Consider the following 140791-nt stretch of genomic DNA (forward strand, 5'->3'; position numbering starts at 1 on the left):
GGATGGTCTGGGAACACTGTGTTCAAAGAAGAAATCCTACTGGCAAGGTCTGCTCTGTAAACTGGAGACTTCCCTGCTTGGCCTCATAATCTGGACTGATACTCTGCCAGCAGTAGGGTCTCCTGTCATTTGCGTGTCATTTTTGTCTGTTAGTTGTGTTTTGGTTACTTTGGTTGCTTAAAGCCCCATTAGAACTAGGAACAGTATGACCGATTACTTTTAATTACTACTGTTGGGGGGCGCCTGGGTGGCTCAGTCAGTTGAGTGTCCGACTTTGGCTCAGATCATTATCTCATGGTTTGTGAGTTTGAGCCCCACATCAGGCTCTGTGCTGATAGCTCAGAGCTTGGAGCCTGCTTCGGATTCTGTGTCTCTGTCTCTCTCTGCCCCCCATTCCCTGCTTGTGCTCGGTCTCTGTCTCTGTCTCTCTCTCTGTCAAAAGTAAATGCACATTAAAAAAATTTTTTTTAATTACTACTGTTGGGATCTTAAATGATGTATTCTAAAATACGTGTATTCTTTGCCAGGCATAGCCAAAATGTATATTTATGTTGCTAAGATCTGCATGCAATGTAGTAATTAAGAATGGACCTTGAGAGTCACAATGCGGAGGTTCAGATCCTGATTTCATAATTTAAACTGAATTTGGGGCAAGTTATTTAACTTTTCTGAGCTTGTTTCTTTATCTGTAAAATGGGGATAATAACAAAACCTAACTCATGGGGTTCTTATGATGATTACGTTAATGAATGCATGGCAGGGTATTATTTGGAAGTGATTCCATAGTTTGGGAAAGGGAAGAGTAGGCAAGGCCATGTCAGCAGGACAGCCTGAGATTTAGAAACCAGGAGCTTTCTCTGTCAGTGCCAGGGGGCTCTGGAAGCCAGGACAATGCCATCTTTCTTGTTATTTCCTGTCTCTTATGTTGCTGTTTGGTGAAGCTCACCAGATGACCACACCCTGACCATTGTCCATCCAGCCCTCCCATCCTACCGGATGCGTTTAGCCAATTTCCTGTTCAGATGGCGAAGAACACTCTTAAGTCAATAGCACCCCTCTTCCCCCAAACACACACTCATACACACAACAATAAGACAAAACATGCAAGATGGAGCCTGGATACTGGAAAGCAGCATGACCAACTCTCCTAGTTTGTGTGGGATTGAAGAAGTTCCTGAGACTTTCAGTTTTAAGGTCAGTACAGTCCTGGGTAGATCCAGATAAGTTCATCACCTTACCTGAAAGGTTGTTGGGGGGGGGGGGGGGTATGATGGCAACGCCCTCGAACCTGGCTGAGATGGGGCTACCTAGAACCAGCTTGCGATCTCCCACCATGCCAGGATGGTGACGGAATTCATACCTGGAATTGCTAATTTTGAGGCTGTCATGCACAGAACCAGCAACATAGTGAGCATACACTCGTTCAATCGTTTATTCAACAAACATTCATTGAGCACCTACTATGTGCTGGATTTTAAGTGCTGGAGAACAAAATAGGCAAAGTCTCGGGATGCTTGCATGGCTCAGTCGGTTAAGTGTCTAACTTCAGCTCAGGTCACGATCTCACAGTTTGTGAGTTCCAGCCCTGCATCAGGCTCTGTGCCGACAGCTCAAAGCCTAGAGCCTGCCTGGGATTGTGTCTCCCTCTTTCTCTGTCCCTCTCCAGCTCGTGCTCTCTCTCTCTCTCTGTGTGTCTCTCAAAAATAAATAAACGTTAAAAAATTTTTTTTTAAATAGGCAAAGTCTCTGCCTTCCTGTAAATTCTTTTCCAGTGTGTATGCATTGTTGTCTAGGGACAGACAATAAACAAACACCTGATGTCAATTAGCGATAAATGCTCCGAAGGAAAGGCAAAGCAGGATCAGGAAATAGCCGTTGTGTGGTGTCTAAACTGATAAATCAGGGAAAGTTTCTCTGAAGAGGTGATCTTTGAATAGACACGAAGTGAAGGAGCAAGCCATAAGAAGGCCCTGGGAGGTGAGTGTGCCTGCACAGGAAGGGAAAAAAGGCCAATAGGGCAGGGGCCAAGGGAGCCAGGGAAATAGTAGCAGGGAATGAAGTGGCACAGGTGGCCAGGGGCCAAATGGTTTGGAGCCTTGCAAACTAAGGTAAGGACTTCGGGTTTCAAATGTCAGCTGTTATTATAATGGCAGCTTTGTTCTTTTTTATTGCATGCTGAGTATGGGCCCTAGCAGCAGCTCTGCTTCATTCAGTCCAACGGAAAGAATTTGGCTCCTGAAGATACTGTTCCGGCCATTGAGAATAAAAAGCTGGGGGGCGCCTGGGTGGCTCAGTCGGTTAAGCGGCCGACTTCGGCTCAGGTCATGATCTCGCGGTCCGTGAGTTCAAGCCCCGCGTCGGGCTCTGTGCTGACAGCCCAGAGTCTGGAGCCTGTTTCAGATTCTGTGTCTCCCTCTCTCTGACCCTCCCCCATTCATGCTCTGTCTCTCTCGGTCTCAAAAATAAAATAAATGTTAAAAAAAAAAAATTAAAAAAAAAAAAAAGCTGGTTCTCCGTTTATACTCCAGTTGGGGTTTGGAGAGGGAGAAGTGGGTCACAGCTCTGAAAATGCGAGAAAACTCACCTGCCCTGCGTGGGCTTCGGGGGACGCGCCGTGAAACTCCTGGAACTAAACAGTTTGAATTTCCCAGAGAGGGGAGGGGCCACTTCCGGCGTGCCCCAGGGCATCATGGGAGGAGTCGGGTGGAGGGAAGAAAAGGCCGGAAGTGGCCCGCCGCCATTGTGCGGACCTGGCTGAGGCGAGGGCGCGGCGTTGCCGGTGAGTGCGCGTGTGGGGTTTGTGAGGGAAGAGCGCCTCGCGCGTCCTCAGGACCTATTCGCGCTGGCGATGACAGAGAATAACCGCACGAGGCCGGGTGGTGGCGCGGGTATGAAACTGGGCTTGGGGCGCGAACTTGAAGGCGGGGCCGTTAGAACCTTCTGGAAAATTCTTGAGTCCCGCACATTGCACAGGGCGCGGGGTTCGGTCGAATATACCTGTCATGCACGTCATGCCCCCTCCGGTTTGCGTTGCGCGCCGTGGGATAGACGCGGCATTGTTTTCCCGAATCCCGAGGAGGAGGACTGTGTTGCCCAAAAGGCACCACCTTTCCCGCCCACGCTCGTCACGCGGGTGTGTCAAGCTGTGAGCCCTTGTCCTTTGAACCTCTGACTCTAGTAGCTCCGTTTCCCCGGAGCGAGCCGTGAACCCCGGTTTCTGGGTGAACCCGTGAAGGTCAGGCCGCCGTGGGCCGAGAAGAGCCCTGCGTTGGGCGCTGTCCCCACGGGGACTGTTGTTTCTCCTTGGACACCGCACGGGCTCTGTTTTCCCTCGTGGGCTCCGGAAGCGGCCTCTTGGTGGCCCTCGGGGGCAGGAGGGAGGAATCAGGCTGGTAAATCCCATCCCTTAAGCAAAGGTTCTTTCCATCTGCCCACAGCCGAGTCCTCGGCTTCCCACTTAGGAAAAAAATGTGACCCATGAGGTCCGCCGTGAAGGTGGCCGGGGACACTGGTATGTGTGACATGTGCCCGGACCTCTGCCACGGCCGGGAGGCCGAGTTTACCGTTTGCTCCCTGACAGCTGCGGTGTCAGCCCCGGAATGTTAATCCGGCCCGACAGCTTGTGTGACAGGGAGCAGCTCTGAGCAGCTGTGCTAACGGTCTCCTCCGTCACATGACCCCCGTCCTCTTCACCTTGCTGTTGTCCGTTGTAGCCTCGTCTTGGCTGAGAAGTGGGTCAGAAATCTCCTTAAGGAGCAGGTGTTATTTACTCACTTATTTAAAAAATGTGAGCCTTAAAAAAAAAAAAAATTCCAAAAGTAGCGTTTGCATTCTAGAAAGACTGACAAATATAATCAAACACGGAAGGGGAATTTTATTTTATTTTTTTTAATTTTTTTTTTTTTAACATTTATTTATTTTTGAGACAGAGAGAGACAGCATGAACGGGGGAGGGGCAGAGAGAGAGGGAGACACAGAATGGAAGCAGGCTCCAGGCTCTGAGCGGTCAGCCCAGAGCCCGACGCGGGGCTCGAACTCACGTGACCCAGGCGCCCCCGGAAGGGGAATTTTAAATCACTCCTAAAATTCGGGGGGCGCCTGGGTGGCTCAGTCGGTTAAGCGTCTGACTTCGGCTCAGGTCACGATCTCACGGTCGGTGGGTTCGAGCCCCCGCGTCGGGCTCTGTGCTGACAGCTCAGAGCCTGGAGGCTGCTTCGGATTCCGTGTCTCCCTCTCTGTCTCTCTCTCTCTCTGCCCCTCCCCCACTCATGCTCTGTCTCTGTCTTTCTCTCTCTCTCAAAAATGAATTCGCATCCAAAAAAATTTAAAATTTTAGCATAGGGCTGGTTTATCTAAAATTTGGGCTAGGGGCGCCTGGGTGGCGCAGTCGGTTAAGCGTCCGACTTCAGCCAGGTCACGATCTCACGGTCCGTGAGTTCGAGCCCCGCGTCAGGCTCTGGGCTGATGGCTCGGAGCCTGGAGCCTGCTTCCGATTCTGTGTCTCCGTCTCTCTCTGCCCCTCCCCCGTTCATGCTCTGTCTCTCTCTGTCCCAAAAATAAATGAAAAACGTTGAAAAAAAAAATTAAAATTTGGGCTAAATCCTTTTGCACTTTCCCCCCGTGTTTGTAAACATCTACAATTTTTTTTTTTTTTTTTTTTTTAAGTAGGTTTCTGCCCAGTGCAGGGGCCCAATGTGGAGCTTGAACTCACCACCCTGAGGTCAAGACCTGAGCTGAGATCGTGAGTCTGAGGCTTATCCACCCAGGCATGCCGCATACACAATATTTTTAAGCACATGCACAACTGGGATATGATCCTGAAAGCATGATTCTGTGTCCTGCCTTTAAAATTTAAGAGATGATGAAAAACTTCTCATGGTGCTAACTCTTCTTCCACATCATGATTTTTTTAAAAAGCTCATTTATTTATTTTGAGAGAGGGAGAGCACCCGTGAGCAGGGGACGGGCAGAGAGAGAATCCCAAGCAGGCTCCTTGCTATCAGTGCAGAGCCAGATGCAGGGCTTGGACTCAGGAACATGAGATCATGACCTGAGCAGAAATCAAGAGTTGAACACTTATTTGACTGAGCCACCCAGGCGCCCCCACCCCCCCATCATGATTACTTAGCATTCCATCCTGTGAAGGTACCATAACTTACCCAGTTTTCTATTGACAATTTAGGTGCTCTAATTTTTTGTGCCTTGAAATATCCTAGTAAGCGTATGTACACATAAATGTTTTTATGCATATCTTTAATTATGAAATTTAGAAAATAGACTTTGTGGTCAAAGGCTATAGATGTTTTAAGGTTTGCAATAGTGGAGTCCCTGGTATTGCAGTCTCCATAGCAATGATATTTTGTAGGAAAACAAAAAGTATTCATTAATGATTGTGCTGATCATCAAATGTTGTAAATATGCAATAATTAAGGCAACAACCTGATTGCAAAATAAGATGACAGATCTTGCCAAAATTGCAGAATTTAATGAAATTGATGGAAGTAGTATTAGAAATCTGCTTGAATTTTGGAAAGTATGGATGCAGCAGCAGTGAACTAGTTAACAAGTGAAGAACTGAAAATAGTGAAGCTGATCCAGTGTTTCACGAGAACTGAGTTCAGAATCAAAGGATTAGGAAGGCCCTTAAAAATAATGAAGCCATTACACATTGTTTGCAAAAAATGAGACATTCTTTATGATTGCATTGCAAAACTTCAACCTAATGGATGCCATACATAGTGTGTAAGACTGGGAACTTTCCCTTTTCTCCCAACTCCTTTGTCGATTCCTTCTTTATTCTAAGAATTAGCAGAGAGTTGCAATTACAAGCTAAATCTTATGAAATATAATAGAAAATAAATTTATTTCAGTAATTTTTGTTTTATTTTATTTTTTAAATTTTTATTTATTTTTGAGAGAGAAAGAGAGAGGGAGGGAGTGCAAACAAGTAGGGGGAAGGTCAGAGAGGGAGACACAGAATCCGAAGCAGGCTCCAGGCTCTGAGGTGTCAGCACAAAGCTGTATGCGGGGCTCAAACTCACAAACCCTGAGCTCATGACCTGAGCTGAAGTCAGACACTTAACCAACTGAGCCACCCAGGTGCCCCGAGTTTGGTTTTATTTTTAAGGCAAAATCCCAATCAGATTCTTTCCCCAGAATTTACTATGCAGTTTTGGACTTCATTTTAATTTAGATTCACTTTGAAAGGGTTGTTTTCCCAGATGACATGTTTGTCTATATAGAAAATTGCAAGGAATTTATAAAAAACTTCCAGACTACTAAGTGAGTTCAGTAGGGTTTCATACAAAAATCAGTTGTATTTCTATATGCTATGTGCTAGTAACAAACATATGGATATCAAAATTAAAAATATAATACCATTTACAATTGCTTAAAAGCAAAAAGAAAGGAGGGCCTCCTGGGTGGCTCAGTTAGTTAAGCATCTGACTTCACTCAGGTCATGATCTCACAGTTTCATGGGTTTGAACCCTGTGTTGGGCTCTGTGCCGACCGCTCAGAGCCTGGAGTCTGCTTTGGATTTTGTGTCTCCCCCTCTCTCTCTGCCCCTCCCCTGTTCTCTCTCTCTCTCTCAAAAATAAATAAAGATTAAAAAACTTTTTTAAAAAGAAGAGAAAAATTAAGGAAAAGAAAAATTTAGGTGTGAATCTAACAAAACATGTATAGAACTCTATATGCCCAAAACTACAAAACCACTGATGAAAGAAATCATGGATCTAGATAAATGGAGAGATACACTAACTTCATGAATTGGAAGAATCAACAGAGTATGTTAATTCTCCCCAAAGTGATAAACAGATTTAATACATTTGCTATCAAAAATTCTAACTGTGGCTTTAAAGTTTGACATACAGTATTCTAATTATCTTACCAAAGCACTGTAATTGTAGTATGTCCCTCAATGAAAAATTATAAACAGCTTTATGGAGGTATAATGACATATTACATACAGCACATATTTAGAGTGTATTGACATGTGCCTATGCTCTGATGCCATCATCTGAGTCAAGACAATGAACATGTCTGTCATCCTGAAAAGTTTCCTTCTGCTCCTTTGTAATTCCCCCTGGTGACCACTGGTCAGCTTTCAATAACTACAGATTAATTTTTATTTTCTAGAATTTTATATAAATGGAATAATAGAGTTTATAATTTTTGGGGGGGTTGTCTTTACTAAGCATAATTAGTTGAAGAATCATCCACTTTTTCATATGTTAACAATTTATTTCTTTTCATTGCTGAGTAACGTTCCATTGTATGGATTTACCCCAGTTCATTTCTCCATTCACTTGTTCATGGACTTTTGGGTTTCCATTTTGGGGTTATTACAAATAAATATATTATGGATATTTCTTTTGGGTAAATAACTAGGTGTGGAATGAGTAGAACAAATGGATTATTTCTAAACTTTTGAAGAAGCTGCCAAACTATTTTTTTTTAATTTTTATTTATTTGTTTTTTAAGAGGGAGAGAGTGCAAGTAGGGGAGAGGGGCAGAGTGGGAGAGAGAGAGAGAGAGAGAGAGAGAGAATGAGAATCCTAAGGAGGGTCCACTCTCAGTGCGGAGCCCAACTCAGGGCTTGATTCTGTGACGTGGGTATCATGACGTGAGCCAAAATCAAGAGTCGATGTTCAACTGACTGAGCCACCCAGGCACCGTTGCCAAACTATTTTTTTTAAATTAAATTTAGGTTAGTTAACATGTAGCAGTCTTGGTTTTAGGAGTAGAATTTAGTGATTTATCACTTACATATAGTACCCAGTGCTCATCCTAACAAGTGCCCTCCTTAATGCCCATCCCCCATTTAGCCACCCACCCCTCATCCACCTCCCTCCATCAACCCTCAGTTTTTTTCTGTGACATTAAAGGTCTCTGTGGTTTGTTTCCCTCTCTTCTCTCCGCCTCCCCCTCCCCATATGTTCATCTGTTTTGTTTATTAAATTCCACATATGGGTGAAATCATATGGGTAGGGGAGGACAGAGAAGGGTGGGGAGACACAGGATCCGAAGAGGGTTCCTCATTGACAGCAGAGAGCCTGACACAGGGCTCGAACTCATGAACCATATACTACATCTTCTTTATCCGTTCATCAGTTGATGGACATTTGGGCTCTCTTCTTAGGGCCAAACTATTTTCTGAAGTGATTATGTCATTTAACATTATCACTAATGGATGTGAAAGGTCCAGTTCTTGGCTAACACTTGAACTTTTAGCCATTGTAATAGGTGTGTAGTGGTATCTCATTATGTTTTCATTGTTATTTACCCAATGACTCAGTGTGTTTAAATTTTTTTTCATGTGCCTTTTTGTCATCTGTATATCATCTTTGATGAAATAAATTTATTTATTTGTTAATTGACGTATAGTTGGTATATAGTATTATATTAGCTTCAGGTGTACAACATACTGTTCCAACATTTATATGTGGTACTAAATGCTCATGATGGTAAGTATAGTCACCATCTGTAACCATACAAAGTTATTACAATATTATTGACTTTATTCCCTGTGCCATACTTTACATCCTTGTGTGTTTAACTTAATAACTGCAAGTTTGTACCCCTTAATCCCCTTCAGCTGTTTCACCCATCTCCCCTCTCCTCCCTTCCCCTTTGCAGCCACCGTTTGTTTTCTGTATTTAGGAGTCTGTTTCTGTTTTGTTTGTTCATTTATTTTGTTTTTTTGGATTCCACAAATAAATGAAATCATTTGGTATTTGTCTTCCTCTGTCTCACTAATTTAACTTAGCATAATGACCTTGTAGGTCTATCCATGTTGTAGATGGCAAGATTTCATTCTTTTTTGTACCTGAGTAATGGTCCATTGTATATAATATATATATCCACACACGTATATATACATATATACATATTTGTGTGTGTGTGTATCACATCTTTTTTATTCATCTACGAGAGGACACTTAGGTTGCTTCCATGTTTTGGCTATTGTAAATAATGGTGTACTGAACATAGGGGATGCATATGTCTTATAACTTTAGTGCTTTCATTTTTTTTTTTTTTTTCGGTAAAAACCCAGAAGTGGAATTGCTGGATCATATGGTATAGTTCTATTTAAAAAATTTTGAGGAACCTCCATATTGTTTCCATGGTGGCTGCACCAATTTACATTCCCACTACCAGTGCACGAGGGTTCCCTTTTTTCCACATCCTCTCCAGCCCTTGTTTCTTGCCTGTCATTCTGACAGGTAAATATTAATAGAATGTTTATTAAATCTTTTGCCTCTTTAGAAATTGGGTGATCTGTTTTCTTTTTATTGAATTTTTAGACTTCTTTAAACTTCTGGATACAAGTCATTTATCAGAGATATAATTTGCAAATACTTTCCAGTCTGTGGCTTATCTTTTTTTCTCTTTATTTATGATTTTATTTTTATTTTGTTATTTTATTTTATTTTTTGAGAGAGAGAGAGACAGAGACAGAGTACGAGCAGGGGAGGGGCAGAGAGAGGGGGAGACACAGAACCCGAAGCAGGCACCAGGCTCCAAGCTGTCAGCACAGAGCCTGACGCGGGGCTCAAACTCACAGACCGTGAGATCATGACCTGAGCCGAAGTTGGACACTTAACCGACTGAGCCACGCAGGCACCCCTTCATTCTCTTTAAAACATGTTTTCAAAGAGCAAAAACTACATTTTGATGAAGTACACTTTTTTTTTCATGGCTTGTACTTTTGGTGTTGTAACTAAGAATTGTTTGCCTAAGCCAGGATCACAAAGCTTTACTGTTATGTTTACTTCTGGAAGTTTTTGTGATTGTAGTGTTGGGTTTCTCCTTGATCCAAAATTTTCTTGAAGAAAATTTATTTGGATTTTTTTTTTAATTTTAAACTTTTTTAGTAATTTGAGACATATTTGAGATCATAGGCTGTACAGTTTATGCTGTAAAGGTTTGAAGATGACAGGGCTGGGAGCTGGGGGCAAGTAGATGCTGCAGGAGGGACAGGAGGACATAAAATAGATCATGGTCCTGACCACCAGCTTTGCTCTGCTGCCTTCCCTCTTTCTGACGACCAGACTCCTGCTGTTTGCACCACTTTTTTCTTGTATCGTTTGTCCCTGTTTTCTCTTCTTAGTTTTTTCTTCTTCCTCGCTTTCTCTCTGACTCACTCATCCAGTTGGTCAGAAAATCCTTGTGCGTCACCTTCGTAACACATCCAGAATCCCCCACCCTAATATTTTCCCAATGCTGTTTCTCCAGTCTAAGCCATGGTCATTTGTTATCTTTTATTTTACTGTAGGCCCCTCACTAGTCTCCCAGCTTCTGCCTTTGCATTCTTCAGTCTATTTCTCAATGCAGCAGCCAGAGTTATTTCTTAAAAATGTCTGTTAATATGTCTTCTCTACTTAAATCCTCCAAAGCTTTGACATCTCACTCTGAATAAAGACACAAGTTCTCAGGCCCTCAGGCCCTACATGATCTGGCCCCTGGTTCCTCTCTTATGTCATAACTCTTTATTTTGCTCATTTTCCTCCAGCCCCTGTGACATGCTAACCTGCCCCTGCCACAGGGCCTGTGCCTTTTCTGTTTTTCCCTCTGACTGGAAATACTCTGACCTTACATACTCAGCTTGGCTTACTACCTTGGTTCCTGCAGGTCTCTTCCCAAATGCCTTTTTTTTTTTTTTTTTAAAGTTTATTTATTTTGACAGAAAGAGAGAGGAGAGAGAGAGAGCAGCATGCACAAGGGACAGAGAGAGGGAGACAGAGAATCCCAAGCAGGCTCCTCACTGTCAGCACAGAGCCCAATGCGGGGCTCGAACTCACGAACTCTGAGATCATGACCTGAGCCAAAGTCGGAGGCTTAACCAACTAAGCCACCCAGGAGCCCCTCCGGTGTCTAATTTTGTAGAGAAGCCTATTCTCTACAAAGTAGTGCCTCCCTCTATTTCTTTATTTCCCACTAGTACTTATTGTCTGACATGTTACATGCCTTCTTATTTGTTGGTTGCCTTTTTATCCTCGTAGAATGTAAGTTCCCAGAGGGCAGGAACTCTCTTTGCTCACTGTTGTACCTACACAGGAAAGAACAGTGCCTGGCACAGAGTAGATGCTCAGTAACTACTTGTGCAGTAGGTCAGTGAATGGATCCTGTCTGTAGAGGCAGCCCTGGGGAGTATTTTCCTTAGTAGTTTGTAACAATCTAGAGAGTCTTAATAAAACCAAGTCCCGCAAAAGATACTTGTGGGGGTGGGGTGCAGGTGAGTGCTGATGGAGGTATAAAAAATTGAATGCTCTGCAAAGCCATATATCATATTAAAAAAATAGCTAGGTGAGAACTGTATTTGAGAGTAAATAATTTTGCAAATGAAAAATAATGACAGTATGGTTTAATTTATAAGTTTACTAGAGTTTTTATTTACTCAACATTAAAAGAAAAATAAACATCATAGCCAAGTGGCCCAGAATAGCACATTTTGTGCATTTCTTCAGCCCCTTGGCAGGATCAGGCAGCTGTGTTCACTCCGCACTGATTTTCGTGTGGACCTCCCGGCTCTTTGCCCGCAGCTTGTTGACCTGGGACTCGGCAATGTCAGCGCGTTCCTCGGCCTCCTCCAGCTCGTGCTGGAGCTTGCGGAATTTGGAGAGGTTGACATTGGATTGTTCCTCCTGAGAAGAAAGAGAAACTTGTGAGAATGAGACTTTGTGGTTCTCATTGCACTTGTCACCAAACCAGATTATCTGCTCAACCCAGATATTTCCTTCTTATGGTCTGTTTTAAGCCACGTCTGACTTAAAATCTGGACAGAACTTGTAACTTCAATTACATTTTTCTTTTCACTCTAAAGAATGAAAGAAATACATTTGGAGTGGAAGGGACAACCTTGGTATGGCAAACCCAGGTGTATGTGAAGTCTGTTTGTGATGCATGAGTTGGGTAGAAGGGAGGAGGAGAGCCACGTACCCTGACGGTGTAGTAAGTAAATGCAAGGTCAAATTTTAACTTTGGGACAACCTCACTTAACAAATTTGGCCATTTATTTTGACTCTGGTATACAGAGAAAGGGAAAAAGTGGGTCTGGGAAGAAGCATGCATCTATTGGTTTTACTTATTACCATTTGAGCCTCTTCCTTCCTTCCTCCCCCTCCTAACTTCCTGCCCGCTTCCTACCTACTGCACTGTGTCTAGAAGAATGGGGAACAACCAGGAAAAGTGAAGCTGGAGGGTCTTCCCGCTTGCCTTTATTTGTCACGGTGCAGTGGAGAGGTGGGCCCTGATGATAGTGGTAGTGCATGAACAAGTCGGTTGGGGTACAAGATTTATGTTTGGCTCTTGAGAACACTTAGTTTTGTGCATTTCTAGAGGAAGAGGAGTATTTATCATGGAACAGAGTTGTGATGGTATATTTTTTGCAGCTATCAAGTAAGGTGGGTTATTTGGAACTTTCTTCCCCCTCCCCTAACCCTTACAAATTGCTTAATGATAAAAACCTCTTCTTTTGAAGTCTTATTCATTTTCTACCTCAGAATAAGTTTTCTTCTTCCCTCAAGGGCTTAAGGATACTCACAGCCTCCTCAGCTTGTCTCTTGTACGATTTCACCTTTGCCTGTAGTTTATCTACCAGGTCCTGCAGCCTGAGAACATTCTTGCGGTCTTCTTCGGTCTGGGAGTTTGAAAAAACAATCTGCACTCAGCACAATGAAATGAGCCTACTACAGGTGGTAAAGTAAATCACTTTGGTATGATGGCAGGTGGGCCTGGGGTAAACTTGGTCCATGTTGAGGCTTCCATACTGTTAACAGTAGCCATTCTTGTTAAGTGTCCACTCTGTGCAGGCACTGTATTAGGGAATTAGACACATGTTCTTTAATCTTTACCTCCCTACTCTGGAGAGTAGATGCTGTTACTCTGTTTTATAGGTAATGAAACTAAAGTTTAGAGTGTTAAGTTACCTACCCAAGTTAAAAAATTAAGTGAGGCCAAATTAGGGTGAATACCCAGTTTATCCGGCTTTAAAACCTGTGTTCTTTTCTCTTGTATGCCATTTTCTAAAGGCCTCCATGATTTTCCCGGCTTAGGAAAGGGTCTGTGATAAGCAGTTGTAGCATTTACCCCTTAATTTATATATCAGGTTAATGTGTATCTATTTGTGAATACCACTTTAATAGTTGCCAGTTGTCAGTTTTCCTTTGAGCAGGAAGTCTGGATATTCTAGAAAGTTATTCCCCTTACCTGGTAGGTAAGTTCCTTTACTCTTCTCTCGTGTTTCCGCAAACCTTTAACAGCCTCTGCATTACGTTTCTGCTCATTTTCAACCTCTCCTTCAAGTTCACGTACCTACAACCAAGAAAGATATGAATACAGCCAATCTTGAAGGATATTAATTAGCTCAGGACCTGCTGAAGATACTGGGTGGATGTCCTCAGGGCGACGACAAAGATGGGTATCACTATGTAGGGAGAAAGGGTAGACGGCGTGCCCTTTCCCCTTCGCATATTCAGAGAGAGTGAGAGACCCACCCTGGCCTCCAGTCTCTGGATCTGCTTCTTCCCGCCCTTCAGGGCCAGCTGCTCAGCCTCGTCCAGACGGTGCTGAAGGTCCTTCACCGTCTGCTCCAGGTTCTTCTTCATCCGCTCCAGGTGGGCGCTGGTGTCCTGCTCCTTCTTCAGCTCCTCGGCCATCATGGCCGCCTGTTAGCAGTGAAACAAAACCGGTTGAGAGCTGGGCTGGCGCATCGGGATTCAAGTTCGAGCACCACCGTGTTGCCCTCTGCTCACATCCGTGATGGCCTTCTTGGCCTTCTCTTCTGCGTTGCGGGCTTCCTGGACAATGTCTTCCATCTCTCCCTGGATCTGGGAGATGTCTGTCTCCAGCTTCTTCTTGGTGTTGATCAGGCTGGTGTTCTGTTAAAAATAGTCAATGGAAGTTTACAAGACTTGCTGTCTGCCATCATGGGATTTTACATATGTTTTCCTTGTTGGCTTGTGCAGGGGACCTGATGGCAACAGTTTACTAAACTTTAAATATTTGTTCAGTGGAAAGTATTAATCATTTGAAAGGTTGGAACACTCCCCTCCCCCACTACTGTCCCAGTAGCTTTCTAATTTATGCATAAGGACTTTTGAGATTTAAGAATTCCTATAATTATCTTTCAATTATATTTCGAACAGACATTACTAGTATTCTATCCTTAAAAGGTTGGAAATATTAGAAAATAATAGATTCTTTTTGTGAGTGCCTGGCATTGGGAGCTTTTCAGTTAGGATCTCTGTTAACTTTCATGGTTTGCTCCCTGGGGGAATACTCAATTAGTTTTATGAAAACATTTTATTAAAATTTTAACCCAGTGGTTCTTGGAGGGAATCAGTACTGCCTCAACAGGCATATGGGAACATTTGGGGGTAGATAATTTTGCTTGAGCACCACCGTGTTGCCCTCTGCTCACATCAGTGATGGCCTTCTTGGCCTGCTTGTCAATTTTGACAATTTTGCTTGTCAAAATCACTACAAGGTGCTACTGCATTTGATGTCCAGGCAAGTCAGCAATGTCTTGCAAGACACAAGGCCAGTAAACACAATAATGTTAAGTGCAGAAGTACTCCTGATGAGAAACACTACATAGAACATTTTTGGATTTGGGAGTTAGCAGATATCTTTATTCAAGTTTATTCTGCATCACGGTTTTCAAAATAGTCTAAAGAGTCAATTTTGCTTTTATAAAAACTCTCTCCCTTTTTTGGTAGAAAACCTAAAAAAAGAAGACAGGAACACACACCAAAAAGTCACCTACAGTCCCTTCATTCCAAGATAACTTGCAGTTAACATTTTAGAGCACATCCTGCATCCCTTTTTTTTTTTTAATATACATACACACATATTTACAGTAATGGAGTGTTTCCATACTTTAATTCTTATCCATCACCTAACAATACACCAGCATCTGTTTGCTCTGCAGGCCTTACCTGGGTGTGGAGGAGCTGGACGCGCTCACTGGCATCCAGGAGCTCCTGTTCTGCGATTTTCCTGCTCCTCTCCGTCTGCTCCAGGGTCACCCGCAGCTCCTCAATCTCAGCCTGCAGCAGGTTGGCCCTGCGCTCCACCATGGCCAGCTGCTCTTTCAGGTCCTCCTGGCCCCGGAGCGCGTCGTCCAGGTGCAGCTGGGTGTCCTGTTAAGTAGAACAAAACAAAAAAAATACAACAAAACAAAAACAAAAACAAAAACAAAACCTTAGGCACTCTGAAGAGGACATGAACATTCCAGGAGATGAATTGGAAGAACTTACTGGTGCCAGGAGCAGGAGATGACAGTTCTGTCATTTGAGCGTGCAAATGGTGATGTCACCGGCTTAGGTGAGAGAGAATTATCAGGAGACAGATTCTCATTCTATTTATGCCATTGACTGGTTATTTTTTCATGTGCGAGTAACTAATGTCTATCATTTACAGAGCATTTTCCATATGTTCTACCCAGTACTTGACATCTGTTATCTCGTTTGATTCTCAGAGGAACTCTATGAGATATGAGTATTTTCATTCTTATATTGTAGAAGAAGCAGCAGACGTTCTGAGAGGTTAAATAATTTGTCTAAAGTCAGGCAGCCAGTAAGTAACAAAAAGCTTCAACCTCAGGCTTATTGGTACCAAAGTCTTGCATTTTCTCTCATATCAAAGCTTATCTCTGGGCTTCTGTTTGTTCTTTTACATAATGTTCCTGTAAAAATATAATCTCTGTATATGTACATATAATATTTAATTTATATTTGGTTTTACCAGCATACTGTGAGCTACATAAATTGTTAAAAGAAAAAACTGGATTGTTTAGCACAAAGATGTTTTGCCGAATGGCAGACAGATAACTTCCCTGACTTAGCTGTTAATGTGGACCCATTTACCTTCAGGATGGCCTGGGTGTTCCTGTAGTTCCTCAGGGCCTCTGCAGCCTGGCGGTTGGCGTGGTTCAGCTGGATTTCCATTTCATTGAGATCTCCCTCCATCTTCTTCTTGACTCTCAGAGCATCGTTCCTGCTCCTGATCTCAGCATCCAAGGTGCTCTGCATCGACTCCACAACTCTGATGTGGTTTCTCTTTAGTTGATCGATCTCCTCATCCTTTTCAGTGATTTTCCTGTCGACTTCAGACTTGACTTGGTTCAACTCCAACTGAATGCGTAGGATCTTTCCCTCTTCGTGTTCAAGAGATGCCTTAACAAAACAGTGATCAATTAATAATGGAAAGTAACTTGAATATTTGGAGTATATTTCCTTGTGAGCCAAACTCTTATTAATGTCAGTTGTCTGAGTTTACAAAGTATAATACAGCAGTTCCAGGAGCCTGCTAAGTACATCATTTTTTTTGTTTATTCAGCCATAGATTATATAGGGTAGCTCTGTAATAAAGGTGCTTTGTAAAGTGTAAAGCGGTATATAAATAGTATTTATAGGAGTAATAACAAAACCTATATGATTAAACTCATGGAATAAACATAAACTCTCCATGTGTTATCTTATTCAGAGAGAGAGAGAGAGAGAGAGCATGTGGGGGAGAGGGGCTGAGGGAGAGAGAGAGGATCTTAAGCAGGCTCCATGCTCAGCATGGAGCTTGACATAGGATTCGATCACATGGCTCTGGGATCATGACCTGAGCCGAAATCCAGACTCGGATGCTCAGCTGACAGAGCCACCCAGGCGCCTCTCAGTCATAAACATTAAACATTAAAATGTTTATGTGTGCTGTATGAATTCTTGTTGTAGAAATTCTCAGTTTAAAAACATATGTTTTTCTGATTGCAAAGTACATGTTCACTGCAGAAAATGGGGCAATATATAAAACAAAGAAAAACCTCCTATTGTGCCCCCCACCCAGACATAACCATCTTATTGTGGTACATTTTTTCTAGTCTTTTTTCCTACTTCTATATGTTTCTGCATGATGACATTATAGTGTATGTTCAGATGTGTGTTGCTTTAAAAATTGTCTACCATAAATATTTCCCCATGTTAATTATGTTTAGGGTTGCATAGAATTACATCATATGGATGTTCCTTGGTTGCTTCATCTTTGTTCTTGGATTGCACATTTTTGTGTTTTTAAGATAATTTTCTTGAGATAGAGTCTCAGATATAGAATTGATGGGTCATAGTATTACATTAAAAAAAATTTTTTTTAACGTTTATTCATTTTTGAGAGACAGAGAGAGACAGAGCATGAACGGGGAAGGGGCAGAGAGAGAGGGAGACACAGAATCTGAAGCAGGCTCCAGGCTCTGAACTGTCAGCACAGAGCCTGATGCAGGGCTCGAACTCACAAACCGCAAGGTCATGACCTAAGCCAAAGTCGGATGCTCAACCAGCTGAGCCACCTAGGCGCCCCCATAGTATTACATTTTTAAGCTTTTTCTAACTATTGCCAAATTGTCCTTCATAAAGATTGTGTGCATAATAATGGATCCACTGCCTGCTTTGGGTGTATTCACCCATGTCTTTGATCCCCCCCCCCCCCCCCCGGCCCCAAACATCATAATATGTACCTCTGCTTCCTCTAAGGCAGCCTGAATATCGCATTTCTCTTGTTCCACTTGCTTCTTTATCTTCTCCAGTTCATGGATTTGCTTCCCTCCCTCAGCAATCTGCTCCGTGAGGTCAGAAATCTCCTCTGTGGGTGAATAGACCAGGGAGAGGTGGTCAGACTGGTGTGGCATGGAAGGGTCTTACCACGGCTGTCGGAAGTACAGAAGTTCAAGAGCACTCACGCTGCAAGTTCTTGTTCTCTCGCCTCAGGGTTTCCAGGTGATCCAGGGATTCCTCGTAGGCATTCTTGACCTTGAACAGCTCAGTGCCGAGAGTGCGGGACTCCTTCTGGGAGGCCTCAAGTTCAGCCTGAGTCTCCTCATACTTCTGTTTCCACTCTGCCAGGACCTGAAAAGCAGCAAATTGTCAGCCTCTGCAAGGAGACAGGGAGGCCAAGTAAAACTCTGATGAAGTTTCAGCAGGCTGAGCCACCTTGTCGAAGTTCCTCTGCTTCTTGTCCAGGGCCGCGCAGGCCGCGTTTGTTCTCTCCACGTCAAGCATGAGGTCTTCCACTTCGTTCTGGAGCCGCTGCTTCGTCTTCTCCAGGGAGGCACATTTGGCGTTCACCGCTTCTACGTGCTCCTCGGCGTCCTGCAGACGTTGGGCCAGCTTCTTCCTGAAAAGTTAGCCAAGCAATTAAGGAGAGCGGTCAAGAACAGGAGCAGGCGATCACTTCCTTGGTCCCCTTCTCAGTCCTGCTTCTGTAATGGTGCATTACGTATGGTCATCCGAACTGTGGCAGCCAGAACTGCTTTCTAGATTGTTGCTGTATGAAAAGGTCCAAAATGGTGAACAACAGAATTCAGTTCTTAGAGGCTGCTGTTAGCACTCTATTATATGGGTCTTACTGTGTAAGTGATTCAGGACTTTAAGGACTTCTGATTGAGTATGGTTGCAGAAAATGATTATCCAGGACAATTTTTTGTTGATTGATTTATATATCTCATCTCTTTCCAAAAAGGATTTCAGGCTAACTAGGTGTTTTACCGGGCAGAAATGTACTGAGCATATTCATTTGCTTTCTCAGCCTTTCCGTTTCATTTTATGTACTTTATCCCCAGAGAAAAATAGCTAGTTTCTTCTAATACATATTTGGAATTCTCACCAGAGAAAGAAATTGGTGGATAAATCAGAATAATTCATGCTGTTTAAGCAAAGGCAGGTTTAATTTTTCCTTCTGAATTGCCTACATTCTTGCTTCATTCCCCGTAGTGTTGCCAGCTCTACATACTTAAGGTACAGAAAAGCCTTTAGCCCTGAAGTCCAAGAAGATCTATTTGAAGGTCCCCTTTGGTCTGTACACAGACTAAAGCTTTATTTTATTTAGACTAACTGTGGACATTATGTACAATTTGGTGGCCTCCAGCTATGTCTTCTTATTACAATACTTAAAAAGGTGGGCTCTGGAATCAGAATATCTGGTTCTAATCCTAGCTGTACCATTTATTAATTGTGTGCTCTTGGGTTAGTTGGTTCACCTCTCGTAGCCTCAGTTTCCTTGTCTGTAAAATAGGGATAAAACATGATGTTGCCATGGATACTAAATGAGCTGACATATGTATAGTACTTGACACATAGTGTGCAGTCAGTAAATTTCACATCTGCTGTTACCCTCATGTTATCATCATCAACATCATCATAGTGTTGCTGGGAGTTGTTGAGTTGTGCAGCTAGGAAACCATGTCGTTTTCTTCCCCCAGCGTTCACAGCACATACTTGGCCTCCTCCAGCTCCTCTGTGCGCTGGATGGCGTCCGTCTCGTATTTGGTCCTCCACTGGGCCACCTCGCTGTTGGCCTTGGACAGCGCCCTCTGCAGCTCGGCCTTGCCCTCCTGCTCCTCCTCGTACTGTTCCCGCAGCAGGTCACAGTCGTGGCGGGAGGACTGCAGGGCGTGGGCCAGCGCGTTCTTGGCCTGTGGAAGTACCATTTCAGTGACTTAAAATCGTTTATTCAGTGCTACATAGTTCACATACCCAGAGGAGAACCTAACTTGACGTGTTTAGATTTGCTTAGCTGAGAAGACCTTTGGTAAAACTCACTTTTGTTTCTTCCTCCAGCTGATGTTTCAGCTCCTCAATCTGTTGTGTAGATGCTTGTTTGTTCCTTGAAAGCTGAGAAACCAAAGCCTCTTTCTCATCTAATTGTCGGGAATATTCACCTAAGAACAAGAGAAGTAGATGAATTTGTTAATGGCATAAAAATAAGCTCAAGCTTTCTTATGTATCTGTATATATTTATATACGTGTATCAAATATATACTTTATCTGATTCTAACTATGAGTATAGCACTGGTTAGAACTGGAGTTAAGCAGCAGAAATGCCACAGGAGTATAACAAACTACTCTGCTCATTCTTCCTTTGTATTCTTTCTGACCTGCTCAGCAGATTCCAACAGTTCGTTTATTCCCCTCTAAAATGGGAGAGAGTAATGCTGTTTATTCAGAACCCCTGGAATCACTTAAAAAATTTTTTTTTAATGTTTATTTATTTTGAGAGAGAGAGAGTGCTAGCAGGGGAGGGCCAGAGAGAGAGAGAGGGAGAGAAAGAATCCCAAGAAAGCTCTACACTGCCAGCATAGAGCCTGACACGGCGCTGGAACTCATGAACCAGGAGATCATGACCTGAGTCGAAATCAAGTGTCGGACGCTTAACTGACTGAGCCACCCAGGCGCCCCACCTCTGGGATCACTTTTATTTAGTACGTAGTTTCAGGGCTCAGGAAAAGTCCCCCACCTGCTTCTGTCTGCAGACGCGCTCTCTGAGCCGTCAGGTCATTGATCAGCCGCTGCTGCTCCTCTTCCTTGGTCTTAAGTTCACTCACCTGGTCTTCTAGAGTGCGGCACATCTTTTCCAGGTTCCCCTATAGGACATGTGTCAGTGAAAGGTGAGACATTGAATGCAGTAAAAAAAAAAAAAAAAAAGATTCTTCAAACAAAGGTTTTTTTAATGTTTATTATTTTGAGAGAGAGAGAGAGACAGAGCGTGGACAGGGGAAGGCCATAGATAGAGGGAGACACAGACTCCAAAGCAGGATCCAGGCTCTGAGCTGTCAGCACAGGGCCTGACATAGGTCTTGAACTCATGAACTGTGAGATCTTGACCTGAGCCAAAGTCAGATGCTTAACCGACTGAGCCACCCAGGTGCCCCTAAAACTTGATTCTTAAAATATTTTTAGAGTGAATAAATTCAAGTCAAGTGTGAGTAGGAAGTTATGGCACCAACTTTATGGGACAGGCTAGGATTCAAATATGATGAGTGTGGAAATGTCCTTGAAGTGGTCATCGTTGGAGCCTGTTCATTTATCCCACTGATACTGATGCTTGCTTAACGTGGATTTTGCAATAGTCTTAAGAGGTCATAACTAAGTACTGACAAAAATGAAGTAGAAGGGAATATATTAGAATGTTAGGAAATATTAGTGTTGTAAGCTGCCAGCAAACAATGTTTAATGACAGAACAATGAGTGTTGTTACAGGTTATTAATTACCATCATTTGTAGATGGTATTTGGTACCTTGGCCTTGGAGATGGTCTCCATGTTACTGGCCAGGTCGTCAATCTCCATCTTCAACTCGCTCTTCTCCTTCTCCAGCTTCTGCTTGACCCTCTGTAGGTTGTCTATCTGCTCCCCCAGCTCGGCCACGCTGTCCGCGTGCTTCTTCCTCAGGGTGGCCGCCGTGGCTTCGTGCTGCAGGGTGGCCTCCTCCAGGTCCCTGCGCATCTTCTGGAACTCGGCCTCCCGCTTCTTGTTCATCTCGATCTGGGCGGAAGTGGCCCCGCCGGCTTCTTCCAGCCGCTCGCTGATCTCCTCCAGTTCCCGGGAGAGGTCTGAGCGCTGCTTCTCTGCTTTGGCCCGGGAGGCCCTCTCTGCCTCGATTTCCTCCTCCAGCTCCTCGATGCGGGCCTGAGGGTAACACACCAACGTTAACATAAACTCTTCTCAATCTCAGGGGTTTTGGGGGTACAGAAACAAATGGAGGCTAGATGATTCACCTGCAGCTCTTTGATTTTCTTTTGTAGTTGAATTTCTACTGCCTGCTCATCTTCAATTTTACTTAGCAAATTACTGATTTCAAATTCTTTCCTTCAGACAAAAGAATGAGACATATTAGTACTCCTAGGAATTGAAAGATGATACCACACAGGATGTTTTTCTGGAGTTCCTACTTTTTGAGTCTCTCATCAAGTTGCTGTTTCTCATTTTCTACATCCATTGTGGATTCTTGGGCTAATTTTAGGTCTCCCTCCAGTTTCCTCTTTGCTCTTTCTAGATCCATGCGGAGTTTCTTTTCTTGCTCTAATGACCCTTCAAGCTAATGAGAAAGGAAAGTATGTTAAACATTGAAAGTGTATTTAAAAATATCCTTCACATGGATATCAGAACCACACTTACGTCATCTACTTGCTGCTCGAGCTTGGTTTTAGCTTTGCTCAGCGTGTTGACCTTGTCCTCTTCTGCCTGTAGGTCATCCAGGGTCTGCTGGTGGGCCTCCTGGAGGGCCTTCCTCTCCTTGGTCAGCTTAACGATGGTTTCGTCCAGGCCTGCCATCTCTTCCGTGAGGTTTTTCACCTTGAAAAATTAAAGAAGAAATGGTATCTGCTCTAAAGCAGGTTTACTAGGCTGGTGGAACCTCGATATGGCAGAACAGAGTGTGATTCGTACCTTGTTCTCTGTGGCATGCTTCTCCTTTTCAACCTTGGCCAGGGTCAGCTCAAGGTCATCGATGTCTTTCTTGAGCTCTGAACACTCGTCCTCCAGTTTCCTCTTCTTGGCCGTCAGCTCGGCGTTGATCTCCTCCTCATCCTCAGCTCTCTCAGTCGCCTCCTTGATCTTGGCCTCCAGCTGGATTTTGTTCTTAATGAGTTGCTCACACCTTTCCTCTGCATCAGCCAAGGCATCAGCTTCCTGTGGAGGGATTCATTAAGATATTTAGAAAACTTGTTACTGATTTTGAACTTGTTCTTTGCACAAAGTAGTAGTGTTTGTTGAATTCTGGTGACTCTTTCAGTATGAATGTAAATTAAACTTAATTGAACATTATTACATGGCTTAGAGAGATGCAGCTAATTAAAAGTGAGACTATAGATTTAGAAGCAAATTAACCTGAAAAATGATTGTATTGAAGCATTGACTACACAGTAGTGTCTAGAAGAGTGATAGGCCAATGGAAGCCTGAGCTCTTGTCTCAGTATTGCCTCCGTATGGATGAACTCAGGCAAATTGCTTTAGTTCTATTGTTCTCACTTTTCTCATAGGGAGTTGAGGGAGTGGGAATAAATGACCACTAGGAACACTTTAGCTATAATATTCAAAGATTGTGACTTAGATTGGTTAAATTTGGTTTTGATTATTCTCTGCTCACCTCAAACAGCTAGTTGCTGGACTGGATTTAGAAAGGAAAAGAAAAAGAACTTAAACAGTTTTATGCCTATGAATACCTTTCCATGCACCATTTGTCACACACTCCCAACCTTCCTGATAGTCCCTAACAGTGCTGTAATTGTCCACAATTTTCGTTAAATTTTTTTTTTCAACGTTTTTTATTTATTTTTGGGACAGAGAGAGACAGAGCATGAACGGGGGAGGGGCAGAGGGAGAGGGAGACACAGAATCGGAAACAGGCTCCAGGCTCTGAGCCGTGAGTCCAGAGCCCGACGCGGGGCTCGAACCCACAGACCGCGAGATCGTGACCTGGCTGAAGTCGGACGCTTAACCGACTGCGCCACCCAGGCGCCCCTATTGTCCACAATTTTCATTTCCATTGTACGGAACACCTATTAGTCTCAATGTGAATTTTAGAATATACAAGAACATGCAATTTTGAGGCACTATATAGCTCCACACATTTTTTTATGAGTGACTAAGGGTCTCAAAAATCAGCTCAGCCTTATTAGATTACTCTAGCCCAGGGAATTTCTTTAACTTCTCACTCAGTGCTGGTTTTGTTCATATCTTACGTTTTTTAGTTTAAACACCTAAGTGGATGATAATGGGGACTTCCCAGCGTTCCTTTGCTGTTATTTTTAATAGTGATGCACTCGATAAATATTTATTCACTGATGATAATAACTGTGAAGAGAGGTTAAGATGGAGAGGCTTTTGATCTTGTGCTTTTGGGAAAAGGTAACCTTCATGTAAGCGAAGTTATCAGAAAGAAAAGCTGAAAATAGCTTAACGATTTTAGGTTTCTTCATGACATTGGTGGGCTTTAGGTCCAAGGAAATGGGAAGTTACATTTGGTCAGAGCCCAGAACTGTCCCCCACCCTGATTACAACTCTTTCCTGAGATAATAAGCGGAAGTCTAAAGACTCGGGGTCTCTATCGAAGGAAGAATCGCAGAGGGTACTTGGCTCTACTTTACGGTTACTCAGTTCAGGTAACTGCAAACAGGTTTATTGAACTAAATCTCAGTAGGGATGGAGAGAAATAAGAGTAATGATTTTTCTTTCATTTCAATACAATATCCTACACTGCGTTCGGAAAATAGGATGATCCTTGTGAGGCTGGGATGAAGCCTGCAGGGCAAGTGGGTAAAATATTGACTGAGTTTTCGCTTTAAACTGCTTCCTTTGTGGCTGTTAAAATTGTGATGTTATTGAACACGTGCTTTAGTCTTCCCTTTTCCATTTGTAATTTGGAAGTCATTGTGCTGTGTCTTCCTCACAGGACTATTGAAAGGTAAGCGAAATGCTAAAAAAAGTAACTTGAGATTTTCTGTTTCAAGATGAGGTTATTTGTGGGGCGCCTGGGTGGCTCAGTAGGTTAAGCGTCTGACTTCAGCTCAGGTCATGATCTCATGGCTCGTGGGCTCTGTGCTGACAGCTCAGATTCTGGGGCCTGCTTCAGATTCTCTGTCTCCCTTTCTCTGTCCCTCGCCTTCTCACACTCCGTCTCTGTCTCTCTCTCTCAAAAATAAATAAAAACATTAAAAAAAAAAAAGATGAAGCTATTTGTAAATCCAAAATATCTATGCCTTCCAGAAACGCTTCCATAACGTGGTGTATCCCAAATACACAGTACTCACGGATTGAACCTGAAGCTGCAGGTCATTTTTCTCTTTCAAGAGAGTGACCATCTTTTCCTCCAGTTCCTTCCTCTTCGCCTCTGACTTGGCGAGTTCGTCTTTGGTTTTCTGAAACTCCTCCTTCATGGTGGCCATCTCCTTCTCGGTCTCCGCGCTCTTGAGAAGGGGCTTGATCTTGAAGAAGAGTTTCATCCAGGGCCAGTGCTTGACGTTCATGAAGGCGCGGACGTTGTACTGGATGCAGAAGAGGGCTTCTCTGAAATGACGTGAAAATATCAGTGTAGATTGATCCGTCAGAGGCAGCGTCACTGTTGTTATTTTGTATTTTCCACACAAATACCCCTTGTAATGATCCCGTATGTAGAGATGATTTATACGCAGGCTTTATATACACACACACACTCCTGCTGGTTCCCCGTCTAACCACTTTGCTAATGTATACTGCTCATACCAAATAATCCTGTGTTCTTTTTAAAAGCAATTTTTTAATGTTTATTTTTGAGAGCATGAGAGACAGAGTGTGAGCAGGGGAGGAGCAGAGAGATAGCGAGACACAGAATCCAAAGCAGGCTGCAGGCTCTGAGCTGTCAGCACAGAGCCTGACGTGGGGCTCGAACTCACAAACTGTGAGATCATGACTTGAGGGAAGTTGGACGCTTAACCAACTGAGCCACCCAGGCACCCCTAATTCTGTGTTTTTAAGACCTGACCACGCTAGCAAAGGAGCTGACCTTAAAGTGGGAATACTTTGCAGGTATGAGCAACACATACCAATTTAAGATAATTTGGATATACAGTCTTAGTGATTTGGGAGTGGGCGTGGCAGTTGTAAGCTGAGTGTGCCGCTTGGCTGCTGGCACACAGATGTGAGCTGTAAGATGGCATAGGGTGCTTTCTGTGTTTCCCTGCTGTGTGAACTTCTGATGTAGCCTGTCTTTCTTGAAGCCTTTCCTCTTATTTTGATTACCACTGAATTATCCACTCATCAACTTTTGTTAGCTTCTTCAGACAATGTACTGATGTTTCTCAAATTCTTTTAAATGCCTCTCATTCTTAGTTGTCTAAATTGTTAATTTCTGCAGGGGATTTAGTATGCATTGAGCACTCAAATTTGTTTTATTTAAATAAAATTTTAAATAGTAATAAAAGACACCCCTTCTGCAGACTGTAGCAATAGACAAAACAAGGTTTGACTACCTTGTAGCAATGTGTAGGCCTCTTTATTATTAAAATGTAAATTCTGTTTCTGTATAGGTGCAAATTACAAGAACCATGAGTCTGAGAAGGCAAATACCATGCAGAAGCCATAATGTAGACACATGGGAAAGGCTTGGGAACACTTACAGTGCAAATCCAAATAAGCACAGATGAGCAAAATGTGTGTGTGGTGGGGGGGGGGGGGTCATAGGGAGCACAGTAGTGCTGGGTAGAGCAAGCTGGACGAGGTTTATTGGAGAAAGAAGTGCATGTTCTGAATTGGTAAGTAGGGAAATTAGGATGAGGGGAAAAGGCTGGGGCAAACATGAAAACAGACAAGTGAATTGTCTAGCCTGGCTGGAAAAGGCTGTGTGGCTGGGGATGACGGATGTAGTGGGGAATAGAGACAGCCTTGATGGCCACGCAGGGAAACTTGGATTTGACGTGAAATGGGAGGCACAGACTGAGATACGGCCTGATGAAAATGGTGCTTATTGCCGAGTATTCTGGCAGGTCTATGTGAGGTGGATGGAAAAGGAGAAATTGGAAGGAGTCCCAAATGTGAGGGGTTAAGCAAAGGCTGATGTGTTGTAGGAGTGAGTTCTGAACTGTGTGAGAAGCACGTATCAGCCACAAAATGAAAGTTAATGAAGAAAGAACACTGAGTAATAGTCCCCAAGGGATCTTACAGTTCTGATAATCTGCACAACTTTTACCTCCTTTGCAACATCTTCTGATATTCTACCCTCATTAGGAATCCCCTGCAGACAGCTTGAGTTCTTGTTATAATCTGGGCCAACTTTTCGTCTCTCATTTCTTCCAGAAGACCCAGAAGGCCAGCTTTGAAGAACACCTGGAGGAAAAGTGAATCCCATGTCATCCCTATAGTACAGAAGATGCAGAAATGGTGAAGGGAATGGGTCAGGTATGCATAGATAACAGCTATACCTTGGTATGCCCAAATTTATATTGGGTGTGATCAATATCAATAGAGGCGAGAAGCTTCTCAGAAGCCTTCTTGCTGTCGATGAACTGTCCTTCTGGAATAGCACTTGCGTTTAAAACTTTGTATCTGTTCAGTGAAACAAAGAAAAGAATTATTAGGGAGGTGTGATTATATGTGGAAACTGAGACACCAAAAAGAAGCATTAACAAAAATCAGATAAAAAGTAAAAGTAGAAAATCCACATGTCGTTTTAAGTTCCAACAGTAAAACAATGTGATTTTTCTTTTGCCTAATGCATGCCTCCTTCCTGTTTGTAAGAAATACCACCCCTTTGAACTGTTCTCCTGCCCTGCTACCACGGGACTATATTATTTGACTTCTTAATTTTACAGTATTCACTGAGTAGGGTACATGAGACACAGGATACATGAGACACAGAGGACAACAGTTAAGGTGACAGAATGGTCTGCAGCATGCAGTGAAATACAAACAAAGAGAGACAGGCCTTTGTTTAAAATCCCCATATAAGATTCTGCTGGGGAATCCCTTCCTGCAGATGCGGATGCCTTCCAGCACTCCGTTACACCTCAGCTGGTGCAGGACAAGTTCATGCTCCATGGCCCCTACAAATAGAAGAGTACTTAGTTTTGGGTAGTCCATTTTCAAACTTGTGCCTGTTTGATTATTTCATGCTCTTATATCTTACCAGGAGTTTTGGTTTCATTGGGAATGATACACCGTACAAAATGAGGGTGTGTGCTCCTCAGATTGGTCATCAGTTTATTTAAATTTTCCTAGAAAACCAGACAGAAGGAAGTTCTTGATGAGGAAGTTTTATTTCAGAGTGCTTTTTTTGGTAATTATTTGGACTAAACCTAGACACTCTCTTAACTGTTAGGTATTAGCCTATGAGGCTTCGATTGCTCTGTATTTTAAACGTCTCAAGAGCTCTAGCCTGCCAAATAACCACCAGGTCAAAGTGCTGGGAAGAATGCAGCTCTGTAAAGGTATTCATTTATAACATCTAGGGTCTGCCTTATAAACAAGCTGCAAATCCAGTAGCCTTGATGCATAGGAATTGTTCTCAACTGGGAATCAGAAGACAAAAGACTGTGGTCTCGTTCTGCCAGCTAATGAGCTGCTTGACTTCTGTAAAATCCCTTTCGACTCTCTGGGCATTAATCTGAAGAGTTGAGATTACCTCTAAGGCCTCTTCCGTCTGTCTCAGTGCTGGTAATTTTCACAGTAGTAGTTTACAGTGGTAACCTAGGTTAGCCATTCCTTCCTCAAGTTTATTATTCCCTGGGACCTGTGACTTCTTGTTTTGTATTGTTTTGTCGTTTTTTTGAAGAGTCTAAAATCCTGAGACTATATAACCTTGTTTAGGTGGATTTCGGGTGCATAGGAAGAATGATCCACAGTCTGAAGCATCTGGAAGGACTTATTCCAGAAGTTGAATAACTGTTTATGACCGATGATGATGTTTTACTCAACTATAGGAAACGCATATGTAAATATTTCTTAGGTATACTCTGAGAAGGCAGAGTGGCTTTTTCTTTGTCTTTCATGTCTCATTTAACTATTCAGAAATAAAATAATTACTGTGAGCTTCTAATCTTGAAGATACATACAAGGATGAGTTGATGAAGCAAGAGCCTCCATGAGATAATGCAATTTGATAGAAAAAGGACAGGCTGGTTTTACGGTTTCAGTCATGGATTATATCCTCATTTTAGTTTTAAGAGGAATGAGACTTAGCCATACAGATTCTGACAAAGCAGCCATTAATCCAGACATTTCACACACGTCCCTTTGGAGGCGACAGTTTTTAAGCTACCTAACAAAATCACATTATTTGTAGTAAAATTGTTGTTATTTTAATCTCAAGATATATTTTCTAAGCTTAATCATCCATATATCACTAGGCTTGGCTTTAGATGATTTCCAGCCATTACAAAAAATTCAATCCACCTCGGAGGATGAAGATGTGTTTTGGTGGAGGGATGTCCTAAAGAGTGTATCTCTGGTTCCTTCTCAAACAGGAACTCGGGAGCATCTCAAAGGGCAACATTAGTAGAATAAAGATACGGCTTCCCTAGGGACAGCCTTGAAGTTCAGCTATGCTTCTTTAGAAATCAGCCTGATTATGTAATAAGTAAGCTTCTAAGGATGTTTTGGCATTCCTCAATACATCAGATGATCATAATGAGGGATAATGGGTAAAGCATCTGACCCTGTAAGAGTGGTTTTGCTTTGGTTCTACCATGATAAGAGAATATTAGAACATTCTATTCTGTTCTAATTTATTTCAAACCCTGTAATTATGATAATTCATAGAAACTTAATAGGATTTTGAGGAGCACCTGGGTGGCTCAGTCAGTTAAGGTCCGACTTCAGCTCAGGTCATGATTTCACAGTTGGTGAGTTCAAGCCCCACATTGAGCTCTGTGCTGACAGCTCAGAGTCTGGCGCCTGCTTTGGATTTGGATTCTGTGTCTCCCTCTCTCTCTGCCCCTCCTCCACTTGCTCTCCCTCTCTCTCTCTCCCTCTTTCTTTCTCTCTTTCTCTCAAAAAAAAAAAAAAAAAAAAAAAACCATTAAAAAAAAGAAAATAGGATTTTGGGATGGACTTTGTACTTTACCCTGAAGAGGGCTGACACAGTCTGGAAAGAGGAGCCCTTCTTCTTAGCACCTTTCTTTGTACCACTGTCTGAGGTAGAAAGAAAAACCCATCAATTAAAGTAGAATCCTAGAGGCTGGAATGTTGTATGGACATTCTGGGGGAATAGGTTTAATATAGATGGAAGGCACAGAAAGTACCTGCTTCAGCACTAGCATATGTGGAAAAGAGACTGGCCAGAGTCTTCATTGCGGACTTTTGGTACAGCCCAACCACGGTGTCATTCAGGGGGTCCTTGTTCTTGTCCAGCCAGCCGGCAATGTTGTAGTCCACGGTGCCGGCGTAGTGGATCAGCGAGAAGTGTGCCTCGGCCCTGCCCTTGACCACCTTGGGCTTTTGGAAGTTGGCGGACTTGCCCAGGTGCTGGTCATACAGCTTGTTCTTGAAGGAGGTGTCCGTGGCCTTGGGGAACATGCACTCCTCCTCCAGGATGGAGAAGATGCCCAGTGGCTGGATTCAGAAAGGTGGATATTAGTGTCAACCTGCCTTCTCTCAAAAGATACAGACATGGTGACTTTATTTGATTAAATTATTAGAACTGCCAATTAAAAAATATGTAAAATACAATAGGGTCATAGCTCACAAAGAAGTCCTTTTGTTATCACTAGAATGATGTTTCCACCATTCCTTGCCATATTCAATCCAAAGCAACATTTTCAGTTAAAAGAATAGCTGAATTCAGACTCCAAATGTCAGCAGAGCATGTCTGGGCAGTTTGTTAAAATCTTCTGTATCATCACACTTTTTGCCTATTGAGTGAATTAACCTGCTGTCATTGTTTTATTTTGCTACGAAAAGGACTTACTGACTTAGAGTGATGTTTCCTTTAGGTGCAGTAATTGAATAGTAAAAATAACCCAAACCTTATTTAAGACATTTTCTGTATTTAATCTCCTTAAAGATAGATTATGGAAAAGCATAAGTAATTGGACTTCTTGACTTGTGAACAGATTACCTTTCATACAGGCCTTAGCTGGGTTACATGTGTACTAATTTTTATCTAGAAAAAAGACTTATTTTTGCTGCTGACACCTGGGATCGTAGCAGGGATAGATTGAGGACTAATGAGGTACTTCTGGTAGCAGAGCACATCACCTCAGTTGAGTTCTCAGAGCTGCTTAAAAACCGGGTTGTGTTGCTGTTAGAACCAAACCGTTCAGGACACAACAAAACTAAACACTGATCCTTCTCATGTAAAAGTTGAAAAGAGGGAGTTCGTTCTAAAGAGGAATTCTGATATCCATCTATTTAGATCACAGTGATACTTTCTAGAATTGCTTCAGACACTTGGGAGGGTTGTCCTTGCAGTCAGCCTTTCTTAACAAGTCAAGCGAACCTTCTCGATGAGCTCAATGCAGGCAGCCAGGTCCATCCCAAAGTCGATGAACGTCCACTCGATGCCCTCCTTCTTGTACTCCTCCTGCTCCAGCACGAACATGTGGTGGTTGAAGAACTGTTGCAGCTTCTCGTTGGTGAAGTTGATGCACAGCTGCTCCAGGCTGTTGAACTAGGGCGTTGCAAACACCAAAGAGCTCAAGTGAGTTTGGGAAACCCAGGGGGAATTCGGCAGAGCAGACACGAAGCGGAGGGGCCTTCACAGGGCCGCTTACTCCAACAACTCACATCAAAGATCTCAAAGCCGGCGATGTCCAGGACCCCGATGAAGTACTGTCTGGGCTGCTTGGTGTCCAGCTGCTGGTTGATGCGGGTGACCATCCACAGGAACATCTTCTCGTAGACGGCCTTGGCCAGGGCGCCCACTGCGTTGTATACCTTCGTGGACAGAGTAACGATTGTTGCCGTTACTAAAGACGTGTTGAGAAGGCTGGGGATGTGTGTGATTCATTGAGGCCGTTCACTTACCTGCTGCACAGTCTGGCCTTTGGTGACGTACTCGTTGCCGACCTTGACCCTTGGGTAGCAGAGGGCTTTGAGCAGGTCAGCAGAGTTCAGACTCTGGAGGTAGGCTGCCTTGTCAGCAACTGCAGAGACACAATTCAAGAAATGTTGTTTAATAGCAGATATCCTCTTTAAGCTAATTTTCTATTTTCATCTAATTAATTTTCTTTACTCTTTATAAAAAAAAAAAGCTTTAAGTAATTATGTAGAGGGTCAGATGAGGCTTTCTGTACCTGAGAGCATGTACTCGCTAATAAATAGTCGGCTATACTGGACTTTGGTGATTTATTGCAAGTAGCTTTTGAGAAATTCATCAACAGTGAACATATGTCCAGTGTTTATTGTGACACTTTATGTAAGGCAAAAGCCGTTGTCTCTGCCCTTAAGGCAGACACATCAGGTGTAGTTGGAAGGAGAAGATAAATCCATCTTAATATTTACCGTTAGAGAGGGATAAAAGTGTGACTGTTTGGATCCTCATTTCAGTTTTGCTCCTCCCAACTTAAATCCGCTCGTTCAGTTTCACTCTCTGAATATGAGAGTATTAAATTTCACCATGTGACCCCTACAGGGTCTCTTTCTAAAATTGTGTCAGTGACTATAATGTAAATGCCATATGTCAGGTGCAGAGTAACTGCTGAAAAGTTTAGGAGGAGGGAGAAAATATGTCAAGCTGAAGTGGTCAGGAAAGGCTTCAGGGGACAAATAACGTCAGCTTCCTTGGTAGGTCCTGTATGTTCCACACGTGGAATATATGATTTTTTTCTTTCTCAGTTTTTTTATTTTAATCTTACTGCCTAGACTGTGTATGGGTTTATATGCAGACAGCACACACATGCATACAGATGTCTGGGGACATCCTTCAGCCCCAGCCCCATGTTTGGGCAGATCCCGTATAGCCAGCCACCAGTTTACCCAGCTAGTGCTGAAATAGGCTGATAAGCCACCATTGCCAAGGCAGAGCAGAAGCACTGCGCCGTCTCATTCTCTCATGATCTGGCCCCAGGTTGTGCTCTCAGATATCTCTTGATAAGTGCCTATAAAGGTTCATTTTCACTTGTTTGGGCTGCTTAGAAATGATGGCGATACAGAGACATGAGGAAGGAATGGGGGCGAGGAAAGCATGCCGTGTGTGTAAATACATATGTGCCCGTCAGAAGTCCAGTTGTGATGAAGTTGTGAGTTTAGAATAGCCCCCCTCCCCCCCCACCATATTCTTTAATTCAGGCCCAGAAGGAGATTCATCTGGTACCTTCCGTGCCATCTGGCTCGGCCTGCTCCTCACGCTGCTTTTGCTTGAACTTCATGTTCCCATAATGCATCACGGCCCCTGTGAGCTTGTAGATGGAAACTTTCTCTTCAGGAGTAAAGCCCAGGATGTCAATGGCACTCTGGCAGGAGAAAGGACAGAGGTGAGGGCAGAAGAAACTAACTTATTTTGGAGAATTTATACTGTGTCCTAAGGTAACCACACCTATAGTGGGCTGTTCACACACATAATGCATTTTTTTACAGTGTGTGTGTGTGTGTGTGTGTGTGTGTGTGTGTATGTGTATGTGTGTATGAATGAATGAGTATGAGTGTGAGTGTGTGAGTGACTTACATCTGTGGCCATCAGCTCCTCTTGGTCATCAATGCTGGGGACTGTGATCTCCCCTTGACTGACGAAGGCATAGTCATAAGGGTTGGTGGTGATCAGGAGCATTTCTGGGTACACAGAAGTCAGGGTATACATTTTACACTAGAAGTTGTTAATAAAAATACTAATGTTCATCTGTGAATTTAAGTTATTTCTTACCAATCAGATCTGGCTTCTTATTGGAAGTGATCTGATAAAAAATATGGTAGCTTCTTTCTGCCTTAAGCTGGAAAGTAACTCTAGACTTTTCTAGAAGATCTGGAAATAGAAGTAGATATTTAGAAAAAAAATCAATGCTGCTGAAATATTAAATGAACCTTGGTGTCTTTATTAAAATTGGGAACATTGTATTTGGCTCCATTGAGATTTCTACCTGATGGTCAATCCTTTTGGTGTTACATATAAGAATTCCAAATACATATGGCAACTGCCCAAGTTTCTCACCATTTAAGAGCAGACACTGAAGCATGTCTGCTCTAGTAAAAGTAAACTTTTAATATGGGAGACCCATGACTTCTGTATTATAATTGATCTGTAATATTCCCCTCCTTTCTCAGGGAGACTTTGTGGTGAGTGACTCCTTAGAAACACCTACCAAAGCTCAGATCAAGAGCAAATCACAGAGAAGCGTTGTAAACCTATAGGTAACTCATAGGAACCTGTAAGTAGTCCTAGTGTTTGTCCTAGAAAAAATGTCAGAGTTGCTCTGTGGCAGGAATTTCAGAATGTGCTCCGGAACCATCAGTCTGCATCGAGGTAGATGGGGCATGCGGTGGATTATGTCTAAGTCTGGCCGTTAGCTCATGGGCAACACTGGCAGCAGGCTCAGTGCACACCAGGTGTTGCTGAATATGCCTGCGAAGGAAGTCACCTGTCCCTCTGTTTTGATTTTCAGTGGTCCTATTACTCACATGTTTCAATATCTGCAGAAGCCAGCTTCCCTGTAGTACCAAAATGAATTCTAATGAATTTACCCTTGAAAAGAGAAGGATTACTTAGTATTAAAAAGTTGAAGGGCACAGAATGATGCAATCGAAATGATAATTCACACATGCTTTCTCAGGCACCTAAGGGCTGAGAAGAGCCTTCTGTGACCAAGAGACTCACAAAGCGAGAGGAGTTGTCGTTCCTCACAGTCTTGGCGTTGCCAAAGGCCTCCAGTAGGGGGTTGGCGCTGATGATTTGATCTTCCAGAGTCCCCTGCAAAGGCAAGCACGGTCCTCACCTCCAGGGCTCCAGACTTCCTGAGAGCCCTGACATCTTGAGTCTGACCCCAGACCCACCTGCATTTTGCCAGCTTCCTCCTTCTTCTTCTCCCCTGTGACCGCAATTGTTGCAAAGTACTGGATGACACGCTTGGTGTTCACGGTCTTCCCCGCCCCGGATTCGCCGCTGCCAACACAGTGACCAGAGATGAGAACAGAACTACTACAACTCACGTTGTCTATATCTAAGACAATCACCACAAACCAGAGGAGGAAAAAGTCACGTACGTGATCAGGATGGACTGGTTCTCACGATCTGTGAAAGAGAAATCAAGACCATCAGTTAAAAAATGAAAACAAGAACAAGAACATTCAATATAAAGATTATTGAATCCATTTAGATCAAACACAGCTTATTCTTTTTAACATGTTGAAGATGTCACCTATGAATGTAGTTTTCTAGTTAGCCCTCAAATAGCTCTTGGCTCTTGGAGTAAAATTTGTGAAAATTTGTGAAAATAAGAGGCAAGCTATCATCTGTTCCATTTATTTATTTTTTAATGTTTATTTTTGAGAGAGAGAGCACATGTACACGTGTGCATGAGCTGGGGAGGGGCAGAGAGAGACGGAGACACAAAATCCTAAGCCGGATTCATGATGTCAGTGCAGAGCCCAGTGCAGGGCTCGAACTCACAAACCGTGAGATGGTGACCTGAGCCGAAATCAAGAGTCGGACACTTAATCCACTGAGCCACCCAGTTTCCCTTTTTTTTGTATTTTATTAATTTAAAAACCTTTGTGATTAGAAATTTCAGATACCAAGTAGAGACAGTAATATAAAGAGCCCCCTGGGTTCCCATCATACAGCTTCGACAATTATTGTCACTTAGCCAATTTTATATCCTCTGTACTCCCATTCCATCCTCCCTGGATTGTTTTAAAGAAAATCCCAGGCATCATGTAATTTTATTGATAAATATTTTAGTACGGATTATAGAATTTTGAAGTCATAATGGATCTTAGAAATTACTTAGGCCAACTCTTTTATTTAACAGATAAAACAGCTGAGACCCAGAGAGGAATAAATGACTTTTCTAATAACAATTACATAGTTTGTTAAGCTCAAAGATATTCAGGTCTTCTGTCTTGCAGTGTATATATTTTTCTACTACCTAGCCTCCTCCCAACTCTTGATAGGACTCATTTGACTGCTGGTAACACTATCGGGAAGGGATCTGGAATTATAAATGTGTTCATTTAGTCTTATGTTCCCTTTAATTTTATGTACATTTCAAAATAATAAAAACAGAAATTGTCACTAGTTATATGCTGATATGTTGGATCTATACCAATTTTCTGATTTGTTAAATATCGAATTTTGTACTCATGGATTATAGATTTGAGTGAATTCTCAAAAAACCTATTAGGGAAACAGATACAAATCTGCCTGTTATTTAGATGTGGATGTAGACTTTAGGGATCTTCAGAGTTCTACTCAGAGATGTAGATACGGATTTTAGAACATACTCAAATTGATTTTTTTCCCAATAACAGAAAAATTATAAAAGATCATATCACATCTCATGGGAGCACAGATAAGAAAACAAAGTTCGAGGCTGTCTTGGCAATGCTAAAATAACATTAACCAGGTCAAATGCCATGGTTTTGCATGGTTTTATATGCGAATCACGTTTGGGAGCCATGAGTAATCTTGGATTTGGAGCAGCTCCAAAATTTGGGGAGTGGAGACCTTGGTGGGGGTGGGGGTGTACATAGCAGGGTCAGTGCAGCTGCTGAGTATTAAAACCTCCAAAATGAGCCAGCCTTTGGATCATTTCTGGAAGGTAGTTGACTTCTGTTGACAACCAAAGAACAGTTTCCTGGCATGAAATCCTTGTAGAATTGCTGGCCAATTTGTCATGGAAGATTCCTATTTTATTCCTTTCTCCTCTCTTGTCTCCTTTAATAGACAGCTTAACAACAAGTGCAGCAAAAACAAACAAATAAAAACCAAAAGAGAATAAAACCCTCTCAGTTTCCAAAATCCTTTGGAACAACAGGAAACTCAGGAATTTCGAATATTTCCAAAGGCAATACATTTGGTGTGTGAAGATAAAAGGTTTTAATGCTGTACTTGGGCCTATACTGTGTATCAAAGCTGTTTGTTTATGCTTTGATAAGACAGAAATAACACACTTTGATATGATTTCAAGAATATTGTCAGAGGAAGAGGTATTTTTATTTTCTTCCATTCTAATAGGAAATGCTTCAAAATCATCAGGAAGAAAGTGGTAGCTCTTTCTTTACACGTGTCCTACCCCCAAGGCTGGCAATATTAGCTGTGTCATTTAAAGATAAAGACAAGAATTTGCAAAGCTTTCCAGCTATAGCTGGTAACTACTTTTCTTGATTGCTGTGGATGTGTTTATTTTATTTATTTATTTATTTATTTATTTATTTATTTATTTATTTATTTATTTTAACATTTATTTTTGAGAGAGAAAGAGACAGAATACGAGCAGGGGAGGGGCAGAGAGAGAGGGGGAGACACAGAACTGGAAGCAGGCTCCAGACTCTGAGCTGTCAGCACAGAGCCTGACATGGGGCTTGAACTCACAAACTGTGAGATCATGACCTGAGCCGAAATCAAGAGTCGGACACTTAACCAACTGAGCCACCCAGGCACCCCTGGATGTGCTTATTTTAAAATAATCAACTTGAACTTTTTTTTCAGGAATTAAAAAATATAGTGGACGACATCTTTGCAGAGGTCTGCTAATTGTTTTGGCTAGGCTTCCACTAATAGCTGAGTTAGTATGGGCAGGTCAGTGAATGAACTCAGCTAGCTTCTCTACTCTATGAAATGGGGGTGGCTGCTGGGAAGAGCGTATGACATTATACTCTGGAAGTTCCTTGAAAACAGTGAGGCCCGTGTGGCTGCAATGTGTGATAATCAAGTTCCAGTCAGAGTCTGTTTGCTCATTAAAGATTCCGTTTCCACATTTCTGCAAATGGCTGCATCACTCACCCGTCAGCATGAACTGATAGGCGTTGTCGGAGATGGAGAAGATGTGGGGCGGGGCCTCCTGGCGCTTCTTGCCTCGGTAGGCGGCCACCACCTCGGGGTTGTACACCGGCAGCCACTTGTAGGGGTTGACGGTGACGCAGAAGAGGCCCGAGTAGGTCTGAGAAAACCAGAAAATGCAGCATGTGGATCTTGTCTTTACTCAGAAAGGGGGACAGAATAAGGAGATACCAAAGGGCACTCACGTAGATCATCCAGGCTGCGTAACGCTCTTTGAGGTTGTACAGCACTCCAGGCTCGTGCAGGTGCGTCATCATGGCCATGTCCTCAATCTTGTCATATTTCGGAGGGTTCATAGGGAAGACCTGGTCCTCCCTGACAGTTAGAGTCTGGCAAGGAAAGTGAGAGATGACTTGGTATTGACAGCTTGATGTAGGATTGGTTTGTCTGTTTGGTTTGCTTGCAAAACTATAATTACAGATACTTTTCATTATATTATTCAGTATTCTTTAAATAAAGGCATGAAATTATATTTGTTTCAGAGTTTGACACAGTAAATCTGTCTCCTCTGATGAGCTAGGGTACCACCTTTTTTTAAAGATTTTTTTTCTTCCCACAATCCCCCGTCCCACGTTTATTTATCAGTTCGTATCTTTTTTTTTTTTGTTTTTTTTAAATTTTTTTTTAATGTTTATTTATTTTTGAGACAGAGAGAGACAGAGCATGAATGGGGGAGGGTCGGAGAGAGGGAGACACAGAATCTGAAACAGGCTCCAGGCTCTGAGCTGTTAGCACAGAGCCCGACGCGGGGCTTGAACTCATGGACCGCGAGATCATGACCTGAGCCGAAGTCGGCTGCTTAACCGACTGAGCCACCCAGGCGCCCCAGTTCGTATCTTTTTTAAAAAACTTTTTTTAACGTTTATTTACTTTTGAGAGAGAGAGAGAGAGAGAGAGAGAGAGAGAGAGAGAGGGAGGGTGGGGGGAGGGGCAGAGAGAGAGAGAGAGAGGGAGACACAGAATCTGAAGCAGGCTTCAGGCTCTGAGCTGTCAGCACATAGCCGGATGTGGGGCTCAAACTCACGAACCATGAGATCATGACCTGGGCCAAAGTCAGATGCCTGACCAACTGAGCCACCCAGGTGCTCCATCAATTTGTATCTTTTTACTCTTATTTTAAGAGGTTAAATTTTTAATTTTTCCTGGCCATTCATTACAAGAAACTTCAATCTGGGGGTGGGCGGAGTAATGGGGTTATTAATACATTATTTAGCTAAGTAAATAATAGTTTTCCGACAGGAGAAGCTAGCTTCTATTCCCCCCACCCAAGATCAAGTTTGGGGATTTAGATTGGGAAGTAGGGTTTGAGGGGATGCGGTGGCGGCTGATTCTAGTGTGTTGAAGTCCTGTGGGTGGATGGGAAGTGGAGGAAAGGAGATAGCTGCTGGGACCTTCCTCTGCAGTCCAAATCGGGTGTCGGGAACGTACTGGAAGGATGTTTGTGTTGGCCATAGGCTTAGAGATTCTAAGCCATTAGAGCTTCACTTTGAGGTGAGGAGACCCAGAAATACAACAGGGACTGTTCTCTCCCCGTGTTTATACTCACTGCTCCACCTTCAGTCTTGACCGTTACTTTCCCTCCTTCTTTGCTCTGGATGGTGCTCTTCACATAGGACTCCTTGGGCTCCGCGACAAAGACTGATGTTTTAGCATCGAAGGGCTTGTTCTGGGCCTCAATCCGCTCCTTTTCCGATTTTCGGAGGTAGGGAGCTGCTTCGCCAAAAACCGCCATCTCAGCATCTGAACTCGCGCTCATGGCTGCGGTTTACTTAGCAGAGGATTCTGCCTTGGGGAAGATGTGGGGGAGAGGGAGAAATAGAAACCAGAAGTTACACCTGGGAGCTAGGATTTGGAGTGAAGGAAGGAAGTGTTGAGCCCCCATCGCTGGGGCTGTCGATGCTCCCGCAGGTTGTCATCTGCCAGTGTCCTCACACAGGCCCCAGGACTGGTCTGGAGCGAGGTTGTAACTGGAGGCTTCATTTTTGGTACCTTGCAGATTTTCTTTCCCAGATCACGTTTCTTAGTCCTCAGGGCTAGGGTGCCTACCTGGGAGTCTTTGCATGTTTGAATCTCTACACTAACAGCATCTACAGCTGGAACTGCAGATGGATTGTTTTAAGGCAGCTTCTTCAGTCCCCACTTTTCCTTCTGGGTGATTGGGTCTGCCACACACTGGGACCATCACGCACTTAGGGTGGAAGGTTTGTCTTGTGGGAAGGAAGGGTGATATTTTCAAAGCGTTCAAAAACTTGCTTTACGTTTTTACTTTCTAGGTGGCCATTTTCTTCTCATAAGGCACATACTATTTTTAACATCTACTTTACGTTAATATTTGGTGTTAAATCTCTTGGTGGGTTGTTAAAAGAACCTCCTAATAAATTCTTAATACTGTGTATTTTTGTCATTTGGCTTGCTACCAAAGAGACTTAGCATTGCCTTAATTCCAGAATCTCTTCTGACACTTTGTTTTTGGCATGAGGGATTTCAACAGTCAGTTAACAGATCTAACCACAGAGAAATGAGAGCATGAAGAAGGTCCTTCTTCCCACATGCATTCCACAGGCTTCTTTTCTTTCCACCAATAAAAAGAAAACTGACAAAAATGAAAGGGTTCATCACAGGGAAACCATTCCGCTGATTGATAGATGGGCCTCTGCAGTGTTGGCCTGTTACACGGATTGAGTTGTTCCTTTCCTTTTGTTTGTAAATTACTTGGGGAAGGGCCAGGGTCTCTCTTAAATTAGGTTCCGTATTTAGCACTCTGTGGGTGTACCACTGGGGACTTTTTAGATGAACAATAATAAATCTTTCTAAAAACAAATAACAATGAATCATCAAAAAGTAGCTAAAACATTGTGGTTTTCACAAGATGTTTGTGTTTTCGTTTTTTGATAAGGATCTTTCCAAGAAGTTTCAAAAATATCTGTAAAATGGCTAAGTATCAATGCTTTGCGATAGAGGGAGGTCGACACGCACAGAAGAGTCTCTTGCCCCTCGACCGGTCTACATGTAGCTGAAAACTCATTGTCAAAATTCTTTCTGTCCTAAGTATAGTCCTTTAACCCTGAACTCAAGTGAGGATAGCGTCAGAGAATAAGGCTCTCTGGAATAGTGTTTTCTCAGCGTTTATAAGCAGTCGTTGGAAGTACCAGCTACTTAGATAACTGCAGAAATGTGGAAATAGTGTACAATTAAGAGTTGTTCCCAGCTTTGTTAGCCTAAATGCCCTCTGTCATCAACACATCAATAAAGCTGAGGCTTACCTCCGGAGTTCCAGATGAAAACGCAGGTTCAGAAGTGACTGACACTGTGAAACAACAGATTTCTTATTAGCAAAGCTGTGGAATCCCAGTAAAATAGTTACAGAATTAAAACTGTCTTGGTCTAAATCTTGACTCTGAGAAAATAAAAGTCAGAGTTGGGAGGGACGGTTTCATGCTCAGAGGTGGGCCATGGGGTCAACTCTCCCTGTCCCGGGGTCCCTGGGGATCCTTGAAGCCCCAAGGCCCCCCTGTCACTCACCTCTGGGTTCTTGGTGGCGATAAGGCGGGCGGGGTCCCCGTGCTTATATAGGCACCCGTGTGCTGACGCTGTGGCTCTCTCCTCTTTGTTAGGGCAGGACATTTGGCAACATGACCCTCAGCATAATTTGTACTGACATTTGGCATGTTTGGATATAATTAGAAGTATTCATATCATTTTGAGTATGTGAACCGATCGCCTATAAATAATTTGACAGGGACCAATCTGCCAGCAGAGAATGCTTTCTAGTATGCTAGGAAGGTGATCTCTGACCGTGCCTGGTGGGGCCCCAGAGTCTGTTCCTGTGAGCTGTGTTCGATTTGGCAAACTCTTTCACACATACCTGTGGTTCTCAGTGACACATTGCTGCCTTAACCACTTGTCCTTATTTGTTACCATAGGAACCCTCACTCCATTCCCTTGGGTCCCTGCCAAGGCTTACCCTTGGAGTCTGGGCTTGGGCAGCTGTGCCAAGGTGAGAGGAGAATCTGCACCGAGTCTCCACCGTTGGCCCCGTGCCCACCCACTCCACACTGAAAAGATTATTTCAGTAGAACATAATATGTATTCATTGTAGGGAAAAAATACAGATAAGCAAAGAGAAAAAAAAAGTATCTATAATCCTACTATGCAGAGATAAAATAAGGTAGAGAGGTATAAGTGGATTCATACTCTATACGTGCATATCGTACATAGAGGTCTTATAATCTACTTTAAGAATTATAGGTAATTTTATATAATTTACACCCTTATTCTTTAAACAGATTATATTGTGATCATTCTTTTTATTTTTTATTTTGTTTATTTTTTAAAGTTTATTTTTGAGAGAGAGAGTGAGAGCGTGTGCTGGGGAGGGATAGAGAGAGATAGGGACAGAGGATCCGAAGCGGGCTCCATGCTGACGACACAGAGCCCAACCCGAGGCTTGAACCCATGAATCGCAGGATTATAACTCAAGCTGAAGTCACATGCTTAACTGACTGAGCCACCCAGGCACCCCTATGATCATTCTTTTTAAATTAATATTTTTCATTTTTAAAAGGTCAGGTATATTGAGGTATAATTTATGTACAGCAGAATTCACTATTTGGCTGACAGTTGTATGAGATTTTTTTTTTCTGCCATTTAAAACATTTTTAACTGTGACAGTAAATTCCCTTTCTCTGTTGTATAGCTCTAAGGCCTTTTACACATGCACAGATTCTTATAGACACTGCCACAGACAGGACGCAGAACAATTCCATTTATGTGAGTTCTGACATGTGTGTAATTGTGTGACCTCTTACATACAAATTACATGAAAAATTAAAGCCTTGAAGATGAGGCTAAAATTCTCCTTTGATGAACTCACAATGGAGGTAGCTCCCTTCTCTCCAGAGGTAACCACCTATTACCAGTTTGGTGTATAATATTCCAGACCTTTTCTATGCACTTACTAAGTTATAGTTGGGAAAATATACATTGGTAAAACTGGTCTAAGAAAATTGGCTCATTGAAAATATATAATTAGATGTTTAAAGTATGTTTGAGGTAGTATCATACTTTACATTTACCAACTTGTTTTTTGTTGTTGAGTTGTTGTTCTGTACTCTTGGATCATTTTCCATATTAGTACATAAATTAAAATATGCAACAATTTAAAACATATACAAAAATAAAGAAAATGGTATAGGAACCCATTATATTCATCCAGCATTAGTAATGATCAGTTCATGGTCAGTCTTTTTTTTTTTTTTTTTAACATTTATTTTTGAGAGAATGAAAGAGAGAGAGAGAGAGGCAGACGGAGGATCCAAAGCAGGCTCTGCACTGACAGCAGAGAGAGTGACTTGGGGCTTGAACCCACGAGCTGGGAGATCATGACCCGAGCCGAAGCCAGACACTTAACCGACTGAGCTACCCAGGTGCCCTAATTCAGCCCAACCCACTGCCCTATACCCAGAGGACTGACTTGATATTACTCATTTAAAAATGTCTGTGTAGAATTCTCTGTGATTATATGATTTCTTTGTTAGGTAAGTTGCAGAAGGTTTCTCCTGGTCTAATAGTGATCTTAACTTTGCTGTGGCATCTCAGTCTTATGGACGTTTTAAATTTGTATGTAGTCAAAGTTACAAACTTTTCATTTGTATTTTTGCTTTTTTGTGTGTATCGTAAAAGAAGGCCTTTTCTAAATCAAGGACTCAGGGTCATAAATATGTTCTATATTTTCAATCTAATGCTTAAAAAAATATACTAATGGGTGCCTGGATGGCTCAGTCGGTTGAACTTCCAACTTTGGCTCAGGTAACTATCTCAACGGTTTGTGAGTTTGAGCCCCACATCGGGCTCTGTGCTGACAGCTCAGAGCCTGAAGCCTGCTTTGGATTCTGTGTCTCCCTCTCTTTCTGCCCCTCCCTCTCTCACACTCTGTTTCTCTCTCTCTCTCTCAAAGATGAGTAAACGTTACAAAAAACTAAAAAAAAATATAGAGAGGGATTTGTAATCTAGAGATTTGTGTGTGTATGTGAATGTGTATGTGAATGTAATGTTTCTGAATTCCATATTTTGTACCATGTTTCTGTGGCAATAGCACATATGCTTTGATATGTAGTAGGGTAGATTATCCCTAATTATTCATTTATTTTAAAGTTGTCTTGACAGTTCTTGCATTCTGTTGTATTAATTTTAGACTCTGTGTTTCAGATTATATGGAAAATCCTGTTGTGATTTTGATTTAGGTTAAATTGAATTAATAGGTAATTTAATGAGAGTTGGTGTCTTTTTAATAGTGAGCCTCTCAATCTACAAGTACGATATATTTTCCTGTTTATTCTTTTTTTTAAAGTGTTTTTCAGTCATTTTTTCTCGAGTTTTTTTCTCCCAGAAATATCTTAAAATATTTCTTGTTATGTTTGTTCCTAGCAATTTTAGGTTTTTTTGTTGCTCTAGTGAATGGGATTTTTCTTTCCACTTGGGTTATCACTGGCATGTGGCAGCCAAGATTGTGTGCCCAGAACCTCTGTTTTGTCTGTGGCAGCAGGTACCCACTACCCTTCACTTCACAGCACCAGGGCAACCACATGACCCTGTTTTGGCTAATGAAATGCAAGCAGGAGTTGCTGGGTGGGACTTCCAGAAAAGAAAGTAGACTCCACTGGTACTACTTTTTCCTTTCCCTTCTTACTGCTTTTTGGTGTAGAACACAGATGTAATGGCGGAGCTCCAGCCTTGAAGGAGAGATCAAGAGAAGTTCAGAGACAGTGTTGACATGTGTGAGTTGAATTTTATTACATAAATAAAAAAATTAACCAGTCATATTAATAAGGCACTATTCACTCAGATTTTCTGTTCCATACAAACACAATCTCTGACAGACACGCAGTGTTTCAGAAAGTTAGTTTTACTGGTATCTTTCATCTAACTCACTTGCTGAACTTCCTTATCCCTCCTGATAGTTTATTTGATTCTATTGGGCTTTTGATGTATCATGCACAAATAATCACAGTTTTGTGTCTTCTTTTTTTTGTTTTTTTGTAATTTATGTGTTATCTTTCTCTTATTGCATTGTCTGAGACATTTAGGACAATGTTGAATACTAGGATACTTCATGTACGAGATGAGTGATCCTTATTTAGATCCTGACTTTAATGGGATTGCTGCTAATGTTTCCTCAAGTATATTTGCTGTGTACTTTAGTTTGCCAATAATTTTAATCACAAAAATGAATCGAACTGCTTCATCCTTAGGTATATGATACGATGAAGAGAATTGAAAACATATACAAAAACTTATACACAAATATTCATAGCAGCATTATCCACAGTAGCCAAAAAAAAGTGGAAACAACCCAAATGTTCATCAACAGACAAATGGATACACTAAATGTGGTCTATTCATATGGTGGAATATTATTCAGCCATAAAAAGGAATGAAGTACTCACACAGGCCACAGCATGGATGAGCCTCAGAGACACTATGCTTGAGTGAGTGACAGACGTAATGCACTTAGGTTTGATGATTCCATTTGTATAAAATGTTGAATAGGCAAGTGCATAGAGACAGAAAGCAGTTGAGTGGTTTCCCAAGGATGGTCTGGAGAGGGGAGATCGGGAAATGACTACTAATGGGATTTCTTTTCGAGGCGATGAAAAGGTTCTGAAATTAAATAGTGGTTATGACTGCATAACTTTGTGAATCTACTAAAATGACTGAATTGTACATTTAAATGGTGAATTGATGGTATGTGAATTAAATTTTTAAAAATGCATTGGATTTTATCAGTGTATTTTGCATTTATTGAAATTATTCTTTCTCCTCAAATTTATTAATATAGTGAATGATATGGCAGATTTTTTTCACTTTTACCACTAAAATTCATGAAATAAAAGCCATTGAGATAATATTGTTTAATTTCCTGCTGATTGATTTAAGTTTACTTTTTTTTTTTTTTTTGGTAATGTGGGATTTCTACATCTGAGTTCATTATGGGCCTAGCATATAGTTTTCTTTTCTTATGCTGTCCTCTTCTGGTTTTGATATCAACATCGTGCTAGTCTTGTAAAATAAATAGCTTCCTGTTTCTATTTTCTGCAATATTGTGTTTAGAATGTGAATAATCTGTTCCAGGAAGATTTGTAGAGTTCCTTCAAGGAACTCTTTTAGTCTGTAGGCTCTTGGTGGAGGAATCTTTTATTTACTTTTATTAGTTTTTTTATGACTATTGATTAGTTTGTTCAGAGTTTCTATTTTTTTTTTATTTTGCCCATTTAGAAATGTTTTGTTTTCCTAGCAAATTACCCATTTCATGTGAGGTTTCAGATATTTTGACTTTTTTTGTGCATATCTGTTTATAATAAAAACCTCCTGATCGATTCTCTTTTATTCTTTATTCCTTTTCATTTGCCTTTTATATAGTTTAATTTTATTCTTTTTATTTTAAACCATATTTGCTAAAGTTTTGTCTTTTGTATCAGTCTTTTAAATTTAGTTTTACGAAATAACTTTTTTTCCTATTTTCTATTTTGTATTCTGTTTTTAATCTCATTCATTTCTTTCTTTTATTTCTGTACGTTTATTTTATTGGTCTGTATTCAACATCTTAAATTGAAAGCTTCATTTTTTTTCATTCTTTCTTATGATCTCATGGATTTATTTGTGGTTATCAATTTTTCTTTGGTAACCACTGTGGCTAAATTCCAGAGGTTTATATGTAGTACTCTGCTTGTCCTTCACTTATAATTTACATTTTAAAATTTCCATTTCCGTCTCAACTCCCAAATTATCTAAAGCATATTTGTTTTTTAGATTTTCAAATGAATACATTTGGGCATTGGGGGGAGGGTTCTCTTTTAGTTGTTAATTCTTTTCATCACGTGCATGTGAGTGTGCAAATTTAGTTTGGTTCCTGGTAGACTTGATAGGAGTGAGGGACGTTGTTCGTGTGTGTGTGCGTGTTTGTAAGCAATAAGATTATCAGCACCCCAAAACCTCTCATGATCCTTCTCATTAGAACTCAGATTTCCCTCACCTAAAGGCAACTACAATTTTTACCTTTATGACAGTCATTTCTCTGCTTTTCTGTATAGTTTCACTCTTTGTGTATGCAGCTGTAAACAATACATATACTTTTTTTTTTTTTTTTTTTTTTTTTGCCTAATCTTGAGTTTCATGTGAATAGATAGAACTTTACTTATTCTCTAGTAGTTCACTTTTTTTGGCACAACAATATTGTGGGATTTTTTTTCCCCCATGAAGTTACATGTAGCTGGATTTTATTTTCATTATTGTGCAGTATTACATCGTATGATGATATTCTGTTGTATACAGAATTTGGGGTTATTCCCAGTTTTTTGCTGTATTTATTTATTTATTTATTTCAAGATGAAGAGTGACTGTCACTTCTGTGGTATCTTGTTCTAGAAATAGTTGGTGGTTCTTTTGTGGTTTTGTACCTGGGTAGTTGTTATTCCATCTCTTCTTCCTCCTCTTTTAGCAGCTTTATTCAGGTAGAAGTTTATATACCTTCATCAATTTTAAGTGTATATATAATTCAATGATTTTTAGTGGATTTATGCAGTTGTGCAACCATCACCGCGATCCAATTTTATAAACACTTACATTGAATTAAAATGCTCCTTTGTGCCCTTGTGCATTCAGTTCCCATCCCAACCCCAAACCATAGACAAACACCGTTTTCTGTCTCTATCATCTTGCCTTTTCTAGAAATTTCCTATAATGGAGTCCTACAGTGTGCATTCTGTTTTGTAGGGCTCCTTTCCCTTAGTTTTGGAGTTCATGCATGTTGTCACTTGTATCAGGAGTGTGATCATTTCTTTTGCTGAGTATGAGTCCATTGTGTGGATGCGTCACATTGTGTTTATACATTTACCAGCTTATGGCCATTTGAATTGTTTCCAGTTTGGGGCTATTATGAATAACGCTGTTAATAATACTCCGTACAAGGCGTTGTGTGGAAGTTTGTTTTCATTTCTCTTGGGTCGATAACTAGGGGTTGAATAGTCAGTCCACTAGGTTGTGTAACTTTTTAAGAAACTGCCAAGTTCTTTTCCATAGTCGCGGTACTATCTTGCACTTCCACTAATCACGTGAGGGTTCCAGCTTCTTTCCATTCTGACCTACACTCGTGTTGTCCTTCTTTTCACTGATAGCCATCCGAGTGAGTGTAAAGTAGCATCTCCTTGTGGTTTTAATTTTCATTTCCTTAACGAATAATGATTTTGGTTATGTGTTCGTGTGCTTGCCATTTATGTATTTTCTTTAAGTGAAGTGTCAATCTAAATCTTTAGCCCATTTAAAAAATTGGATCATTTTCTTACTAATTACTTGTTAGAAGCTATTTATCAGATGTATGATTAACAAATATTTTCTTGCAGTCTGTGACTTGTCTTTTCATTTTCTTAATGGTTTCCTTTGAAGAGTTGGTTTTAAATTTTGATGAAGTCCAATTTTTTGATGAAGTCAATATTTTCTTTTATGGGTCATGCTTTTTATATGATATTTTACAAATATTTCCTAATGCAAAGTCAGCAATACTTTTATGCTTTCTTCTATACATTTTATATTTATAGTTCTTACATGTGGGTCTATATTCTGTTTCAAGTTAGTTGTTTTTAATGTTTATTTATTTTTGAAAGAGAGAGAGACAGAGACAGAGACAGAGTGTGAGTGGGAGAGGGGCAAAGAGAGAGGGAGACACAGAATCTGAAGCAGGCTCCAGGCTGTCAGCACAGAGCCCGATGCGGGGCTTAAAATCACAGACCGTGAGATCATGTCCTGAGCCGAAGTCAGATGCTTAACTGACTAAGCCACCCAGGTGCCCCTAAGTTTTTTGTTTTTTTTAATGAAGTGTACAAATTTTAACATTTGTCTTTACAATTCAGCTTGGTTTTTGTGTTATTCAGTCATCTATGTTTTTTACTTTTGTTTACTTGGCCTATAGTTTCTCTAGTAGATGGAAGTTAAATTCGTTGACTACGATTGTTCTCAGATGTTTCAGATTTCGTTTGTGTAATTCAAAGATAGTTATTAACTTCATAGAAATTTGTGATCAGTTCATCTTTCTGGTAAACTGAATCTTTTAAAATAAAATAGGAACTGTCCCTGCTTCATTTAGTATTTTTTTGCCTTGAATTCTATTTTTGCTAATATTTTTCTATATTTGCTTTTACTTTTTTGGTAGCATATAGATGGGCCATCTTTTCCCATACCTTTATTTTTCAACTCTTCTGAGTGTTTTTAGTTTACATCTGACGTTTAAAAAAAAAACAAGTAGTAGCTACTTTGAAAATCCAGTGTGAGAGCCTTTTTTTAACAGGTAAGTCTTAAATTAAGGGCAGCAATGTGCACAATGCTTTAAATAGCAACTGAATCAGATGTTATTTTGTATGATTTTAGGCAAGCCACTTAACTCCTGTAAGCCTCAGTTTGTTCATCTGTTCAAGGAAAGCAATAACAATTATTTCCTACTATCTCACTGGATTTATGTGAGTATTCAATGAGAAATATATAGAGAGCATCTGGCAACACAGAAAGTATTTAATAAATATTGACTGCCATCACTCTGTTTAAAATAGTATGAAAAATAGGGCTCTGTGGCTGTGAGTCATGGAATATCACTGGAGTCTTAACCAAGAAGCTGATGTCATAAGATTTGTGTTTTAAGCACAGTTATGGTAGCAGCACGGAAGGTGGATTGGAGGAGTGAGGCAGAGAGAAAGAACCCACTTAAACAGTTGTTGTACTATTTTAGGAGAGCTGAGAACCTGCTGTAAGCCAGCAGCTCTTAGAAAAGAAAACGAAGAGGGTGTGAGCAAGAGGTACTTAGGTTGTAGACTTGACTCTGTTTGCCGCTGGTGAAACAAATAATTTTAGATGTTCAGGAATCACCTAAATTTATTCTACCTGAAGACAACTAAAAATAAACAGAATTTCCTGAGCTTGGGGGGTAATACTTCTCATGGCAAGGGAACACACTTGGAAATACTAGATAAAAGATAGAGGTATAACTTTGATGGAACATTACAATTCCAGAGTTTGCAGTAAAAGAATGTATTTCTAGGGATAATGAATGAGCTTTTACCAGACAATGAGGTAACAAGCCACCCTAACTAACATCAAACATTATTTTAGGAATATGGTGGTTAAAATAGTATAAAATTAGTGTAGGTGAAGAGAAGTAGATCAGTAGAACATAATATCATTCAAAATGGGTTCTTGAATGTATAGCAATTTAGAATATGATAAAGGTGGCATTTTAAGTCACAAAGGGGGAAAAGAAGGACTAGACAGTGAGTGGGGTTGAGATTTAGCATTCAAAAAACAATTAAAGTAGGTCCTTGCCTGACACCACTGATAAAAATTAGTTCTAGATGAGCTGAAGTCTTAAGCATTAAAACAAAGCACAGTTATAAATGTAGTAGAAGATGTGTACATATCCTTCACATCAAGAAGAAAGGGAGATACAAGCAAATGGAAAAAAAAGCCGAAAGATATAAATGGGGACAGTTCACGGAAGAGGCAGGACAAATGGCCAGTGAACTTGATAACACGCTCAGCCTCAGGAGGCACAAGCTCAGATAACAGCCAGCATATCTCACCCATCAGCTTGACAGAACAATTTCCTAGTAGCAAATGGTGGTGCTGGAGAGGGGACGCCCTCCTCTGGTTCAGGTAAGGGTGTAAAATTCCAGGGCAATTTGTTGCTTCTTTTGAAATTTAAAATTGCCGTAATTTCCCCTTACTCTTTTTTCTACAGAAGCAGAGGGAACAGAAGATAGGTCAGGGTTGTATATTTAACATTTCTTCTAATAACGAAACTTTGGAAACGACTTAAATATCCATTCAGTTGCTTCGTCTGTAATTTAAGTGGCCACCTGTTAAATGGTGGTGCTCCGTGGTCAGTGGTTGATACCTGACACTCACTTGAATCTGAGAATAGGATAAGCATGATACATTTTCCACTGCTTTTCTTTGAGTTGTAACCCTGGAAATGGAAAATCTTGTTTAAAATAACATGAAACAATGAAGAGTTTTAATGGGCAATATAAATAAGAAACTGAATTGTGAGGTATAGTTTTGCTGAAGTCTATTTATTGGTATATTTCAACCCTTCTCCGATGTGCAGATACCTCTTACACAATTGTTGTATGACAACTATTTAACTTAGGGTAAAAGCCCTTCCAAGGTCTGGCTCTTATTCCTTGTCCTTACTTTTCTTGCTAGTATCTGCTTACAATTAAGCCCAGGGGCAGCATTAAATTACTCTGTCTGATGATCCTTCTGTTCTACGAGTGCATATGTCAGAAGTTAGCTTATAATTCCTAAGATTCCCTTTGCTGTGAGGATTTGTATGTTCTCTCCCTCCAGTGAGGAAAAGCAGAGGGATTACAGCAACTAAAGGCATCATTACCTTTTTACATGAAATTCTGTAATTATCTCATCTTCAGACAAAGGGAACAACTCACCTTTCATAAGATTCATGCCAGAGAGGAATGTTATGTAGATTCCTCTGTGTTCGTGCATGTAGGTCAGTTATTGTTGTTACTGGTGAGTAGCATTTCATTGGGAGGGTATAGCATATTTTGTTCATCTGTCCTCGTGCTGATGGATATTCTCATCTTTTTGTGAATGTGTCTTTCATTGCTTTTGGTTAAATTCCAGAGTTGAATTGCCAGATCAAAAGGTATATAGGTGTGTATTCAACTTATAAGAAACAGCCAAACAAGTTTTCAAAAATTGTTGGACCATTTTACATTCCCAGTATTCACATATGAGAGATGTTGCCCAGCGTCCTTGTCAGCATTTGTCATTGTCTGTCTTTATAATTTTAGCCATTCTTATGGATGTCTATAGATATCCAGTGGAATTTCCTTGTGGTTTTTAACTGTATCCTCCAGACCAGTGATACTGAGCATCTTTTAATGTGGTTATTGGGCCTTGACATGTCTTCTTTTTGAAAGTGTCAAATTCTTATGTTTATTTTTACTGGATTGTGTTCTTTTCCTCATTGTTTTGTATGTGTTCTTTTTTTTTTTTTTTTTTTTTGAGAGAGAGCGAGTGGTGGGGGAGAGGGGGAGAGAGAGAGAGAGAGAGAGAGAGAGAGAGAGAGAGAGAATTCTAAGCAGGCTCCACGCTCAGCACAGAGCCCAATGTGGCGCTTAATCCCACTACCCTGGGATCATGACCTCAACTGACTGAGCCACCCAGGTGCCCCTGTAGGTGTTCTTATAGAACAGATATAATAAAGTTGTTTGTTGCAGATATGTATTGCATATATTTTCTCCCAGCCTGTGATTTACCGTTTTGCATTCTCAACAGTATCTTAGTGAGCAGTACTTTTGATTTTGAAGAGGACAGTTTATCTTTTTTTCTCTTTATTTAGTACTTCTTATGTTCTGCTTAAGAATTTTTGCTCAAGATCACAAAGATATTTTCCTACATTTTCTTTTAGAAGATTTATAATTTTAGGATTTGCATGTAGATTTGTTTTCCATGTTGAGTTAATTATTGCATATTGTATGAGATACTTTTTTTATACAGATATCTAATTGATCCAGTATCATTTCTTGAAAAGACTTTCCTTTCTATATTAAATTGCATTTGCATCTTAGTAAAAAGTCATTTGATTGTGTGTGTGTGTGTGTGTGTGTGTGTATAGTGTATATATATATATATATATATATATATATATATATGTATATATATAGATAGATTTATATATCTATAGTCTATACTTGTCTATATATACATATACATATGTATATATATGGTGGATTTCTTTTCAAGATCTCTATTCTTCTCTTTCCATGTATACACACACACACACACACACACAAGTATATAATTTATTTAGATCTTTACTTTCAGCAATGATTTATAGTTTATAGTATAGAGGTTAAAAAATTAAAAAAAATTTTTAATGTTTATTTTTGAGAGAGAGAGGGAGAGACAGAGAGTAAGTGAGGAAGGGGCAGAGAGAGAGGGAGACACAGAATCTGAAGCAGGCTTCAGGCTCTGAGCTGTCAGCACAGAGCCCAGTGCGGGGCTTCAACTCATGAACTGTGAGATCATGACCTGAGCCAAAGTGGGACGCTTAACCAGGTGGCCACTCAGGTGCCACCACTCCCCCCAAGTTTTTAATTAAGTTTATTCCTAAAATATTATGTGATTTATTTGATGCTATTGTAAATGCTATTCATTTTTAGTATTTCACTTTCCAATTGTTTGCTGTTAATATAAAAATAAAGCTTATTTTTATATACTGACCTTACAATTTGACACATGCTCAATTTACTTCTTGGATTAAGTTGTTATTATAGACTTATTTAATTATTCATATGATTTTGTCATCTGCAAATAAGGACAGTTTTACTCCTTTTTTTCTTTTTTCAATATCTGTGTCTTGTATTTTCTTGTCTTACTTCATTGACTAGGACCTCCAGAGGGTTAGCTAGACCAGTCTTAGGTAGGGAGTCTTCACTGTTTCATCATGAAACATAATATTTTAGCTATGCTGGTTTTTTTTTGATAGGTGCCTGTTATGTAGGTTGAAAAAGTCCTCTTTTATTGCTAGTTTTCTGAGAGTTTTTCTATTTTTAATCATGAATGTGTGCTGGATATTATGAAATTCTTGTACCACATCTGTGATGCATTGAGATGATCAGATAATGTTCACTTTTATTCTGTGAGTATGATGGGCTTCGAATGTTAAACCAGCCTTGCTAGTAGGCTGTCCATATTTTGTCCTTTGGCTGGAGAGAGTAGGCTTTTTATGGGGCTTTTTGTCTACACCCATCGGTGTTTGTGTTGTCTTCTTTTTCAACTCCGAGTCCCGGGCATATGAAGCAGGGAACTTACCTGGTCCATCTTCTCTCCACCACTCAGAATCTTTTATGTTAGTTTGATATATAATGTCCAGGGGTTTTAGTTGTACTTAGTGGGAGGAATAGGGAAATTAGGTCAGCTCCATTTTCCTGGAAACAGAAATCCTGGAAATCCTTACTGATTTTTTAAAAATCAGTTACTGAGAAAAAGGCATTAAAGTATCCTTTGCTTTAGGATTTTTTTTTTTTGGATGGTATATATAAAATATCTAGCCCAGTGTGTGTCACAGATTAAGTTCTTATTAAATTATTATGTGTCCCGCAAATATTTCTTGAGCACTTGTTACATGGCAGGCAGTATTCTACTCATTGGACACTGAACAGTGAACAAACATCCTGCCCATGTGGAGCTTATATTTTAGTAGAGGGAGACAGATACTAAAATAGTAGTCAAGTGGTCAGATAGTCAAGTGGTTGCATGGACAGATTTAAAGTAAATCAAGGGGATAAGAGGTGTAATTGGCAGGAGAGGGGAAAAAGGGTTGCCTTTTGATACTGAGTAGCCAAGGAAGGCCTCTGGATTAAGGTGTAATAATCCAGAATCCTGCAGCTGTGAAGGAGCAAGCTATGTGGATGTCCAGGTAAAGAGCAGAGAGCCTTCTCTCCTCCAGTGAAATGATGGATTACTGACCTTGTTTCTAGGCAAAGACTGTCCTCAGAATCTTCCCTTGATCAGCTAGGGTGAAAGTCCGGGGCCGTGCATTACTTCCCAGGATGAAGAGCTAGAAGATCTCAGTCTGGCTTTATCATATATTAGTCATACAACTTTTGACAAACCATGATTCTCTTTGTACCTCCGTCTCCAAAAGGAGTCTGTCTCACATAGTCGTGAGTATCCAGTAACTGACAAAGTGTATGTGGAAGCATTTTGCAAATAAATCAGAGTCCCACAAATGTACTGTGATTATATCATGATTTTTTAGAAAAAATCTCAATGTTTATTTTTGGGAGACAGAGAGAGCATGAGCAGGGGAGGGGCAGAGAGAGAGACACACACAGAATCTGAAGCAGGCCCCAGGCTCTGAGCTGTCAGTACGGATATAGATGCAGGGCTCGAATTCACGAACTGTGAGATCATGACCTGCGCCGAAGTCAGACGCTTAACCGACTGAGCCACCTAGGCACTCCATGATTGTACCATTATTACTGACGGTGCTGTCCAGCTTTGACTCTAAGGCATTTCGATTGGATTTTAGTGATTATTTAGCTCAGTGTTTTCATTTTACAGATGAAGAAACTGAGGCTCAGAGAGGTTTGACTGAATTTATAGGTATAAATGCAGGACTATAGATATCATGTATAATTTCCTTTTTGGAAAATTTTGGTGATAATGTAGAGCTGTGGTTTTCAGACTATTATCCTGGACTAGCCACATCAGCATCACCTGGAAACTTGGTAAAAATGCAAATTCTTGGGCCCCACCTTTGACCTAATGAGTTAGAAGCTCAGGAGGTGGGGATCCCTAATCTGGGTGGTTAGGGTGCCCTCCAGATGGTTCTGATTCAGGCTATACCAGAGTCCTGATGTGGGGGGGCGGGTGGTTCACGTAATCCATAGACGCACGAGGAGGGTGCCAGGCGTCCTGATCCCCAGGGGCAGCCCTAAGTTTTGGGCAAATGGTTTTTGTAGAGACATTTTTAAAGTCTCCCCCTTTCTCTCCCTTCAGGCACGTTTCAAGACACTTTTTTCTCTAGATGCTTTCTTAGTTGATTAGCCAGTAATTCCAGCTGAGGTGTTAGTGGAGATTAGTGCATTTCCAATGTAATAGGAGGTTAGAAAAGTCCATATCTTTTGGGATGCTGAAGATTTCAGTCTCACAGTGGGAGATTTAGATATGAAAGAGAAGGGGAGGTAATGGAGAGGGATCATGAGATTTCTTCTGTTCTTGCTATCTGTGTGGTTATGAATGGAGTTGGAAAAAAGGTTTCATGGTATTTTCAAGTATCAGTATGTCAGTGGTACCAGTATTTGCTTTGAGTAACCATGGTCTTTAAGTCCTCGGAAGATAGAGAAGGAAAGAATCTGGCCTTGTTATAGATTCTGAGATTTTTTTAGTGTAATGATTCCTGGCTGGATACCAAAAATGCTAGGGCATGGCTATGTCTGTCTAGTTAACCGCTTATGTGCTTGAAGTGGGTTTATCTAACCCGTTAGGTTACCTGACAGTTGCCCCGTGTGGCAGTCCATAATCTTCTTCCAGTCTGTTTCTCCCCATCACAGGAAGTCTTAGTGTTGCCATCAGGGAGGAGTTGACGTAAACTACCTCCCTTGTTCCTAATTCAGAGTTGTTCTCGGAGATGGTCTCCTGCCTCCGTACTGCATGCATCCCATTTGGGTCCTCAAATCCGGCATCAGTAGGTTATGAACAGTTCCCAAGTCTCAATGGTCCCTCATTTCATTTAAAGGAAAGACAAGGGTGTTATAAGCATTTCTGGATTTTCATGTGTGCTTTTGTTGTGAGAGATAAGGAAATTAGCCTGTAAATGTCTAATCTGTGAGGAAGATGAGGAAGAATATTAACCAGAGTATCTGTGACTCTTAAATCCTTGCTGTTTTAATCAGAGACCCCAGGATAATTGACCCATATATAATGAAATCCACTCCCAATTCTCTACATGAGCAATTATTTAAATAGTTAGGAGACAGAATAATAAAGCAATTGCCCTGGGCTTTTGAGGTCAATAGGTTAACTCTACAGAGTTTAATTAAAATTTGCTAATAAATGTCTGCCTACCTTAGGCAGGTTATTTCATTAGTCTTCATCATGGCCTAAGTCAAATATTCCTTATTAATTATTTTTCACCGCTCTTAAATCCTCTTCTTATGAAGCAAGCAGTCTTTTCATTACTAATTAGGATTCCCACACTGGGGAAGGAGATTCCTTGAAGCAGCCGCCTCATTAGAAAGGGATATCCACCACTGTAAATGAATAAATTGGGATTCTACTATCTTATTTTTTAGTATATGTGCTGCCGAAGTGAGCACTACTGTCTTATTTTTTAAAATAGCTACACAGTGAAGCCAAATTGCGAGCTTTAAAAAAGTATCAAAGAAAAAACCACTCTGGCAATGGCTATGGTATATTTCAGTCACATTCTTTTTGATATTAATAGGAAATTCCCTTTCTGATTCTTCCTTAAAATATGCATGGTACTGAGAAAAATCAGGCTCTTTGGGTTTGGTAAGCAGAATTGTATGTAGAAATTAGGTCAATAGGAGGATTTATCTAAGAAGTTCTGTCCGTTTTCTTGGAGGGGTTCAGAGGAAGAGAATCTCCCCTAAAAAGAAATAGAATCTGTAATCACAGAGTAGCTGGGAGTTTTGAATGCCATGAAACTGTGTTACTTCTTCACTGCTCTTCCGGCCCTTTCTTTAGACCAGTATTGGAGGCCTGCTTGCACTCTGCATTTTTGTTCATTTCCATCCCTGTCATCTCTAATCTGGACCATTTCAGCAGCCCCAACAGTCTCTCCAGGCTCTGGTCTTTCCTCTCCTACTCCATCCTCACCGGAAATGTGTCAACTCTCCTCCTCATGAAACTTCTCCAGGTTGATGCATATCCTGATTCATCAGCACCACACGAGTCAGGTCCCTTCATAGTCAGGCCTTGCTGACTGAGGGCCTTGCTCACGGAGCCTATGCTTAAACCACTCTGAAATCTCATGCTCGTTTTCTCTTCTTAGAATGACCAGCTCCATTTCTCTTTCACCCGATAACCACCTACTCATCTTTTAAGAGCTGTGTTAATTGTTGTTGTCCTACTGGCTTGATCTCCTGCAAGGGGGGGGACATTTGTGATATCCGTGGTGCCCATTTCTGTACAGACACATACTTGGTAGTTAGTAAAATTGGGTGAATGGTTTTGAGGGTGCACTGAGCACCTTTGTATCCTTTCGGGGAACTGCATTTCATTTGCCTTCTATTCAAGTTGGTTCACTGACCACACTCATTTTTGTCATCATCTTTGATTGCCCAGTAAGCGCTTAACAAATGTAGAATAAATGAATTAGTTCTGATAGTTCTACAGAACTTGTGATTAACAGAGACATATATTTTTAGATTGCAAAATTCTCTGCAGATTTTATTGCCTTAATGCTACAGTGACATGTGACAGTGACAAAGAACTTCACATTTTGCGCATTTCTTTGGTCACCTTTCAGCGTAAGAATGAATTACTCTTCACTTATGATTTTTGTGTGGACCTCCCGGCTCTTCACCCGCAGCTTGTTGACCTGGGACTCTGCAATGTCAGCGCGTTCCTCGGCCTCCTCCAGCTCGTGCTGGAGCTTGCGGAATTTGGAGAGGTTGACATTGGATTGTTCCTCCTGAGAAAAGAAATGCATTTGAGAGAACAAGAAAGTTTGACATTTTCAGATTCTCATTGCCTTCTTTACTTCTAGAAGCAGCTACTGATGGATTTGCTTCATAAGTGAGAAAACAAAAGTTCTATTGTTTGGTCATGTACTTATCTGGGGGTAGGGCATCCCACATGCTCGCCTCTGTGAATGAGTGGGCTTAACAAACCCCCCGCTTGGGCTTTTTCACTGGAAAGAGTGTCCTGGAAAACTTAAGATGCTATAATGTCAACAAGGAGATCAAAGTAGCGGGAATCTGATTCTATGAGACAAACTTGAAAAAGTAGGCACAGTCGGGGCATCTGGGCAGCTCAATCTGTTAAACATCCGACTCTTGATATTGGCTCAGGTCATGATCTCACAGTTGGTGGGATTGAGCCCTGTGTGCTTGGGATTCTCTCTCTCTCTGCCCCCTCTGCTGCTTGTGCTCTCTTTCTCATAATAAATAAATAAATTAAAAAAAAAAGTAGACACAGTGGTACTATTGGGTGCAGAGAGTCTTAAGGGAAGTTTCTGAATTTAACAGGAGGAGAAAGATAACAAGATGAGAAAGCAGCCAAATGAAAAGGAAATGTTCTGATGGATTTATTGTGAAGTTTGTTCAGCAGAGCTTAGACTTCAGAGCCCTCATTTGCACAGACCCTGTGAGTGCTGGAGATTTCTGGGAGTGGCAGAGTGTTCTAGATAGGGAAGTAGGTTGTAACCAAGAAGCATTTCTATACTAACATGTCTGGAAAATTGCTTAAAGAGGTCTCAGAAGAAATGAACCTGAATCTAAGGCTCCAGTAATTAGTGGTAAATTTATTTTCATTCCAAATACTCATTTTCAGACCTGATTTTATATTCTTTGCCTTAAAGAAAGACTCTTAAATTCTATAAACTTCAGACTCCCCGAAACCTGGACCTGCTCTGGACTTTTCTGTCTCATTGCACAGATACTCACGGCCTCTTCAGCTTGTCTCTTGTAAGCTTTAACTTTGGTTTGTAATTTGTCCACCAAGTCCTGCAGCCTGAGAACATTCTTGCGGTCCTCCTCCGTCTGAAATGTAAGAGGCAGCAAATAGTGTTGTTATTTGAAAACAACGCATTATTTTCACTCTCTTGAAAGCAAGTGGGCCTGAGAAATATGGAAAGGCAGGTCACCTGGTAAGTGAGTTCCTTTACTCTTCTCTCATGTTTGCGGACACCCTTGACAGCCTCCACATTGCGCTTCTGTTCAGTTTCTACCTCATTTTCAAGCTCCCTCACCTGGAAGAGAAAAAAGGTGTTTAGCAATTTGGCTGTAACTGGCTGCACGAACAGGTCAGGAACTGAATGAACTGATGGACACCCACCCTGGCCTCCAGTCTCTGGATCTGCTTCTTCCCGCCCTTCAGGGCCAGCTGCTCAGCCTCGTCCAGACGGTGCTGAAGGTCCTTCACCGTCTGCTCCAGGTTCTTCTTCATCCGCTCCAGGTGGGCGCTGGTGTCCTGCTCCTTCTTCAGCTCCTCGGCCATCATGGCCGCCTGTTAGCAGTGAAACAAAACCGGTTGAGAGCTGGGCTGGCGCATCGGGATTCAAGTTCGAGCACCACCGTGTTGCCCTCTGCTCACATCCGTGATGGCCTTCTTGGCCTTCTCTTCTGCGTTGCGGGCTTCCTGGACAATGTCTTCCATCTCTCCCTGGATCCGGGAGATGTCTGTCTCCAGCTTCTTCTTGGTGTTGATCAGGCTGGTGTTCTGTTTCAAATTAATAAGAAAAAGGAGGGGGGGAAGCACATTTAATTATATTCTGTTTATACTATCATTTTTATTAGTGTATACAGGCAAAAATTAGTGATCCAAGAAAATTTCAGCATAAAAATCAAATGAAAAGTTGACTCTAAGTTATGCCTTCTCTTCTTATTCACCCATACTTCTGTTAATGAATATTTTCTTAAATTCTAAGGTAAAATTTGATTTTTGATGCCAAAGATGTTCAACAATTACCATTGGCTGCCTGTAAGCATGAAGCACAACTGCGAGCCAGGAAAAAAAAAGTAAAGTGCTGTGGCTCATGGAAAATGGATTACTGATTTTTAGTTGTTTATTCACATGTGGTTGGCTTCATATTTAAAGTACATAAATAGCATCATTATTGGTACAAAAATGAACAAAGGACCTGTTATGTTTTGGAAAACTTGATGGTATTTAAATGTATTTAATCAACTCAAGGATACTAAGCATGAGTATGAAAAACACTGCATTTTAATTTGAATTTAAAATTATTTGTCCTACGTGATTTTAACGTTTCCATGATGGCTATTTACTTATATTGCAGTTTTTAAAAAGTATGTAGTAATATATGTTTGTTACAAAAAAGAACATATAAATTAGCAAAATAAGAGGTAAAGAATAATTGTTATACTCTCCCTACCCAGAGATAAGCATTGATAATACTTTTGTTTATCCTATATATTTTTTACAAAAATGATCATGCTTTATATATTATGTTTAAATTGCTGTTTTCACTTAGTATATTGTGAACATCTTTCCATGGCAGTAAATGCATACTGTAATGGCTCCTTATTAGCCATCATGAGGCTCTACCACCATTTATTTAGCACATCCATTATAAACAACAAATGCTGACTAGCAGTAATGATGGCCTCTGTGAATTTGAACTTAAGAGCTTCTTTTTATATTTCATGTAGTTAGCTCTTATGTGTGTCTGGGACACACAAAATTACTTGGTGGCTTATTCTTTCTCCTCTGTTTTATTTGCTTATCTATTTGCAGCTTAGAGTTGCAAAAGACAAGATGGCCACTAATGTCATATGTATGGTTATTAGCAGATCGCCTTTTGTGCTTTCCTTACGAAAGTTTCTAGAACCCTAAATTTTTTCTAATCAGCATGATTATGGCAGCCTACAAATACACTTGTGAGCTGGCTAGGCCCGCCCCCCCTTCCCAGTATGTCTTAGTAATGTGCATTCTCCAGAACTTCACGAAGGACCCTGGCCAGGGTTACTCCTTACTTAAAAACAAGCTTATCCCCTCAGATTGTCTTCAACTTCAGGAAGTGCCTTTGCTCAGCCATAGTCCTGAACCTCACCTGGGTGTGCAGGAGTTGCACACGCTCACTGGCATCCAGGAGCTCCTGCTCGGCCACCCTCCTGCTCCTCTCCGTCTGCTCCAGGGATGCCCGCAGCTCCTCGATCTCAGCCTGCAGCAGGTTGGCCCTGCGCTCCACCATGGCCAGCTGCTCCTTCAGGTCCTCCTGGCCTCTGACGGCATCATCCAGATGTAGCTGAGTGTCCTGCACAGAAAGAGGCAAAGACTCTTACTCATGTTCCAATGAAAGTGAATACAAATTTCGGGTCATCGACACATCTTGTTCTCAATAACTTAGAGTATGGTTAGAGAGAAAAAATGAGAAAGTCCCTTTAATGACATTCTCTGTAGCCTAGGGTAGCAGATCTACTCAAAAGAACATGATGTTATATTTTAGATTGTGAATCATAAAAAAATACCATGGCCAAAGCTACAAAATTTTGGATCAAGAAAGCATCCTCAGAGATGAGCTAGTCTAATGATGTTGTTTTACATATATTAAACAAGTGTAGATATATGTATTTTAAAAATATGTGTATATACTTATATACATTATACAAATGAGGTTCCTATAAAGTGATTTGTGCAGTGTCTTCAGCTGACAAAGTGAACTTTTCTTTGACTTTTCCAGAAGCAAGCTATTTTTCAGCTGTGTATTTTTCAGCAGTGTAAATTTTCAACTGATTACCATATTATTTAGGTTTACGGCATATAAATTGCACAGTTACACCTTGACTGCATGACACCATGTGTGTTTACCCCAGTGTACCTTCAGTATTCCTTGTGTGTTTCTAAGATTCTTTATTGCCTCTGCAGCCTGGCGGTTGGCGTGGTTCAGCTGGATTTCCATTTCATTGAGGTCTCCCTCCATCTTCTTCTTGATCCGCAGGGCATCGTTCCTGCTCCTGATCTCAGCATCCAGGGTGCTCTGCATTGACTCCACCACTCTGAGATGGTTCCTCTTTAGCTGATCGATTTCTTCATCTTTCTCAGCAATTTTCCGATCAATCTCAGATTTCACCTGGTTTAACTCTAGCTGGATGCGAAGGATTTTGCCTTCTTCGTGCTCAAGAGATCCCTTTTTAAAAAGCAACATCTAGGTTACTCTTGATTCTCAACCCCCTCAGGATCTTCCCAGGTATAATCTGCAACTGGCCCTTGGGAGGGCAGGGAGAGACCAAAGAAAGAGGCAGGCCACTCCAGCTTGGTAGTGGCTATTTAATAATAGCAAAGTGACTTGGGTAAGAGGCTTGTCTTGAATGGCAGGAAGCAGAATGAATCGTGCCTCTGCCCACAAAATTTTAAAAGTTTACAAAGAGGCCATCAGTGGATTTAGTCACGTGTACCGTCTAGGTGTTCTCAACACCACACCACTGTCTCAAGGCTGTTTGTGGAGCAGCCCCTGGGAGCAGGAAAGGCAAGCGGAACCCACATTCCAAGGACAGGGGAGGTCAGTGGGTGTCACGTCTTTTTGATGATGTTTCCCAATTGATACCTGAAGAGCTTGTTGTTGTTTGTTCTGCACATTATGATGATTTCTTGAAGGCGTTAAAAAATGCACAAACTTTCATACATCTTAATTTAGCCTGTTCTGCATTCCCAAGGAAATTCAGTATTTCTCACTGAATTAAGGAGTTATCCCCTGCAGCTTTACCACATGACAGATCTCAGTTGCTATTAATTTTTCCATTTATTTATAAGACATAAGTGAGCAAACGAAACATGTACCTCTGCTTCTTCCAGGGCAGCCTGTAGTTCACTCTTCTCTTGATCTATTTGTTTCTTTACTTTCTCCAATTCATGGATATGCTTTCCCCCCTCCGCAATCTGCTCTGTCAGGTCAGAAATCTCCTCTGTAGGTTCATAGTAAAACACCAAATTCAGTTGAGAAAAATGAAAACTTGAAAAGATGCCTCCCTGCCATTTTGGAAGAAGAATTACAAAGACTCACGCTGCAAGTTCTTGTTCTCTCGCCTCAGGGTTTCCAGGTGATCCAGGGATTCCTCGTAGGCATTCTTGACCTTGAACAGCTCAGTGCTGAGAGAGCGGGACTCCTTCTGGGAGGCCTCAAGTTCAGCCTGAGCCTCCTCATACTTCTGTTTCCACTCTGCCAGGACCTGGAAGTACATCAGAACTAAGCCTCTGTAATCAAGAGTCAGGCCACTTTCCCCCAAGAAGCTGGTCATTGTGGGCCACCTTGTCGAAGTTCCTCTGCTTCTTGTCCAGGGCCGCACAGGCCGCGTTTGTTCTCTCCACGTCGATCATGAGGTCCTCCACTTCGTTCTGGAGCCGCTGCTTTGTCTTTTCCAGAGAGGCACATTTGGAATTCACGGCCTCCACCTGTTCCTCCGCATCCTGCAGCCGCTGGGCCAGCTTCTTCCTGAAACGTTGGTCAGTGCGGGTGACCAAGAGCAGAGTTGAAGCCACCACAGTGAACTTAATAAAGCTGCTGACTAGGAAAGCATGTTTTCCCCAAGAATTTTTTGCTCCTGTGTCCACAAATTGTTAAGGTTTCCTAAAATGTCTTCTCAGTACCCATTTTGTCTCTTTAATTCTCCCTAGTGAAGTCTACTCTTTATCTCTGGGGTTGCCAAACATACTCCTGAGCCAGGCCTTTTTGTGTGCATGGTGATGGTAATGTGTGTGTGCGTGTGGGAGAGAGATGAAGAATGAGTAAGCGCTTCAGCTGAGTGAGCAAGGTGAGGGTGTGAGAGGGTGACGAAGTGACGGCCATGAACAGGAGGCATGTCTTCAAAGATGCTAGTGCTGAATAGCATCGTAAAACATGTGTTAACATGGTCCTCTTTATGGATGAAACTGGGGCCCAAAGTGACATGTCTGAGGGCATATGATTAATGACTAATGTTCTGGGTCTGAAGCCCCAGACAATAAATATTATTCCATAATCACATTTTCCCCAAATACCTTCCTTCACCAGCCCCCCTTAACTCACAACCTCCCCCAGCCCATGCTCTTATCTGGAGTGCTCCCTCTGGAAATGCTTGCCAAACCCCTTCATTCTGCTTAATTCTAACAACTACCAAGCTATATCCAATATAGAGAAGTTTCCTTCACTGGGAACATAATGATTATTGCCTTTCCATGTGTAACTCCCATGAGTTTTATTCCATTAAAACTGTACATAATTAATGAATAAGTTTATTGATACTGGTTGTTAAATAATGACAGAGTATGATAGTCTCATTCTGAACTTCTAAATACTCCAGGTAGGGATAAACTGATTATTGCTAATTATAATATTCATAATAATGTATCAGACAGCCTCAGTGTCTCCATTTTTTCTTATATTGAAGGAAATTCTACTCAGTTCGTAAAGGATATGCTGATAATTTTTGGTTCATTTTGTTAGAAAGAAATTTAAGATATTTTTGTAGTAAACGAGATTGTGGGGAAGGCTGTGGTCTTGGCCCTTTCTTCAATGGACATGTACCAGTTTATAAAGAGAAAATGGTGGTTTCCACCACTCTGTAATCAGATAGGCTGGTATTTTTCACCTATCTTCATGTCTGGAGTATTGTTTCTTTCATTATTTTATCTTCACTGTTTTTAAACTTCTCTTTCTGTCCCCATCACTAAGACCCCGTACTTGGCCTCCTCCAGCTCCTCTGTGCGCTGGATGGCGTCTGTCTCGTATTTGGTCCTCCACTGGGCCACCTCGCTGTTGGCCTTGGACATTGACCTCTGCAGTTCAGCCTTGGCTTCCTGCTCCTCCTCATACTGTTCCCGCAGCAGGTCACAGTCATGGCGGGCTGATTGCAGGGCGTGGGCCAGCGCATTCTTGGCCTGAACCAACCAGAAAATGTGCATTGTAAGTTTATGTTCTGATCATTGATATTCTCTAAGTGAAGCTCAGTTGTATGTCATGCTGCAAAGTTCGAGGGATTGGAAATCTCAGCTGGAAAATTCTCACCTTAGACTCCTCTTCCAGCTGCCTCCTTAACTCCTCAATCTGTTGTGTAAATGCTTGTTTGCCTCGTGATAGCTGAGACACCAGAGCCTCTTTCTCATCCAGCTGTCGTGAAAATTCACCTGGGAAAGACAAAACATGAGAGCTTTAGTTCTGTTTTCTAGGTGCCAACTAGTTTACAGACTGCTGTAACATCAGAACTCTTATTCCATGATGAAAAGAATAACTCAAGAACTTTGATATGGTTGAGGTGTTATTTCTTTTTTTTAAATGTGAGCTTTCTTTGATACTTCAGGATGGATATATATATATATATATATATATATATATGTGTGTGTGTGTGTGTGTGTGTGTATATGAATAGATTATTATTTTTTTTTAGTAATGCCACGACAGCAAATATCTCAGTCCAGGGCTTAATTTTCTTCCAGTTATAGCTTAGAACCATACTTTTTACCATCTCCCAGTAAAAAGGAGAAGGAATGACAAATCAGTGATACTGGACACATGTGGCCTGAGAAGTGATGGGCATCCGGTGGGCGCTCACAAGTGGAGGCCCGCCTTCCATTCTTGGCCTCTGTGCACATCGGCCGTGCACCTGCTGACCTGACTCTGTGTGTAGGCGCGCCTTCTGGGCCGACAGCTCGTTGATGAGGCGCTGTTGCTCTTCTTCCTTCGTTTTCACTTCACTGAGCTGGTCCTCCAGTGTGTGGCACATTTTCTCGAGGTTTCCCTGTGGTGGGAAGTAGGCAATGGGAAGAGCAGATACTTTTATTTGTGAGTCTGGATTTGGAGAGAACTACTTGTGGAAAGGAGCTGAGTTTTATGTACTTTTCTGTCTACTCCAAAGCCCTGCATGGTGCCTTGGATGTAGAGGCACATAACTTGGGCTAAATGAATACACATATGATTATGAAAATTAGGTCATTTCCTTTTGGAAAATATGAGCATCACTTAAATTCTGTATCCTGTAGAGTATGGTTTTTAGAGAAAATTTTTTTTCCTGTAATTACATTCTTTAGTGGTCATAGTGACAATATTTAAAGTGGTTTCTACAAATAAGATAGGAACACTGAAGTGATTCATTTCAATAGAGTGATGCCTAACAGACGTAAAATGAGATAACATTGAAAGTTCGTACAGTTAGATTGGATATAGTCATATATAAACTCTATAAAATGAAAAGGAGACAAGTTAATAAAAACCTTGGCCTTGGAGACGGTCTCCATGTTACTGGCCAGGTCGTCAATCTCCATCTTCAACTCGCTCTTCTCCTTCTCCAGCTTCTGCTTGACCCTCTGTAGGTTGTCTATCTGCTCCCCCAGCTCGGCCACGCTGTCCGCGTGCTTCTTCCTCAGGGTGGCCGCCGTGGCTTCGTGCTGCAGGGTGGCCTCCTCCAGGTCCCTGCGCATCTTCTGGAACTCGGCCTCCCGCTTCTTGTTCAGCTCGATCTGGGCAGAAGTGGCCCCGCCGGCTTCTTCCAGCCGCTCGCTGATCTCCTCCAGTTCCCGGGAGAGGTCTGAGCGCTGCTTCTCTGCTTTGGCCCGGGAGGCCCTCTCTGCCTCGATTTCCTCCTCCAGCTCCTCGATGCGGGCCTGAGGGTGACACAGCAACATTAATGGCAACTCGTGGCAGTTTTGATTCCTGTGATAATGTGGACGAGGTGGAGGTTGTGACTCACCTGTAACTCCTTGATCTTCTTCTGTAGCTGCATGGCGAGGGCCTGCTCATCTTCAATCTTGCTTTGCAGATTGCTCATTTCAAACTCTTTCCTGTCAGAGGAGCAACAAATAAGCTCTGTCAGTTCTCTTACCAGTCCTCTCTGCCACATATGGTAGAATATCTTTATGCTGCTGTGTTGAGGACATGAGTAGTACACGTTTTACAAGTCAATACTGTACCATTTTCATTTAATAAAAAGTCAAAGATGCCATTATTTGTTTTTTTATGTGTACTCCAAAGTAATATTTTGGAGATCTTTAAAACATATATTTGGCCTGAATTGACAGATGAATTGACAGACAACAAGCAGATTACAATTTAACTATATCATGCTCACTTTTTAAGTTTTTCATCGAGTTGCTGTTTGTCATTTTCGACATCCATTGTGGACTCCTGGGCCAGTTTTAGGTCTCCCTCCAGTTTCCTCTTGGCTCTTTCTAGGTCCATGTGGAGTTTCTTTTCTTGTTCCAGAGACCCTTCAAGCTAAATTTATAGTGTATTTTATTTATTTCAGTCCTGAGGCACTGAACCATATGTTACTGGCCACCAAAGATGCACAGGAGAATTTTAAAAGATGCACCAAATAGCATGGGAATTTTAATGATTATTTTCAAACCCACAGAGAAAGGCGCATGTCACAACTGTTTGTTTTATCTTAAGAGGAAATACTGTGTTTTTCACACTTACATCATCCACTTGCTGCTCGAGCTTGGTTTTAGCTTTGGTCAGCGTGTTGACCTTGTCCTCTTCTGCCTGTAGGTCATCCAGGGTCTGCTGGTGGGCCTCCTGGAGGGCCTTCTTCTCCTTGGTCAGCTTAGCGATGGTTTCGTCCAGGCCTGCCATCTCTTCTGTGAGGTTTTTCACCTTAGATTTGAACAGATTATAGAATGTTAATGACATCCCGTCATCTTGACAAAAAACATGGTAATAGCTTAGGACAGTGTCAGCCTAAGATGGAAAATGGAGACGAGAAGCTAACCCAGGCCTCCATAGCTGAAAAATATGGGAGGTAAGGGTCAAGGTAATTAGATAGAAATGGTGAAGATGACATATATATGATGGTACTTTTCTTTCATATTCATTGATTTTAAGATTAAACTTTTAGTTAAAGTATTTCCGTAACAAGCTAGCACTTTTAAACCCTCTAAAATGGATCATGATTGTACCTTGTTCTCTGTGGCATGTTTCTCCTTTTCAACCTTGGCCAGGGTCAGCTCAAGGTCATCGATGTCTTTCTTGAGCTCTGAACACTCGTCCTCCAGTTTCCTCTTTTTGGCCGTCAGCTCGGCATTGATCTCCTCCTCATCCTCAGCTCTCTCAGTCAGCTCTTTGATCTTGGCCTCCAGCTGGATTTTGGTTTTAATCAGCTGGTCGCATCTTTCCTCTGCGTCAGCCAAGCCATCTGCTTCCTAATGGGGGAAATTAAACACTTCCATTTGTATAAGCTATATCTGCAAAGACACAATAATTTATTAAAAGGTGGATACTTTAGTGACTCAACCAGTTTGGTCAATACATATGCCAACTTTTAAAAGTCCAGTAGACAAAATGTTAGTAATTTTAATCCACTGATTAAGTATAGTAACAGTTTCCTCCAGATATCCATGTGTGGAAGACCAAATCGGGAAAACTAGCCCTTTGGCCAAATCTGCACTTGTGCTGCTTTGGAAGGCAGTTGTTAATTCTTGGACTCGGTTTTGTCAGGTTTGAGGGGTTCATTAATTTAACCTTTTCCTCACCCTGGTAAGAACAGCATAACTTCTATTTTATGCACAATGTATTCCCTAAGGAAACAACAGTCTCATCTAAGAGAAGGTTCTATAAAGGAAGGAAAACATCTTTGGATAACTTTATGACTTTGCTCTCTGATTTCCATACTACGTATGGATGTGCATATGAACATATGCAGCGTAATTTGTGACTTCATGTCTATTGCTTCTTCAGGTCTGAGTCTGAGTATTTTTGAAAGATGAACAGTGACAACACATATTTTAGTGGAAACCATTGATTTATAAACCTTAAACTAAAAATGTTTCATATCTACTTATACAGCGTTTGGAGGATAAGAAGTGGCTGAGCTGTGCAGGGACTAATGCTCACAGATTGAACTTGAAGCTGTAAGTCATTTTTCTCTTGCATCAGAGCTACCATCTTCTCCTCAAGTTCTTTCCTTTTTGCTTCTGACTTCGCCAGCTCTTCCTTGGTCTTCTCAAATTCTTCCTTCATGGTGGCCATCTCCTTCTCGGTCTCGGCGCTCTTGAGGAGGGGCTTGATCTTGAAATACAGCTTCATCCAGGGCCAGTGCTTGACGTTCATGAAGGCGCGGACGTTGTACTGGATGCAGAAGATGGACTCTCTGTAGGAAGAACAAATATGGAAATGAAGAAGAATGTGGGCAGTGACTGGCACTCAACAGAAGTAATGACTGCATCGGATTCAACTATGAAAATGTGGAGAACGAGGTCCCTCACCTCCTCTCCATCATCTTCTTGAATTCTACTCTCATCAGGTACCCTCTGCACACAGCCTGGGTGCGTGTGATGAGTTGGGCCAGCTTTTCATCTCGCATCTCCTCTAGAGTTCCCAACAGGCCAGCTTTAAAGAAAACCTGGCCAAAGAACAAGCGAGATATGTCATTTCCACTCAAGAGAAAGTCCCAAGGTGATGAAATTATGATAGAGATTTAGGTAGATTGGTACCTTGGTATGACCGAATTTGTACTGGGTGTGGTCGATATCAATAGACCCCAGAAGTTTCTCAGAAGCCTTCTTACTATCAATGAACTGACCCTCTGGGATAGCACTTGCATTTAGAACCTTGTATCTATCAGAATTTAAAGAATATGAAAGTTTGTTTTTCTTACCAAAACTCATAGTAACTATCATTGAAAAAATAATAGACTGAGTTTTGAGGAAAAAATTCCATTAAAATAATCAAGCAGTGCTTTAGATAAACCTTGGGAAAATATGTTTAAAAACAGTATAATATAAACCAAGGCTTCATTCTTTCTGATAATTGCATTTCAGTTTTCTTTTTAAAAAAATGCTTATTTATTTCTTTTGAGAGAGAGAGAGAGAGAGAGCGAGCATGAGCAGGGGAGGGGCAGAGAGAGATGGGGAGAGAGAATCCCAAGCAGGCTCTGCACTGTCAGCATGGACCCTGACACAGGGGTTGATCCCACAAACTATGAGATCATGACCTGAGCCAAAACCAAGAGTCAGATGCATAACCGACTGAGCCACCCAGGCGCCCCAGAATTTCGGTTTTCGGGAAAAAGTTAAAAGATGTTTGAATTGCATGGCAATAATGATCTGGACTAGCACATTGAAAGGGAGAAAAAAATGAGACACAAACCTCTGTTTGAAGTCTGCATAAAGGATTCTGCTGGGGAATCCCTTCCTGCAGATGCGGATGCCTTCCAGCACTCCGTTACACCTCAGCTGGTGCAGGACAAGTTCATGCTCCATGGCCCCTAAAGGGAAGGATACACATGCCTTATTTCATGGTCTAAAGCAAACACACTGGCACTTGTCTGGATGTCAGAAGTGTCTTACCAGGGGTTTTGGTTTCATTGGGGATGATGCAGCGTACAAAGTGGGGGTGAGTGCTCCTCAGGTTGGTCATCAGCTTGTTCAAATTCTCCTGAGAACCATAGGGAAAGTTTTAAAATCGTTTTTTGTTGCATTTACGTGAGACTCCCTATCAAGGATCTGTAGTTAATGGGCTCCATTTCATGAATAAAGTCAATGTAACTGACTACAGTAGTTGCTTCCAGAGAGGGTTTGATTTCATGTGAAATTTGTTCAACGCTAGATCTTTTAGATTTGGAGCTTTGAAGGGAGATGTTTCATATTATTGTAAGGTTTGAACTCACACTGCAGGTTTTATTTTTGTTCAGTTTTTCCTAACACATTTTTCATTTTCCTTTGTACAACATTACCTTTTTTATGTTTCACTATAGATCTCTTTTAAAAAAGTTTTTTTAAGTTACGATAATTTAATTTGTCACAGAAGTAGTTTTTTTGGCATTCAAGAATATACTGTACCCTAAAAAGCGCTGACACTGTCTGGAAAGAAGAACCCTTCTTTTTGCCACTTTTTTTTCCACCGCCACTTTCTGAAAAATAATATAGAAGAATTAAAACTATTTAATTTGTACCATCCATAGGTATAAGGACTCCCAAGATTCCCTCTGGAATTTAAATGTGCACTCATTCACTTGTATCATCCCTCATCTTCCCTCTGTATCTTTCCTCCTTCAGCTCTGGATTAGGGAAATAGATGCATTGGCTCACATTATAGGTATTCAGGAAAACAACAACAGCAACAATAAAAGAACTGTGCATGGAAAGGGTAGATGTGGGGAAGAGGTAGGACCCCTCTCCTCCAAATCAGCAGAGGGGGAGTGCCAGAAGACAGAGGAGTAATGCCGCCTTAGTGCACACATCCCCCAGAGAAGAGGCAAAGTTGCATGCATGGTGCCAGGGAGGTGAGCCTCTGCTAACCTGCAGGCAAGTCCTGCTTCCTGTTTGCTTGTGTTTCTCTACCTCTGCTTGCACATCTAGTCTTAGGGGACTTAGGAGAACACAACTTGCATTCCTTAAGCACTAGTGCCTTGACAAAGGATTTCTTCATCTCCAGCTTAGCTGGATCCTTTAAGGAACCGATACTATCAAAATAATTGAAATAAGCTGTATGATCTTGAGCACGTCACTTAACCTTTGAGTCTCTGTTTCCTCATGGGTGAAATGAGGCCATGGACAAAATGATCCATAGTGTCAATTTTAGCTCTGAAAGCCTATGATCATAAGACTCACTAAATATACTTCCTATCATTAAGTCCATATTGGCCAGTATTTTCATGTTAGGTTTTGAGATAACTATATCAGTCTCTGATAAAAAGTATATTTTTGTTTTGTGACTCTAGGAACATATTAGTGATATTAACAACCTGCTTCAGCACTTTGTCCCCCGGCAAAGAGGAGAGCCAGAGTCTTCATTGCGGACTTCTGGTACAGCCCAACCACGGTCTCGTTCAGCGGGTCCTTGTTCTTGTCCAGCCAGCCGGCAATGTTGTAGTCCACGGTGCCGGCGTAGTGCACCAGCGAGAAGTGGGCCTCGGCCTTGCCTTTGGCAGGCTTGGGCTTCTGGAAGTTGTTGGACTTGCCAAGATGCTGTTCGTACAGCTTGTTCTTGAAGGAGGTGTCCGTGGCCTTGGGGAACATGCACTCCTCCTCCAGGATGGAGAAGATGCCCATAGGCTGAGAGTAGGAAAAAAGGGATGATAATATGAGTCCCTCAGAAAAGTGTGCTCTAATAGTTTATGTACTTGGTGGAAACCTGAACATGTTCCAGAATAAGAGTTCGGGTGATAAGAAATTCAATAGGCATGGTTCTACTTTGCTGCCTCTCCTCTGCTACTGAAACGTGAAACAGTCCTGTATCAAGGACATATGGGAAATATATTTGCTAGAAAGACTCAATTAAAAAAAAAAAGCCCATCTGTGCCATTTGGCAAACTTTATGTTCAGAGTATAAAATTAAATTCCGAAACTACCATTTCAAAGCTGAATTCTTTATCCCATGTATGTATCTATCTAAATACTTTTTTCCCTACTGACAGTGTAATTTCCTTCACCTCAACTCTAGACATGACAAAAGTATGAAGAGAAGAGAAATTGAAGCTAATGATTAAAAATGGTCTGTTCCCAGGAGAAAAGTGCATCTCACGTTGTATCATTAGAACTCTCTGTACTCTGTGCTATGTTCCGCACTCTGTGGAGTTGAGTGATGATAATTAGGTTTTGCTTTGTAAGCAGATCGACTCCTTTCAGTGGCAAGTTTGATATGAACGACTGATAGAAAACTCAATGTTGATGATGTTCAGTCACAAATTGTCTCCCCAAACCTATTTTGATGTTCCATGAACTGAGTACCACACAGCTTTTGTGAATAGCAGAGATACTGTATCACCAAATTAAAGTTATTTTCCTCTAATTGGGTAGACCCAGGCTGATATTACCCCCTCCTCTTTCATATTTTGATGAATTTTGACATGAGTGTGTGAAGTTGTCATAGATGGCGGTTGTACTTACTTTTCCCTTTCGTCTGCTCAGGCTAGTGTTCGCATGTAACCATGTACTGTGTGGGCTTCCCTAGGCCTGTGGTGAGTGCCCAGTGCACATTCAAAAGTGCTTAATGATTGCTTGTTGGGTTTTAGTATACACACAACCGATAGAATCATTGCCCCACCTCTTTGATAAAGGGGAATTTAGGGCTCCCCTTCCAGGTAAGGCTGTTTATTCAGCAGTCCACATGGTCTTACTGACTGCAACAACTGAAAAGCTGCCCTCCCAGCCTATAAGACACCTTGACATATCCTGCCTTGATACCCGTGAAGGATGATTCATGCATGGCACACCATCATGGGACAGCCAGGATCAATGACCGTACTCACAGGACTAGCTGTGATTTCATTCCTGTCACCCATCCCCAAGAGATCATGTAGGAACAAAAGTGAGGGAGAAGGAAGTGAAAAGAGGGAGAAATGTGAATCCTTGTGTCTGTGGATGTGTATGTATTGCAATCATTTTTCTATGAAAAACTACTCCTTAATATGTCGCTTGTGATGCACCATGCACCTGGTCACTGTGCCCAGGAATGTCATAAAACACCGCTGCTGGTTCTTTGAGAATTGGGATTGCAGTTCATTCAGCATGAGGAGGTGGACAGTTTGTTTTTCACATACTGAAGGCTTGAAAAGTCCTACTCACCTTCTCGATGAGCTCGATGCAGGCAGCCAGGTCCATCCCAAAGTCGATGAACTCCCACTCGATGCCCTCCTTCTTGTACTCCTCCTGCTCCAGCACGAACATGTGGTGGTTGAAGAACTGTTGCAGCTTCTCGTTGGTGAAGTTGATGCACAGCTGCTCCAGGCTGTTGAACTAGGGCGTTGCAAACACCAAAGAGCTCAAGTGAGTTTGGGAAACCCAGGGGGAATTCGGCAGAGCAGACACGAAGCGGAGGGGCCTTCACAGGGCCGCTTACTCCAACAACTCACATCAAAGATCTCAAAGCCAGCGATGTCCAGGACCCCGATGAAGTACTGTCTGGGCTGCTTGGTGTCCAGCTGCTGGTTGATGCGGGTGACCATCCACAGGAACATCTTCTCGTAGACGGCCTTGGCCAGGGCGCCCACTGCGTTGTATACCTTCGTGGACAGAGTAATGATTGTTGCCGTTACCAAAGACGTGTTGAGAAGGCTGGGGATGTGTGTGATTCATTGAGGCCGTTCACTTACCTGCTGCACAGTCTGGCCTTTGGTGACGTACTCGTTGCCGACCTTGACCCTTGGGTAGCAGAGGGCTTTGAGCAGATCAGCAGAGTTCAGACTCTGGAGGTAGGCTGCCTTGTCAGCAACTGCATGAACCAGGTGAGGACGGTAAAAACAAAACAAAACAAAACAAAAACCACAGTGTGCACAGCTTAAGGTGTGAAGGACAATGACAAAGAGAAAAAGTTCTGCTCAAAGAGTAATATGTGCAAATGTGGCAAAACCATTTGTTCATATTGCTTCAAAAGTATTGCCAACTTTCACACTAACTTTAGTCATTTTTTTTGAGATGATAATTTGGAATTTGGGGAATTGATGCTCTGTGTGATATTTAAAACATAGCTAAAGTAGACCACAGATAAAAATAATTTGTGAAATTCTAACCTAGAGGAGTAGTGACAGGAAAATTCCGATCAGTTTTTTTTTTTTTTTCCTCCAGTGCATGTGGGCACACAAATTATTGACTGGGATGAAAAATGCTTTAATCAGATCGTAAATACTAGCGTACAGTAAGGCAGTGAAAAATGGAATCGGCAGAAATCACGTCTCCACAAATCTCAGTTGTGTAAAACATGCAGTGTGTGTCATTTCTGTTCCCTTCTAGTTTTCCCCACTGTCGGATAAGTCAAGAAAGTGAACCCAGGGCCCTTGCCCTTGAGGAACTGATGGTGTCAGCTATAATCTCAATTGAACGACGTGAGCAAGCAGGGAGTGTAGGTACCTTCGGTGCCGTCAGGCTCGGCCTGCTCCTCACGCTGCTTCTGCTTGAACTTCATGTTCCCGTAATGCATCACGGCGCCCGTGAGCTTGTAGATGGCAGCCTTTTCGTCAGTGCTGAAACCCAGAATGTCCACAGCACTCTGTGGAAAGAGTTGAATTTGACTCGGCTCGCAATGATCACCATGGCAGATGCCCTCAGTACACAGGGGCCTGCCTCCCCACCTTCTCACCCTGTCTTGCCTTTGCATTTGACTAGCACTTTGCTGTCTAAAGGCACTCCTGTTCTTTAGCACTTAGTTCCACAAAGCAGCACCAAGAGGTATGCATCAGTTTCCCATGGAGTCAGGTGAACAGGGAAGATCTTACGCGACTTGTCCACACTCACCTAGCCAGGACTCAGAGCCTTGGCTTTGGATGCCAAGGCCAACGCTCTTCCCGTTTCTCCACATGACCCCAGCCTTGCCCCGTATGTTTCTTATCTCGTGGGTTCCCTCTGCCTCACAAGTCTGTTTGCTCCTTTTCCTCCTGTGTTGTCCCAGCAAAATATGTAATCCTAGCCTGCCTTCCTGGACAGGGCAGGTGAAGTTGGGAAGAGGGTATGAGGAGGACAGCACATGCCCTGTGTTTTTCCCCATGTTCTTCTATGATATCAGGTCCTGTGAGATGCCTGGCAGGGAACTTCACCTGGTTGTTCCTCATGCAGGGAAGACACGTTTCTGAACAGAACTGCTTTCATTGAAGTATTGTTGTATCTTTTTTCTCTATCAGATTTTGATCACCTTCTTAGTTGCCCATGTTAGGCTTTGAGAAAGCAGGGAGAGCTTGGTTATGTAACACTCGTGTCTCCTAAGACTCTCCAGATAATTTACTTCCAGCTCACTGACCCGACCTTAATATTACAGAAGTCTTGGGGCAAGACTACTAAGTTTTGTTTTTTTTTTTAACCTGTCAACTCCTAACACTTTTGGACATAGGAATAATAATGGGTTAAAGCTTGTGAAAGCTGTTATTTATCAGATAAAGGCACACAAATAGTTCATAGAGTTTTTGAATGTAATATTTTAAGAGAAAAAGTATTCTTGTAAGCAACTCTCAATCTTGTCTTGGGAATATTGGGGTGTTCCCACTGGTCTTAAAGTTGAGAATAATTGAAGGTTGACTATTCAGAAATTCAAAAGAAAACTTGAAATATGTATAAAGTATATGTATAAAGAAAATAAAAGAGCAATGATCCTTAAAAAAAGAAGAGAAGGGAGAGAGAATCTATAGTTCCCAAAACTAAACGTTCATGGAGTCCCAAAATGAATTTTTGAGGTAGAGAATCCATTTCTTCAAATGCTACATGGGGTGGAGTTGGGGGGGGAGAAGGGAATACCATTGGCCCACAGAGTTACATATGAAACAAAGTTCGTATTTACGTCCAGTTACAGAAGAACTGTGGAAATATCATGTTCTGTTAAAAATCTTTTAGCTCCTTTTCCAAGACTCTTGGCTGTAGGGTGTGACATAGGAGAAATGTCACTATTGGAGTACAAAAATGGACCCCAATGACCAATGAGAAAAAAAGAAAAAAGGAGCAAACCAGCTGAGAAATGCCTAACGCTCGATGTTTATTCCAGACTTTTAAAGTTTTCTGATACATGGTAGAGGTCATTGGAACATCCTATAACTTTGTTCCAAGGGTAAGGAAGCCTGAAAGGTAATATTGCCCCTAATGTCTTTCTGCTAATGCTGTTCACTCTATAGAGGAGAGTGTCGTATACTGCAAGATGAATTTGCTTTTTCCTGTTTTGTACCTATTACTTACATCTGTGGCCATCAACTCTTCCTGATCATCAATGCTGGGCACTGTGATTTCACCTTGACTGACAAAGGCAAAGTCGTATGGGTTGGTGGTGATCAGGAGCATTTCTGTGCACGTGGAAAAGAACAAGTATAGCCAGAATTACTTTGGTCATGAGAAACTTTTTAGAGGGACTATTAGGAAGAAGGGCTTTTATTCTTCCTCGGTGGAAATAAATCACAGATACTTCTTACCGATAAGCTCTGGTTTCTTGTTGGACATGATTTGATAAAATATGTGGTAGCTTCTTTCAGCCTTTAGCTGGAAAGTAACTCGGGACTTCTCTAGCAGATCTAGAAAAGCAGATCGAGCACGTTTAAAAGAAAGGCACAATGGAAAATTAAGCATTTGAAAAGTTCACCCAACACAAATAAGATTTTCAATATATTCCCTGAAAGAAAAAGATTTTTAATCCCTAATATTTATTAACTTACATGTTTCAATATCTGCAGAAGCCAGTTTGCCTGTTGCACCAAAATGGATCCTGATGAATTTTCCCTTAAAAAGGCAAAGGAAGACTTTTTGTACACATTCAAAGGCAGACAAATGTTTTCTTTAGCTACGGACCGAACCAGACGGTAAAGATGTCGACACCACACGTCCAGAAGTGTCAGTGCTGATGTTCACGTGAAAAGGAAGAGCAAGAGACTCACAAAGCGAGAGGAGTTGTCGTTCCTCACGGTCTTGGCGTTGCCAAAGGCCTCCAGTAGGGGGTTGGCGCTGATGATTTGATCTTCAAGGGTTCCCTGAAGAGAAATGAGGAAGATGGACAAAAAGACCCCGGAGAAGATGAGTTGCAGTCTGCTGAGGTAGCCTCCCATTGACTTCCTGTCCTGCCCCCTTCTCCCTTCGCAGACCTCTGTAACTTTGGGGAGGCTTTCTGCAGCAAGTAGAAGGAAGACAAAGTGGGGGAGGGAGGTACTCCAGTGACATGGCCTTGATTTCTGTATTCCGCAATGCCTGGTTTTTCCTCCTCATAAATGGTTGTGAGAACTACTACCTGGCGCACCCAGCAACAATCAATCATCTCATTCTTACAGCCCACCCAAGAGTTATTTTCCGCATTTGGGCGTCACCTACATTGGTGGCCGTGGCTCTAAAGGACTTGGTCAGATTTTTCAGAGCCTCTGATGTCTTGCATCCTGGGAAGAGTATCATACCCACCTGCATTTTGCCAGGAGTAGGTTCTTCTTTTTTCTTCTCTCCAGTGATTGCGATGGTTGCAAAGTACTGGATGACACGCTTGGTGTTCACGGTCTTGCCCGCCCCGGATTCACCGCTGCCAAGTCCACACGAGGGACAAGTCAGAGTCTAACCACTACCGCTACCAAAATCCAACAGAAAGAAAGGCACTGAAATCTACATACGTGATCAGGATCGACTGGTTCTCACGATCTGTGAAAGAGAAACCGGAGATAATGCTAAAAAATACACTTAGCACATAGATTAACACAGTGCTTGCAAACTCAAAATTGCCTTTTAAAACCCCCCACTCACACACACAAAAATAACTATATGGATTGGTGCTTTGCTTTTTTCACAAGATTCTTTTTAAAATAAGTAGCAAAAAGATGTGTTAATTAGCCAGTGTGTTGCACTCCTGCGACCTTTAGTGTGACATAGAACGTGTGATGCACTATTTCAACAAAATGTCTGTGAGAGTCATGTATCAATATCCAATGAGTACTGGCTCCATTATCCATTTAGCCACTTGGTCCATAGTGCAAAATCTCATCATGCTATTAATGTCCCATCCAAAGTTTTGTGTCGTGATTGTGGCGACCTGTGAGCTTTCAAAGCTGTGAGCTTTCAAAGCTCACTCTCTAGGAGAGAGGACACATTAGCTGTGATTAAAATGCATAGATGGTACCAACATTTGGTTAATTTTGAGCTGAAATTAGCATTAATTAGTATGGATTTTACCATGGAAATATAAGCAAAATTCTCTATGTTTTTGGAACTGGTCCATTTTATTCTAAGTATATTTCCCAATTTTATTATTATAGTATACTATTTGCCATATTAGCATACTATCATTATTATTATGTTTGTGCTGAACATTTTATTCTCAAAGTACTGCCTCTGCGTCTTTTGTGTTATCAGTATATACTTGCTTCATAAATGACTCCGTAAATTGTAATTATGGACTCACCTGTCAGCATGAACTGATAGGCGTTGTCGGAGATGGAGAAGATGTGGGGCGGGGCCTCCTGGCGCTTCTTGCCTCGGTAGGCCGTCACCACCTCGGGGTTGTACACCGGCAGCCACTTGTAGGGGTTGACGGTGACACAGAAGAGGCCCGAGTAGGTCTGGGAAATGACAAGCTTGCTCAGTCAGCAATCACCTTGGAAATACTGCTCGATGTGCAAAGGGAGAGGGACCAGAGCACCAGGATGGTTCTCCTAAGGCTGCCTCCCACCCACACACACCCTACACAAGATGCTTCAGTTTGCCAATTAATTCAGCATTAAGTAGATGGCTTTTCCCATGCACATTTTCAAATACATTAGAATTCACAACAGTAACCAGATGATTAGTCTTAATATTATAATAACCAAATCAAAAAATAAAGTCTTTAATAGGGTTTAGCTAACATAGTTCATGAAGTTAGTGGAAAGTGAAAAGAAAAAGAAGGGGGTGCTCACGTAGATCATCCAGGCTGCGTAACGCTCTTTGAGGTTGTACAGCACGGCGGGCTCGTGCAGGTGCGTCATCATGGCCATGTCCTCGATCTTGTCGTATTTGGGAGGGTTCATGGAGAAGATTTGATCTTCCTTAACTGTGACAGTCTGTTAAGAGAAGGAGCTGGTGCTTATCAGCTGAGGAACAGAAAAGCATCAGTTATGTTTGCCCACCTCCCTTTGTGTTACTTACAGCCCCAGCGTCAGTCTTCACCGTCACCTTCCCCCCTTCTCTGCTCTGGACTGTGCTTTTCACGTAGGATTCCTTAGCATCCACCACAAAGACAGAATTCTTGGCATCGAAGGGCCTATTCTGGGCTTCAATGCGCTCCTTTTCAGACTTTCGGAGGTATGGAGCTGCCTCCCCAAAAACGGCCATCTCAGCGTCGGAACTCATGGCTGGGGGTTATTGGCGGCAACACAGCACAGGTGTACCTAGAGGGCAGAGAGAGCCTGACAGTGAGGCTGGGGGAGCGTGGACGTTGTCCTCTTGGTTTCACGTTCCTGTGCTTCATTGGCCTTGCCCGTTTCCTCACTGCCGCCTGTCGGGATCACTCTCGTGTCCTGTACAAAGGTGCTGAGGGATCAGATCACAGGTTGGAAAGCCTTATGTTGGCAGCTTCATGTTTGTGACATTTGAGGCCTCCATTGCATCCTCTGTGTTGTAAGGCTTTGCAGAGAAATGTGGAAGAATTCATATTTCAGTCAGCAATGTTTATGATGTCCCAAGTGTGTTCAGAATATTCTCTTTTTCTGCTTGCTTAGCTTTATTTCCTTTTTCCATTCCCCCTTCCCACTTTTTTTTTTTGACATTGCAATGATACAAAACCATGGAAAATAACTCTTTTCAATGGCTTTACAATCTGAACCTAATGTAAAAACTCACATATTTTGTCCAATTTTTCTCCTGGCCCAAATTTTTAAAATCAGATACATACATTGGATGTCATATTTTTAAAAATAGATTGATTAAAAGGTAAATCTGTTCATTCAGGACACGGTCCAAAATGAAAATAGTTAATAAGCACAAATAAACTCCCAGTTTAGGAGTGCATTATTTAGGTATCAGGTAAATAAAGGGAAAAGTAAATGCAATGAAAGTTGAAAATCCAACAAATGATTTTTCCCTAAGCCAAAATTAAGTCTCCTTGATCACTTCTTAAATTATGTGAAAGCAGTGTTATTAAAACAGAAGATAACTTTAGAAAACCGTTTTAATTAAAAAAATTTTCATAGCGTTTGTGTATTTTTAGTCTATATTCTCTTTGTTTTTAGCTGGATTTCAGCATACCAGTTATTTTTATCTGATTCTTATTATTTCAGATCTCTCTTTCTTCTTCCTTTAAAAACAAAACAAAACAAAATACGAAACAAAACCCAAAAACCAGTTCTTTGAATATCTCTTCTGAAGTGGATAGCCAGTATAAAGTTTCAAGCCAAAATGAACTTAAAATTTTTTTCCCACTGACAAATTAATTGTGAGAAAATACATCCTCTTGCCTTGATGGCAAGGATGAGACAAGCGACCAGTGACAGAAGGTGACTTCTGTGGAGAGGAAGAGGGGCTGGCTTCTGGAAAACAGTGTCTTGGTTGTCAATGACAGTGAGAACAGCAGCCTTCATCTCAGGTGGGCTTTTCAGAAGGGGTCTTGGTATTTTGTCATCTGCATTAAACATCCTCGCGATTGAGATGTTAGATGTGGAATTTGCCACATATTCTAGCTCTAAAATCAGTCCCGTTCACACCTATGAAAACCTCTTGATGATCCAGTGAAATTTCAACATATTTCCAGGGGACAAATATTAAATATTTAACAGTTTTTTTCTTCGAAGGAAAAATGTTATCCTGTTAATGTTATTTTTTGTTTCTGTGTTTTTACACAAGGCCATTTTGGATTAACAGCACACTACCACGTAGAGATTACTGTAATGCAGTGTATTCACCGAACACAGAAAGGAAGTCACCCTTGCCGTCTCATGTCTGAGATCAGTGGTTTCCCGACCTGTGGGGTCACAAGCCCCCAAGGATCCTCAGGGTTGTTGCAGGGGACTCTTGAATCCATCTGGACAGCGATAATTGCCTCCAGTTTGAGCAAGCAACATCATCAAACAAACAGTGTTCTCTGTTAGAAAGTCTAAGTGACTATAGCTTCCCATTAAATATAAACTAATTAAAAATGTATTAAATGTGTAGCTGTTTTTCATCATTATGTATCTTTCTAACATAATACTAAAAGTACAGGTCCCAACATGTGGAGTTGGTCGGGGGGAGGTCCATTGAATGTTTTGATTCTGTGGAGGAGAACTTGGAAACGACTGGTTTAGGTTATAGATGGCAAGAGCTGGGAAGTAGCTTAGCAGTCACCTAGAATGTGGTGTCCTCATTTTACTGATAAGGAAAGTAAGACCCAGAAAGGTGAAGGGGTCATGCAGCACCACAGAGGTGTGACGGCGGGGCTGGGGCACGAGCCCTGTTCCCCTACATCCAGGACCAGTGCTAATTCCACCGCGGTACACTGTATTTAAAGACCTGTAAAACCAACTGGCTTCCCTCGGGCAGCCAGAGCTCGTGAAAAGCCTGGATTGGCACCTGGAAATTTTGCCTCCGCGACCAACGTGTTGTTGATTTTACCAAATGGTCTCTATAATACAGCTTTCCTGGTTAAGTTGGACTAGCAGTCCACATTAGAATATTACACGTGATTGTTGGCATTCTTTCTGAAGTGCTAACAGCACATGAAGGAGACTAGTCATTAAATTTCGCGTGGGTAAGTGGTCTGAAAAGTCAATATTTTACGCGAAGCCATTTTTAAAGAACAGCTGCTCCTTGTATTACCCTATTCCCATCACTAAACCAGGAAATAAAATGGTAGCTCTTTAGGACTTAGCAGTAGAGATCCCTTTGTTGCTTAGAGTGCAGTAATAAATCACTCTTACCTCGTGTGTTACCAGATGAAGACGGTGGCAGGCTCAAAGCAGACAACTACTGTTGAAAGAAAAAAAAAACTAAGAGAATGTAGATTCTTCTTTTTTCCACCTAATCACAAAATACAAGTAACTATATTGTGTACCGTGTCATTCTTAGGAATTGTGGAAAGAAAAATTAAAATTTGGAAAGAGTAGCCATCTCCCTTAAGTGAATGGTCCTCACCACCAGGACTGTAGAACCAGCCAGATGCCCTCCACTTATACATACCTTGAGGAATTTTGAAGAAGGACAGGACCAAGGCATGTGGGCTCCACTTTTATAGAGACTGTTCTGCAAGCACAAGCTGCCGCCTCAGCTGTCCGAACTGGTACCTACTTGGCAAAACCGTTTTTGGCAAATCTCTTTGCACAATATTCACTGACTGTGGCTGTGAATGGATATAATTAGAAATATTTCTTGTCACCTATAAATAATTTGACAGAGGATAACCTAGAGTTCTTTATAGGCATTTGATAGGGGACAGGGATTCAGGGCTTCTAAGGCTGTTTCTCCAGCTTTGCTGTTACATCATTCACCATGGAGTTCAAAGCCAGGCCCCCACTTACTCTCCTGCCTCTAAAGTTGGTCCAACAGAACGAGCTGGACGTGAGGAACTTAGGACTAATTGGTTTTTAGCACTTAAAGCCATTAAGGAGCTGGGATGAATTTTAGATCTGACACTGTCTTTGGAAGCAGTGAGTGATAGATATTAAGGCAGAAAATTCCTAGCCAGGGTCCCGATTTTAGAAACACTGGCGATAGATGCTTTTAAAGTCTGAAAAGCTAAACATGATGGAGAAAACGAATTGTCAGGTTAGGCAGTGGCGATAGACCAGTGCAGGCCTCATAAGGGATTTAGAACAGATATAAACACTTCTGTTCCTTTTCTGAAGAACTTGCCATGGCTACGTCCAGCTCATTTGTTTTCACTGAGGGGACACCAGGATGCCGTGTGGTGGTCACGCGTGTTTCCCCTGCATAATGGAAGGAGACACAGACATGCGTCCCTAGTTCACGGGCAAATCCTCATGACTAGCTGTAGCCCTAATGAGGTGGGTACTACATACTTTGATTTAAGGTGGGAGGAAAGACGTGGTATCCACAAAACTCTTGTGGATTGAGAAGATGAGTGGGAGTATGCCATATGCCCATGATACTTGTAAATTGGGTTTTGGTGGTTTTGCCACATACACAGCTGTTGCCGAATATGACGGGAAATCTATCTACTCTAAGTGTGTCCCTGAGATCCGATGTGATATTTTTTACTATCATCTGCTAGCTTAAATTACTGATTAATGTGATCACTATTTTTATGCATCCTATTGAGTTAGAATTTTCTCTTTAACACATTAACAGACTGAATCTTTTATACTTTTTTTAAAATTTCTTTTGATACAATCCTGTGGAAGGCAGACATTATTTTTATTTTCTAAAAAATCTCTGTGGAAATGACTCTCAGAAGTTCAGCAATGTACACAAAATGTTGGGGGTCTAAGAAAGAGGAAATGTCTTCTGATTTTTTTCTATGTTAAGATTTTCACAACTCATTTATTTTTACTTCTTTTGGAACTTGGTACCTAAATTCTAGACATAATAACTATATTATCAAGCACACCCACCACTTTTAGAACTAAAAGATAGAAGAAGACACTGTGGATGGGACCAAGACACAGGCTGAGTTATGCAACTATAGCTAGTGAGGACTGTACCTAAAACACAGAGCTTTGACAAACTGCAGAGACCGACTGATCATCCAGATCTTGAAAGCTCTGAAACGGGGCAGGGGTCTTGTGGAGACTGGCATAGACCACCAGGAATGGGTCAGAGAACCTTGCAGAGCTTGGACAAGGACAGAAGAGTAGCAGCGCTGAATGAGGGAGAGGCCTTTCCCTTATACCTGCTTCTCTAAGGACTGTGTGAACAGGAAATACAGGAAAACAGTGCTAAGCCTTCTTGTATCTGTGTGGTTCTTTGTGATTTGGATGCTGTGTTTAAGCAGTTTGGATAAGAGCTTCTCCCTTGCGTGTCCCCCCATTATCCTTGCAGATTTGGAAATGTTATAGGATTCTGTGATCTTGGACTCCTTCATCTACTAAAAGCATAAATTTAGTGAAAACCTGAGATTCCCTTTATCCTATAGAGTTGTATGAATTAAATTAGGCTATGTAAACAATCTACAGTATAAACTGCCTTTATGAGTAATAAAGGCATTACAGATGATTATTATTGGAGGTTATATATAATCACTTAATTCTTAAATATACACACCCACAGACATACACCCACACACACATACCTACACATATGTAAGATGCTTAGAACAGTGTCACCAGGGGCTGCTGAAGCAGACGTTTTGTAATTCCAAGTAAAGGTCACAATGACATGCTGACACTCCTGAATGTACCACGGGAGTCCAGATGGTAGTAAAGGACCGCAGAGAGATGGTGGCTAGGAAATGTCAGCGAACAAGATTATTATTGTTGTTTTATGGTTTTATTAGATGAATTTTGTCCAAAAATTATAGTTGGCACCCAGTCCTAGCTTCTGTGGTATCTGGCATAGCAGCACAGCCTCAACGAAACCCCTTGAGATTCGGCAAGTCACATTTGTTGTTTGTCTTTTTAAAAATTTGTCTGGGACTCCCAATGCATCATCACTGTTGAAGAGAAGTTGCATATTCATTTTAAGTCGGTTGTTTATAACACTGAGCAGAATTCTCATTCCAGGGTGTGGGTAGAGTCATTCACTCGCTTTTCTACTCTACACATACTTCCTAAATGTCCACTGTGTACCAATAAATTACCCAAACTGGCCAAGCTCATGCTTCAGTCAATGGGGGTGGACATACACAGACAAAGAAGTCAGCATGTAGTACGCCAGATGACACTACATGCTAAAAGGAACAATAAAACCGAGTAAGGGGGAAAGGGAGAACTGTACCAAGGTGGGCGATCTTGGAAGGCTTTTCATGGAAGGTGACAGACATTTGAATAGAAGCTTGAGGGAAGTTAAGAAACAAGCAATGTGGGTATCTAGAAGAAGAATATTTCAGACAGAGAGAACAGAAAATGTAAAGGTCCTGAGGCTGGAGTACCCTAAAGTGTTGAAGGATCAGTGAAGAAGCCTGAAACAGAAGCACACTGTCAGGGGACAAGGGGTAGCGTGGCGGCAGACGGAGTGGGAAGGGTCAGTTAACGTAGGAGCTTGTGAGACCATGTCAGGACTTGGTTTTTAATCTGAATGAGATGGAGAGCCAGAGGAGAATTTTAGGAAGGGGGGCAGTGTAGTCTGACTGAAGATTTAAAAGAACCACCCTGGTGCCTGTGTTGAATGTAGATTGCAGGGCAGCAAGGGGAGGCCAAGGAGAGGCAGCAGGCTACTCACTGCCACAGTGTAGATGGATCATAATGGTGGCTTGGGCCGTGTTCCTGTTAGTGTGGCTGACTTACCATACTGCCCCAGATGATGGCCTAAAACAAACATTTTATCATGCCTATGGATTTTGAGGGTCAGGAATTTAGAATCTGGAAGGGACACAGCATCCTTTGTTTTATAGTACCTGTGTTCTCTGAGAACAAAACCTGGGGGTGATTCAACAGCTAGGGGCAAGTATTATGTCCCATAACAAAAGCCAGAGAACAAAAGGATTGTTGAGAAGGGTAGCTAATAAATACAGTGATGCCTGGGGGCAGACATGGGGTCCAGGGAAAGTTTGTTAAAAAAGGGGAGAGACTAAGCATATTTGTGTTGATGATGAGGATTCTGTAGAGTTAATACAAACTGATGACACAGGAGAAGAGGGAATTATTGTGAGCGGCAAGGCAAGGGGGACGGGAGTCCAGAGGCTCTGATGGGAACATGGACAAGGGTTAGGGTTAGGAAAGAAGACGGAGAGTGAGAGCGAGATGAAGGTTAGCTGATAGATTTGATGGTGGGAAGATGAGGGGGTTCCTATTTGCTTGCTTCTGTTTTCTCAGTGAAGTATGAGGCAAGGTCACTGGCTGAGAGTGAGGGCAGTTGAAGGAGATGTAGTGGGTATACAGAGAGAAGGTGTGACGTGTTCTCTTTGAAGAGGGAGAGGCTCGCCCAGGAGTACTGAGTTATAATCTTGTAGTTAAAGTGAGACCAGGTTAGCGGATCTGTTTTTCTCCAGCAAGTTCAGATGCTTGGATGTAGCCATAGAGAATCTGGGTTTAACCAAGGTGAGACTTTGTCAGGCAAGTGAAATTTAGAGAGAAGGCCAACGGAGTTAAGAATCTTTTCGAGTGAGTTATTATAATGTTGGGCCATGAAATTTAGGCCTGGTTAAAGAAGGAGGTGAAAGAACATATCAGAACAATGAAAAAGTGGTAGGGGTCAATGGAGATGATGGGATATCTGGAGTAGGTGAGCTGGAAGAAGAGGCGGTGTTAGAGATTGAATGGAATGAATCCCGCTTGGTGGTGATGTGTGATTATTTCATATGTGGTTGGATTTGATTTGCTAATATTTTGTTGGGGAATTTTGCATCGATGTTCATAAGAGACACTGAACTAGTTTTTCTTTCTTGTAATATCTTTATCTGGTTTTGATAGTAAGGTCATTCTGGCCCCATAGAATGAGTTAGAAAATGCTCCCTCTGCTTTTTTCTTGAAGACATTGTGGAGAATTGATATTATTTTTCCTTAAATCTTAGGTAGAATTCACCAGTGAAATTATCTGAACGTGATGATTTCTGTTTTAGAAGCTTATTAATTATTGATTCAATTTCTTTAATAGATGTGCATCTATTCAGATTATTTATTTCTCCTTGTATGCTTTGGTAATTTGTGCAGAGACTGAATGGGATGCTTGAGGTTGAGATTTTTGTGAATGTACAGATCTTGATCATGACAAGGGCAGTGATGACTATATACTCAGCTACCTGAAACTATTCCCCAGAGCTAATTTTCTACACATGCAAATATATAGTGTATTATATACAAATATATCATATTTGTATATAAATGTGTAGGGTGTATATATGTATATTTATTTATACAAATGGGATTATATATGCTGATGGTCTTCAACTTGGTTTTTTACTCATTATCATGTGTAGAAATGCTTTCCATAGTGGTATTTATTCATTTCATTGGTATTTATTGGGCAGACATACAAGAGTTTAAAAAAAGGAGTCCGTGCTCTCTTGGAATTGACATTTTGATGGAAGGGGGTGGTGGATACGATGAATTCATTCAAAAAAAAGTTAAAGATGTATTTTTTATTCTATGTGACGTGCTATGAGAAGTGTAAGTTAGAGTAACAAGGTAGAGATTACTGTAGGCAGGGGGCCACATTGGTGTGGCAAGCAAGATAGACTTCTTTGAACCAAGACTTGAATCATGTGAAAGAATTACCTCTGAAGAGATCTGAATGAAGAGCATTCCAAGCAGGGACAATTGTGGGGAAGTGAGTGAAGGAAAAATAGGTCCGTATCTTCAGTGTCTACCAAGAGCCACGTGTATATTCTCAGTATTTGATTTGCCTCATTTGATCCTCATGCAAACTTCAAGAGTAGAAAATGCCATTATGCTGTCTACTGAAAAGGGACTGAGCTGCAGTCTGGTGCAATAAATTGCCCAGGATCACATAGCTAGTGTGTGTGGTGGAGCGGAGACTCGGCCCAGGCAGGGCCGCCCCCGAGACTGTCACCTAGTCACCAGCTCTACAGCCTCTAGTGTCCCCCAACTCCGAGATTCCATGTTTTTTTAGTGATTTTACTGACAAAATGAAAGCTATGCCAGAAGTAAACAGCTAACAGAATGATAAATGAGAGACCTCCCGTCAAATTACTGATTTACATTTTGTGAAAGCTGCATTTTATGAGAACTGCATGTGGTGTTATGTTGTCCTGCTGTTGAATATGCCATAACCTTGCCCACCAAGCCAGCATATCAAAACCAGGATGCCATAAGCAAACTACCCCATGATACACAAATCTATGCAAAGTACGTGATGCTAAAGAGATAGAGAAATGTAGAGACTTGTGTTTTCTGTGCCACAGCATGTAGGGAGAGCCTTGAAGATGTTTTTCAGAAATTCTGTCTTGGGAGCACATCAATAATTTGTCCCTACACGACACGTAAGTTTTGCTCGCTTATCACCCACCCCTTCTAGCCGTCTACACCTTTCCACTTCCTTGAATAGAGTGAATACAGGAGCACCTACTAGGTGTTAAAATTAACTCAGATGCACACAGATTCCTGGGGAAGCAAGTCTAGATGGGAAAAGAATGGGGAGACAGAATCATTCAGCTCTTTCTAATTATTCTCTTTCATTCTTTAGGGACTCCCTGATTCCCAGGGCTTGGTATGTACTTGTTTGGCTCACTCTTGCTCCCCGCCAGGTATTAGCTGACATTCCTACTCTTATGTGTAAGAAGTCTTGTGCTGTCCCCACCATGCAGGCAACATTAATAATTAATATTTGACAATCTATTTTCCCATGTATTGGTGAACTATAATAAAAGTAAATCAGTGGGACAAATCTAATTTTAACTTAAATCTTTTCAAATTCTCTGTCCTTCTTAGTTCCAGTTAGACAGCAAGACACACGTCTAGGATCGTTTTTCTGTTCAAGTCTTACGTATGGTGCTAAGTTTCCTATTCCAGAAAACAAGTACCAATAAAGCGTTGCCGTCCGTGCTGATAGCTGGTATCTTCTACACAATTGGAAGTACTGGTAGGAGGAGAATATATTATATTCCCAAGTGGCAGGATATCAACAAGAGATAATTGTAAAGAAGTAAGAGGCAGTTGTGTAGGGGAAATGAAGTAAATCTTTTAGTAGTCCTGTGCTGGTTGTTTGTGGATGTTTTGCATTTCTATAAATGTCACTGTGTAAACAGTTGCCCATTGGTTTTGAAGTTGTTGAAAGTAAGAGAAAAGTTTTAAGAAACTATTTTTTCCCTAAATATATATTGTAGTTGGGCAAAATTCAGAAGTAAAATGTGAATAAATACAACTCTTTTTCTTTAAATGAGTAAACCAGACTAATCAATCTAAATTCTGGAATTGCCTTGGGTAACAGGAGAGATCAGACAGATTGCAAGAATTGAAGAGGAGAGAGAGACAGGGTGCATTAACTGAACAGGAGCCATGAGGCAGGATAGAACATCTGAGCAGAAGAGATAAGACAAGATGCAGTAATTGAAGGGGAGAGACAAGAAAGCATGCAATAAATGAGAGGGAAAGAGAGAGAAAGGACAGGATGCAATAACTGAATGGGAAGGACAAGGTAGGATACAGTAATGGAAGAGGAGAGATAAGAAAACATGCGATAAATGAGGGGAAGAGAAGACAGGATGCAATAAATGAGCAGGCGAGATAATACAGGGTGCAAAAATGAATGGGAGAGATCAGACAGGATGCAATACCTAGGCGGGAAAGATAAGGCAGAATGGAATAACTGGGCAGAAGAGATCAGACAGGATGCAATAAATGAGCAGAGAGATAAGAAAGGATGAAATAACTGGACGAGAGAGTTAAGACAAAATACTGTGACTGTGAAGGACACATGGCCAGGGTGCAGTAACTGAACATAAGAGATAAGACGGGGTAGAATATCTCGGTGGGAAAGAGAAGACAGGAAGGGATAATTGAACAGGAGAAGGTATAGGTAATTGCTCTAGAGAGATTCTTCTTCCTATTAGGGATGGTTGCTTGGAGCCAGTGCCCTTGAAGGATAAGTAGGGTGCACTTACAAAAGAGGAGGCGAGAGTATGATGGTCAGAGGCAGCAGCAGAAGTGAGGAGAATAGGACAGTGAGATGAAAGTACAGGAAAGGAACATTTCCGTCCACCTGCAGGTCCTAGAACACTTATCAGGGGATGCTTTGACTCTTAAATAAGGCTTTAAAGGGAACCATGTCGAAGCTGAGACTTAAGGAATGGGTAAACATTTGTCAGATGGATAAGAAGGGGAGGGCATGCAGGCAGCAAATTCAAAGGTATGGAAACTTTCATTCATTCATACTTCCAAAACGTCATTATTGAGCAGATACTCTGGTCAAGGCACAATGTCAAGTGGAGGGATATACGGGTGAATAAGAAAGACCCCAAACCTATATATGCTTCATGTAGCATCCATTTTAATGAGGGAGAATGACATTACTTATTTGCAGTTTAGTTAAGTGATAAGTAAAGAGAGTATACAACAGGGAAATCAGACCTATTCGGGAGGGTCTAGGTCTTTTTCTTAACATAGTGAAATTTAAGCTCAGATTTAGAGGATGAATAGGCCCTAGCTAGTCGAAGTATAGAGGTAAGAAGTGAGAGGGTCCTTGAAGCCAAGGCAGGTGAGAAGGCTCAGAGTATGTCCCTAGAACTAAAAAGGAGATCAGTGAGGCTGAGACACACAAGAGGAAGGCAGAGTGTATCACAAGGTGGAGCTTACAGGGTAGGCGAGGGCAATCCTCAGGATTTTAATCTTTATGCTACGAGAAAAGAGGGGTGACTTTAAGTGGGACAGTGATGTGGCCAGTGTATTGTTTTTAGAAAGCTCTCACTGGCTGTAGTTTAGATTCTGTCAGAATGGTTTAGACTCAGGAAAGAAGAGTAGATGTGTGGGAGACCAGGCAGTAGATGATGGCAGTTTGGATGGGGAACATGGTGGAAAAGACAGAGTTGATGGTCTTGAAAGATATTTAAGGGCAGTGAAGAAAAAAACATGATGACCGATTGGATATGGGTGAGTGAAGGACAGGTTGGTCGGTCTCAATGCTGGTTCCTAAATAGTTAGGTTGAGGAACTGAATGATCACCGTTGCCATGTGCTGTGATAAGGAACAGTGCAGGAATACAAGAGAGGCTAAAGGATTGGAGGCTATGGTCATGAATTAATTTTGGCCACGTTGAGTTTAAAGTTTCTATTAGCAGAGACATTAAGCCTGGAGTTCAGAGTACAGAACTAGAGTTGGGGTGTAAATTTGGAATCCATACGTTATGGATGGTAATAGAAACCAAGGGAGCAGGTGAGATCATCCAAGGAGAAATGTAAACTGAGAGGAGAAGGGGGCCTAGGATGGAAACTTGGGTCACATCACATTGAGTTCACAAAAGAAAACTTCCTTCTTCTTCAGAAGAACTTCAGAAGAAAAACTTCTGATGGTTAGACAGAGGCAGATGAGATGATGAAGGAGAATGAGAGAGGCTGGAGAGCTGGAGCTATGAAGGACACCAAAGCAGGTCAGAGTTTTGGAAATGAAGGGAAGAATACATTTCCATAAAAGAGAATGGTCAGATGTGTAACATGCAATTGAGAGGTTGAGGTGATTAAAGATTGGGAAGTGTCCATTCGATTTAGCAATAAAGACGTCACTGAGGATCATAGTGAGATCCATTTAGGTGCAGTGGAGGGAACAAACACCAGCCTGGAGTGAGCTGAGGAGGAGGTGAGGAAAGGCAGCAATGTGTATATGTAACAGTTTTGAGAGATTTTGTCAGAAAGTAGAGACATGAGAAAGGAACTAGAGTGAAGAATTGGGTCAAGTGAGAGTTTTAAGATAGGATGCAGTAGAGTGGAAGATATTGAGAAGAAGGTGGAAGAAAAGGAGTGTCCACTGTATATTCTGAGAAGGGGGGAGGGGATGAGATTTAGAATAGGCAGATGAGGCGGCCCTGAATTTAAATTGGAGGAGCGACCTCCACATTCGAAGGATGAATATGGCTTGGCAGCAGAAATGGGAGGCCACTGGCATCTGAGAACACCTAGTTTTTCTTTTAAGCAGGATGTGAGGTCACCTCATGGGGCCAAAGGCAGGGAATGGAGATTTGAGGAGAGCAGAGATCTGAAATAGAACTAGAGGGACTGAGCAAGTTGACTGCAAAACTCCAGCACCGAAGGCCCAGCGGGGTCCGTGATTGGGAATTTATACTGGTACCATCTCCTTGGAAATGTGGAGTAGTGAACTGTTGCATTCATTCAGGTTTGGTTTCTTTCCACTTGAGTGTGGCAGGGGATAGGAGATGGCAAGCAAGTTTGGGGTTTTGTGAAGAGAGTGGACAAAAGATTATGAATTTTTGCTTGCTTGGAAGAGCAAAAGGGGCTGATGAATATGGAAGAAATAAAAGGTCAGAGGTTATTGGAGGTACAGTGTGGTTAAATAAGAATGTTAGATTAGGGATAGGGCAACATGCAAGCTGGAAGATCAGAAAGGTGGTGCTTGATTTGGTGAGTGTGATGTTGGGGCCTTTTCCAGAGTGGGACTGTGGACGAGGTGCAGGGGAGGAGAAGGCAGTGGAGGATGGGAGTCACTGGACTAGAGACATCATCCATATGGATGAGGAAATCTCCCAGGAATGTGGGAAAAATTGGGTGATCAGAGAAGAAGGGCCAAAATCGTACTGAAGGAAGTCAGTCAAGGACCGCAGCAGGTGTGGGGGATAAGCGGACCAGCAGGAATCTCAAAGAAGGAAGAACTCTCTACAAGAGGATAAGCAGCACTGGGGATGGAGGCAGGATATTGCTTGTAGCTCAGGGCTCCTTAAGAACTTAAGTTCTCAGAGCCTGAGAGAGTAAAGGTCACCTGTTAGGAGAGCTTCCAGGGGAGCATTGCTATCAGGGAAGGGTAGATTTTAATTTATAGTACAGCTCAGGATGCAGCATTGGGATGAACACTTGTCTCTAAGGCTCAGTAGAAAAAAAAAAGTGAAGGTGCATATCAACCCAGAGAGATTTCCCCCAGGAGCTGAGGTCCAGAGGAGTGCAGCCGGATAATTTAACTGACTAGATAGTTAAAAAAAAAAAAAAAAAGTAATCTGGTATTGTTCTTTTTAAATAGGTGTATGGTTCTTGGGGCACCTGGGTGGCTCAGTCGGTTGGGTGGCCGACTACAGCTCAGGTCATGATCTCACGGTCTGTGAGTTCGAGCCCCACATCGGGCTCTGTGCTGACAGTTCAGAGCCTGGAGCCTGCTGCGGATTCTGTGTCTCCTCTCTCTGCCCCTTCCCTGATTGCTCTCTGTCTGTCTCTCTCAAAAATAATAAACATTAAAAAAAAATTTTTTTAAGAGGTGTATGGTTCTTGTATGTTCTTTTGTTACATTCCTGGTCGACAAGATACTTGCTATTTTACTTGCTCCTTGTCTATTAAAAATGAGGTGAGGAGGCCCATGCCACCTCCAGCACATGTAACTCCCTGGTAGTGATACCAATTCTAATCATGATGAGGACAATTGCTGCAGCATGGTAGAAAGGCACAGCGTCGCAAGCCAGAGAGAAAATAATGAGAAGGGGGAACTGACTGAAAAAAAGATTAATTGGCCTTCCACTGCTGTCAGAAGTACTGGGAGAATGCCTTGTAAGAGATACCGAACTTTCCAGAATGAGCACAAATACTGCAAATATATTCATTCTTAACTCTCGTTTCACAACGAGGGAGGAACTCAGGAAAACAAGTAACTAAACACATCACAGTGGCAAAAAACAAAAAAATCTCTTATATTTAAAAAGGACTAGAAAATCTACAGAATATTTCTCTCTCAAGGAATCCCTAATCCCAAATTAATAGTTCACGTAGTTATAGTGGAGAGTTTGCATTATTAATATTGTTGAGGGTCTAATCCAAACGTTTTATATTTTCACTTATTTTATGTAGCTAATTAGTGTTTTAATTTATTTCTACTCAATCTTGGGATCAAGAATTTCCTACCATCTTATGAAGAAAATAAGTTACTTCCTTAATAGAAATCAGCCTCTCTGATAGCTAGCTGATGTTTTACCAAGTGAGACTTATCAGATGTTCCATGTTGTGTACACCTAATGCCCACCTCTAGTTTCACCTGCTCCCCCCTCCCCAGGGACAAGGGGGGTTTAGGGCATTTACCAACACGGATTGGCCTGGCTGTTCCTATCCTATTTTATTCTTGGTGACTAAATCCTTCTCCATAAGATATAAGCAAAATCTCTTTCCTTCTCTTCTTGATGCAGAAAAAGATTAATTGACATGGGGGCGGTGGGGGGGGGGGTGTGTGGAAAGAGAGACTCACAAGTTATTTGCGGATAAATTTTTTATCTGCAAAAATCTGGAGTAGAAAACAGAGTGACAAAGATGTTCACATTTTGTGCATTTCTTTGGTCACTTTTCAGCATTTGGTTGAATTACTCTTCACTTATGATTTTCGTGTGGACCTCCCGGCTCTTTACCCGCAGCTTGTTGACCTGGGACTCGGCAATGTCAGCCCGTTCCTCGGCCTCCTCCAGCTCGTGCTGGAGCTTGCGGAATTTGGAGAGGTTGACATTGGATTGTTCCTCCTGAGAATGAATGGAAATGCATTTAGGAGGGAAAAAAGGTCAGGATTTCTAGTTTCTTAGGTCAATGGGTCTCAAATTTCTTTTTAAAAGACTTCACTCTAGTAAACCTTTTTTTTTTAAAAAAAACCTAGAGAAATGCTCTTGAATTTTTTTTTATTTTTTTATTTTATTTTTTATTTTTAATTTTCCTTGCATGCTTCTTGAACTCATGGATAACAAGGAGGGACAGGTGACATTTGCCACCAGGATTTCTAAAAGTTCTCCTTTTTAACATGTAAACATCTTAGAGCCATTACTAAATATGTCAGTTTTCCAAACTTTTTGTCCCCCTGAGTCTGGTGAATGAAACCAAACCTTCTAAAAATGCAGGTACACCACCTGTGTTATACTGAGCTAATAGCCTGGAGTATAAATTATTGCTTGTTGAATATAAATTATTGCAACTTAATGCAGTTTACAAATTAAAGAAAACTTGTTTCTTAAAATAGTTTTGAGTAGTCTCTGATTATGTTTGAACAGATAATCAGTGAGTTTGGGAAGGCCAGTTCGGGTTTAGTCTTTAGTAATTGTCCTTTTTTAAAAGGCTCATTGACAGCTGTCCATAATGTGGCATTCAAATTTTGAAGTGAATAAAACTTAGAATCACTAAATAACAGAGCTTGAAAAAAACCTCAGATCTTCCTCTTATAGATGAGGAAAGTAAGAGCCAGAGAGACATGTTAAGTCTCTCTGTCACCACCCCCCCCCCCCCCAACCCGCGCCCACTCCCTGCCCCAGACCTTAGAGGTCAGCAGAAAAATGAAAAACATTCATGGACAAAGGAACTAATTTGTGATAAGTAGGTATATATATATATATATATATATACCCATACTTAAATACTTAGGAAATCAGCATTATTTATTATTTAAGATAAATCATAGGCTAGAGAAGTGAGATAAGGTGGAGTGCCAAGAATCTGCTGATTTGAACATAACCAAGATCTTCTGAGCTCAGTGGTTTGAACATAAGCGGGACCTTCTGAGCTCCAGGCTTAATATTTAACTGCTTACTTGTCACCTTCACTTATGTATACAGTGGTATTTCATTGTTTCCAAAACAGAATTCCTGTTTCTTTCTTGCCCTGTGAATCTGTTCCTCTCTTAGTTCCGCATTTTAGTCCTTGCTGTGCCATCCACCTGGTTATTCAAATCACAGACTTGATGAATTGCCTTTGATTTCCTTTCTCTCTCGCCAACCAAGGGCGACCTTTTAGCATATCCAGTAGTTTCTCCCTCCAGAATGTGTCTTGAGTCTCTCCACTCTGTCTGCTCCACCACCATTGTAACACAAGCCATGGGACCTCCTGGAAAGCCTCATAAAATGTCTCCTGGTACTGCCTGTGTTACCCAACAGTCCATTCTCCACAAAGTAGCCAAAATATACTTTAAAGAGTATAAGCCCAGGCATGACTGAGCAGTTCAGAACCCTCCTGTGGCTTCCCAGGGTCCCACTGTACTTGGAATACAATCCAGACTTCCTACCAGGGCCTAGAAGACCCTGTGATCTGCTTCCTACCTCACTCTACTGCCTCTTCTCTACTGCTCTCTCCGTGGTTCTTTCTGTTCCTTGAACCAGACTCTTTTCCACTCAAAAGCATTTTGTTGCTGTTGCCCTTCCCTGGAACCATCTTCCCTGGCTCCTTGAGTGGTTGGTTTCTTCTCATTCTTTAGAATGTCATTGACCATTTTCCTTTGATCCTTCCTCACCATACCCTCCTTTTCTTTCATCCCTTAAATGAAGTTGGTTCTGCCATATCTGAGACCAGAGGCTGCTCAGTCACTCCAAGGGGTTTGGAACTCACCGCTTCCTCAGCTTGTCTCTTATAAGCTTTCACCTTCGCTTGCAGTTTGTCCACGAGATCTTGGAGCCTGAGCACATTCTTGCGGTCTTCCTCAGTCTGAAATAATATTTTTAAGAGTGAGTCTCTTGAGAGTACAAACACCATCACATTTTGTTGTACATTTGCTTTTTGATCCCTTGCAAACTAGGGTGAAAACCTAGACAGGCCATTTTCCTTACCTGGTAAGTGAGTTCCTTTACTCTTCTCTCGTGTTTGCGTAGACTCTTGACAGTTTCAACATTGCGCTTCTGTTCACTTTCAACTTCTCCTTCAAGTTCGCGTACCTGTAAAAACGTGGACATTTTAAAGACATTTACTGTAAAAAAAAAAAAAAAAAAAAAAAAAAAAAGACATTTACTGTGATCCATTCACTCAACGGATTTCTGCTTCTTCAAACGACCTGTGGTGCTTCTTTCACTCTGTTTTATATCTAGGTTTCATGCCCTAGTCTAATTGTCCCCTTAAAAGCTCTTTGGCAGCAAGGAATGTGTCTCATTCCATCTCTGTATGCCACACTCATCCAGCAGCACTAGGTCCTCAAAATGCCCTGGACTGGAATGAGGAAATGTGCCATCAGAAGACCCACCCTGGCTTCCAGTTTCTGGATCTGCTTCTTCCCGCCCTTCAGGGCCAGCTGCTCAGCCTCATCCAGACGGTGCTGAAGGTCCTTCACCGTCTGCTCCAGGTTCTTCTTCATCCGCTCCAGGTGGGCGCTGGTGTCCTGCTCCTTCTTCAGCTCCTCGGCCATCATGGCCGCCTGTTAGCAGTGAAACAAAACCGGTTGAGAGCTGGGCTGGCGCATCGGGATTCAAGTTCGAGCACCACTGTGTTGCCCTCTGCTCACATCCGTGATGGCCTTCTTGGCCTTCTCTTCTGCGTTGCGGGCTTCCTGGACAATGTCTTCCATCTCTCCCTGGATCTGGGAGATGTCTGTCTCCAGCTTCTTCTTGGTGTTGATCAGGCTGGTGTTCTGTTAAAATAACAAATTTAGAAATATTTAGTATATGAGAGCAAAGTTGGGATGCCAGACTTCTAATGAACTCACAGGCTAGTTAATTAAGTAATTAGTATCCCTCCTTGTTCAATAAGTTATCTGAGATGACAATATATTTTTGAACGACAATCAACTTCGGATGTCACAGTACAGATAAATATTACTAACCCACAAATATTAAATGTTTTAAACGTTATCCTCCATAAAACACTGTGAGTACATTCTGAGATAAAGCTACGATATGAGCAAGAATTTCATTTTCATTCCTTTGTATTTTTCACTCTTCTGTTATACTCACTTGGGTGTGGAGGAGCTGGACGCGCTCACTGGCGTCCAGGAGCTCCTGTTCTGCGATTTTCCTGCTCCTCTCCGTCTGCTCCAGGGTCGCCCGCAGCTCCTCGATCTCAGCCTGCAGCAGGTTGGCCCTGCGCTCCACCATGGCCAGCTGCTCCTTCAGGTCCTCCTGGCTCCGGAGCGCGTCGTCCAGGTGCAGCTGGGTGTCCTGTGGAATGAACGATCGTTGAGACACCTCGTTCTCAGGGCTGCAGTCTCCCCAAGCCCCTTGGGGCCCTTTTTCGAACCCACTTACTTTGAGGATGCCCTGGGTGTTCCTGTAGTTCCTCAGGGCCTCTGCAGCCATGCGGTTGGCGTGGTTCAGCTGGATTTCCATTTCATTGAGGTCTCCCTCCATCTTCTTCTTGAGCCTGATGGCGTCATTCCTGCTCCTGATCTCAGCATCCAGGGTGCTCTGCATCGACTCCACGACTCTGATGTGGTTTCTCTTCAGCTGGTCAATTTCCTCATCCTTTTCAGCGATTTTCCTGTCGATTTCAGACTTGACTTGGTTCAACTCCAGCTGGATGCGCAGGATCTTTCCCTCTTCGTGTTCAAGAGATGCCTTTAATGACAGCAAGGGGTGACGTTAGGGAATGGAAGTTTATGGTATTCTAGAAATAGGAATTAGTTCTTACTTTTTTGCTACCATAAGACATCTTTGTTCCCTCGTTACAGAAATTTCTACAATGTGTTGTTGGTTTTATATATTTCTGTCTCCCCAGCTCGATCATTCCCTTGAGGGCAGGGACCTTAACTTACTTGTTTTTGTTCCTTTGGTGTCTAACACAGTTCTGACTAACACCTGTGTGTTAGTTGCATGCATAGTCAAGTCTCCATCCTCATATGTAGTACACAGAGTGAGAATTACTTTTCTTTTCTCTTGATTCAAGAATTTCATCAATTTTACATGCAATAGACTCTAATTCCCCTTGTAATTGTTTTTAGAATGTATGATAAAATGTCTACCTCTGCCTCCTCTAGAGCAGCCTGAAGTTCAGACTTTTCATGTTCAATTTGCTTCTTTACTTTTTCTAGTTCATGGATACGTTTCCCTCCTTCTGCAATCTGCTCAGTAAGGTCAGAAATCTCCTCTGTTGGTGAACAGAGATATAAAAAATTTGTTCAGTGAACGAAAACATTTTTTCAAATCTTTGGTTAAAGGAGATTAAAATGTACTCACGTTGCAAATTCTTATTTTCCCGCTTCAGGGTTTCAAGTTGGTCTAAGGATTCCTCATAAGCATTCTTAATCTTGAACAGCTCTGTGCTAAGGGAGCGGGACTCCTTTTGGGAAGCTTCAAGTTCAGCATGAGTTTCTTCATACTTCTGTTTCCATTCTGCCAGGATCTGCAGGGCAAAGGGCAGTCAAGAAATTTAATGGAGAGAGTTTGATGGGATATGAGAACCATCTATTCTGGCAGCTGACAGGCAGAGTTGGGATGACCTGAGACTGACAAGTAGTTATGAATGAAAAAAGTAGAAACCACAGGACTTGTCCTCCCCCACTGCCACCTGCCATGGAGCAGGAGCTCCCAAGAACAGCTCTTTCAGATAGTTGGAATAAGGCCACTGAAGGCAGCAGGCTTTGGTCCCGTGTTGAATGCCAAGGCAGAGGCTGCAGCACAAGGTACCTTGTCGAAGTTCCTCTGCTTCTTGTCCAGGGCCGCGCAGGCCGCGTTTGTTCTCTCCACGTCGATCATCAGGTCCTCCACTTCATTCTGGAGCCGCTGCTTCGTCTTCTCCAGGGAGGCACATTTGGCGTTCACCGCTTCTACGTGCTCCTCGGCATCCTGTAGACGCTGGGCCAGCTTCTTCCTGAAAGGTGAAATAAGGACAATAGAAGTGAAGGCCATCAGCAGAATTGGAAGTTTCCAGGTATGTACAAAAGAGTGCTTTCCACAACCAGACTCCTAACAGTCTGCTCTTCAAGCTTGTTTTGTAGGCCTAGTTCTGTGTTGACTCATTCCCACTCCTGCAAACTAAATGCTGACAACAGTCCAAATTTCAACATCACCACACTTCATAGTCTGGTTTTAAGGCCATCTGTGATCAGCCCAAGCCAACATTTTACCCATTAAGGTCACTGGTTTATTCCTTCTCTGTAAAATATTAATATCTGTCTTGAATTACTGTTACGTATGTCTTGCCTCCACTGAATTTTCATCTCCAGAAGGTAGAGTGTGTATCTTGCTAATCTTTGCAAGACTGTCACACATGTTAAGTACTCAAATGTTGGATGAATTGAATTCAAATGAATTCAAATTCATTACCAAATATGCTTGATTTTGGCTAATTGTGTCCCTCCCTTATTTTTCCTGGCTTTCCATTAATCCTTTAATAAAAATAAACTTTTCCAAATCAATGCCAATTTTGCTTTGTGAGCTCCACTGAAAATCTCCTCTAAGGCATCCACCCAAACATGATTCCAACCACATGGTTGTACACTTGTCACGGGATAAACGACTAGCTCCCTTCTGAAACCTTTTGAATGAGTAGGTTTCTTCTGGTCAAGATTCTCCCTCTTCACAGTTGCATCTCGAACTGTTGATTGCATTGAATATTTGGTCCTTTTTGAAACCATGTGTTTCCTTTCTTATTGCAGAATTTATGTTTTCTTTTTAGTCTTTAATAGTATATGTCTTTGTTCCCCTACAAATAGCCATGTTTTTACATCTCAGAAGGACGAGCTATGCTTTGAAATCTTGGTTATTTTTCCCTTACATACCTAACATCTTCGAACAATTTTTCCATTAGTGGCTGAGAGGAAGGAGAGGCACAGGGCAATACAGTTAACTCTTACTCTGTCTACACCTTTATAGATAGAATGATGCCCAAAATACCCCCTTTTGAAAATAGTCGTTCAGCTTCCTCTTGCCTTACCTGCTTTCTCTTTTTGCCCTCTAGCTTAATTCTTTTCCTGCACTGCCAGATTGTCTGTCTTGCTTTGGTTTGCGTTCATGCGTGTTTTTTCCATTGTTTTTAAATTTTGTTTTTGGAGCAATGGACATTTTCCCATATAGCGCTTATAGCAGATGCACTTGGTTAACAGGGATATTTCCATTTTAACTAAGTCTAGAACATACTTGGCCTCCTCCAGCTCCTCTGTGCGCTGGATGGCATCCGTCTCGTATTTGGTCCTCCACTGGGCCACCTCGCTGTTGGCCTTGGACATTGCCCTCTGCAGCTCAGCCTTGCCCTCCTGCTCCTCCTCATACTGTTCGCGCAGCAGGTCACAGTCATGGCGGGCTGATTGCAGGGCGTGGGCCAGTGCACTCTTGGCCTAAGAACGTAGAGATCAGTGACTTAATTTTATATCTTTAAAGTGATATTTAGTCTCTAGGCTCCTAGAGGTCACCAGAAGAAAATCTATGGAAGTAAGAAAACCACAAATAACCTCAAAAATAAGGATAGTGACAACAACAAGTAGGGCTTACCTTTATCTCCTCTTCAAGCTGCCTTTTTAGTTCCTCAATCTGTTGTGTGAATGCTTGTTTGCCCCTTGAGAGCTGAGAAACTAACGAGTCCTTTTCATCTAGCTGGCGTGAGAATTCACCTATTAAGACCAAGATGGATAAAACTCAGCCTTACTTTTGGAAATCAGAGCTCTGAATTAAAAGCTGGAGCAGGGAAAGGGAGCTGAGTTTGAAACACTTTGGAGAGTATGGATTACAGCAAGCCACCAACGTCCACTTCAGTTCTGATGAGAAAATCTATATGAGAATGAGAAGTATGGAAAGCTTTGAGGCAGATTACATACTTACAGGCAACACAAAACATTTTGCAAGGTATTTAAGATTATTTGATCACAGTAGAAATTGGTCAAGAAACATGCAACAAGAAATGTAAATCAAACCAACAAAACATCCCAGTGCTTCCTGTCTAAGGCAATAGTGTTGTACTAGTGTACCTTACACTGAAAGTTGATTGAAACAAAGAATTTATTGTATGGAAAATAGGAGACTTTGACCGATTCCCTCCATCAGTAGAAGTGATGTTCAGAAGAAAATCCTGGAAGCATTTTTATGTTAAGAAATGATCAAATACCCTTCCACCCCAGAATTCATTGGTTTAGGGGGCCTTAGCAGTTCCTAAACTAAATGGCATTTAAATCCAATCCAACTCTTCAGGCACCATAATTCAGAAAACATGCTGTGCTGTATTAAAAAGGGAGGAAAGACTTTCAGCTCCATTTTTGAACTGGTTACCTGGAAGCTTTATCTCTTTAATAAGAATGACAACTTTCTCTTTTTTCCATACCACTAAATTCTAGAAGGAACTTAGAAAAGATTCTTAAGATTCTTTGAGAATACAGGTTTTCTTCTTCTTGCATGAAGTATACTAACTATCTGCATGACAATAACACAAGCCTTACTTTGAACTTTGTTCTAGAAAGAACAATATTTGAATGGATATGAAAAAGTGGTTCTCCAACACTTTGATCTGCCTATCACTTTAATAGTCCAGACAACCCATAAAATAATTACCATCTTGTTAACCTCTTGCTTGAGGAGGTAGAACTTTGGTAAAATAGTTGGTAAAACTTTGGTAAAAAGTTAATTAGGGGAAGGGGTTAATGCACAGACTCTCCAATTTGGGAAGTCAAAACTCTACAAACATCCCTTGAAGGCTCCAGGGGGGGTTTGTAGTACTATTTCTCTGCATGATGGTGCTAGCTAGCAGCAGTTGGCCAGACTTCAGGAAAAAGAGTGGAGTAAGCGTTCTTGGACAGCCACCTCATCATTGCCATAGTCTGTCATTTTTAAAATGTGGATTACATTACACAGGCCATTGAGGGTAATAGAGTAATAAATAACTTGGGCAAGCATTTTGAAAGATGAAAATAAATATTGTGAAGATACACTTTAAATCTGATAACTTGATTAAAGTCAGATCTGCTTTAAAATGTGAACGAGCAAAAGAGCCTGGATCTCTTTAGTGAAATCAACAATTACAACAAAAAAGAAAGCAGTCCGTGCCAGGGGTCAGTAATGTGTTCCTACGAGTGGTGGTGGGTGGCCCCCAGGCAGATAGTATGTGATCTCAATTAAGTCATTGCAGAGGTTTTCAGCAAATTAAGCATCCAAGCTAAATTTGTCATTCAAGGTCAACACTGGTCAATGGCCCACCTGATTCTGTCTGCAGACGCGCTCTCTGAGCCGTCAGGTCATTGATCAGCCGCTGCTGCTCCTCTTCCTTGGTCTTAAGTTCACTCACCTGGTCTTCTAGAGTGCGGCACATCTTTTCCAGGTTCCCCTGCATCAAAAAGTGGTAGAAGGCATCTCAAGCAAGTATTTGGACCACAGAAAATTTCAATAATCCACACATTCCATACGGTGGTACTTCCTTATTTGGAGAATTAAATATCTTTACAAGCAAACAAAAACTACAGAGGCCTTGGGTTGTGGTGGAAAGAGTAACGAATGACAGAGTCTAAACGTGCTACCAGCAAATGGCTTTGGGAATTTAAGTCTTAAATCAGGTGGCTTATATCTGAGATGAGAATAATGACACTTGATTTTTTTGAGCAGCAAGTTTATGTATTTGTGCTTAAGGGGAAAAACAAAAGCCTAATCAAGGTGAGGTGTTTTTAAAAACCCCAAATGCATAGTTGAGTTGCTCTCATTTGGAAGAGCTGAACTTTCCGCCCTACATGTTCTTTGGGTGTGGCTGTTCTCACAGCAAAGAGTGGATGCTTTGCCATCACACCCTGGGTGTCCCTCGCTCCCGCCAGTCACCTGCTTGTGCTGCCAGTTACTAAGGACTCTTGACCGGCTCACTCACACCTGTCTCACAGAAATCTCTTTAAGACTTAAACCATGGTTGTACCTTGGCCTTGGAGACAGTCTCCATGTTACTGGCCAGGTCGTCGATCTCCATCTTCAACTCGCTCTTCTCCTTCTCCAGCTTCTGCTTGACCCTCTGTAGGTTGTCTATCTGCTCCCCCAGCTCGGCCACGCTGTCCGCGTGCTTCTTCCTCAGGGTGGCCGCCGTGGCTTCGTGCTGCAGGGTGGCCTCCTCCAGGTCCCTGCGCATCTTCTGGAACTCGGCCTCCCGCTTCTTGTTCATCTCGATCTGGGCGGAAGTGGCCCCGCCGGCTTCTTCCAGCCGCTCACTGATCTCCTCCAGTTCCCGGGAGAGGTCGGAGCGCTGCTTCTCTGCTTTGGCCCGGGAGGCCCTCTCTGCCTCGATTTCCTCCTCCAGCTCCTCGATGCGGGCCTGAGGGTGACACAGCAACATTAATGGCAACTCGTGGCAGTTTTGATTCCTGTGATAATGTGGACGAGGTGGAGGTTGTGACTCACCTGTAACTCCTTGATCTTCTTCTGTAGCTGCATGGCGAGGGCCTGCTCATCTTCAATCTTGCTTTGCAGATTGCTCATTTCAAACTCTTTCCTGTCAGAGGGGCACTTTATGTCAGTCACAGAAACAGTAGTAGCACTTTCCCCATAGACGTGTTCTCATTGCTTACTTTTTGAGTTTCTCATCGAGTTGCTGCTTGTCATTTTCAACATCCATTGTGGATTCTTGGGCCAATTTTAGGTCTCCCTCCAGTTTCCTCTTGGCTCTTTCTAGGTCCATGCGGATTTTCTTTTCTTGTTCCAGGGATCCTTCAAGCTATAAGTTAATAATGCATGAATATAGTTCCTGAAACGTTACCATCTTTTATCCCAGGTTTGACTTGTAGACATTTAACTCCTATCTAATCAGCAGCTTATTTTGATTTTTCCATGAATTAGGCAAATTTGTCCCACCTATTCCATTCTCATAACTATTCACTTAGTCCCAGGAATCATCATTTGAAAGGTGAAGTGTACCTCATTACCATATGATTACAGTAAACTGCCAGGGAGACAGCATGCCTTCCCTATCTCCCCACCGGAATCCACTGTGACTGTGCTTCACCACACCCACAGACCCCACAGCTGTGTTTCTAACCATGACTTTTGTCACTTCCTCCCTGATGCACACATTTATAGCGGGTTCTCTATTTGGTATCAGACTACGTTTAAAGCCGAATTCATCTTCCACATTCTTTATTTGGAAACCTTTCTTCCTGTGAGAGAGAATCTTACGGATGTTTACTACTTCTTTGCTATTGCTATGCTCCCCACTTGGAGCATCTCTCAATTTCTTTGCATGGCCTCTTGCTTTTCAAGCCCAGGCCAGACCCATTTTGTTTGTACAGATTTCTTTGGTAAACACAAGCTTTCCTTTTCCCTGAGTCTTTTTATGTGTATTGTCTGTTAACCAACAACTTTCTTTATTGATTTTTTTTGACTTCTTGGGTGTCCATCTTAGACCTTGTAGCAAAGATAATGTCCTATACACATATCCATTGGAAGCTCTTGAAAAGTCCTCATTACATCATAAGAATGCAAACTCATGTTTACTTAGTTTGTTACAAAATTAAAAAAAAATTTTTTTTTACATGATTTTAGGCTTACGTCATCCACTTGTTGTTCAAGCTTGATTTTAGCTTTGGTCAGCGTGTTGACCTTGTCCTCTTCTGCCTGTAGGTCATCCAGGGTCTGCTGGTGGGCCTCCTGGAGGGCCTTCTTCTCCTTGGTCAGCTTAGCGATGGTTTCGTCCAGGCCTGCCATCTCTTCCGTGAGGTTTTTCACCTTGAAAAATTAAAGAAGAAATGGTATCTGCTTTAAAGCAGGTTTACTAGGCTGGCGGAACCTCGATATGGTAGAACAGAATGTGATTCATACCTTGTTCTCTGTGGCATGCTTCTCCTTTTCAACCTTGGCCAGGGTCAGCTCAAGGTCATCGATGTCTTTCTTGAGCTCTGAACACTCGTCCTCCAGTTTCCTCTTCTTGGCCGTCAGCTCGGCGTTGATCTCCTCCTCATCCTCAGCTCTCTCAGTCACCTCCTTGATCTTGGCCTCCAGCTGGATTTTCGTTTTGATCAGCTGATCGCACCTTTCCTCTGCATCAGCCAAGCTGTCTGCTTCCTGAGAAGGGATAATAGGCATTTTTAGATTGTAGTTCTTTGGACATTTTCAGATTTTATTAATATTTCAAAACCATATAAGTGAATTGTGTTTTAAAGCCTTAGGTTACTTTTTGTAAACTTCCCATCATCTAGGAAATATTTATTGGGCACTTATTATGACACTGAAGATTTTTTTTTAATTTAAGGAATTTAAGTCATGGTTCCTGATGAAATTATGATACAGTTTTATTTGATAATGATGCAGTTCAGGACATACTATGCCAAAATATGGCACCATGGCATATTGTGTACCATAAACTGAAGGAGTTTGAGAAAATGGAAGATGCAGGAAACCCACTCTGACCTCCTTCCCTCACCCCCTAAAACAGGTCATTAAACTCCTGTGTAGAAAGTGCCCTTCCTGTACTAGTAGGAAAGAAGACATTCTTATCACCAGAGGTGAGAATTGGGGACCAAGAAGGCTGTATAAACAAACCTTGTTAAACTAACCCTTATCTTTTTAGTTACTTTTTCACCATTTATTACTCTTAACTCAACCCCCTTTGTCCTGTCAAATCTTTACAAATTTATTGCCTGTCTAAAAGATATATAAGCTTCCTGCTCTGCTTATTTCTTTGGGTCTTCAGTCTCTTGCAAAGGCTCCCATGTACATGTAAAAATTCAGTAAATGTGCATGCTTTTCTCCTGTTAGTTGATGTTGGTTGCTTTAATTTTCAGACCCAGCCAGGGACTTTAAGAGGGTCCAGGAAAACTTCTTGTTCCCCTAATGATGACCTATATTTAATGTGTTGGTATATAATTTCAGATAAGTCTCCTTTCTTTCTTTAGTATTTATTTCCAGAAAAGTTTAGTGTGTAAAAAACAGACAAAATGGTCAGGTATCCAGCAGGTTGCTAGAGGGAGGGGTAATATCAGGAAAGTAACTTAAAGGGAAGATGTCTTACAGTGACAGAGTAGCTGGGAATCACAGGAAACACATGGAAGAAATAAGAGGCACTAAAAATGTTCAGAGGTGGTGCTTAAAGAAGTACCAGGTGGGTTTCTCATAAGTTAGAATAGAAACTCTGTGGGAGCAGGGGCCATGCCTCTTACTTCAAGTTGTATCCCTGGTGCTTGGAACATTATTCCGTATTTATTAAATGTGGAGACTTGACAGAATGATGTTGGAAAGAGGTCATACTATTCTCAGAGGAGAGGAGTATGATTGGAAACTGAGGTATACCTTGCAGTTAGCACCTGGTTCTCAAAGGTGTGATGAGCCTCTTGTCATTTTGGAAAAACTGTTCAAAGTCACAGTGCCAACCCAGGTAGGTACAGACAGTTCATCTTTCTTTACATCTTCTAGTGAAAGGCCCTAAACCTGTACGTCCAACTGGACCAAAGTAGATGTTCTTCTGAGCTCAGAGGACTGTAGGACAACTCTCAGTACTCAGGTAGTGGGTCTCAGTAGCAAACTGAAAGTCTCTGGTCATTTGCGTCACAAAAGTGGGTTAAGCAGTGGTGTTTGATCAAACATTTCTTCCAGGTCTTCTGGGTGTTTATTGGGACATCAAGCAAGAATGTCAACCCTGTCTCTCATGCTTTGGATAAAAACTGACACTGTCTATAGAAAGTGTTCTCATTATCCTTGTCATGATCCTACTCTTTCAGGTACTGGAGAGTTTCTAAAGATAGAACTGTCAGGGAAGTTGCCAGAATACTGGTTTCAAGTGAATGTATTTTCATCATGATGTGTCCTCCCTCTTCACTGTGAATATTGTTCTTTTCACTGGTCTAATTTGCTCTTCTCAGTAGGGAGAATCTTGGGGAGCAAAGATCACCTCATTTTTTGACCACATTCTGCTAGGAAAAACACTAGGGGGAAAGGGAAAATGCTTTTGTTTTTCCTTTTAAACAGCAAAGAATCCTACTGCAGTGCTTTGTGGTAATGTTGTGTATGGGATTGTGTGGATCTTCTATGGAGTTGTGAGTTAGGAAAGATTGATAGTCCCTTAGTGAGGTGGAATCTAGACCTTTCTCTAGCAATTGCTGAGCTGAAATTTTCGCATCAGATTGGGTGCTAAACAAATGGGTTCTGATACTCACAGCTTGGACCTGGAGTTGCAGGTCATTTTTCTCTTGCATCAGAGCTACCATCTTCTCCTCAAGTTCTTTCCTTTTTGCCTCTGACTTCGCCAGCTCTTCCTTGGTCTTCTCAAATTCTTCCTTCATGTTGGCCATCTCCTTCTCGGTCTCGGCGCTCTTGAGGAGGGGCTTGATCTTGAAATACAGCTTCATCCAGGGCCAGTGCTTGACGTTCATGAAGGCGCGGATGTTGTACTGGATGCAGAAGATGGACTCTCTGTGACAGAAGCAGAAACGTTCCAAGTCAGGTTCTCACAGGAAGCAGAGTGAAAAGGCCTTGGCTGCTGGGGCTCAGTAAAATATCTCTGTCAATACCTTCTCTCCACCATCCTCTGGTACTCCACTCTGGCCAAGAAGCCTCTGCACCTGGCCTGGGTTCGGGTAATCAGCTGGGCCAGCTTCTCGTCTCGCATCTCCTCTAGAAGCCCCAGAAGACCAGCTTTGAAAAAGACCTGTGTGGGGGGAGGATTTGCAGATCAGAAACTGTACATAAACTTCAAAGGGACACGGATAGCATCGGGTGGGCTTTAGAGACCATTACCTTGGTGTGACCAAATTTATACTGAGTGTGGTCAACGTCGATGGATGCAAGGAGCTTCTCAGAAGCCTTCTTGCTGTCAATGAACTGCCCTTCAGGGATTGCACTTGCATTTAATACCTTGTATCTGTTTAGGCCAAACAAATAAATGATACAGCTATTGTCACCAATAAGAAATCTTCTTGCCTTATTTTAGAAATGATGTAACTTTTGGGTAGTCTAACAAACATAAACAAGAAATCATATCTACGTCTTTATTCTCTGCATATTCAAAGGGTGTCAAACTTTTGGCATATCAGCATACCAAATGATCAATACAGAGTCTGTTAAGTGTGTTTCTCTTCTCCTCAATTATAATAGAACGTATAAAGGATTTTTATTTCAATCAAAAAAGTTGAAATAAATAAAAGAACCTCTTAAAATAATTTGAAGTGAGAAAGTCTGACCTCTGTTTGAAGTCTGCATAAAGGATTCTGCTGGGGAATCCCTTCCTGCAGATGCGGATGCCTTCCAGCACTCCGTTACACCTCAGCTGGTGCAGGACAAGTTCATGCTCCATGGCCCCTAAAGGGAAGGATACACATGCCTTATTTCATGGTCTAAAGCAAACACACTGGCACTTGTCTGGATGTCAGAAGTGTCTTACCAGGGGTTTTGGTTTCATTGGGGATGATGCAGCGTACAAAGTGGGGGTGAGTGCTCCTCAGGTTAGTCATCAGCTTATTCAGATTCTCCTGTGGAATTAATGAATATTTGGTTTGAAAGTGTGCTCTTTTCATACATTCATATTTACAGACATAATCACTGTGACAACCGTGACATTGCTTCAATTCTAACGAATGGTATCCTAATTTGAATTTGCAAAGAGTTCTTTCTGGAATTTCCACATTCCCAAAAAGTCCTTTCCTTTCCTGTTTTTGTGCATTATAAACATATTTGTCTACAAGCTGTTGAGGTGGTTGTTCATTGCTTTTGAATCTCCTAGCATGTGTTGTAGACTTAATATGATATTCTAAATGTAGGGAAACACCCCACCCATACTGTTTCACCTGGATATGTGATCTGACGTTACAAGTAATTCAGTGTCTTATTCCAAATCTGTCATTTCTTTATTTACCCTACTTTCAATTGTATCTGCTTCTCTATCACATTCCTATTCCTCTTCCTAATTACAGAGCTGTGTCCTCCTGCTCATTCCACAGAAAGTGGCCTTTTAGTGCTTCACTCTGGGAATTGGCAGAAAACCAACAGCCATGTTACCAACTGTGAGAAGGGTTCCAATTTGTGGAAATCCTGTTTGTTTGTTTGTTTGTTTGTTTGTTTGTTTTTCCAGAATAACTAAAGCTTTCATTGTTACAGATGGGATTGTCCAAAGAAAAGCAAATTTTCCTTCAAGAGCTATTTTTTATCACATCTGTTTTATACCCTTCGTTTAGAATCAGCCTCCAATTCCCAACACTGTTCTTCTGTCTTTGGCTTTCAAAATCCACTCTATTCAGTTCTGTGCCAATATATACCTAGGCACGTGCATCATTTGGAGACTCCCACATACTCCAAAAAATCTCGTTTTGCTTAGTCCTATCCCAATAGGACCTTTTAAATGTCAAATGACTTTATTTCCTGGCATTCAGATTTAATTTTGTTATCTGATACTGACTTCTGCAATTCACTGTCATCCCTCCTGACACCTTGTCTCCTATACACTGAAGTGTCTCTTCCAAACTACCCCAGACCCTCTGAGACTCCATTCTACCACCACCAACTGACCTAGATCTTTGAGTCACATTCAGTTCTGGAATCCTTGCAAGATTACTCCCCTTGCCCCACAGATACAATAAAATTGAAGTTCTTAAATCAAATAAGAGAGAGCAAAGGATGTTTGTACCCTGAAGAGAGCAGACACAGTCTGGAAAGAAGAACCCTTCTTCTTGCCGCCTTTCTTACCACCAGCTTCTAAGGGGGGTAGAGAGAGCACAAGCAAATCATAAGACAGGCTTTCTCAGTATATGTTTTATACATTAAATGAAAGATGACTTCTGTTGCAAGTTACCTGCTTCAGCACCTGCTCCCCCAGTGAAGAGGAAAGCCAGAGTCTTCATTGCGGACTTCTGGTACAGCCCAACCACGGTCTCATTCAGGGGGTCCTTGTTCTTGTCCAGCCAGCCGGCAATGTTGTAGTCCACAGTGCCAGCATAGTGGATCAGCGAGAAGTGGGCCTCGGCCTTGCCTTTGACCACCTTGGGCTTCTGGAAGTTGGCGGACTTTCCAATATGCTGCTCATACAGCTTGTTTTTGAAGGAGGTGTCTGTAGCCTTGGGGAACATGCACTCCTCCTCTAGGATGGAGAAGATTCCCATAGGCTGAGAGTAGAAAAAGAAACAGATGCCGTTTGAATTTTGTCTGCTTATAAAAATAATATGTAACATCATGATCCTATTTGAGTAAATTCATCTTTTAATTTCTTACAACTAATGAAGACTTATTCCTTGGGCCAGAAGTCGTTAAGTTAGCAAATATGTATCAAGTGCCTCTAGAGATCTAGATGCTGTGCTGGGCTCTGGGATGTGATGGTGAGGGAGATGATCAAAGGGCATGCTCTTGTGGAGTTTGTGTCTCGCCCCAAGGCTTTACAGCCGTATTTCTCCCATTGTGACTCAAAAACTGGTTGCATCAGAATCACTTGATGAAAATTCAGGTTCCAAGGCCCCCATCCACACTGACCAAAAAGTTTTTCCAAGGGTAATGTGCAATTTTATTAAGTACTTGTGGTGAGTCTTAAACCGAACTTTGAGAGCCTCTGCTTTTAAGTACTAGAAATTGGCATTTCAGTTACCAGTAATAATGAATCTAAGGATGACGAAGTGATAATAAGTACAAAATACTCTATCTAGTGCTCTTTTATAAGGAAAGATGGCTTTAAATATGAGGCCATCATTGCAAACCATTGGGAAATGTAGAGTTCTGTACGTTAAAGAAAATATTCACTCTCCTTTTACCAGGATATCTACCTTGGAGTTAGCAAAAGAAGGAGTTTTCCTGATTTTGTTTACCAGTGGAAATATTTTAAGATTCTCACTTAAATACTATTCAGCAGTATACTCTGTGACCTGAATAGTCATACGAACCTTCTCGATGAGCTCGATGCAGGCAGCCAGGTCCATCCCAAAGTCGATGAACGTCCACTCGATGCCCTCCTTCTTGTACTCCTCCTGCTCCAGCACGAACATGTGGTGGTTGAAGAACTGTTGCAGCTTCTCGTTGGTGAAGTTGATGCACAGCTGCTCCAGGCTGTTGAACTAGGGCGTTGCAAACACCAAAGAGCTCAAGTGAGTTTGGGAAACCCAGGGGGAATTCGGCAGAGCAGACACGAAGCGGAGGGGCCTTCACAGGGCCGCTTGCTCCAACAACTCACATCAAAGATCTCAAAGCCGGCGATGTCCAGGACCCCGATGAAGTACTGTCTGGGCTGCTTGGTGTCCAGCTGCTGGTTGATGCGGGTGACCATCCACAGGAACATCTTCTCGTAGACGGCCTTGGCCAGGGCGCCCACTGCGTTGTATACCTTCGTGGACAGAGTAATGATTGTTGCCGTTACCAAAGACGTGTTGAGAAGGCTGGGGGTGTGTGTGATTCATTGAGGCCGTTCACTTACCTGCTGCACAGTCTGGCCTTTGGTGACGTACTCGTTGCCGACCTTGACCCTGGGGTAGCAGAGGGCTTTGAGCAGGTCAGCAGAGTTCAGACTCTGGAGATAGGCCGCCTTGTCAGCAACTGTAAAGACACAATTCAGGCATCCTGTGTGACCTACTGTGGGCCCCACAATTCATAGGAGCAGAGTGATGAGTGAATCATTTTATAGAAAGTCTGTATGGGGGTAAATTTGCATACATCCATCAGAAGCTCAGCTGTAAAGGAAACATGAATATGGAGTGGGCTTTTCGGCTCTGTTACCTTCGGTGCCATCTGGCTCGGCCTGCTCCTCACGCTGCTTCTGCTTGAACTTCATGTTCCCATAATGCATCACAGCCCCCGTGAGCTTGTAGATGGAGACTCTTTCATCAGAGGTGAAGCCCAGGATTTCGATGGCACTCTACCAGGAAAAATGAGAAGACAAAAGGACAGAAGACACTAACTTATTGAGGAGAATTTATACCTTATCTTTAACCACACCCAGAGAGGGGTGTTATTTTCATTCCCATACATAATGGATTAAAAAAAAAAAAAAACACCCCTGCATATGTAACTTACATCTGTGGCCATCAGCTCCTCTTGGTCATCAATGCTGGGGACTGTGATCTCCCCTTGACTGACGAAGGCATAGTCATAAGGGTTGGTGGTGATCAGGAGCATTTCTGGGTACACAGAAGTCAGGGTATACATTTTACATTAGAAGTTGTTAATAAATGATTAACGTCTAGCGTATAAACTTAAGCTCTTTCTTACCAATTAGGTCTGGCTTCTTGTTAGACATGATCTGATAAAAAATGTGGTAGCTTCTTTCTGCCTTCAGCTGGAAAGTAACTCTAGACTTCTCCAGAAGATCTGCAGTGGAAAGTAGACACTGGTCAGGGCAGAAAAATTATAAAGTTCCTGGAGTGATTTTGGAACTTGGGGTCATTAGCTGCTTCTCACTGGCCCCTTGAGATTTCCACGGAATGTCCCCCCGAGGTACCACATATTGTGCCTCTGCAAACACCATTGCAGTTATTCTTAGCACCTCTGGAAAGAAACTAAAGCCTGCCTGGCCCAGGACATAGACATTTCTCATGCAGAAGATCCTTGACATTTAGAGTATAATTGATTCTCAAGAACCCCTGTCTCCCCAGGGTCTCTTCTCACTTTAAAATAGACCATTAAGAGCAACGTTTATCAAGGCTCAGTAGGCAACTCATTTACCCTCATGTTAGTGTTTTCCTAGAAAAAGTTGAAATTCATTCTGAGGCTGGATTATTTCAGACAAGCCCAACGGCTCCCGGCAGTTCTTACGGAATCATTAGCTCATGACTGAGGATAAAGCACTCTGTGGGCTATGGGTAAGACTGGCATTAACCATGGGCATGTTTGGCAGCAGACTGGTGTTTCACAGGCTCCAGGCTCAGCAGGAGCTGCAAAATGTTCCTCCAAACCATCAGTTGTCATTCTTGGATTCTGTTGAGGAGGTCCTGTTACTCACATGTTTCAATATCAGCAGAAGCCAGTTTTCCCGTGGTACCGAAGTGGATCCTGATGAATTTACCCTTGCAAGTAAAAATGATGATGTTATATACCAGACTTGAAGCGCACGAGAAAGAAGAGACTGCAACGATAGTTCAGGCATGCTTTCTCGGGCACTTAAGGGCTGAGAAGAGCCTTCTGTGACCAAGAGACTCACAAAGCGAGAGGAGTTGTCGTTCCTCACGGTCTTGGCGTTGCCAAAGGCCTCCAGTAGGGGGTTGGCGCTGATGATTTGATCTTCCAGAGTCCCCTGCAAAGGCAAGCATGGTCCTCACCTCCGGGGCTCCAGACTTCCTGAGAGCCCTGACATCTTGAGTCTGACCCCAGACCCACCTGAATTTTGCCCGAAGTAACTTCCTCCTTCTTCTTCTCCCCAGTGACTGCAATTGTTGCAAAGTACTGGATGACACGCTTGGTGTTCACGGTCTTCCCTGCCCCGGATTCTCCGCTGCCAAACAGAGACCAAACATCCGTGAGGAATCAACCTCTGTGACGAACGAAAGTGCTTCCACTAGCAGCATTTACTACCTTATGCGTCGATCTTTATATGTCTTTGTCAGTTCATATTATTTCTGTTGCTCTCCACTGATAAGAAGTAGAGAAATCCATCCATTAATCACCTAACACATACTTCTTGAGAGCTTAAAATGTGCCAGGCTCTCTTCTAGGTGGCCTGGGGTTGAGGGGGCCAAAGGGCAACCACCCACAACTATGTGGGAAGTGAAACCGTTAGTAAAAAAAACTCTATGAAACAATTATGTGTTCTTCAGTCTCCTTAGATTAAAGACATGACTTAGGTTAAGTCTTTGAAGGACTGGACGTCTCTCAAGGAGGCCTTAAAAATGAGCTACTGGTAACATTCCCAAACGGCTCAGATGTTCAGGAGGTGGTATGTTATTCCCTTCCATGCACAGAGACGGGATTTTATACCATCTACTCTCAGGAAAGTTCTTTGTAGCCTTTAAGACTGGACTAGCAAATGACAAAATTTGGGGCATTGTTATTTTATATTCTGAGGTAGTCTAAGCCCTCCAACAAGCTATAAACACTATCTATTTCCAGGCTGATCAGCCATCGCCTCAGTATGGGAACATTAACTATTTTGTTTTTCTTTTTTGGTGTCTTTTTCCCAGTGCAAATAAACTGCCGGTGAGTCCCAGGATAGTAATACATACGTGATTAAGATAGACTGATTCTCCCGATCTAGAAGAAAAACAGCAGCCAATCAGCATATATACAAGTTACACAAACAAAACTTTCTGTGGGGATGGACCTGTGATGTTGAGTGTCTCACTTTAAATGGAGTTTTTAAATACATTATTGTCAAGTTATGTATGACATTATTCTTAAACCTCTTAAGTTGAGGAGAAACACAGAATGCTGTTATATCTTGAATTCCTTAAGCTGTGACAATAAGCATGTCCTGGTTTAAGACAAAGAGCGGGGGCTCTGGGCTGATGGCTCAGAGCCTGGAGCCTGCTTCCGATTCTGTGTCTCCCTCTCTCTCTGCCCCTCCCCCGTTCATGCTCTGTCTCTCTCTGTCTCAAAAATAATAAAATAAACATTAAAAAAAATTTAAAAAAAGGGGCGCCTGGGTGGCTCAGTTGGTTAAGCGTCCGACTTCGGCTCAGGTCACGATCTCACGGTCCGTGAGTTCGAGCCCTGCGTCGGGCTCTGGGCTGATGGCTCAGAGCCTGGAGCCTGCTTCCGATTCTGTGTCTCCCTCTCTCTCTGGCCCTCCCCCGTTCATGCTCTGTCTCTCTCTGTCTCAAAAATAATAAAATAAACATTAAAAAAATTTTAAAAAAATTAAAAAAAAAAAAAAGACAAAGAGCGATACTTTCCAAAGCCAGACACTGTCTAGTTGTCAGCTGTGGATTCCGGTAGCATGCTGTCTGCTGGTCAGTGCATGAAACTTTCTGAAAAGTGGGTAATCTACTAAGGGTTTGGACTATAGTTCGGTAGGTTTAAATAGTTCATCAAGCCAAGGTTGAGGTGTTGTTTCTAAATGAATCAATTGGCCTCACAAAGAAAAAAAAATTTTTTGCCTTATGGCCACAGACTGCACCCCAAATTCTCATCAACCTTCCCCAAAGTATGGCATCGGGTTGAAGAAAGATCAGATGAGGAGCACAAAATCCTTTTAAAGTGGGGGACACAGCATCTGTTCATGTGTGTGTAGCCCCCAAACACCATCTTCATTCAAAGAGAGGGCATCTTCTCTGAGATGGTGTCTGATGACTTGAGAGATAACAATACTCCTAAAAGCATCAGGTTTGTGGTCAGCAAGAAACTTAAGCACAAAAGGACTGAACGAACGTGTATTTTTCATTTCTATTCAGACAGTGTGATTCAGTTGTTACTGAATCTTAACTCTTATTATTTACATCTATACAATAAATTATGTATTCCCAAGAAGGAGACTGCAAGCAAATGCAGCTGAATCAAGGTGGAGCGGTAGTGTGGCCTGGTAAAATCACGGAGTGGGAGTCTGGAGAGCTAGGTTTTAGTTCCAGCTTTGACGGCTTGTAATTCTCTGTGTATTAATTACCTCTTCTGTACAACCAGGGGGGTGGATTAGATTATTTCCAAAGATCTTTTTAGCTTTAACACGTTGTGACTCTAGGGGGTAAAGTAATTTGTATGAGAAACACTTGAGTCACTCACCCGTCAGCATGAACTGATAGGCGTTGTCGGAGATGGAGAAGATGTGGGGCGGGGCCTCCTGGCGCTTCTTGCCTCGGTAGGCCGTCACCACCTCTGCATTGTACACTGGCAACCACTTATAGGGGTTGACGGTGACACAGAACAGGCCTGAGTAGGTCTGTACCAAAAAGGGGGAAAGAAGGAATATAGTCATTTCATGGGGACCTTAATAACCTGCTGTTTTTCAAAAATATTAACTGCCTGCACAAGCAGAAAGGCCATGAGAATGAACTCACGTAGATCATCCAGGCTGCGTAACGCTCTTTGAGGTTGTACAGCACGGCGGGCTCGTGCAGGTGCGTCATCATGGCCATGTCCTCGATCTTGTCGTATTTGGGAGGGTTCATGGGGAAGACTTGGTCCTCTTTCACGGTTACAGTCTGGCAAGTCAAATAAGAGAGGCCAGGTCAAAAAGTGTCAGCTCACCTTGCGCCAGGTGCCGCACCGTCTCATCATCTCAGACACTTTACTCACCGCCCCTCCTTCAGTCTTGGCTGTCACCTTCCCCCCTTCCCTGCTTTGCACTGTTGCTTTCACGAAGGACTCTTTAGGGTCCGCCACAAAGACTGATGTCTTGGCATCAAAAGGCTTATTCTGGGCCTCAATGCGCTCCTTTTCAGACTTTCGGAGGTACGGAGCTGCCTCCCCAAAAATGGCCATCTCGGCGTCGGAACTCATGGCTGCGGGTTATTGGCAGCAGCCCAGTCCAAGACCCTGCCTAGGAAAGGAAGGAAAAGTACTACAGACATTCAGATATTACATATTTCACGTTTAGAAAAAGAAAACATTCTGTATTCACTTAGCATTGCGTAGAGTGTGACCACGTTTGGCTAGAGACGAAATATGGGTGTTTGTGTTTTGGGCCAGCACTGATAGGTACTTAACTTAGTCAAGCATTTGGAAAGAGACTGTGGTTTCTGGCTCTGGCTCACCTGCTGTATGACATGGTAGCTGCTTTCTGTTTCATCTGTATACACATTCATTTCTGTTAAGTTGCCTGTGACTGGCTTATACAGGGCACAGAGCTAGGCTCTGACAGGGTTTCCTCCAGCTCTTTCGCTGAGAGCACTCTTCCAACTGGATTATAAGCACCTTGCAGGCAGGGAGTACTTTTCCTTCTACAGCATCCTTCATGCCTCTTACAACACATGTGGGATACATACAAGGGCTCAAAGCTGGCTTTGTGAATTTGCAGCACAATGGATTTCTGTTGCTAAAATTCTAGGAACTATTTTGTACATAGTGAAAACCTTTTCATTACAGATTTGGATTCATTATAGACTCACAAAGACTACCTAAATCAAGGAAAGCAGAAACGGGGGCGGGGGGGGGGGGGTGGCTTTGCTTTGCGTTGTTTTGTTAAAAAAAAATTCTATTTTACATCAATGTTTTCTTGTTCCCATACTGTAATTTTGACAAATTTGGCTTCTTCACCTGTCTGTAGTATTTCTGAAAGACTAATTCTAAAATATTATTATCTGTTTTCTTGCTTTATTATTGATAATCTCAGAAAAATTTCACAAAATTTCCTTTCCAAGATCTGTCTTTTGCCACTTTAACTAACATTCATTAATCCTGTGCTTAATGATAGTGATAGTAGGTAGTGATAGATAATAGTGATAGATAATGATAGTGATCATAGGTAATTTATTTTATAATCATAAAGATATTTTTCCAGAAAGACTCAAAGCACTTGTGTAAGGTTTCCCATGCTTTTCCATTCAAGCTGCAGGGATTTGGGTAACACAAAATGCTTTGTCTTGCTGAAAATGCTCAGTCATTTACATATCTTTCTTTTTTAATTTCCATTTTATGGACTGTGAAACAACATACACGTTTAAGCCACTTTTCCAAGGCAAGGATTCAGTTCATTCAGATAGCCTCTCATGGTTTTTTTATATTATATGATGTTGAGGCAAAGCTGTAGTATAGGAAATTTACATTTTCTCAATAAATGAATAATAACACCAAAATGTTGTATTACATGTTGTAACTCAGTTATTTAAAAGATAGACTGCAGTGCTGGTAATAGAAAAAAATTGTGTATAAAACTTCTCAAGACTCTAAGAAAGCATTTTCATATATTGCAGAGGCTATAAATTAATGAGAACCAGTTGCTAAAGTCCCCTTCAGGATTTTTTCAAGGGAAGCATGATCAGCCATGAAATGAAAATGCTTTCAATTTATAACCCCCCGAGCACTCTCCAACCACCTTCAGAAGATTTCTTGCCTCCTGTGAGGAATAAGAAAAAAAAAAAAATCAGTATCTTACCTTAGAGATGCAACCTTGAAGTGGGCCAGAACTGTAAGAGAAAGAGCAAATTTCTTCTGATTAAATTCTAACGGTTCCCAATAATAGCATAATTGTTAGGCGAGAATCAGGAAATGACTGGGGACACTGAAACATCTAATTAAAATTGCCACGGAGTAAGTAGGTGCCTTACTGGAAGGGCTGCCAGGGGCAGGGAAACCGGGATGTGTGGCATGTATGAGGGCAGCCAAGTATCCCTTACCGTCTCCAGACAGAGCCCTGTCCTCACACACACTTACCTTGAAGCTTTATGAGGAAAGACGAGCCAACTCATTCCAAGGGTACTTTTATAGGGTCAAATATGGAAAACACGTAGCCTCCTCCTCTTTCTTAAAACATATTTGGCAAAACATGTTTTTGGCAATGAAGGTCTCCAAGCATAATTCCCCTCATATTAAAGATGTTTGGATATAATTAGAAGTATTTCCTCTCACATTGGGTTAAGTATATGAATCAATCTCCTATAAATAATTTGAGAGGTCGGCAATCTGAAAGTGATCTGCCTTTGGAATAATGTAAGGTGTTGTTTCAGAGACAGCTATGTTCTGCCATCCCTGGACTTTGTTGCTGCCGTCATTCTGTTTCGCTGAGCTGCCTGTGTGAAGTCTCTTCCACTGGCTGAACAATTGCAGATATTAGAGTAGGAAGGGAGGTTGCAGCTCTTGACCAGAGTGGTAGGAAGAGGTGGTTAGTCGCCCCCAGGAAGGCATGAGTTTTGTTTGTTTTCTTTGCAACTTATTGTGCTTTCCTGAGGGTGCTTGGAAACGTAATTTTGAAACTTGCTTCGTGAAGAGCAGCCAAGGACAGCTTCCTTTGTTGCGTCCAGTCGGCTCCCTCTGATTCATTGTCAGATCAGACCACTCCCACTTCAAGCTGGCTCCAGACTTCTTTGCCTCGCCAAGCTGAGGTGTCCACTTCTCTCATTTTTTGAAAATGCAAGTTGCTTGTGAAATCCTGTTTCCTCTATGAAACTCAACATAGGAAAATATTAGAAAGCAGGGCATTTCTCTGTCTAGAGGCAGCACCTGTGACTTCTCCACCAGCTACCCATGGTATATATTTCACATTTTGCTTACAAACAATACCTGAACATTGTTTTCTATTCTGATTTTTTAAGAGATGTTTGTTATTGTGTCTGTCTTATGTCTCTCTGTGTCTGCATTGTCTGTCAGCGGCTGAGACCCAATTTGCTGCATATAGTCTGTTTGACAACAGTTCCTGTATTCTTGCACTTACATTTCAATCAGTTTAATGAAATGGGTCACCTTCTGAAAGCAGGTGTCTAGAGATACCGGTTGTAGTGGTCATGGGATCTATTACTGTAAGGGACCATCAGACCCATATTCCTCATTTTACTAAGGAAATAGCGGAGGTCCAGAGAATAGAAAGGAGTGACCACAAATTACTCAGCAGCCTTGACCCTGGTCACCTGATTGGTATGGCAGCCCAGCGTGCTTTCTGGTATCACTCTTGTATCTGGAGTAGATTAAAGCCATCAGGAAGGGTCTTACAGGAGTCATGCGTCTGATGGGAGCCTTCCTAGCCAACTCCTAACCTGCTTGGTTACCACAGGTATAGATAGAATTTTACTTTCTTTCATAACTGGGTTTTTTTTTTTTTTTTTTTTTCACATTCATTTTCTTTAGCAGACCTCCGAGAAATGTGGGCAGTGATTTTCAGGAAGACAGAACATTTTAATAATGTTCTCAGTAGGATTTGATACGAATTTTAAGGTAGTCCTTTGACCCACTCTGGACAGATTTTGCAGTAAGTTTGTTGTAAGACATTGGTTTTGGTCATTACTGCCAAGTTACCAGGCACTGAAGCATTTATAGGTGGTGTGGGAACAAAGTGAAAGCGGGGCCAAAGCAGTGAGAAGGGTGATCCCACAGCCTTCCTAAGGCCAGAATGACAGTGGGAATCCTAGTTACCTGCTAAGCTGCTTCCTTGTGTCTGATTTAAGTCACTCTCCTGCAGTACATTTAAACGAATATACTCTTGCTTTCAATTCACATGGATAGTGACCACTTGGCTTTTCCTTTATGCTGTCTAGGAAGGTCATACTTTTGGCTCTGCATCTCAACTGAATTCATTTTTGAAAATTTTGATCATCAGGGTACCTATGTGGCTCAGCCGGTTAAGCGTCCAACTCTTGATTTTCAGCTCAGATCATGATCTCATGGTTTATGAGTTTGAGCCCCGCATTGGCCTCTGTGCTGATGGCACAGAGCCTGCTTGGGATTCTCTCTCTCTCTCTCTCTCTCTCTCTCTCTCTCTCTCTGCCCCTTCCCTACGTATGCTGTCTCCCTCTTTCTCTCAAAGTAAATAAATAAACTTAAAAAAAATCTTGGTCATCTAGAAAAACTTCTCTGAGTAATCCAGATTGCTACCATATCTGGGTTTTTGCACCACAGTGATACTCATTATTATGTGTGTTGAATATGCACCTAAGTTATCTAGGGACTCATATTTTATCGACACTTGTGATCATTTATTTATTTTGGCTCTTCACATGATTATACAGGCAGCCATCAAATCTGGAAACATAGGCTAATAGCTTATTGATATTACATTGGAGTATATAGAATAATATTCTCTTTGTCTCCAGACTTGATAGGCACCCTGTAGTTTTCCTAGGGAGAAGGGTATATCTCACTCTTGCATGGCATACTCATTACCCGATGTGTGTTCTGTGAATATATGGTGTATCGGCATTAGTGCTGAAAAAAATCCTTGTGGGCTAATGATACTAATACTTTGGATTTGTATTCTTGATAACATCAAGGAGAAGTAATGATATAGTGTAGTCTATTTGGGAGTATAGCCGCTGTCATTCTTTGCATAGACCTGGAAAAGTAGGTTTATGTTAGGTGGATCAGGAGCTTTCTAAGATGACCTGGCATTAGGGAAAGGTTAGAAAGAAAGGAAGGTGACCCTCAGATTTCTTCCAAAACAGACTTCCCTGATAGGCAACAACTTTGTAGTCTTAAAGTATTTTTATAGACTTAAAAGTGAATGCTACTTCTTAATGGCAGGTTGAGTGTAATTGTTTGATAGCCTTGTGATTATTCTAGCTTTGACACCACTTTAGGAGAAAGAGAAAAGACCAGTCTAAGAATGCTGTTTGCAAAGTACCCTATGCTCTTTATTTCCTTTGCAGTAGGGTAGAATAGACAATAATTACAGAAGGAAATGACCAAAGACTTCACATTTTGTGCCTCTCTTCAGTCGTTCCGTAGCATCAGGACATGATCACTCTTCACTTATGATTTTCGTGTGGACCTCCCGGCTCTTTACCCGCAGCTTGTTGACCTGGGACTCAGCAATGTCAGCGCGTTCCTCGGCCTCCTCCAGCTCGTGCTGGAGCTTGCGGAATTTAGATAGATTTGTGTTGGATTGTTCCTCCTGAGAATGAAAATGGAATTGTAAGGAATCCCCACTGTGCATCTTTCTAGACCCTGTAGATCTAAGGGAAGAAAGGACTTGGCATGTATGGAGAACTTAAAATACTCAGCAGGGAACCTTGTTGTCTTACTGCCTCCTGGATTTTGGTTATTATTGAAGTGAACATTATGATTTATTTGGGGCTTGGTGTCCCACAAATAATTGCAACCCTATTTTTGCAATGAAAACATATTAAAAGATGTGCACCACAAGTAAAGCAGAAAAAATATATAAGAGCAGAGCAGTCAAGAATACTGAAGTCCTGCTTCTTGTCAATGCTTTCTATAAGGTGACTGTAGGCTCGAGATAGATATTCTTTATATAGATATAAAGATAGATATTCTTTATCATATAAAGGATGAATTTCTTAATAGTGTCTTTAAATTGAAATAAATGTTGAATTTTATATATCATTTTGGAACATTTCAAAACAATCATTTTTTTGTCCTGTTTTGGATGTAATGATTCTACTGACAGATTCGCTAGTATTAAGTAATCCTTACACTGAAGGAATTAAGCCTATTTAATCATGATGGACAATCCCCTTAATAAAATAAGGTTTCGGCGAGTTAGTTATTTATCTTTGCTGTAACTACATTCATGAGTAAAACTGCCTTTAGTTCCATGCTGCCCTCCCCCCCCTCCCCCCCCCCCCCCCGCCTTCTCTCTTGGACAGGTTTTGGTATGAGGGTTACGTGAGCTTCTTAAAATGATCTGGAAAGCTTTCCATCTTTTCCCATGCTCTGGAATGGCTTACATAGCTCAGGGATTATCTGTTACTTGAAATTTTGAAAGACCTATCTGGACCTGAGTCCATTTTCAGAAGTAAATGGACTTTTATAGCCTCCTATAAAAATCATCAATTTTTTAAAAAATCATCAATTTCTGTAAGATTTCAACTTTGTTGACAGATTTATATTTTACGTAAAAAATAATTTTCTGATTGTGTGGTTTTTCTCTTTTCTCATTTATTTCTTTATTTTTCAGTAATCTTTTCATCTAACATGGGGCTCAAACTCATTACTCTTGAGATCAAGAGTCTCATGCTCTTCTGACTGAGCCTGCCAGGCATGCCCCCCCTTTCTCATTTCTAATGTGTTTGTATTTTCTTTCTCTTTTTCCTTGATTAAGCTAGTTATATAAGTGTATTTATTTTATTAACTCCCCAGAAATGATCAGATATTACTGAAACTATCAAATTAGAAAATAGTATACTCTAATTTATCAATGTCTACCTTTATCTTTAACAATATTTCTTTCATTATTATTTGTAATTTCTTTATTGGACTTTCAGTTTATTTATTTGTTTTTCTTTTGATTCATAAAGCAATGAATTGTCCTCCAAAGACAACTTTGACTACATTCTTTAGGTTTGTAAAAGTAGCATCCTCTTTGAAGTTTTATTTATGATTAATAAGTATTCAGTAATTATGTTTTTTCTTTCCAATTTAACCCAAGATTATTTAGGAAAGTTAGTGTTTTAAGCATTTAAGCATTTGGGAATTTGTGTTTATATTTTCCTGTCACTTTACAATTTTATCACACTATGGCTAGAGAATGTGAGCTGCATTATTTCTACTTTGAAATTTTTTGAGGTTTCTTTGTGTATAGAAAATTTATTTTATTTAATTGAAATGTTTTAATGTTTATTTATATTTGAGAGAGAGAGAGAGAGAGAGAGAGAGAGAGACAGTGCAAGCAGTGGAGGGGCAGAGAAAAAGAGGGAGACAGTATTTGAAACAGGCTCTAGGCTCTGAGCTGTCAGCACAGATTCCGATGCGGGACTCATGAGCCATGAGATCATGACCTGAGCAGAAGTGGGATGCTTAACCAACTGAGCCACCCGACTGAGCACCCAGAAAATTTACTTTTAAAATCAAGCCGTTAACATTACAAAATTCACAAATGTTTTTAAGGAGTACAAGTCTTCTAAAAAGCAAATGGCTTATTTACTACCGGGAATAGTAAACCTTAATTATTAGCTTTTCTTAATAAGGGACCTCTCTCTTCCCTACCATCTTAAGGATACTTACAGCCTCTTCAGCTTGTCTCTTGTAAGATTTCACTTTGGCCTGAAGTTTGTCTACCAAATCCTGAAGCCTGAGAATATTTTTCCGATCTTCTTCCGTCTGAAAGATTATAAAAACCACAGGGCCTTACTTCAAAACCACTTGACCATTGTATCGTTGTATATGAATGTTTCACGTATGTATGGGAAGCACTTAGCTGATAAAAACTTCTGGTGTACCTGGTAAGTGAGTTCCTTCACTCTCCTCTCATGTTTGCGCAGACCTTTCACGGCATCAGCGTTGCGCTTTTGTTCACTCTCAACCTCTCCTTCCAGCTCACGCACCTACAAATAAGTAGGCTCTTAAGAACTTTGAACTAATAAGGCACCAGGAGTAAATGGAAGTAGACAGAGATTGAGAGACCTACCCTGGCCTCCAGTTTCTGGATCTGCTTCTTCCCGCCCTTCAGGGCCAGCTGCTCAGCCTCGTCCAGACGGTGCTGAAGGTCCTTCACCGTCTGCTCCAGGTTCTTCTTCATCCGCTCCAGGTGGGCGCTGGTGTCCTGCTCCTTCTTCAGCTCCTCGGCCATCATGGCCGCCTGTTAGCAGTGAAACAAAACCGGTTGAGAGCTGGGCTGGCGCATCGGGATTCAAGTTCGAGCACCACCGTGTTGCCCTCTGCTCACATCCGTGATGGCCTTCTTGGCCTTCTCTTCTGCGTTGCGGGCTTCCTGGACAATGTCTTCCATCTCTCCCTGGATCTGGGAGATGTCTGTCTCCAGCTTCTTCTTGGTGTTGATCAGGCTGGTGTTCTGTTAAAATAACAAATTTAGAAATATCTAGTATATGAGAGCAAAGTTGGGATGCCAGACTTCTAATGAACTCACAGGCTAGTTAATTAAGTAATTAGTATCCCTCCTTGTTCAATAAGTTATCTGAGATGACAATATATTTTTGAACGACAATCGACTTCGGATGTCACAGTACAGATAAATATTACTAACCCACAAATATTAAATGTTTTAAACGTTATCCTCCATAAAACACTGTGAGTACATTCTGAGATAAAGCTACGATATGAGCAAGAATTTCATTTTCATTCCTTTGTATTTTTCACTCTTCTGTTATACTCACTTGGGTGTGGAGGAGCTGGACGCGCTCACTGGCGTCCAGGAGCTCCTGTTCTGCGATTTTCCTGCTCCTCTCCGTCTGCTCCAGGGTCGCCCGCAGCTCCTCGATCTCAGCCTGCAGCAGGTTGGCCCTGCGCTCCACCATGGCCAGCTGCTCCTTCAGGTCCTCCTGGCCCCGGAGCGCGTCGTCCAGGTGCAGCTGGGTGTCCTGTGGAATGAACGATCGTTGAGACACCTCGTTCCCAGGGCTGCAGTCTCCCCAAGCCCCTTGGGGCCCTTTTTCGAACCCACTTACTTTGAGGATGCCCTGGGTGTTCCTGTAGTTCCTCAGGGCCTCTGCAGCCATGCGGTTGGCGTGGTTCAGCTGGATTTCCATTTCATTGAGGTCTCCCTCCATCTTCTTCTTGAGCCTGATGGCGTCATTCCTGCTCCTGATCTCAGCATCCAGCATGGTCTGCATCGACTCCACGACTCTGATGTGGTTTCTCTTCAGCTGGTCAATTTCCTCATCCTTTTCAGCGATTTTCCTGTCTACTTCAGACTTGACTTGGTTCAACTCCAGCTGGATGCGCAGGATCTTTCCCTCTTCGTGTTCAAGAGATGCCTTTAATGACAGCAAGTGGTGACGTTAGCAGGGAATGGAAGCATCTGAAAGTTTATCTGCACACCTTTCCTTCCATGAATTTTGTGCTGCTTATTTTTTTAATTCAACCTATGTGGACGTGCCTAAGTATTTTCTGACCTTATTTGTTTGTAATGCACCATTTGACCTATACCTCTGCTTCCTCTAAAGCAGCCTGGAGTTCACACTTCTCTTGTTCCACTTGCTTCTTTATCTTCTCCAGCTCATGGATACGTTTCCCTCCTTCTGCAATCTGCTCCGTAAGGTCAGAAATCTCCTCTGTTGTTTGGGTTAAAGACAGGTAGAGATTTAATCAGACAGAGGACATAAGAGAGAGGTTCCTCAAGGCATGGATGTTGCTGAAAGTGAAAGGGACTCACGCTGCAAGTTTTTGTTCTCCCGTTTCAAAGTTTCTAGCTGATCCAGGGATTCCTCGTAGGCATTCTTCATCTTGAACAGCTCAGTGCCGAGAGAGCGGGCCTCCTTCTGGGAGGCCTCGAGCTCAGCGTGGGTCTCCTCATACTTCTGTTTCCACTCTGCCAGGATCTGAGAAACCGGGAGTGGTTATCTGCTGTCAAGTACCAAGGAAGACAGCGGAGAGCAGAGGCTGCAGCACAAGGTACCTTGTCGAAGTTCCTCTGCTTCTTGTCCAGGGCCGCGCAGGCCGCGTTTGTTCTCTCCACATCGAGCATGAGGTCTTCCACTTCGTTCTGGAGCCGCTGCTTCGTCTTCTCCAAGGAGGCACATTTGGCGTTCACCGCTTCTACGTGCTCCTCGGCCGCCTGCAGCCGCTGGGCCAGCTTCTTCCTTGAAGATTATATATGTTTGTAGGGAGGAGTGAACCAAAGCAAGAGAGAGGAACTATTACCACACTGAAGAGTGATGGAAACTTCATATTAACAATATGCATGTATTCATTCAACAAATATTGATGAGCTCCTTCTATGAATCAGACACTGGATACGTAGCAGTGAGCAAGACAAAAGAACAAAAAAGAAGGTCCCTGCCTCATGAAGCTTCCAAATGAGTGCAAGACAGAAAGGATAAGGGAGCGAGAGTATGCACAATAACATCTTGCAGATATAAGTGCGATGAAGAAAAGTAAAATAGAGTAAGGGTTGGGCAGTTATTCTAGATATTCAGGGAAGACCTCTCTGAGGAGGTAGCATTTGAGTCAAGATCTCAAAAGTCAGAGTGAGCTGGAGGGAGATCTGGGGGGAGAGCATTCCAGCAGAGGGACCAGCAAGTATAGACCCTTGAAGCCACAATGAACTTGGTGTGCTTGACAGACAGTAATAAGGCCTAGTTATCTGTATAATTATTTGTTACTCATTCCTCAAGCACAGGAGGGCAGGTATCATGTTTGCTTTACTCGTGTCTCATTCTCAGGGCCTGATAGCAGCCGGCAAACAGGAGCTAATTAATGAACGTTTATGGGCGACTTCACGGAGGGTTGGATCTTTCGGGGTCAATGTGCAAAGCTTTCTGCACATTCTCTCATATCTGCACACGTACTTGGCCTCCTCCAGCTCCTCTGTGCGCTGGATGGCGTCCGTCTCGTATTTGGTCCTCCACTGGGCCACCTCGGTGTTGGCCTTGGACAGCGCCCTCTGCAGCTCGGCCTTGGACTCCTGCTCCTCCTCGTACTGTTCCCGCAGCAGGTCACAGTCGTGGCGGGAGGACTGCAGGGCGTGGGCCAGCGCGTTCTTGGCCTGTGGAGATAGTTACAGCTTCCTTTTATTGGATATTTAACGTTTAATTCTTGAGTTTCAAACCCTTTAAAAGTTGGTGTAACGGACTCCAGTTAGGGTTAGGTCATAGGACAAAAATGAGTCTGACAGTATTATTATTTACCTTTATCTCCTCTTCCAGCTGCCTCTTTAACTCCTCAATCTGTTGTGTAAATGCTTGTTTGCCTCGGGATAGCTGAGACACCAGAGCCTCTTTCTCATCCAGCTGTCGAGAAAATTCACCTGATCCACAAAAGAAACGACACCATTTTTAAAAGTGAAGAAACAATTTTACAAGCCCATATTAGAAGTAAATTTTAACTCTTAACTCCCCTCCCCCCACCCCCTGCATTGAGTGCTCAAATGATTGAATTTTCTGCTGGCATCTTCATGCTTAATGTCAAATTTCTGATTTTTATGAGGAAACTTACATATTGATCTGAATGTATAAATACAGCTGAAATTCTTTTTGTTCTCTACCATAACTAAATCTCTCTGGGTATATGATATTGTGCCGAGTCTGGTTATGGGAGCCAGGGTACTGAATTCTACATGATCGCAGTTTCATCAGACTTTTGAGACACGGGCTTATTATGCATTCCCCATTCAGGAATTTGGTTCACTTTGGGGTGCCTGGATGGCTCAGTCAATTAAGCATTGGACTTTAGCTCAGGTCATGATCTCACGGTTCGTGGGTTCCAGCACCGCATCGGGCTCTGTGCTGACAACTCAGAGCCTGGAGCCTGCCTCGGATTCTGTGTCTCCCTCTCTCTCTGCCACTCCCCCACTCATGCTTTTCTCTCTCTCTCTCTCTCAAAAATAAATAAACATAAAAAACCTTTTTTTTAAATAAAGGAATTTGGTTCACTTTGATGTATAGAAACAGAAGCTCAGCCTGTAACAGGAGTCCCAGGCCCCAGGCGACAGTGACTCCTAATCCCAGGCAGCCCCTCCGTGCGGCCAGCCACTCTATGCTTTTCTGGAGCAGAGGTTGATCCGCTGCTATTGAAGTCTTTGTCTCTAGCGTTGTCCCCAAGTGACCTTGCAAGTAGGTCGAGAGTCTGAACCATTCCGTGAACCACACATGTTCTCAGTTTTTATTAGGCTCTCACATTACCAAATCGGTTGTTTCAACCGCACCATCTCCATTCTCAGTGCCCAGAAGAGGAGAGAATTACCGGATTCGGTTTGCAGGCGTCCTCTCTGGGTCGTCAGGTCATTGATCAGCCGCTGCTGCTCTTCCTCCTTTGACTTCAGCTCACTCACTTGATCCTCCAGCGTGCGGCACATCTTCTCTAGGTTGCCCTGTGAGAAGAAGTAAAAGCAGGAGACAAACATTCTAAGATCATTTTGCCGTTGCTAAAATTTCTTATAAGACAGAAAAGTACTTATTTTGACGTAAAATCAATCAAATTCTTGTATGTGCAATGTGATACATAAGAATTCTTTTTGTTATGTTATGATTGCTCTGTGAAGTTGAGAAAATATTTTGGGATTTTTATTTATTTAATTTTATTTTATTATGAATTTTTTAAAGTTTATTTATTTATGAGACAGAGAGAGAGTGTGAGCGGGGGAGAGGCAGAGAGAGAGGGAGACACAGAATCCGAAGCAGGCTCCAGGCTCCGAGCTGTCAGCACAGAGCCCGATGCGGGGCTGGAACCCACCAGCTGTGAGATCATGACCTGAGCTGAAGTCGGACGCTTAACCAACTGAGCCGCCCAGGCGCCCCCTACATTGGGATTTTTAAAGAGCTAACTGTGAAGCTCCATGCACTATTAATATAATAAATTTGAATAAATAAATTAATATAATAAATAATATGCTTTAAATGTAAGATTCTTGTAAGAACTGTATGGTGTATTCTTCTAAAAGCATGTATTCAAATACTTGACTGCCTTTATGTACAATGAAACTTGGCTTATTGGGTGCTTGAGAATATTGGAGACCTGTGTTCTCCAGCTAGACCCTGTGAGAACATAGGTGACCTATGTTCAAAAGCTGGTCCTGTCATTTATTAATGGTGTAATGGGGCCAATGTGCTTAACTTCTTCGAATTTCAGTTTCTTCATATGTTAAATGCAAATAATAGAGATACTAGTTTCTTTCTTGCTTACCTCCTAGATTACTGTAAAAAACAAAGGACATAATGTGTGTAAAGTACCATGTGCAAACTATGCTGCATACATAAAGGATTATTTCATTGATGACAAATTGCCAGGTTCTAATACCTTGGCCTTGGAGACAGTCTCCATGTTACTGGCCAGGTCATCGATCTCCATCTTCAACTCGCTCTTCTCCTTCTCCAGCTTCTGCTTGACCCTCTGTAGGTTGTCTATCTGCTCCCCCAGCTCGGCCATGCTGTCCGCGTGCTTCTTCCTCAGGGTGGCCGCCGTGGCTTCGTGCTGCAGGGTGGCCTCCTCCAGGTCCCTGCGCATCTTCTGGAACTCGGCCTCCCGCTTCTTGTTCATCTCGATCTGGGCGGAAGTGGCCCCGCCGGCTTCTTCCAGCCGCTCGCTGATCTCCTCCAGTTCCCGGGAGAGGTCGGAGCGCTGCTTCTCTGCTTTGGCCCGGGAGGCCCTCTCTGCCTCGATTTCCTCCTCTAGCTCCTCGATGCGGGCCTGGGGGTGGTGAAAAGCATGCACTTAGCTTCTCTGTGTGGTAACTGTGCCTCTTTGAGCCAGACTTTTAGAAATACCAACTTACTTGCAGCTCCTTGATCTTCTTCTGCAGCTGAATGCCCAGGGCCTGCTCATCTTCAATCTTGCTTTGCAGATTGCTGATTTCAAACTCTTTCCTTTTTGGAAAGTTGCAAAAAATAACAATTGAGTGTATACTCACCACCAAAAGCAAGTTCATAAACAGTTCTTCCATGCTTACTTTTTGAGCTTCTCATCAAGTTGTTGTTTTTCATTCTCAATGTCCATTATGGACTCCTGGGCCAACTTGAGGTCACCTTCCAGTTTCCTCTTGGCCCTTTCCAGGTCCATGCGGAGTTTCTTTTCTTGCTCCAAGGACCCTTCAAGCTAAATATAAATCATGTTTAGTGTAAAGGAATGCTTAGCTTCCTTTCGAAGAAAATAATTTCTTCAATAATCCAGGACTTACGTCATCTACTTGCTGCTCGAGCTTGGTCTTAGCTTTGGTCAACGTATTGACCTTGTCCTCTTCTGCCTGTAGGTCATCCAGGGTCTGCTGGTGGGCCTCCTGGAGGGCCTTCTTCTCCTTGGTCAGCTTAGCGATGGTTTCGTCCAGGCCTGCCATCTCTTCCGTGAGGTTTTTCACCTTGAAAAATTAAAGAAGAAATGGTATCTGCTCTAAAGCAGGTTTACTAGGCTGGTGGAACCTCGATATGGCAGAACAGAGTGTGATTCGTACCTTGTTCTCTGTGGCATGCTTCTCCTTTTCAACCTTGGCCAGGGTCAGCTCAAGGTCGTCAATGTCTTTCTTGAGCTCTGAACACTCGTCTTCCAGTTTCCTCTTCTTGGCCGTCAGCTCGGCGTTGATCTCCTCCTCATCCTCAGCTCTCTCAGTCACCTCCTTGATCTTGGCCTCCAGCTGGATTTTCGTTTTGATCAGCTGATCGCACCTTTCCTCTGCATCAGCTAAGCCTTCAGCTTCCTAGAGTTGGAAACAAAATCAAAATTGGAAAGAAAGAATGAAATATTTCACAGCGATAACAATGTTAATCTCTGCTGTTGGATCTTTGGCTTTAAAAAATATGAAGCACCTCCTGTATGCAGTCCAGGATACATTGTGGGAAAACCAAACTGAATCAGATTTTATCCTGTTCCTTCAGAAGAGTGTATTCTCTGGTAGATTAGAAAGCCTACCCCCAAAAAGCTACCATGAATTTAGAAAGCAGTTAGTGACAGAAGAGATCCGAGAAGTTCTATTAGAGGTGGTTTCCTTGAATGAAGTGGCATTTGAGTTGAGCCTTGAGAAGTGGGTAGGATTTGATTTTGTAGAGATCAAGTCATTGGGGGATGGAGCAGGAGGAGAGAAAGCATTCCAGTGAGCGTTTCAGGAGGCAGCTGCTAATTAACGGGTTCTCTTTGTAGAACTGGAAGATGATCTCGGTTATGATGTTCTACATTCAAGTTAGGGCACAAAGTAATCAAGGAATTCTTGGCAACCTGCTATGTCTCCAATTAAGAGGGTTGGGAGTGAACAGGATATGAGTGACAAATTGATATACACATTCATCAGGAGACTCCATATCAGCCTTTGAATCCACAAAAGAGTAAAATGTGCTACATGTACCATGTAGTGAATGTCGTGTGTAGGACAAATTCTTAGTAAATCTCTAGGGACAACAGAAGAGCATTCCGGATAGATCTGAAGGGGGTGGGCACAGAAGACAGCTCTTTTTCCTTCTGTGATCAAGAAGAAAGAGTTATTACACTGCCTACACTTGACAGAAGAAACCAATTTTAATCAACAGGAGAAATATATGATTTCGTGATGAGTAAATTATACCAGACCAATTCAGTTCACTCCGAAATGAAAGGCAGTCTCATAAATTACATTTCAGAGTTGATGGAGGCTGTTCTGAAATGACTGGTGCGGGAGTGAACAGCGAGTAGGCTGGAGGGAGGAGAGGGCTGTGGTGGGGGGGCCGGGGGGGTGGGCAGAGCATCTTGGGTGCTGACACAGCAATCCAGGTGTGACGTGATGGGGCACAGCCTGTGCAGATGGATTGGAAAGAATGGACCCGAGTTGTGGAGATCAGTGACAAACAAGAATTCCCTAAAATGTGTTGTAGAATTCCTGACATTTGCCAGCTGTATGTATTGTGATTTAAGACTCATGGACATCCATGAGTTTAAGGAAGTTTCGGAGATTAAAAAAAAAAAAAAAATCAACGCTGTACATGCTATCCTCCCCTTAATATTTCATTTGTGATAGTTTTATGTTAAAATCACTTCCAAGGACTGTCTTCAAAATTTTTAGAAAAGAAGTAATAAATCCTGTAGTTTGATGAAATTGTGGAGGATGGGTGACAGTGGTCTGTTTTACCTTATTGCTCCTGGTTTGGGATGATGAAAGGATGTATGGACTTTACTGGAACCATCAGAGTGCACTGACCTTCTTCCCCCAGTGAGTGTCCCCACACCGACTACCCAACTCTTGCCACTTGCGGCCACTCGCATCCCGATTGCAGCACCTATAGCGTGTCACCACCACTTACAGCCTGAACTTGGAGCTGCAGGTCATTTTTTTCTTTCAACAGTGACACCATCTTTTCCTCCAGTTCCTTCCTCTTCGCCTCTGACTTGGCGAGTTCGTCTTTGGTTTTCTGAAACTCCTCCTTCATGGTGGCCATCTCCTTCTCGGTCTCTGCGCTCTTGAGGAGGGGCTTGATCTTGAAGAAGAGTTTCATCCAGGGCCAGTGCTTGACGTTCATGAAGGCGCGGATGTTGTACTGGATGCAGAAGAGGGCTTCTCTGAAATGTAATTGGTGCAAGTTAGATACTGTGTGGATGAAGAAATGAGATGAAGTCTTGGCAGTGAGAGCTGGAGGTTCTGTCCCACCCTGTTCCTTGCCTACCTTCAGAAGCACAGATGGAAGAAATTCTACTTTGGGATGATGGTCAAGGACGTGTTAATCACTCACCTCTCTTCATCAGGGCCTCTCCAACTTTTGGTGTACCTAAGAATCATCTGAAGGACTTGTAAAATACTAGTTCCTGAGCCTTATCCCCAGAGATTCAGAGTCAGAGGATCTGAGATGGGGCTCTAAAAATTTGCATTTTTAATAAGTTTGCAAAAGACACCGACGATTCAGGTCTAAGGACCACCCTTTAAGAACTGCTGTATACCAGTGCTTCTCAGGCTTTGCCACTGGAACGCCACGAAGAGCAGTGAAGGGGAGCTAGACCCTGAGGGATGTGGGTGTGGAACAAAGGGCTTCATTAAAGAAGAATTTCTGTGAAAATCTCTGGTTTCATGTATTTTAATGTTGTGTGAATTTTGCACTCTACTCTGTAATATTCTCACATTTAAAAAATCTAAATTATTTAAAAAATGAATTACCTTTATATATAAGCAATTAACTTCCCAAATACATACATATATGTGTGTGTATATATATATATATACATACACACATATAGTGGTTTATAAGCAAACTTATTATATTTAATAAAATAGAATACAGTATAAGGTATTAACATAACTACAGGTGATAGAAATAAAATTTGTTTCATGTAAATTACATATATATTTACACACACGTGTATGAATGTGCATGTGCCAATATAAATGCATTTCTCAACATGGGCCCTGTTCACACGCATTCTGCAGTTTGAGACACCTGGTTCTTTGCACTTAGAATTCTGACCCTGCATCAAATCAGATCACCAGAAAGCTATGTATCTTGGTGACATTGTATTAACTTACTGAAAAAAATCTTTCACAGATAAATGTCCTTAATGTTTTAAATCATAACAGCTTGATAATAGAAATAATCAGATGGAAGAAGTGGTTTCTACATCTTGCATAAAAATCACTGTGGAGGGGCACCTGGGTGTCTCAGTCGGTTAAACATCCGACTTCAGCTCAGGTCATAATCTCACGGTTCATGAGTTCAAGCTCCAAGTCGGGCTCTGTGCTATCAGTTCGGAGCCCACTTCAGATCCTCTATCCCCCACCTCCCCAGCCCCTCCTCCATGCTCTTTCTCTCTCTCTCTCAAAAATAAATATTTTTAAAAAATCACTGTTGATTTTTGCTTCAGCAACTTTGGGACAAATTAAAAGCCCTAAACTCTGGTGCAAAAAAAAAAAAAAAAAAAAAATCACTGTTGAAAATACTGTCTGCTGTTCAGTTCAATGTGTCTAATTTAATGATCTACCCACTAAATTCACACTGGTTTATTTTTACACTGCTGTATTTTCTCTTGTTAGATGAGAGCTATCCACTCTTTATGCCCCCCCTTTTACCCTGAACACTCAGAATATGTTTCATGGTGATGACCCCTACCTGAAGAGTCAGTATAGGACTCTTACTCATTCTTGCTGACATCAGTGGCCTTACCATATCTGAGTCTTAAGCCACCTCAAATGTGTTTCTGAAGCAGAAAGATGTGAATAAATAAATAATTTATATTTATACCTTCTCTCCACCATCCTCTGGTACTCCACTCTGGCCAAGAAGCCTCTGCACCTGGCCTGGGTTCGGGTAATCAGCTGGGCCAGCTTGTCGTCGCGCATCTCCTCTAGAAGCCCCAGAAGACCAGCTTTGAAAAAGACCTGTGGGGGGGGGAGGATTTGCAGATCAGAAACTGTACATAAACTTCAAAGGGACACGGATAGCATCGGGTGGGCTTTAGAGACCATTACCTTGGTGTGACCAAATTTATACTGGGTGTGGTCAATGTCGATGGATGCAAGGAGCTTCTCAGAAGCCTTCTTGCTGTCAATGAACTGCCCTTCAGGGATTGCACTTGCATTTAATACCTTGTATCTGTTTAAGTAAATAATAGGGTTTTTTTTAAGGTGGTTTATGATGACACTAATAGCAGATAAACATTAAATGACCTATTTAGAAAATTGGAGCTTTAAAAAAAAGTATTCTCCTTTGTTCACAGGAAGGACTTCCTATACGTAGTTGGTCAAACTAGCATCAACTGTCTCTTTTTACCCCATTTCACCTTCCTGCACAGCTGTAGCTTTCCTTTCTGCCTCATCAGACCTTGTTCTCAGGAAAGGATTCTGTGATCTTATTCACACCAAGATGTAGATGACCAATAAAATGTAACATGTAACCAGCTCCCTGGAGCTGCTGCCAGCCCATTATCCCCTTGGCCTCTTGTTTGACTCCCAAGATGGACTTCTCTAGGGAGGAGAAAGTTGCTGAGGAGCTGGTATGGTGAATGTTCTGGGAAACCTTGTGAAACTGGTGTGTGAGACAGAAAGATGAAGATAGGAAGTGACAGAAAAGGACCCACTGGGAGATATATACCTGCATGGGGGAGTTCCTAACTCAGACACCAATAACCATGTGACTTTGAGCAAGTAGCTTAATCTCCTTAAGGCTCAAGTTCATTCATCTATAAAAGGAGGTGTTGATAGGACTTACCTCTACCGACGTTTTGTAAAGATTAAATGAGATAACCCAAACAGATTTACACATTAAAAAATGATAGTTCTCATAATTATTGAAGTTAGTGTATATATCTGTGGGCTAAGCCAGGAGCTTGGTAAAGCCCATGAAAAGTCTGGAGTATAAAATATATGGTCTAGATTATAAAGGTGTTTTGAGGCTTATCACTTTTCACTCTTTTTTTGTGGCAAATCAAAAATAACAAATAGAGACATATTTTTCACTAAATTGTTTTGCTTGCATAAGTATATTTATATTAAACTTTAAGATACACCGCAATTAGGAGAGCCTGACCTCTGTTTGAAGTCTGCATAAAGGATTCTGCTGGGGAATCCCTTCCTGCAGATGCGGATGCCTTCCAGCACTCCGTTACACCTCAGCTGGTGCAGGACAAGTTCATGCTCCATGGCCCCTACAAATATACATATTTATTCCACTGTGGAGATCTTTTTTGAAGGGAGGTGTGGCAGTCATGCTTTGTGCTTTCATTCTAGAGCTTCTTACCAGGAGTTTTGGTTTCATTAGGGATGATACACCGCACAAAATGAGGATGTGTGCTCCTGAGGTTGGTCATCAGCTTGTTCAAATTCTCCTGTGAAATCAGGAAAAATCCTGTTATCTCCAACTTTAATATGGTTGTGAGTATTTGGCGGTGTCTATAAAATCAATGCCTATGGCTGAGTTGAATGACCAGCAGGAATCATTTTCATGTAAGGTAACACCTTGCCATGCTTCTCCTGACATGCAGGTTTCTCCTTAGTCCCTCTTTCTCCACTTGAGTTAGCAGGAGTTACACAGCCTGACACATGATCTTTTTCAAGCAAAGTCCTACTTCCTCCCTGGTCCATGGCTTTCCATAAACATTTATAAGGCCATTGCCTTCCCATACTAGCCTACCCATACTGGTTTCACTTTCTCCTCCCAAACTCTCCATATTCTCCAGTGAGTACATGCATGCCTACATCATGATGGGGCTTTTTCTCATAAATATATCTGCCCTTTCAGGGCAGAAAGATTACCTAAAGGGGAACAATCTACCAGTTGTAATCGAGGATTGACTGGACTAAGAACAAGGATGCCATATTAAGTTCCTTCTAAGCTAGCTGCTAGATTTTCCTTAGTTTCACTGATGATTTAGTCTCTCTGAGTACATGTCATTGCTTAGTTTCACGACTTGACTAGATTATGAATGGTAGAGTATTCCGTTTTACAAAATTTCCTGTCAAATATTCGGCTTTACTTGGCTTGTCATGAAAGACGAGCTAATGATTTCTCAGTAATTTGAACCTCTTCTCTCCAAAGATCGATGAACAGAAGCCATTAATCAGTGTCAGTCTTTCCCTAAGTGACTTGTGGAAAGAAGAGTCTGTGCTTTGAAAAACAGATTTTCCTAAAGCAACTGGGGAGTGTGAGACCCAGTTTTGTCCTTACTCGGAAAAGGGCAGACACTGTCTGGAAAGAGGAGCCCTTCTTCTTGCCACCTTTCTTGGCTCCACCACTCGCCTCTGGAGAGAAAATAAGGGAAGGTGTCACTCAAGTGTATTTTTGAATTGGCAGGGCTGTTTCGTGCTTATTTATTGCCGACTTCTGCACACATCAAGGGGAACACTTTGGGGGACACTGCTGGCCTCTCTGTTGGAGCCTGAGTGACTCTTACCTGTCAACTAAGCTTGCATCCACTCTTCTGTGATTTTTTTTTCTACATTTTAAGGTGAAATAAAGGGATTCACTTCACTGTATCATAAAGATGGATCCTTAATGTTAGGACACTTGGGGGACACAGTAACTTCAAAAATCATCAGTGGAAGCTAGTCTAGATAGGGAGAGCTCTGTCACTCCATTGTCTTAAATATTCCTAGATACTCAATATCCAGTAGATGTGAAGGAAGAAGCAGGAGAGAATCCAAGACACTGAGGCTTTTCATTGGTTGAGATCCTAATAGTCCCTCTCTGACCATTTGCAGTAAGGCCTCTGTCAGTGCTGGAGTGAGACACACATGTATGACTGCAATGCAGCCTATTTACTCAAAATGTGGAAGAGCAATGGGTCTGGCCCTGCCATCCTGAAACTGGCCTTGAGCTAACATCGCTTTTTGTAATACCTAGAGAAAGTGTTACAGTTTTTGAGCATTACCTGCGTCAGCCGTTTGAGCTCCAGAGAAGAGGTAAGCTAGAGTTTTCATTGAAGACTTCTGGTACAGACCGACCACAGTCTCATTCAGTGGGTCCTTGTTCTTGTCCAGCCAGCCAGTTATGTTGTAGTCCACGGTGCCAGCGTAGTGTATCAGAGAGAAGTGGGCCTCGGCCTTGCCTTTGACCACCTTGGGCTTCTGGAAGTTGGCGGACTTTCCAATATGCTGCTCGTACAGCTTGTTCTTGAAGGAGGTGTCTGTGGCCTTGGGGAACATGCACTCTTCCTCCAGGATGGAGAAGATGCCCATAGGCTGGATTAAAGCAAAGAAAAATGTGTGTAAGGTACACGTGAGCTGCAGCAGTGAGCTGCAGAGTAGACAAGACGAGGTTACTGAGTGGACAGATCAGGACACCTTCTCAATGAGCTCGATGCAGGCAGCCAGGTCCATCCCGAAGTCAATGAACGTCCACTCGATGCCCTCCTTCTTGTACTCCTCCTGCTCCAGCACGAACATGTGGTGGTTGAAGAACTGTTGCAGCTTCTCGTTGGTGAAGTTGATGCACAGCTGCTCCAGGCTGTTGAACTAGGGCATTGCAAACACCAAAGAGCTCAAGTGAGTTTGGGAAACCCAGGGGGAATTCGGCAGAGCAGACATGGAGGGACCTAAATAAGGCTGCTTATTCCAACAACTCACATCAAAGATCTCAAAGCCAGCGATGTCCAGGACCCCGATGAAGTACTGTCTGGGCTGCTTGGTGTCCAGTTGCTGGTTGATGCGGGTGACCATCCACAGGAACATCTTCTCATAGACGGCCTTGGCCAGGGCACCCACTGCATTGTACACCTTGAAAAACAAAAATACCTCTCTTGAGGTTATCAGAGGACTGTAAAAATGCTCAATTCCTGTTGACGAATTTGAATTATGCACCTACCTGCTCTACAGTCTGGCCTTTGGTGACGAACTCATTGCCGACCTTGACCCTAGGGTAACAGAGGGCTTTGAGCAGGTCAGCAGAGTTCAGACTCTGGAGGTAGGCTGCCTTGTCAGCAACTGAAAGCAAGAAAGGGTAGAACAATGTTATTATGGCCCAAAGCGACCTACTTGCTCAAAAAAAGTTTTTTTAATCTATAGACATTTTATGCAGTGTTTTCAGAATATCTTTTTGAGCATTCTTGCCCATTTTTTTCCCACTGAGTTCAAGACTTTATGGGTAGTGTGCCCTAAAAAACTTCATTAATGTTAGGAAACATCTATCTAATATGAGGCTTCACATAGTATATTATCTGGGTATGCTTTAAAACTCAATTCTTAAAAATGAATTTGTCTTCCTAGACAAATGCAAGGGTAACAAGTTTAAGAATGTGATTTTCAAACAAAAATAAAATCAGGTGGTTGACTTGGTTGATACCTTCGGTGCCATCTGGCTCGGCCTGCTCCTCACGCTGCTTCTGCTTGAACTTCATGTTCCCATAATGCATCACGGCACCCGTGAGCTTGTAGATGGAGACTTTCTCTTCATTAGTAAAGCCCAAAATATCAATAGCACTCTGCCGACATAACCAATAAGATAACTGTTAGGTTATGATCTACACACTTACTATGCATTGTTCACATTCTGATTCCTGACTTGTTGGTCAAACTCTCAGTGCTAATGGAGGTGCAAGGAACTCTTTAGAGTGGGTGTATGGGGAGTTGGTCAACCAAAGGCCAGCACTGAACATAGCCTCTAAGATTCAAAAAGTAAACTTAAGAGAAAGAACAAAATAGTAAATTTAAAGGACTTGTTATTTTGAGAAGTGGTATTGATCTCATTAAGTGGATTTTAAAAAAAGTGGTTTAGGTAAATTCAGAAATGACAGGTTTTTAAAAGGGAAAGTAAAATGTTGTGGGACACATCTTAATCCTTCTGGTTGGCTCTGGGTGGCACATCCATGCTTGTCTTTGAACCCTCTTTTGCTATTTCTACAAGAATCTGAATATTTATCTGGAGGGACCATAGCTTCTAACCCAACATCATTCTGATTTTCTTGCGTTCCACTTACATCGGTTGCCATCAGTTCTTCCTGATCATCAATGCTAGCCACACTGATCTCCCCTTGACTGACAAATGGGTAATCATATGGGTTGGTGGTGATCAGAAGCATTTCTGTGTACGTGAAACAGAGAAAAGGTAAGCAGAATTATCCCCTTCACTAAAACAAGAGATGTCTAGATAAATTCTAAGACACTGTATAAAGCCAAAGAAGATTATCCCATACTGGGAAAAGTTATATCTGTAAGAATGGTCAGCACAGCACTGACTCTTTAAAATCCAGAACTGGAAACAACCTAAATATCCTTAAAAGGGTATGGTTAAGTAAATAATGCTTATCTCTACCATATAACACTATGCAACCATTAGAAATAATAATGTGCAGCTGCGGTTGGTGATGTGGAAAAAACCATGATACGTTATTATTCAATGAAAAAAGTACATCACAGGAGAGTATGAAACTGTGATTCCAGTTATTGTATGTATGTGTTTCTGTATTCAAGGTGCATATACAGAAAATTACTAGAACAGTGTCCACCCAAGTGTTCACAGTGGTTATTTCATAGTGATAGGATTTGAGGGTGTTATCCTCAGTTTTTCTTTTGGATTTTTATCATAAGCACACGTAAAATTACAAAGCTATTTTCAAACTCCAGATGATAAACCTGACAAAATTCAGTCATGGAATACGAGGTTGGACCATGCATGGAGGGTGCTGGTGTAATCATTCTCGAAAGGGATCATGACATTTCTTACCAATTAGTTCTGGTTTCTTGTTTGATGTGATCTGATAAAAAATGTGATAGCTCCTTTCAGCCTTAAGCTGGAAAGTAACTCTGGACTTCTCTAACAGATCTGGAAGTAAACAAATGACAAGCGGAGCAGTGCAAAACTTCACGCGAGATGCGAATTTTACTTTGGGTTCACCTTATATAGGTTATAAGCAACAGAAATGACCGCAAAGGAGATCCAGGCACTTACATGTTTCAATATCAGCAGAAGCCAGTTTTCCCGTAGTGCCAAAGTGGATTCTAATGAATTTACCCTTGAAAGGAAAACTAATATTACTACTTTGTTTTTCAATCATATCAAATCTTCAAGAAACTCAAAACACTTGGAATGCTAATGTGTTAATATTTAGAAACTTTTTTTAGTGTTTATTTTTGAAAGAGAGAGTGTGTGCAAGCAAGTGGGGGAGGGGCAGAGAGGGAGGGAGACACAGAATCCAAAGCAGGCTCCAGGCTCTGAGCTGTCAGCACAGAGCCCGATGAGGGGCTTGAATCCATGAACTGTGAAATCGTGACCTGAGCTGAAGTTGGATGCTTAACCAACTGAGCCACCCAGGTGCCCCATCTTTCATTTTAAAATTGTGAATAATTGGAGGTAATGACCAGAGAAGAAAGAACTCAGATATATGGTGGTCACATCTTTTTAGATGGGACTTGGATCCATGTTATGTGCTCAGAGGGAAAGGAAAGATTCGTGCTGCAATATAATGTGAATGGA

The 140791-nt window shown here is 42.0% G+C and overlaps 4 protein-coding genes and 1 long non-coding RNA gene across 5 annotated transcripts in view; 1 reads left to right on the forward strand and 4 right to left on the reverse strand.

The window, feature by feature from the left end:
• Positions 1-2634: 2634 nt before the first annotated feature.
• Positions 2635-80955, forward strand: LOC144614374 (uncharacterized). Its single transcript, XR_013552099.2, has 3 exons — positions 2635-2779; positions 26591-26692; positions 80664-80955. It is a non-coding gene; the product is annotated as an uncharacterized LOC144614374 (long non-coding RNA).
• On the reverse strand, positions 11478-38991 carry LOC132687115 (myosin-8). The gene is made up of 38 exons (XM_078437750.2): positions 38767-38991; positions 37406-37549; positions 37164-37320; positions 34424-34451; positions 34214-34322; positions 34038-34130; positions 33842-33905; positions 33090-33188; positions 32895-32998; positions 32544-32682; positions 31256-31374; positions 31016-31165; positions 30729-30899; positions 29533-29842; positions 29355-29422; positions 27420-27507; positions 27219-27336; positions 26716-26839; positions 26484-26620; positions 24571-24826; positions 22208-22450; positions 21938-22114; positions 21712-21857; positions 21538-21628; positions 21059-21448; positions 20278-20404; positions 19584-19702; positions 19260-19456; positions 17976-18159; positions 17726-17891; positions 17504-17628; positions 15870-16178; positions 14940-15143; positions 13755-13880; positions 13497-13667; positions 13210-13314; positions 12545-12640; positions 11478-11645 (listed from the first exon to the last, which is right to left on the reverse strand). Exons 1-38 carry the CDS (start codon positions 38974-38976, stop codon positions 11496-11498), a joined length of 5814 nt encoding a protein of 1937 aa, XP_078293876.2. The 5' UTR covers positions 38977-38991; the 3' UTR covers positions 11478-11495.
• Positions 57178-79190, reverse strand: LOC132687114 (myosin-4). Its single transcript, XM_078437751.2, has 38 exons — positions 78972-79190; positions 78743-78886; positions 78250-78406; positions 77465-77492; positions 77262-77376; positions 76751-76843; positions 76532-76595; positions 76292-76390; positions 76062-76165; positions 74256-74394; positions 73502-73620; positions 73262-73411; positions 72975-73145; positions 71153-71462; positions 70248-70318; positions 69756-69843; positions 69556-69673; positions 68901-69024; positions 68673-68809; positions 68302-68557; positions 67368-67610; positions 66889-67065; positions 66539-66684; positions 66161-66251; positions 65685-66074; positions 65086-65212; positions 64483-64601; positions 64159-64355; positions 62748-62931; positions 62503-62668; positions 62280-62404; positions 61321-61629; positions 60553-60756; positions 59073-59198; positions 58815-58985; positions 58624-58728; positions 58424-58519; positions 57178-57450 (listed from the first exon to the last, which is right to left on the reverse strand). The coding sequence occupies exons 1-38, from the start codon at positions 79173-79175 to the stop codon at positions 57298-57300; spliced, it is 5820 nt and encodes a 1939-aa protein (XP_078293877.2). The 5' UTR covers positions 79176-79190; the 3' UTR covers positions 57178-57297.
• A 12799-nt stretch (positions 80956-93754) lies between the features above and the next one.
• Positions 93755-118131, reverse strand: LOC132687113 (myosin-4). The gene is made up of 39 exons (XM_078437748.2): positions 118042-118131; positions 116244-116487; positions 116006-116149; positions 115731-115887; positions 114239-114266; positions 113397-113511; positions 113221-113313; positions 113023-113086; positions 112293-112391; positions 112098-112201; positions 111801-111939; positions 111502-111620; positions 111262-111411; positions 110975-111145; positions 109900-110209; positions 109735-109802; positions 108496-108583; positions 108296-108413; positions 107853-107976; positions 107627-107763; positions 107273-107528; positions 104943-105185; positions 104673-104849; positions 103697-103842; positions 103530-103620; positions 103054-103443; positions 102354-102480; positions 100662-100780; positions 100311-100507; positions 98859-99042; positions 98409-98574; positions 98195-98319; positions 97482-97790; positions 97191-97394; positions 96743-96868; positions 96485-96655; positions 96078-96182; positions 95860-95955; positions 93755-94016 (listed from the first exon to the last, which is right to left on the reverse strand). Exons 2-39 carry the CDS (start codon positions 116445-116447, stop codon positions 93864-93866), a joined length of 5817 nt encoding a protein of 1938 aa, XP_078293874.2. The 5' UTR covers positions 116448-116487; positions 118042-118131; the 3' UTR covers positions 93755-93863.
• A 3067-nt stretch (positions 118132-121198) lies between these two features.
• LOC132674211 (myosin-2) overlaps positions 121199-140791 on the reverse strand; it is a 25246-nt gene continuing 5653 nt past the window's right edge. The window contains exons 9-40 of the mRNA XM_078437749.2: positions 140267-140330; positions 140042-140140; positions 139296-139399; positions 138662-138800; positions 138185-138303; positions 137947-138096; positions 137665-137835; positions 137253-137562; positions 136550-136623; positions 135623-135710; positions 135413-135530; positions 134356-134479; positions 134129-134265; positions 132206-132461; positions 130393-130635; positions 130123-130299; positions 129895-130040; positions 129721-129811; positions 129246-129635; positions 128193-128319; positions 127139-127257; positions 126800-126996; positions 125908-126091; positions 125665-125830; positions 125439-125563; positions 124958-125266; positions 124667-124870; positions 124219-124344; positions 123961-124131; positions 123773-123877; positions 123558-123653; positions 121199-121485 (exon numbers count right to left, since the gene is read on the reverse strand). Of these exons, the coding sequence (XP_078293875.2) occupies positions 121333-121485; positions 123558-123653; positions 123773-123877; positions 123961-124131; positions 124219-124344; positions 124667-124870; positions 124958-125266; positions 125439-125563; positions 125665-125830; positions 125908-126091; positions 126800-126996; positions 127139-127257; positions 128193-128319; positions 129246-129635; positions 129721-129811; positions 129895-130040; positions 130123-130299; positions 130393-130635; positions 132206-132461; positions 134129-134265; positions 134356-134479; positions 135413-135530; positions 135623-135710; positions 136550-136623; positions 137253-137562; positions 137665-137835; positions 137947-138096; positions 138185-138303; positions 138662-138800; positions 139296-139399; positions 140042-140140; positions 140267-140330 (5082 nt within the window). The 3' untranslated portion in view covers positions 121199-121332. The remainder of the gene's footprint in view (positions 121486-123557; positions 123654-123772; positions 123878-123960; positions 124132-124218; positions 124345-124666; positions 124871-124957; positions 125267-125438; positions 125564-125664; positions 125831-125907; positions 126092-126799; positions 126997-127138; positions 127258-128192; positions 128320-129245; positions 129636-129720; positions 129812-129894; positions 130041-130122; positions 130300-130392; positions 130636-132205; positions 132462-134128; positions 134266-134355; positions 134480-135412; positions 135531-135622; positions 135711-136549; positions 136624-137252; positions 137563-137664; positions 137836-137946; positions 138097-138184; positions 138304-138661; positions 138801-139295; positions 139400-140041; positions 140141-140266; positions 140331-140791) is intronic.

This window comes from Panthera onca, chromosome E1, assembly GCF_046562875.1.
Source record: "Panthera onca isolate mPanOnc1 chromosome E1, mPanOnc1 haplotype 2, whole genome shotgun sequence".
Lineage (NCBI taxonomy): Eukaryota > Metazoa > Chordata > Mammalia > Carnivora > Felidae > Panthera > Panthera onca.

Excerpts from the sequence above, each read along its gene's own strand:
- LOC132687115 (XM_078437750.2), bottom strand. The coding sequence starts at position 38,976 with ATGAGCGCGAGTTCAGATGCTGAGATGGCGGTTTTTGGCGAAGCAGCT. Across the intron at positions 37,550-38,766 it reads TCAAGACTGAAGGTGGAGCA|ACTCTAACTGTCAGGGAGGA; the intron begins GTGAGTATAAAC and ends TTTCCTTGCCAG. Across the intron at positions 32,683-32,894 it reads AGGAGCTGATGGCCACAGAT|AGTGCCATTGACATCCTGGG; the intron begins GTAAGTCACTCA and ends TTCTCCTGCCAG.
- LOC132687114 (XM_078437751.2), bottom strand. The coding sequence starts at position 79,175 with ATGAGTTCCGACGCTGAGATGGCCGTTTTTGGGGAGGCAGCTCCATAC. Across the intron at positions 77,493-78,249 it reads CTATCAGTTCATGCTGACAG|ATCGTGAGAACCAGTCGATC; the intron begins GTGAGTCCATAA and ends TCTCTTTCACAG. Across the intron at positions 58,520-58,623 it reads TAAAGGAACTCACTTACCAG|ACGGAGGAGGACCGCAAGAA; the intron begins GTGACCTGCCTT and ends CTTACATTTCAG.
- LOC132687113 (XM_078437748.2), bottom strand. The coding sequence starts at position 116,447 with ATGAGTTCCGACGCCGAGATGGCCATTTTTGGGGAGGCAGCTCCGTAC. Across the intron at positions 111,146-111,261 it reads CCGGCTTTGAGATCTTTGAT|TTCAACAGCCTGGAGCAGCT; the intron begins GTGAGTTGTTGG and ends GCAACGCCCTAG. Across the intron at positions 97,791-98,194 it reads CTGCTCTAGAGGAGGCAGAG|GCATCTCTTGAACACGAAGA; the intron begins GTAGACATTTTA and ends CTGTCATTAAAG.